Consider the following 120428-nt stretch of genomic DNA (forward strand, 5'->3'; position numbering starts at 1 on the left):
AAGGGCGCACTTAACAAAGGTTGCTTTGTGAGGGTCACTGATTGAGAAGGGGTTATGCGTGCTTTCCCTTCCTTGCACCCAGAGAGAGGACAGGTTTTCATTGTTATCTTACTTCTAGCGGATTCCTGCACTGTTCTATCTTCATTTTAATCGCTTAACGCCCGTTATAAGTGGCATCCTTTGCTCTTTTAGATCAACGGTTATTCTTGAAACCTAAAAATAATTACGAAGCCGAATTCAATTGAGGCGGCGTGTTCATTTCATGGAGAAAGAGGTTCGCTGTATGATGATTTGAAGAAGGTTTTGCAGTTGCGAGTCCAAACTTTGTACTTTATTATGTACGGCTAACCTAGCAGACAAACTAGACGCGAGATTCAAAGCAAGACAAATAAACATGCAATTACAGCTATGCTCTACACAAGGCATCACGGAACTGGAATACTCGGGTAATAATAGAGGAATTCAGGCAGTCGACCACGTGACACACTTGTTTGCATCCGGGATGCAAACACAAAAATGCATTGCACAAAAATGGACCCGTTTTATTTCGATATCCTCTCCAGACAAGCATTACGTTCTACTATCCAGAAAATTCTGAATATATATGTTTAAACTTATAACCCTTATTTTATAAAAAAAGAAACAAGATTTGCTCGAATACTTTATACATTCACAAACGCCGCGCACTTCTACGATCACAAAATTGTAGCCTTGTTTGAACACACACACACACACACACACACACACACACACACACACACACACACACACACACACACACACACACACACACACACACACACACACACACACACACACACACACACACACACACACACACACACACACACACACACACACACACACACACACACACACACACACACACACACACACACACACACACACACACACACACACACACACACACACACACACACACACACACACACACACACACACACACACACACACACACACACACACACACACACGCACGCACGCACGCACGCGCGCGCGCACGCGCACGCGCGCACACACACACACACACACACACACACACACACACACACACACACACACACACACACACACACACACACACACACACACACACACACACACACACACACACACACACACACACACACACACACGCGCGCGCTCAGGTTTTCTTTCCCACCTGAAATTCTTTCCACAACGAAAAATCAGCTGCAGTCTTCTCTACTAAAACCGTGCTCCGCGTAAAAGAAGAACGTTGTGACATCACTGAAAACAACTTTTTAGGGTCACCGGGCACCTTGACGACGTCTGTAGTCGATTTATTGGTTTTTAAAAGCGATTCTTATTTCAAGGAACGAAATAGACCTGCCATAATATCCAATGGAGGTTTAAAATGTAGCCGGCCTCACTAACGTCGTGAAAACAATGCTAGACACTTAAAAAATGCTTTTGAAAAGTCGCGTCCGCAAACATGGACGCCGCGCCGCAAGGTGACATGCAGGGCGTTGCAGCGACGCGAAGCAGTAGATTTTTTTTCAACAAACTTTTCGAGGTGAAAAAGAGGAATCTTGATCGCTGACTAATGCAGCTGACGCATGAAATCAAGAAACAGGAAGAAATGTTAACTAGTAGGTTTGCCTAATAAATCAAAATAGATACCTTTTACCTTTCACACTTAGGTGCCTTCTCGTAGGTGAACATTTGTTGCTAGCCGTTACTAAAAGTGGTATAAGATTTGAGGAGGTTCTAAATAACTAAGCCGTATATAATTTCAGAATTCCTAAGCAACTATTACGGGGTCAGTGCTGTTGAACAAATTTTTGCTGCCCACGGCGTCACTTGAATCCGTGGATGCGGAGCGCACACAGGTAGACTCATCGGCACACTTCGCTGAGCATCGCAGATTTCAGGTTACTTGCTTTGCGTGTACTACGGCGTGCGTTCCTCGGCCGCACGGTTTTCCATTGATAATGATTAGTTAACACGAATGAAAGATTAAGGAAGTGATTATACAAAGTCAGTTAAGCACTTCGATACCTAAACTTTTTCATTCCTTTTCTGATATTCACCATATCTTCGGTTAGTGTCACAACATATATCATTCTACATTATGGAAAAAAATTACACGCAAGCTTCGTTGAAACATCCAGGTCAAATTAGAGGAATAAAATTATGGGATTTAGGGGAATCCCCTAAGGTGGATTTGATTTTTAATAAGGAAGTAATTACTCGATGGCATCCACCAATGCGCAGCCATGCAGCCACAAAGAAAGCTTCGCAGCTTCCACAGAAACTTTACAGAAGAAAAATTTGCCCTGTTTCCGGCTTTGAACCCTGTAACAGGACAAATTTTTTTAGACTACCAAATTTCTGTAGAAGATCTGTGGCTTTCCTTTGCAGCCTTGTGGCTACGCTTGAGTGAATGCCAATGAGTAATTACCCCTTTATCTGAAACGCGCTGTGTTTTAGATATCGAAAACATTCAAAATCAATTCAAATTTCGCAGTCTGAAGAATATCATCATACATTTCTTGCGGCTTGCAAATTCAGCCCAAGCAATAGGCCGGTCCTTGGGTACCTTATGTAGGGCCCCTGATATTTCCCGGAGTGGAAGCACAGAGATAAAAAGAGTCCCGCATAATGTAGAGCCGATGCAACAAAATACCGTATTCACTCACCTTTTGGCTCCTGCGGGGGATGCGCTGGAACATTGGGTCGTCGGCTATAACCCTTCCGTTTAGTGAGGACTAGCCATCCTTCGGACCCAACGCCGCCACCACGGGAACCTCCGTATCGCCCATCGTCAGTGCCTCCGATTAGCTCGAAGTCGTCAGAGTCGTCGCTCAGGCTTGCATCTGCACCCATATGCGTAGTGAGCCTGATGAACGATCAAATGATCCTCTCTTCCCCTCTTTAACCATTTTATTACTTCTCTCACAGCTTGGGTCAAGTGTCTGCGACAGTCAGTAGAGTTTAAGCACCTTCCTTTTTTTTCACAACATTCTTCATAGTGTCCTACTTATCAGACATGAGGTCTCACCTTGTTTCAAAAGTGGTCAGAACTGTTGAGCAGAACATTGTAAGGTGGAGTTCATATAAGTATGAACGAAAAAGCACCTTTCATGTTTGTAATCTTAACAAAAAAAAAACAGCCAGTTTTCGAATCTTTGGTTTACGCCCGCCTTCCAACGTATTGTAGTCGTTCTAAATAATTGGTCTTGAAGATGATAGCCTCTTTTTCTTGTCCCCAGCGCGACAAGAGCAAGGTTAATTGGCTTACATGTGGACTCAAAAATGAAGGCGCGTATTGCTGAACGACAGCGTATAAGCCAACATGAAGGAAATTTTTGGTTTGTGTGTGACGGTGCGTTCTGGTCAAGTAAAATAGAGCAGCTACAGAGCTACAATAGAAATTGCTGTTGGGGGGGGAATAATATTGTGTATAACATGAATTGCGCCACCTTCCGGCGCTTTTCCAAAGAAGGAGCGCCACGGCTCTACAAGAAAGTTTGTACGCCTCAAGATTAAAACAGCCGCCTCGTCGCCTGTCTTTAACAGCAGACGTTGCAGAAAAATGACGAGGCAATGATGTCTAACCGATGCTCGGGTGGCTTACACCACTGCTGCTGTCGGATGTGCACCCTCGTGACTCCTGCTAGCAGAAAGAGCAAAAAAAAGTAAAACATAGCAAAAAAAAAACCGATCCGTAACTACCTTCCGAATGTGTGCGCTGTTTTTCTTGCTTATTTTAACCGCGCGCTTCCTAAAACATTAGCCATCGGCATTTGATGCGACTTGCTTCGGAACTTTGTAGCTATAGATGAGGGGATTGTGCGCTGAAGTACAAAGGACCCATGCGCCGAGCATCAATTGTGTGCATGATTTACCTAATGAAAGTAATGTCACTCCAGCAACTCCATTCGCAATCCGCGCATTCCAGCTCGCAGACGTAGTATTTAGAATGAAAGGCCATATGCCCTCGAGCGCAGATCAATAAGGTTTCGAAACGCTGCCACAGTTGCTCATTTCAGCACCATTCTGATTCCGGAACACGCTATTTTCAAAAATTAGCACCAGGTAACGTATAGTCTAATACAAACCATGTTACCTGGAGTTTTTTTTTTTCAGCAGGCCGCAGCGGTGGAGGGCTACTGACTCGAAAAATGCGAGTCCGATCCCGGCCGCGACGGTCGAATTTCGATGGTGGCGAAATTCTAGATACCCGCGTGCTGCGCGATATCAGTGCACGTTAAAGAACCCCAGGTGGTGGAAATTTCCGGAGCCTTTCACTACGGCGTCCCTCATAGCCTGAGTCGCTGTGGAATGTTAAACCCCTGAAACTAAACTTCTTTCTCAGCAGGCAGCCTTAATTACAGTACATTCATAACATCGCTTGTATAATTTGCCCGCTTTCTGTAAGCTATGAGCATGAGGTTTAGTTTCACAACCTTGCTGACCATACCGCTTCGCACCAAAAGCTTTCTAGACATCATAATTGGTTTCTTGGGAGAAAGGAAATGGCGCAGTATCTGTCTCATATATCGTTGGACACCTGAACCGCGCCGTAACGGAAGGGATAAAGAAGGGAGTGAAAGAAGAAAGGAAGAGATAGGTGCCGTAGTGGAGGGCTCCGGGTCCTAGACATCATCAAAATAGAGATTTGGGATGATTCGAATAGAATTAGGGTGACTGTGGCAACACGCCCGAAGAGAATAAAGCAGAAGTAATGTATAGCGCTGACACTATTCGCTCCTTTGACAGGCGACATCAAGTTGTTCAGGTTGACCGGCGTTGCGAACACTGACTGCGACGTCGGCGTAGCCTGTATATACCGCAAAAAAGAAAAAGTGCTTCAAGGAATAAGCGCATTGAATTTGTAGCCGCTACAGTGCCTAGCAGACAAAGGTAGACAAGCCAGTCCTGTTTACAAGTGCAGGAGGAACTATAATTGTGCACGACGCCCACATTAGCAACCACGCATATATAATTTGACCCCTCTCGCCCATGAAACCTGTCATTTCCCCTTAGGGTCTGATGTGGAGGATATGATTAAGCATATCCCAGACCTAATTAAGACTTCTTCATGTGAATAAATCTTTCGCTACCGTCCGTAGAGTATCTCTTACCTCTGCCCATCACTCCCAAGTATATGAACGCGGCCAGAGCGATAATTCCCACGAATAGAAGAGTGAAGACCACGCCTGTGAGAAGAGCCTTGAGGTTGGTTTGCCTGCACGGGTTGTGTGGAGTTGCATGAGAATATGGGCTGAACGAAAGAAGACGTTGACGCTGGTGTGGCCAGACAGCTGCGTCGACCTACAGGACAGAAATCGGTACTGAAAGCACCGCTGCTTTAGAATGTGGTCACGCACACGACCCGCAGCTGTGCTCTCGTTGACCTGTGTGATTTAAGATCTGAGCAGAGTACCGAGTAAGTATTGTGCTTCAGACTGCACAATATTTCTGACGATAGTTCCTGGAAATCCTAATCACCGCTTTGTCATATATATAGAACGACAATTCCAAAGACAGTATTTGGCAACAGCAGCAGTTCTTGGCCAGCAGAAAGCTGCATTACTACTCTGACCTGTCGTAGCACCAACAAAAACAAACAAAATCAGCCTTTCATTGTTTCACACCAATGAACAAGCTAAAACGTATAATAGTGCTTGCGCCTACAATTTGGTCTTCTGGACAACGTTTTGCTGAGGTTAACAAGAGAACCTTTGACGTCACGCTATTTTGCTTCATAACTCTAGGTGCAGCTTAAGAGCTTAATACAGGTGTATGAGTCTATCAAGCTATCACTGTAGATAAGGGTATTTCGGTGCCGGTATACAGGAAAGCCAAGGTTACCGCCAGCCACAACAATTTTGTAAATACTCTGTGGTCTGTAGCATTGTTGAAATGCCACCTAATCTTGTTTTATAGACAATGCACAAGTGTTTGAGGACAAAGTTCGGAGTGCTCCTAAGAAAACGAGATGTAAAATCCTTACAGCGCGTTCACTGCGCAACATTCTTTTAAAGACTACGCCGATAACTATTGGATATGCGCCTTAGGGATTCGGCTTCCTCGGCTTCTCTATCCAGCTCTTCTGGTTCTACACACGCGGTTCCATATAAGTAGTGCAAAACTTTGACCAATCACCATGCGTTCAAAAGGCATTAAAATGCTAGAATACAGGCAGTCGCCTTGCCATATCACCGCAATATTTAAGTTCACTGTTTGCTAATGAAGGAGGAAAAATTTCGTAACTTTTCAAGCCATAACTTCAGCGCAATATTTTTTATTCAAAAGTTAGGCAAGTTGAGAAATGCCCATTTCATTTGTTTTCTTCAAAATAACTTTAGTGCCTTTCTCTTTCTTGAAATTAAAATAGAGCCATGAGATTTTAAAATCGTCACATCACTATTCGCTCCGTCGCCTCGATGTATATACCTACAAAGGGCCCCGGTAAACTGAACTAGGCTACGCAAAAGTGAATAAATCGGGTCATCAGCCACAACGATGATCAGCTACGAAAGCGGGCGTTTAATTTTGTTAGAATCATGATGTCGCAGCACACGTTTGGCCTCCTAGGGCTGCAAAGAGTTTCCTGTGCTATGCCATAAAACGGCGGTGTGTTTTAGTGCTCCTGCTACAACATCAAGGCCATGCCAATACGGAGTGTTAGCGCTCGTTACGAAACGGTTGCGCTCCATAGTGGGTTCTCTACTGCGCGTGATGCAGTGCCAAGGGATGACGCAGGACTTACTCTTTTTTCTCTTCTGAAAAGCGAGAAACTTTGACTGAGACAAGAACATTACGACACACGGTGAATTTCACTGAAGGAAACATTACACAGAAGCTCTGCCCCGTATTCCGAAGTACCTGGCTAACGACAATGTGCATGCGAACCCAGCCCAACGAAAGTGATGCTTTCGCGATAGAATTCAGGCGTATTTTACAAACACATGTGAGCTAATAATATATTTATCTGCGTTTACTGCCACGGCCACGCAAAGTGACAGCTATTCATATTGTGTGGGCTTGTGTGGGCCATAGTGTTAACACAAACGCGCTTTACTCGACTGTTCGTATTAGGACGGCGCAGCAGTACTTACTGGAGTAATAGTTACCAGTCATAACATATTCATAATCTGAAAACAAGAGACAGAACAAGGGTAATGGCTATGATAGCGCTTATAGGCCGAAGCCCTATTTATTTCCTGGTACAACACTGAATACAGGAGCCTCTGAACATGCACACCAAACACTTTGATCGTATGATTTGGGCCAGCATGAACTTTGGGACACAAACGAAGAGAGACACATGGAACACGGAACACACTGCTGCAGTGTGTTCCGTGTTCCATGTGTCTCTCTTCGTTTGTGTCCCAAAGTTCATGCTGGCCCAAATCATGGATTCATACCAACTGGCCCAGAAAAATGCCACTTTGATCGTGTTTGATACTTGGTACACACTTTAAGTGGATAGTAATGACATAAGCTGAGTGTAAGATGCTCTAGTCGTTTTGAACACTTACCTGACGGTAACTGCATGTAGGGCGAGGCTTCAATAATGACTGCCATGATGCAGACCAAGTGGGACGCAGACCTGGCACTAAAAGGAAACACCGAACGATTGTCAAGCTGAGTTCGATTTTTACAGCTCAGCTCTCTGTCCAGAGAAAGGACTATTACTGTGCCACATCGCTGACCCACTGACGTCGAAATTAAAAAGGGCAATCGGCTAATAAAATAGCCAGTCAATCTTTAAATTTAGCCATGCCGAAAAAAAAAACACTGTGGTAAACGTCATGCGACTTTACGCTAGTGTGGCATGTGATTCAGCACATCACAGTTCTAGGAGTCATTTATTTGCGCAGACAGCCTCCATAGGTCGCGCTCCACCGAACTGATAGGTGTATATAATGTACCCCCTCTGCCAAAAGTAATCGAGCAACATATTTTTGCTTGTCAACCGTATAACGGAGCCTTTACCTCGGCCCTAAAAATCAAAAGGCGTCAATACGTGAGGTCAAGAGCTCACCTTACGTTACACAGATTCAGAGCTTGAGGACTGTCGTAAGTGCTTCGCTACGCGGCTAAGAAACAAACCACAGTTCCCCGGTTACTTTTGGTAAAGACGGTACGTCATTACGCATACCCTCCGCTCCCGTCTCCAGCCATTATCTGTGCCCCCTATGCAAATAACGCCGACGTTCTGCTTACCTAAGTTGGAGCCAACACGAGGAGGCTAGAAGCAATCAGGATCTTCAAATCGGAGGACACAGGCTAATTAGCCTAGTCTGGTGACAGCACGCAAACGCCAGACGAGTGGGAAGCGACGGCCAGCTGGAAAAGAAACTGCTGGGCCGATTCGAACGTCTGAGGTAATCAGATACTGTCTTCACAGCTCCTCGAGCCATCAACGCATCCATCACAAGACAGAGATTAAAGGGAAGAAGAAAAAGACTGCAAGAACCAAAGAACATTGTCGAAGTGGCATGAATCTTTATGTGTGGATCCACGTGGTGAAATATGTCAAATTGTCTTGCACTCGCATTAAGAAAACTACAATCGTGCTGGAGCTAATATGTGTCTCCCCAATGATTAATAATTAATCTCCGCAGTTTTCTGATTTATACCACATCCTGTAACAATTTCACAATTCTTGTGCTCCTGGAAACTTTGTATAGATAAAGACACTATTCACGAAGGTTCTGTATTTTTTACCGTATTTTTGATCGCACGGTCTTCCTAATAGAAACAGTCGGAGCGACATCGCATATCATTGCTAGCTCGTGTTTAATGAAGAAGAGGAAGCTACGGTGCGATACAAGCGGTACCATGTTTATTTTTGTCTATTCATAGTCTATAGACTGTCTACAGACAAAAGTGTAGTAAAAGTGTATGGCCATAAATTATACAATGTCTATAGACTGTCTATAGGATTTGCATTGCCCACAGACTTGTCTAGCGTTTGTCTCTAGAGAGTCTATAGACTTTATAGACAGAAGTCTATGGCCAGTCCATAGACTAAACAAATTTTTGTAAGGGTGAGGTCCTTCCTATTTCTTCTGCGTTACATTGGCTTGCCAGAAAAAATAAATCCTGCGCTTTCATTCGCTGACAACGTTCTTGACACTCCGCGTACTACATACAGCCTTCTACTCCCTGATTCGTCGAGTTAGGACCCATGCGTTGAGTGCTATTGCTGGTGCCGTGCAAGCAACTAATGGCACATACCCACCCTGTTGGATTGACGAAGAATGGGGAGGCATGGGAAATGCAACCGAATTTCGTTGCCATCGGCAGGGGAATGCAGCAAGAATTTTAAAAATTTTCCATCTCTTTCCTGGAGTAGCCATCAGTGCATTAGTTACGCTGATGCGACGAGGGAGCGCAATATTGATTACTACATAGCCTGCCAAATAGCAGTCGTTGCTTACATTGACAGGAGCTTCATTATTTCGCAGCAGTTACGAAACTCCGCAGCAAGAAAGTGTCGACTGCTGAACAGACGCCACGTCACGCTGTGAGTAAGGAGCTCGAGAACAGAGAGGCAGTAACCTGGAGAAGGCTACAGGCCGGAAATTTCATAAACCCGGTATGGGCGTCACACGTCCTACAAGACGAGGACATAGAAGATAAATGTGAAAAATGTGGAGAGAGAGGTACCCTTGACCATATAATTTGGCAGTGTGTACACTCCTCAGGGGTGAGGGAAGGAATAGATAGTAGAGAAGCCTGGGAAACCCTTCTGCAAAGCGCGGACCCTGCGACCCAGAAGAAAGCCATCCATCGGGCGGCAGAGGCCGCGAAGAGCCAACAACTCTTTGCCTGCATCTAGTCGCGGAGGCCCTGGCCTCTGCCCCTAGGCCTGCGCGCCAGGGGTAGGGAGTAGAGGGCCTCCATTTCTGATGGAAATAAAAGTTTTTGGAACTGGAACTGGAACTGCAGACAAGAGACAACCTGAAGAAAGAACTACACAAGCGTTCAGTTGGGGCCTCCACTTGGGCTTTGACGCACATTACCACTCCCGAAGAAATGGACATCACGACAACGCCTCAAAATCAAAGAGAATTTTCTACAGTGCCTACGGTGCTTGACACTCCGATGGAGCCTTCCCTCGATCACGCGGCACCCGAAAAGCAGTGTGAAACCACGTCGCAGCGTACACTGCCTCACGAATCTGACAGCGAGTTTTACTACTGGTGTTACCGCGGGATGGCGCTGCTACGGAAGTGCGCCAGTGGCCTTAGGTTCAACTCCACGACTGGCCGCTGCGGCCCGGATGACCGTGTCACACCAGGTGGCGCGGTAATGAAGGCGGCATCTTTGAGCCGTCACGTGCTCGGACTCCTAAATAAGTTGGCGTCCCGTGATATACGGTTGAACCAGAAGGACAAAGTGGGCGTCGATGTACACCTGAATTTTAATCTTGATAATTAACTGATAATTTTGTTAAGATTACAACAAAACTAGCAGCTTGCGGCGATGTCTACGAAGATGAACTTTCATGGTGCTTTATTCAGCGGTTTATTTTCGGACTGAGTGAAAATCAAGCAATGCGGATGGGGTGCAGGTCATGGTTTATTGTTGAATTTGCTATGGCGATGCATCTAGGTGTGTCAACATCTTGAAAAGCTGAAAAACTTGTCTAGGAAGTGGACTAAATAGCCAGCAGGCAGTCAAATCAGGATCCGTCGAAATTATGCGAAAAAATTCGCATTACATTATGCGTTGTCAACGCGGAAGCATTAGAAGCTGTTGAAGCCTATAGCTCAAGTGACGTCCCTTTAGTTCTGGAGACGTCACTTGCTTTCAGCCAATGGGAATTATTCGGTTTGGTGAGAACACTTCCTTCCATCCAGTCAGGGAATTTTATGACGGCAGCATATTTTTCTCCCGATAGCGTTTCTAGTGTCATCGCAGTAAAAGTCGGAAATGTTAATGCAAGTAGAGGCGAAAGAAAAAAAAATCGATAAAGAATTCTCACACTTCTGTATTGTAGACATATTGCTGGGTCATGGAGGAAGAAAATCATCCCCTCCCCTCCGCCCCGCTCCCTACTAGGCCGCCGTCTCAACTAATTTGCGCATACGCAGCAGACAATGCAGCAGACGCCGCCGCTGCGCCAAACGTCGCTATTGGTTGCGCCGTCGGCCAAAGACTCCCAGCAGTTCTTGCGAAACCGCGTGACTTCCGGCACACTTTTTTGCGTGCAGCTCGGATAGCGAGCGCCATTCGTGAGTCCGCCCACTGTAGGAATAGAGTGACGCCACCATTATTGCTGTAGAAAATGTCGATATGGCTGATGCGGCGTTTCCTGTGTCTTTCAGTTCCAAACCCCTTCAAGCTGCCCTATAGAAAGGGCCGCCAAAGCGGGTCAAAATGCACGGCAGCTCTTCGTCGGCCAGTGGTGGCCCCTTGTCCTAAACCAATATTGAAGGTGCGGATCCTCTTTGGACACAAATCGAAAGAAAACGGCTGATTTCGTGAACGCGTCTGCTACCATAAGAGGTCGCTATTGCGCGCATGCTTGCGCTGATGAGGCAGGAAATACAAATACGGATTCCTGAGTGCTGAACGTCATTATATATCATATCGAATACATTATTGGTGCGCCTGATTATGAGAAAGTTGTTGTATACTAACACACGTCTGAGAGTCATTGAGTGAATGGAATGCATTCGTGTAGCCGGCGCATTACTTTGGACGCACCGCACGTATCTGCCGGTCTGCCACCCATAACTGAGGGTGTGCAAGGAAGCCATTGAATATTGAAAGCGACCTGCACCACTGGAGCGAACAGCGCTAGCGGCGATATATCGCCAGAAGTGGGATGACGTGACTCCTTCCTGCTCCAGGAGTATACGTCATCGACAGAATTTCTGCGCTGCGCATTTCTGCGGCGCATGCGGTGCGCATGGTGTACCATATACCTTTTATCTGCGCACTGTATACCACACTCCAATGGTGCATTGCACAGATGCTAATAAAGAGCTTCAATGAGGGGCCATTATGTGATGGCTAGGCTTTTCATAATATTTTGGCTCGCTAGTGCTGTCATGTTTTCTTAGATTAATAAGAACTGCGACAAATAAGTGAGGGTAAAGGAACCACAAGTGAGCGCACATAACGGCACACCATTCCAAGTCAATTATTTGCCGGCAAACTAAGGAAAGTATGTATACCAAAAACTGGAAGAAGGGGTAATTTTATGGGTGCGGCTTATCTGGCTGATAACCCCTAACTGGACATGAAGGCGCTTGCTTAAAGACATGGCGGGTGCCAGAACTCTGTTAAAGGGACTATGCAATGAATTAGAAGTCGCTTGTAAATGTTTTCAATGCTTATAAATGATGCTAAAGATCACTGACAGTAAGTATGAGTCTTCGGAACTGAGCAGGCAATATATTATGAATATTTAAATCCCGTATTTTTCAAAATTCGCACGCCGATTGGTGTTCTTGTAGTGACAGAGTTTGCAACTAAAATCGTGAAAATAGTGGTCACTAGTTCAATGACGTCGACAGGCCCCCACACGCTGTCATTCGCTGGAGCCACGGCAGACATGACGTCACGGGCACACTTCCGGTACCCGTGAAAGTCGTGTGCTTGTGCCGCCGCGCGGCCCTCTCGGGCAATCGAGAGCCAGGTCACTGGCTTCGCGCATCTGGTTTCAATTTACCTCTGCCGCCTTTTTCTGTCGGGAGTTGCGGAGCCACCCGCAGTGGCTTTTTTGTCCGCAACAACAGACGACGAGCAAACGAATCCGACGCGTGCCGCAATCCAGGAAGGCGAAGAGAGACCGCGGAGACGCTGCCGATGCTGCTGCTGGGGCGCTGGGTGTGACAACCGGAAGTTGCAAACCGAACGTCAGCGGAGGACGTGTTCCTAGGCGGGGCCCAGTCCCAGAGCTGTTTTTTCATTTTCTGGTGCCCCGCGTGTTCGAGTTGAGGGGGGAGAGGAGGAGCGTAATTTTTAATCGCCTCTACCTTGGTTGTTATTGATGCTAGCTCAAAAATTCTTGCACTGAGGTGAGTGATTGAATGCCAATCTCTAGCCTGCTTTATGTAACCTCAATTAATTTATTGCACAGTCCCTTTAAGGCACCTCTTGTAACTGCCTCTAACGCCAAGTATAAGGAAAACAATTTTCAAAGGCCAACAGCGTTCCTAAGCAACAAAGTTGTTTTATGGAAATTATTTATTGATCTCTCGCCGCTCAGTCTTCAAGAGCGCACTCTGTCATTCCTTGATCTGAAAAAAAAAGCGGCTGCGCTTTATCACTTCCGTCCTGAGAGGCTCTTTCTCGCTCAATAAATTTTGCATGAGATTCGTGACGTCGAAATGAAATATATATGCAGAAAATCCCCAACGTGCTCTGTTTCTCGGGAAGTACAGCGGAGATTTTATTGACGTAGCGAGGCACTGCGGGTGACATCGTGTATTCGAGAAGGAGGATTTTCACAGGTGCACGCGTGCTGTTGCGGAGAAACGGTGTGACCTTAAACGCCCTCTGTTTGCTCGACCGGTGAGTAAACGGCCACTGCATTGTTATATATGGCTCTTACTGACAACTTCGTAAACGCTTAGCTAATGTGCACGAAAAGGGTGATTCAGTGCAGTGCCGTAAAATTGCTGTTGCCGGATGTAAAACGAATGCATTGGGTTCGGGCGGCGCATAAGAGGGCTATTAACCGCTCGCTATCCAGGTGACGGCGAACAATTTTCGTGCCAGTCTTCGAATAGAAGGACCGGTTATGAAAATATATGGTAGTATGGAAAATTTTCGACCCAGGAAGGGCACCTAAATGGAGCCAATATGGCGGCTTAAGGAGGACTGCGTACGTACCTGTTAACGCGAAAGCGTTAAAGGTCCCGTTACTCAGAAAATCCGGCGTCGGCGCAGTCGGCGTTGTCGGCGTTGGCGTAGTGAGCGAAAAATCACGAGCATGTCTCTGGCAGGGGCTGCAGATTTTTTTTTATCTATACAATTGTCTGGCCTTCGACATAAAATCTCGCTTGGTAGACAGCGCTCATGTGTTGCATCCTATTTTTGTCGTTGGTCATCAAGATCAACCATCGATTGATTACAGAAATTTCTTCTGCAGAAACAAGTCGCGAAAACGATTATTTACACAGGTTAATAAAAGTCGGAACTTACCTCTTTTTTTCTCTTGTTAAGCTTTCTTCGACGTCAACATACGTGGTAAAGAAGGCAAAAAATATGGCCGACGGAGGATCATGACAACTGGACAGGAGATCACAAAAACGACAGACTTTATTCTGTGCGGCCGCACAAACACACATACATTTCATTCTGACGCCAAAGACAGAGGCGGTTTTTAATTACCACCTGCCTCGTTCCTTCTCTTGTCTTTCGCCCTTTCACTTGCCAGAAATTACGCACCACCTCATCCAGTCTCTTGCCCCAGTCGCCACTAATCCCGTGCTTAGCACACTTAAATATTAAAATCCTCTCATGTGGCTAACCTCTGACTAGGTTATAGAAAGGCTGAATCATTTAAAAACGACTAAGCACCAGGAGGTTAATGTTTAATGAAATAAATCAGGTATTGTGAAATGTGTGGTGCACCAATAAAATATCCTTTTCTCCGTTCCAGGTAACGCTTCTTGAGACAGGAGACCACGTGGAAGTTTTTTAACTGAGTGCAGTCTGTGGTGCTTGTTGACTTCAAAAGCCAAACTTCGGTCAACCGGGGAATCTCGTGGCGGCCAGTGAGCACGACTGTTCAAAGAATGAGCCTTGTGTGGTACATTGCTACGTTATGTGGTTGCTACCTCTTAAGACCCGCGTTGCCTTCGCGTAATGAGCAGGTTAACATTTTTAACCTCCAAAGCGCGGTTAATATTTAGTACGCTGCCAGGTTCCCGCATATATCATTTCTAGAGCAGCTTCCAGCAAAGCGTATATTTGCCAAAACAGTATCCTTAGTCGTACAGGAACACGTAATAGCACTTGGAAATGCGTTGCTGATGTCTTTCGTCAGTCACACAAAACAACGCCTGTTTTAATATAGTTGATGCCGTCAGCTAGAACTGAGCCTTTAGTTTGAGTGAAAAGTACTCTCTTTGCTTCAAAGCACTCGCATAGTGCGTGGAACTATTGTGTTCCATCACAGTTCAACTTCGGAAGACATGGGGAACTTTGCGCCAGCATATGATCGCAGATGAACTGTAATTTGGGGCCATTGTAGCCTGTTATATCTGCATCAAATACGAAGTTGCTTATGCGTGCTACAGCCTTTCCGTATTGTAAAAGTGCAAGAAATAGCGGAATTTAAAAGCCGGATTCGTAAGCCTCGTGCGAAAATGCCTGGTTTTCTGATTGTAATCGTATTGGTTATTCTGCGAGCTTTCTCGCAGAGTATTTGCGCGGAACATTCGTCTGTCTTCGGCGTATCGCGTAAGCTCATTGAACGCGCCATCAGTCTCGTAGAAGAACGAGTCCGTCCAACCGACGTGGTTGCCTTCCTTTTGTGCGGCAAAGAGAGGAACCCATTTGACGATTTTTTAATGCGAGTCTTTCCACAGAGGGCAACCCTGTGGTCGTACAACAACACAAACCTCATTGAAGCTCTCATCGAGCCAAACAGAGAAATGAACGTGCGAACTGTCATCGTCCTACTGGGTACGGAACAACAGAAAGTAGCTTGCCTTCGCTACTTCTTGCCCAATCACCTGTCAGCCTACTTCACCACGTGGATCGCATTTGACGAAGGCCACGGTGAGCTGCAGCCTGAAATAGTAGCCACCTTTAAAGAAAAATACTCGCTTTGCGTCACCACGTCGCTCAACTGGGACGCAGCAGGCTCTGAAAGAAGCCTCCCGTCTAAGCGAAGGGTCTTCGTCTTCTGTCGAACGTGCTCGCTGGATGACCGCAACATGACGGCCCCTTACACCTGGAAGCCACAGAATCCAACTATTGTCCTCGGTTGCGTTTCCGAGCCCAGCGGTGGTAAACCGGAATACACGGTGTGCGACGGACAGGAATACGGCGTGATTATCACCGCACTAAAAATTCTGAATTTCACGCTGTTGGAAAGACTGTATCCGAGTATTCTTAGCGCTTTCTATGGGGTTTACCGCGGCGAATTCGATATCTTCATGGCTCTTACCGCAATCGATTCAAGGGCCTTCGCGACATACTACATTCCACCCATTTTTGAGTACAGACCGGAAACTTTTCACACATGGAGGAATTCATACACTTCAGATCTTTCGTTCTTCGACGCCCTGGCACAGGGTAGCATGGTGATCCTCCTCATGTCTGTCAGCACTCTTGCCGCCTGGCTTGTTCTCTACTGCGCAAAGTCGTTTGAATACGGTCGGAGTTGCCCGGAACTAGACTCGGCATTCTTTTTGATAGGAACTTTTCTCGGTGCCTCGATACCGATGGACGACACTGGAGGGCGAAGCGAGAGTCCTCCACGCAGATGGCCATTCGGAAAACTGTTCCTCCTCATTTGGCTCTTGGCAATTATGCCTCTGTCTGTCTACTTTCGCGGTGTACTGACCTCTCGTCTCTGTGTTCTGGTACCTCCGAATTACATAGACACCTTAGAAGAACTTGAGGCCTCATTGGACGAAGGAATACTGGAACCTTGTCTCCTGAATGGCCATGGCTTGGCCAGTATTGTTCATTACAACAACGTTAACATTCGACACAATATAGATGAGAAGATTATTCGCGCTTTACGAAGCACGACGGCGTACAAAGAGCGTCTTACGGAGACATTTGAGGACTGTTTTCTCTGTGCACGGAGGCCAGGCTTTGTCTGTTTCACTCTGGGATTGAACGATTGCAAAAGGGGGCTCTATTCACGCGAGTACGTAGAGTCGCGTGAAAGGATGGGACTTGTACTTGCAGCGATACCGGCGCGGAAAGATTACGCCCACACTCGTGCTTACGGAAACCTTGCGCGCCGTTTGCTCGAGACTGGCTTGTATCCTACTCTTACTGGGTGGAAGAGATGTGGCCTCCAGACAGTGTTTATCGAAGACCTGGATAACAATCAGCATAGAGCTCTGCCTACGCAGATTCAAGAGCTGTCTGCGTTCCTGTTTTGTTTTTTAGGATTCCTAGTACTCTGCTTTGCTGTGTTTATTGTGGAGTTGGCACTTGGCAGAGATAAGAGATTGTGATGTCAAGGAAAGTGACATTCAAAACTACATGCAAGCACATTCAGTTCTGAAATTAGCAACCAGCTCCTAGATGCATCGCACTGTTCCATCCACATTGGAGTGCAGCATTGTTCACACCTGCCTCAGGATAGCTTCTTCGTATACGTGGAGAATATTTGGTAGCAGAATGGTTAGAATGCCCATGACCTTGGGCATTTTCCTGGTTAGATGTGAGGCGTGCACTGTATGACGATGGTTTGCGCGAGACCAGATGGAAGGCACGGACAGAAATTTGACACACACACACACACACACACACACACACACACACACACACACACACACACACACACACACACACACACACACACACACACACACACACACACACACACACACACACACACACACACACACACACACACACACACACACACACACACACACACACACACACACACACACACACACACACACACACACACACACACACACACACACACACACACACACACACACACACACACACACACACACACACACACACACACACACACACACACACACACACACACACACACACACACACACACACACACACACACACACACACACACACACACACACACACACACACACACACACACACACACACACACACACACACACACACACACACACACACACACACACACACACACACACACACACACACACACACACACACACACACACACACACACACACACACACACACACACACACACACACACACACACACACACACACACACACACACACACACACACACACACACACACACACACACACACACACACACACACACACACACACACACACACACACACACACACACACACACACACACACACACACACACACACACACACACACACACACACACACACACACACACACACACACACACACACACACACACACACACACACACACACACACACACACACACACACACACACACACACACACACACACACACACACACACACACACACACACACACACACACACACACACACACACACACACACACACACACACACACACACACACACACACACACACACACACACACACACACACACACACACACACACACACACACACACACACACACACACACACACACACACACACACACACACACACACACACACACACACACACACACACACACACACACACACACACACACACACACACACACACACACACACACACACACACACACACACACACACACACACACACACACACACACACACACACACACACACACACACACACACACACACACACACACACACACACACACACACACACACACACACACACACACACACACACACACACACACACACACACACACACACACACACACACACACACACACACACACACACACACACACACACACACACACACACACACACACACACACACACACACACACACACACACACACACACACACACACACACACACACACACACACACACACACACACACACACACACACACACACACACACACACACACACACACACACACACACACACACACACACACACACACACACACACACACACACACACACACACACACACACACACACACACACACACACACACACACACACACACACACACACACACACACACACACACACGCGCGCGGACGCACGCACGCACGCACGCGCGCACGGGAAAACTTATTTTGGTCAAACGGACCGATCTTTAAATGATATGCTCAGTTAGCACAAGAGGAACTTAAGAAATGGAAAGGATGGGAACCTGGTCATGTATTGCCGGGATTGGAAGTGTGAACCCTGTTAACAAAATGCAGTGATAATTGATCGAAACCGAGACCAAATAGCATGGAAAATTATTGAGGCTAAAACAATCTTTGATTGTAAAGACACATGCGTGAGCAGAACGTCACTATCGCTGCTAACGAAAGGGGTTGTTAGGGGGGGGGAGAATGGGAATGGCGGAAGATGACGGTTACGAATGAACATGGTGACGGAACTGATCGTCATCTGTTTTATCTTCACTGTATATATATCGAAATGCTTCATCAATAAAATTCCCAGTCAATACTCTGCTTTGTTGTGCTTATTGTGGAGTTGGCACATGGCAGAGATACGAGACCGTGATGTCAAGAAACGTGACACAGAAACGGCATGCAAGCCCATTTAGGTAGCGATGCCTTGATTCAGGCGCTGAGAGATTGCAGCTGCAGTTTCATTTTGGTAGAGCTATGTCCTGTAGCTTATTTAAGTTATGTTCTTTACCTTTCCACATTTCGTCGACTAATAAACGGGCTTCGATGGGATGTGCATATTTAGTTTCGAACAATCCTTTTGTACGAGCGTGGCCGCACTTCAGCCGTGGTCGCACCGTGGCTTCGGGCGGTTGCCTAGCAACCGCAACAGCTGACAGCCATCGCTCGCTCCGCCAGCTGTGAGCATGCGCGTGACGTCATAGCAGGTGCTGCCGCCGCGGCGCACCGTGGAAACCGATCTAGTACAGATCATAGCAAGGTGGGGAAAAAAACAAAGAAAATACAAGCATATAAAGACATTCAAATTCTTAACACTTGCAGGCACTTTTCAAACATCAGTAAACAATTATGATTAGCAATATCGCTATCAAGTTTATATCATTTAGTAATTGTCCTCTGAAAAAAAAAGAATATTTACAGAAGTTATTTCGCGCGTTCAAAGGGGTTATTGTCAGTGCATGCCTTTGTATCGTGTTATAACCTGAGGAGTGCTTACTTTCTACCATGAGCATTTCCTGCTTGCGGACATTAGAGAGTGTCCAAGCACAAGCGCCCGAGATATGACTCGGATTACCACGTTGTGCCTCGAACAAAGGCACGATTGAGGAATCTCGTGCGTGCCCAATATTGATCTACCTGTCACACGAACCACTTAGTGTATATTTACGCGCGCTTACACGGCACCGATGTCACCTGCTGACGGGAGATTTTTGATGAGCGACCGGACAGCAATTTTGCACGGACACTGCGCTTCCATCGATCGGAATTGCCATCAGACTATGCCCTGCCGCATCATCCCTTGCAGCCACCATGGGTGATGGCTCAGCCTTCACTATGCCTGCATGTCCCTGGCATACTAAAGAAATCTGATGCCGGTTAGCGGACTGAAGCAACTTGCTCTTGCCTACATCTGGTCAGAATACCAAAACTGTGTGCACGTCTACATGGATTGATCTGCGTCACCAAAGGCATCAAGAGCAGCTTTCGCAATCCCCGCTCAGCACACGACCCGCAGATTAATTTTAAGACACAAGTTTACTTCAACCGCTGCAGAGCTTGCGGGCCTTCGGGAAGCGATTCGCCACATCCTACGCCACACGGCCTACCAAGCTCTTGATATCATTAGTCTCCTGTCATTTTCTCAGGAAAAAGGTCACCGTATGGTGTTTCAGTGGATCCCTGGACACTGCGGACTCGATGGAAATGAGACCGCCGACGCTGAAGCAAGGAGCGCCTTCAGCAGTGGCCTGCGTACAGCTGTACCGTTCTCTATAGTGGGCACCACTTGTCTCCTTTCGGAATAAATGAGGAGTGCGACGGCTAGGTACTGGGCCCTGCCAGACACTCGACACATGCGCCTTAAACGGCTAGATCCGACGATGACCTTTTCTGTTCCTCGCGGAATACCACGCCCTATTGCATGCATAATCCATAGATAACGTTTAAACGTCGCCTTCACGCGCAAATACTTGCACTTAATAGGACAAGCGGACTCCCCGGAGTGTACCACGTGTGGCCTGCTAGAGACTATAGAACATGTTTTAGTGGTGTGTCCAGCATATACACGTGAAAGACTCATGCGTGCATCTGTTTTGAAGTCTATGGACACAAGGCCCCTCTCGGAGGATTTGATCCTCGGTGCTCGGCCACATAGTTTGAAAACTGTACAGGCAACGCGAGCACTCTCACGCTTTTTAAGCGACACGGGCCTTGCCTCGCGTTTGTGATGTTAGAAAGTGTGCCTTTTTATTATTATGTATTTTTTTAACCTGCCTCCTCCCACCATAATCACCGCCCATCGTGACCCTCTTTTTTCTCCTCTTCCCGTTCCCCAGCACAGAGTAGCAGGCCAGATATTTTTTTCAGGCCAACCTCTCTGCCTTTTAAGTCAATAAACCCACTCTCTCTGAGGAGTAAGCAAAATAAGTAGAAGTATTAAGTTTATAATGACCTTATATAAGCTGGAAGAAAAACATAATCGACAAACACGGTTGCGCTCAAAGACTGTGAGTAACCCACTTCGCCTCACGAGCTCACTTACAGATGCACGGCAATATGAGTTAAACACAAAACTAACTACTTTTTGCTGTGTTCGCTCTTTTTTCAGAATGTTTGTTAACGTGAAAGGGTCCCAGATGATTACAGAATATTCTGGTATTGGACGGATGAGGGAATTGTGCGCCAATTGACGAACACTAGGTGGGGATGACTTTGAGCGCCTCTAGAAAAAGAGTTTCCGTATTGAATTTGCTACGTCAGCATCTATGTGTTTTTACCACGAAATGTTGTTAGCAACCAATAGGCCCAAATGTTTATACTCTGCCACCTCTAATAATGATATTCTGTTAGTACTGTACACAAAATAAAGAGGTATTTTTTGTGCGTAATTTTCATAAAGACGGTTCTTTCAAAATTAATGCACATCTGCTATTTGTTTCACCATGCAACCACCTGCGCTAGGTCATTATTTAGACGCACCTGGCCGTCAACTGTAGACGCCACTTGACGCAAAATACAGTCATCCGCGTACAGCTTCACGCATATTCAGAATAGATTCGTCTTCCGCACGCGAAAAATTGGGGAAAATTGCGCGCTAGTTTGACGATCTGGGTACACATTTGATAAGCTAAGCAGCACAGCTCTGTGATCAGATATTCCGTTTGTGACGTCACAGGTTATGAAGTTGCGGACGGCACCACTTACAAATAATAGATCTTTGAGTTGATCCTGTGGCTCCTTGCACTTTCGTAAAATTATTTACTACTTGCAGCAGGTCAAATGTGAACACAATGTCGAGCATTACAGTATCATCGTTTTGGGCAAAGCATGATGAAAAATTGTACCAGTCAATGTTAGGCAAGTTGAAATCACCAGCCAGTATTAGTCTATCGTCTCTTCTTACATGGAATTGTAAATACGCTATTAAGTTTTCCAAGACCATAACAGAAGAGTTGGGAGGCCTGCAATAAGCACTAAGAACAAAGCGAACCTTGTTGATGTATGTTTTGCAAAATACGGCTTCAATTCTGAACACTGAAGCGCTGGCAGACGACGGACGAAGACAGGACGAGACACACAGTGCGCTGAACTGACAACTTTAATACCAAAGGAGGGCGATCCGCACGTTTTTATACAGTTACCCAAGAATAGCCTGTGATTACAGTGTGCATGCGCAATTCAAAGCAAAAAAAAAAAAAACCAGAAAAAGCAGGGGAAGCGCGCAGACGCATTTTTCAATGCCTCAACGGCTTCAGTCCCTTGAGAATCAGGCATCCTGAAAAGTTGCCATGATGATTTCATTAAAATTGCCACTCCTCCACCTCTTCTGTCGCGGTCGCCGCGAGAAACTTTATAGTCTTTGGGAACAAATTCACTATCAAATATTTCACTTCTTAACCAGGTCTCAGTAAGCATGGCAACGTCCGCGTCGTGTGGGAACAGCATGCCTTCAAGTTCTGCAGCTTTGTTTACCACGCTGCGACAATTTATGTTAAGAATTTTGAAAGCCGGACTGTTCCCTTTCTGGTGTCACTTCTGATTCCTCTGGATTTTATACCAACCAAGTGTTTCTTGCATTAGCCCATCCGAACATGTTACCGTCAATGCTAAGCTCTTCAAACACCAGCTTAACCTTGGCATCAGTGCTCTTTTCCCCGAGATGCGCTTTCCAATTACTTTTTTTCTGACGTCACGAATTCTTTTTGAGAAGTCTTCACTAACCGAAAAATCTGTGCCTTTCAACTTTGGACATGCCTTCATTATTGAATCTTTTTCTAGGTAGTCGCTCAATTTTGTTATGGCAGGGCGATTCTTCGTTGATTTCGTACCTATTCTGTGACACCTTTCTATGCTATTTCTTGCCACTCCTAAATTCTTGTCGAAAATTTCCTTTGTTATTTTGTCTCTAAGCTCTGCTTCTGGTTCTTCATTCTCTTCTTTCATTCCGTAAATAAGCAGGTTGTTCCCACGGCTCCAGTTTTCCAGGTCGTCTGTTTTATTTAACAGGTATGAAAAGGTGCCTTTCAGTTTAGTTACAGTCGACTGTAGGTCCTGCAGTTCCGTTTGAGGACAGGGGCAGGCTTTAGAGAAAGTTCACAAAAGTGGCTTTACTATCATAAAAGGCATTGGTTCATTTCCTTATACAAGTATTGCTGTTCTGAACAAGATGCATATGAGGCAGCTTTCTACAGATTATGCTGATGTTCCTTAATTGTTCAGCGGCTGCACGGATGCAATGTACTGAGCTCGCGAACATTCCGCAACCTGCACTGGCTTCGTCAGAATATTCGGAGTATGTATATTCAGACTGTAAGATCGAAATGTACAGCTCAAATAAAGACGAGGACACAAGGAAGACACATGGAACACACGAGCGCTGACTTGCAACAGTTTATTTCAAAACTCGGACCAGTATTTATAGCTGAAAAACCAGGCAATTATCACACATGCGCAGTAGGTGACCCATTCATATGTTGGCGCAAATATAACAGCTCCTTACTAGTAAGAGCAATAGATGGCTTGGCCACGCAGGACCCACCCAACCGGTCTATCATTTCGGCCTGTATTATCTGTAGGAAATGTAAGGAAACGGTAAAGATAAAAACGATAGCGATTCAGATGAAGAGTTTGTGTGTCAGCCTGCTTACCCAGATTGCTGTGTTATCGCCAAAAACCGTTGCCAACTCACTCGGGAGACAATAGAGGCCGAAATGATAGACTGGTTGGGTGGGTCCTGCGTGGCCAAGCCATCTATTGCTCTTACTAGTAAGGAGCTGTTATATTTGCGCCAACATATGAATGGGTCACCTACTGCGCATGCGTGATAATTGCCTGGTTTTTAAGCTATAAATACTGGTCCGAGTTTCGAAATAAACTGTTGCAAGTCAGCGCTCGTGTGTTCCATGTGTCTTCCTTGTGTCCTCGTCTTTATTTGCGCTGTACATTTCCATCATAAATCGCCAACATGCCCAGACTGCCACCATAGTCTGAATGTAAGGGCGCTGAATACAAATCTACAGAAGAAGTTGCCTCGGGAAAACTGATTCGTAGGTGCTTTCGGGATGTAACATTTTTTCCGGCTGCAGGAGACGCAATTATGGCTCTGAAATTTGAATGTAAAAATACCCCCCCCCCCCCTCCCCTCACCATTCAAACGCGAGACGCCTACGCCAAGGACGTCTGGTTGCCCCGCCGTTAGGAAGGGAATGGCTGTGTAGCGCAGTCCTTGGGATACGCGATAGAGATTCGGCGGAGACGCGCGCGGCTAAGAGGTGAAATGAGCAGATAGTGGCGACACCTGCATTTCGTGTTTGGAATTTTCTAGCAGATAACAGCTCTTTAAGTGAGAGGATGGAGTGAGTGTCTCCTGTGTACTTTTCATACGCGGGAACTGAAAAGACGTTTAGGCCTCTGCTTTGCAAACACTGACACCGTGATCTTTATTAGTCTACACCATCTGCTTTCAAGTTTACAATCTTTGGGCATGCTCGTCCGTTATGAAATCACGCCTTGCGAGGGACAAGATCACATCTGCATACAACACTATACAAAACAAAAAGCTCATAGCTGCTCTTTGCTCAGCGATCCAGGGTTAAGAGAGATGTGGCGACTACCCATGTAAAACACGTCCTTAAAGCTCCTGCTGGACGGCATTCTTGACCTTAAGCACCAGAAGCATGTTAGGACACTGCATGAACACGAAACAATTGCTCTTCAGAAATGCCCAGCGTTACTAATTAAAGTCATAAGCCCAATTTTAGCCTGATGTTCCAATTCACAAACAGACGAATTCCTTCAGTACACACCATTTCGCAACGACCAACAGATAGTTAGCCAGGGCAATACCCCGCTGCGCAAATATGCAAAAGTGAGAGCCACTGCTGCCACCAGAGAAAAAGCTAGCTCGAACCTCCGAGATAGAAAAATAGTTCTTTAAATAACACACAGTAAGCACTGGTATAGCCCAGAATAGAGTGCATATGCAAATTTTCTTCAAAGTTTCACGATTTCGAGTAAGCGCCAGTTTTCTTTACGGCTTTATATTTCTCGCCTACCACATGTGCCAAATGACAGCGCGAGCAATCGGAGCGATGCAAGAAACAAAAAAAGTACAGTTGAGGAAAAGTGGCAGTCTCAACGCAGACTTGACTTATTAGAAGTAGTGGCACATTTCAAAAGTGTCCATGTCAGAGCCTTGTGAACAAGAGAGCGCCCTTACGAAGGGTGCAGACTTCTTGAGCGCTGTAGCACAGGCGTGATTAGAGAGGATGCCTTTTCGGTCTCCCCGGCAACCCGTGTGGCACGCAGTGATGAAAAACAGCTGTTGAGCGCTGTAGCTCTCGAGGCCCTTGATCGGCAGATCGGAGTCTTCATCGCATCTCGAACATACGCCGCGTAAGCGATATCAACTGCTTGGAAGTCCGGGGAACAGCAAGTAGCTCTCCTTGATATAGGGGCGCCAAATGGGACACGGCACGCTCCATAGTGCTCGGCGGGTGTCAGCGTCCACGCGAGGATGAATTTTTCCGTCTTTCAGGAGGCAAACCGTAGGATTGAGAGCGTACAGCAATTCCTCGGCGTAAATGTAGCCGAGACCGACGTAAAGCATCGCGTTCGTGCCGCGGGCGGAGTAGAACGGAGGTGCCAGAAGAGCCACAGACATCGATATCACGCCCAGGGCGGCGCTGTAGCAGCCCAAGCGATTCACAGCCAGCCTATGCACGCTTGTAGCCTCAGCATACTCACTGGTATTCATGGTGCGCTGCAGATGCTCTCGGCTCCGCGCCCATTCGCAGAAAATGCTTCCCGAGTTGTAGGTAATGCCGTAGTACTTCTCTAGCTTTTCGATACTATCCAGGTGTTCACTTAGCCACAAGACTGTCCTCGATCGTTTTATTGATCATGTCTTCCAGCGCTGACCTTGTTTCTGGGTTTAATCTGGAGGATGAACGCACCTTTGCAAGTGTGACGCCCTCGATGCTGCTCATCACGCGACTGGTGGCCCGTCGCTCGGCATCTGGAAGGCGAGTCTTGAGAACGGCCGTTAGCAGGGTGCCGTACGAAGAATCCACGTGAAAGGCGCGGAGTATAGGCTGGTTAGAAATCCCCAGTGCACGAATGCCGGCTTCGTTGAACAGCGCGTCGCTAATTGGCGGACCCATGATTTGCACGAGCCACCAAGATGTGTGGAACCAGATCTCCCTTGCAGTGTAGGTCCTGAAGATGGTGTTCATCGCTTGCAGAACCATGTCGTTTGTGATCAAGAGCAGGCTCTTGCTCGTCAGCGACGACCCGTTGACATCTTGCAGCGCTACCTTCCCGTCCTCGGGACTTGTGTTTGCGATGGAAGTAAACCTCAATCTTGGGCACAAAGTACGAGGAATCTGCGGCGTCGCTGATGTTGCCGAAGACACAGCTCTGCATCTTAGCACTTCCCCGCAGGAAAGTCTCGTAAGCACGAGCAGGTGGCCGTTCGTTAAACATACTTTCAATTATCCTCTTTATGTAATAAGAACAAACCTCCTCCTGTAGCATAAGCTCGTTTTGAATCCGACGAAAAATAGTTGCCAGCGGGGAAGGGCTGACGACGACACGAACTCGTCGCGATTCCATCGCCTTCGGCAACAAGTCGACGCGGAACAAGAGGGGCAGCCCCCACAACACGGCAAGCTCGATAAGTGCCCGAAGAGGCTTCCAAGAAGGGACCGCTTCATCTTCGTCCCAGTTCCTAGTAGGCCAGGAGAAAATTCGACCTTTGACGAAGTTCTGCAGTTCCTGCACGGCGGCGCTGTCATCGTTGTCGCGGTCCCTCTCCACGCAGTCACGCATCATTGTCAGGGGTCTGTCTAGTATGTGGCTATTTTGCCGACTCGCAATCTGGACAGCATTATGCCCTTGATCCAATCGGCGATGGCCTCTGCACGCGCAGAGAACGCCGAGTTGCCGTGCTTGCTGGTCCAGCCGGAGCAAACGAAGCGGCCAAAGTCGTCGCATGAAGCTGTTCCCCGGCTGCGGTTGGTCCCTATAATGTACGCGTGGCCCACACAATCCACCGTCGAACAGACTGGTAGGCTGTCCCTGTGGGTCCCGTTAACATGAGGCAGCAAAAAGACTGTCAGCACGACGGCAATCACAATGGAAACTGTTGCCAGGGCGGAAACCGCGATGAAAGGCTTGGCCCAGTTGCTTTCTCTCATCGTTGGTGGTGGAACACTGATCTTCACATCGGTGGCAGGCTGCAACAGACAGATGTACCCAGGATTTGAGGGGAACGCTTACAACGTAGTGTATAACTTATCGCAATATTCTATTTCAAGGCAACCAAAAAATGCCTAGTGGTTTTTCACATCGCATCAGAAAAGTGAAAATTGATCATCAGATTATCATCAGCCTCACTGCGCCCACTGCAAGACAAAGACCTCTCCCATATCCCCCAATTAAACCTGCCGTACGCCCCTTGAGATCTCGGCGCACTTATGTAGAGCAAACACATGACGTACTAAACAGGTAACGATCTTTTCTGATCAAGTCAATTCTAATCGATATCATGATGGTAGCCATTGCGATCAAGCTGAAACTTACACCGCGTTCATGAAACATTTTAAAGATGGGACGCCTATAGAAGCACAAAATATTAACATCAAAACAAATTTCAACTATTTCTCAAGCAATGATTCCTTAATTTTGGGCCGCTATTTGTCAAGCATTTTGGGCATGACAGCTCCGCAAATGATTATCACACGCTGCTCTCTGTCCGTGCTTGACCTCCAACCGCAAGTCGCACTAGGCGCCACCTAAAATTTAAGCCGATACTATTGGCTGGGGGTCATTTGACAGGGAAAAGCAGCTGATTTGTCAAGTTGGATTCGACTCCACAAGCGAATTTTCCCCTCCTCCTCTGATGTTAGCCGGAGGCGTGAAGTAGTCACAAGTGTACGTCATGGCCCCGCCTCGGAAAGAAATCTTTTCATGCTTTTTACTACCCGGGATATATTAGAGGTGCGGGGGCGGGGTCTCCTCGCGGTGGTTCGCTGTGTTTTTTGCTGCGAAAGAAACACTACGCCAGCCAGCCAGCCACGTCGGCTCGTCGCGTGGTCGCACTTCAGCCGTATGCCGTGGCCCACGAACGACCTTGAGCCGCCGTTGCCTAGCAACGCCGCAGCCGCGCTCCAACAGATGGCGCCGCCGTCGACGCCGCTGCCGTCACTGCTCGCTCCACCAGATATGCTCCGCTGGTGTAGAGGGAGAGGATTCTGGATTCTCCTGACCAAGGATGCCCCGGCTTCTGTCAATTTCACGTGCATCTCATATGCGTGGTTGCCGTCAAGCCAACGATGAACCTGGATTTTTTTTCTCCCTCTGATCATCCAGAACTGGTGCTGAATAAACTTGTTGAACATTTGGCCTCAGACGCGCGGGCCATAGTTAGGCACCAAACACGATGCAATTGTGCGTAAGTGTTGAGCGTAGCCACAGGTCGAAGCGCAGTTTGTTTATCTCGATAGGGTTTACAAATCGAAGCAACATTCTTTCAGATGTACGTAAATACACTCTTGATACACGCATGCCACACACACGTATTCGTGCAAAAATCAGGTCCACATGCATTTGCAAAATATCCGCGATAAAGACGGCAGATTGGACTAATATAGGAGACCACTATAACGGTATGTTTTGCTGGCATAGCGTGTCAAGTGACCTGCGTTCTCTAATCGGTTCTCCGGATTCTCTGCCGCTGCCGGGCTGAAAGAGCACGCATACAACAGGCGGTGGTAATGTTACGTTCTGCGCGCGCGTGCATTTTACTATCTTCGTCGCTGCGTCCGTAATACTCAGTCGCATATCGGAGGCGCAGAGGCCGACCTACCAACAACTGCCTTGAGCGCTCATATCGTAGCTCGTTGGGAAAATGATTTCGTCAAAAAGCACGTGACCACTCTGGAGAACTTGGAAAGCGCTCTTACTTGGCCCGCATGGAGAATCAGACGTGTATTACCGAGATTTTTCGGCGTAAAAAGGGAATTGTCATACCCAGCAATTGTGGAAAAAAGCATTTTCGAGCGGAAAACCGTTTATGAACGCAATTTTTTCGTTTAATAACAATCAAAATAACCGCAGATCACCCGGCGGAAGTCTTGCATTTTTTTTTCTGTTGATGTTCTTGCTATCGTCAAAGCGTTCGCCATTGGTTTTCTAAGGCAGCTTAGCTGCTCGATGCGATCGCTGGAAACACTTAAAAAAAAAAGATTTTTCTACATATCAGAATGATGGACCGTTGACTTCAATATTTTCATAACAGTGTCTTACAATTTTTCAGTTTTCACAATTTTTGTCCGAGAAAGGTGGACTTGGTACGAACTTCTGATGCAACTTGAGCGATTCACGTGACCCTCAGGTTCGATGTAAGCGGGCTTGACAGACTCCCAAGAAACATGTAGAAACTGCAGGAGAGGACGCCTATAGGCGCACACGCATTCCGCATACTTCAAGCAACGCAGCATACAGAAACGCACTCGACAATCATATGGTGTCCAGGACACTCCTCTTATGGAAGGAACGAAGACGCTCACGCCGTAGCCCGAGCATTACTCCCCCGGGCACCCTCCCGCTCTGAGTATAGCACACTAGATTCATAGATAAGGTACGGAGACATTCTCTGGCACCAAGTAGCAGAGGACACGCTCCACAAGACCCCTGTGTCACCAGGAAACGACGTCTACAATCGAACACATACCTAAGCCCCAGTTAGACTTCCCTATAGGTTTTTGCCTTCCTTTTAACACATGATATGAGAGTGGCAGGTAAATTCAGAGCTGGACAGGATAACGAACCCAACAACGGATGACTGGGAGGCCGCGCTGTGCACCCCGAGCCTTAGAGACAAGACATATACGGCTCGTGGGCAGGGCCAGGACGGGAACCGATACCAACGGATTCGTGGACTAACGAAGCGACCATTAATCATAAACGGTTTTAGTCAGTCAGTCAAGCTTCTGTGCAGTACCCCAAATATAAAATTCCAGTTGTTGTCGCCTCTAAAGCGATGGCACATACCCACGGTGGGGGATTGGCCAGGGTTTGGTGCAGATCCAAACAGGAGGAAATTCATCCAGACATCTCAAGCGGCTCGTAAATACACATAGAGGAATTTGTGAAAACAAATAACGAATTTTGAAAGATCTTGAGGAAATTGGAGTGAAAATCGAAAAAAAAACCAAAGAAATGAGCGTCAAAATAAAATAATTTTAAATGAATAATCATAAATAAATAAATTTTGAGAGGAAAGTAAAGGCAACAAAGAGTTAGCACAAAAATCGCCCGGTTTCGTTAACATGCCTATGAAGAAGCTCACACACCTGCTTAAGGACATGCCCTTTGACGGTTGCATCGAAGGAGAGGAGGACGGGAAGAGTAAACGGCAGACCTAATTCAGCCAGAGGAATTTGTAAAAACCTAATGCTTAGTTAGAAAAAAAAGATCCCTACTTCGTCATCTAATACGGGGTGAAGCGGTGATGATGATAGTTTTGACTGAACAGAACTAATCACGATGATATGTACTGTGCACGCATTTGACTAAGAAACAAATGCCATTGTACGCTCTGAAGCATTTCAGTCTTTCTCTTCTTATTTTCTCTCTTTTTATTCACTCTGTGTCTGTAGATGAGACTTCGTCAGGCGTGCGATCAGTGAAAAAGAAGGAGCCCATGACTGATGCCATTGCTTTCTGAGGCCTTCCTTCCTTCCTTCCTTCCACTGCTTTTCGGTCCAGTCCCCTGGCTCATCGAAGACGTTCGCTCTGCATCACACACGTCCGCTGCCCGCATAGTACCAGGAAGAACCTCATCCCTACGACGTCCAGGCGATTGCTTTTTCGCGGTCGTTTGCTCCACACATCTTCGTCTTGGTTCCTGCTCAGGTAAGCGCGACATTGGAATCGACATTTCGTGCTATAAGCGTTAGCTGGTACCTGTGACCAAATCGCAAGGCGTCGCGAATGGCTTCGGTAGACTGCTCTGCAAAAGCTCCTTGTGACCGTAGCCATTGTTTGCAGTTAGGGCCCGTATAAAAGTGGTCTATAGACAGTCTGTTGACTTTTTTGTAGACTCTATTGCCTTCGTATAGTTACACCAGGCAATGTGTCTAGGGAGTAATTTTTAATTTTAAGCCTATACCAACCTTATGTACCTTCCGACTGACTAAAGCCATCATCTCGACGCCGTGGTGGCTGAGTGGTTATGGCGCTCGGCTGCTGGCCCGAAAGACGCGGGTTCGATCCCGGCCGCGGCGGTCGAATTTCGATGGAGGCGAAATTCTAGAGGCCCGTGTACTGTGCGATGTCAGTGCACATTAAAGAATCCCAGGTGGTCGAAATTTCCGGAGACCTTCACTACGGCGTCCCTCATAGCCTGAGTCGCTTTGGGACGTTAAACCTTCATAAACCAGTTATTTCTTTTTGCCTATTCATAGTCTATAGACTGTATATGGCCAAAAGTCTACTAAAAGTGCATGGCCATAAATCTGTATATTGTCTATAGAATGTTTATAGGAATTGTATTGCACATAGACTGTTCTCCAGGGTTTATCTATAGAGAGTCTATATACCTTGTAGATTATACTAGCCCGTATACGGTAACTACCTCACGCATCCATGGGCGAAGCGACAATAGAGACTAACTGCTTCACGCTTCTTATAATGTGCATGGCCTGCGTCCAAGCATCGTTTTAGGTCTCTGGGATGCGCCACGCATTACTTTTTTAGACAGTCTCTAGACTCTTCATAGACTTCTAGGACTCTATGGACTTCTATGGAAGTCTATGACTTCTATGGAAGTCTGTGGAAGTCTATGTCTTCTTTAGACAGTCTATAGAATGTCTAAAGAAGTTATTGTAAGAGAGGCGCATATCTCCCGGGCGTTCAGTGTATATTTGCTTGTTTGACTGTCATACAAGACGCTCGCAGTGCGCATTACGTGATGCCTAGCGCATCCGAGAGGCCGAAAACGAAGCTTGGACGCAGGCCACGCGCATTATAAGGAGCGTGAAGCAGTTAGTCTTTATTGCCGCTTGGTCATTGATGCGTGAGGTAGTTATCGTATACGGGCTAGTATAATCTTTCCCCCGTCTTCGTCCAAACTTTATGCCACCCCATCGCTGTCTCCTACCCTTCCACTCACCCGAGTGCAAGAAGTTCGCGATGCCCGCTGCAGAACTTTCTCTTCTTGCAATTAATCACTTCGTCATATTAATGCGCGCGTTGTGCGTCACATTGTTGCGATGATACCTCTATTACGAGTAGGACAGGTTCGCCGGATTCATTTTACTGGCTTGGGCGCGCTGGGTCAAGGTACAAAATTGTGCGCCAGGATTAGAGGACTTCTGAGGTGTTGCTCTGCGAGTAGACTCGGAGCGCTGAAGATATGGTACTGTTTTCAACCGTTACTTCAAAGAAAATCGTGATTAGAGGCGGACTCGTTATTGGATGCCCACTATTTACGCAGGTGGTGGGCCGTAATACTCATGAATTTAAAAATTGGCAATGGCTTAACTTGGCTAACCCTACAATTCAGCGAAAAGCAAGCACGCTTGCTAAGCGTCTGAGGCTCGTCCATGGCAGCTCCGCCAGGTGCTCGCGACAGCCGTTCTATATATACCCAGGCGACCACGTGGCTACGACGTGGTATCACATGGTCCTACGACACCCCCACCGGATGTCATCACGTGGCTACACGTCACCTCATCGTATGTTCTTAAGGACAAAGGTCGACCCAAATGCCACCAAATGTCAAAGGTCAACTAAAGATCATGGGTCTAGGTCAGGGGTCAAGGGTTTGACACCATAACTTTACCACAGACGGCTATCCTTGGTTGGGCTGAAGGTCGTTCAAGGTCGTTGTGCTGTCTACCCGAAGACTGCTTTACCTAGCGTAGTGAGGCTTTTCGCTTCAATATGTCGCAGTTTACTGCCGCTTCCTGAAAAAGTTCCTACAAGCCTCGCTGCACACAGATCGCTGAGTTCTCCTGCGACAACACCGTCATCAACTTCCTACAAACGGTCTTGAGAAGGAGCCTAACGATGGGCGAGTACATTTTCTCTGTTGGTTCGCGTGGATATGCCTTGTACTTTGCCTTTGTATCTATGTCTTACTGCTGCAATGTCATCTCGCCTTCTAAAACTGGACTGCCGAGACAGAGTAAATCAGCAATATTTTGATTTCTGCTTGCTGATCGCTTTCGGTCTCAGGGGACCAGTCGCAGTTACAGTCCAACTTCTCTGTCATCGGTGACCAAGGCCAGTCTACGTTTGCGTCAACTGCCTCAGGTAAGCGTAAAGAAGACTCTTGATGGGTGAACACGAGGGCACTGCAATGTCTTTCAGCATCAACAAACCATGACTTTCTTGTCAGCTGACATGGTAGATTATGTGTTTGCTTGTGAAAGGAAACCGATTTTAAAGGCTCATTAGAAGAATTAGATTTCTTCACTGTGCGCACAGCATCTTCTTATTTATGCATGTACTGTTTTTTTTTCTTTCTTTCAGGCGTAGGATTCAGTCAGTACTCACAATCCTCGAGTAAGCATACCATTATCTGCACTCTGTGGAAAAAAATGCTCACTGCTGTCGTGCAGGTGGTGCATGAGAGACTTTGAGGCTGCTTGCCATTAACATTGCCATTAACAGAAAGTCGACATTAAAAAAAGCCGCCCCGGTGGCTCAGTGCTCATGGCGCTCGGCTGCTGGCCCGAAAGATGCGGGTTCGATCCCGGCCGCGGCGGTCGAATTTCGATGAAGTCGAAATTCCAGAGGCCCGTGTACTCTGCGATGTTAGTGCATGTTAAAGAACTGCAGGTGGTCAAAATTTCCGGAGCCCTTCACTACGGCGTCCCTCATAGCCTGAGTCGCTTTGAGATGTTAAACCCCCCTACATCAGACATAAAGAATAGGCTCCTTTCCTTCACGCTTCGCACAGTCAAAAACAGTAATTTTAATCTTTGTCGCAATCAATCTTCGATATCGATATTCAATGAGAACCGTAATTTCTAACCATTTCTTGCACGTAATAACGCCTTCAAGTACAGCTTCTTCCGCGTTCTGGGGAGACTTCTCTTTGCGAGGCAACACACGTTCACTATCGAATTCGGATTTTGTGTCTACAGTTGTGTCGTAGGGACATGCGGATACATTTTGTTTACATTTTATTTTGCCGTGTGCTTTTGGTTCGTGAAATTCTTTATTGCAATATATGTTATGTGGCCCACTCCTGCTATAGGCCCATCATGGGGCTGTAGTATTTTCAAAACAAGATATTTTTCACGTATATGCATTTTGTAGCATGCATGCCGGGTTCTTCTGAGCAGCAGAGTATGCTTGGTTTGCACACAATCCTGTGCGGGCTGCTTTTCGGTGGGGGCTTGCGAAATACAAATGGACCCACGTGCGGAGATTGAGGTGGCCGGAGTAGAACTAGGGAGGGTACAGGATGTGATCTGGAGGTTGAGGTGGCCGGAGTAGAACCAGGGAGGGTACAGGATGTGATCTGGAGGTTGAGGTGGCCGGAGTAGAACTAGGGAGGGTACAGGATGTGATCTGGAGGTTGAGGTGGCCGGAGTAGAACTAGGGAGGGTACAGGATGTGATCTGGAGGTTGAGGTGGCCGGAGTAGAACCAGGGAGGGTACAGGATGTGATCTGGAAGCTATCGCCACAAGGGGTACGTCAAAGTGTGCGAGCAGCAATGGCCGGAAGATATCTTATTTTACAGCCGTCGCTAATATTACGGTGCTGTCGTTTGCCTGTTGTTTTGATGTTTTCACGTCAACTCCCATTAATTAATTTCCAAGCAAAGTATGACAGCTGACTTGTTACTCTCCGAAGCATCATATCTCCTCTTCCTCGAATTTCAGCCTTTGAAACAGAGCAAGTATTTATTTTAGACCTTGAAATGTCGTCAGCTGTAGAATATGCTTTACAGTGGGAAGCGGCATAGCCTCTATGGCCTCGTACAGTCGGCATAAAAAGTTTAAGGAACGTATGTGCTCGGGGACAAATTTACTGCCGCGAGTTCGTCTGACCCAGTATTCTAATACTGATAACCAGCGAATGTAGCGCGCATGTCCCCTCATATATGCAGGCATCTCACGAGATTACCTAGAGGGGCGGCTGCAAACACATTGTTTTTTTTTTACGCTAGCCGCATCCCTTAAAAATTTTCTGCCGACCAAGCATCACCATGCGGTGTGTAAGCGAAAGTGTTCATTGCCGTATGGGTGGTTCTTTCTGACACCTTTTCTGACACCTTCACTGGGCATGTTGAAGCACACAGGGATGTTTTATGGAAAGCAGATTGTGTTGGCTTGCCAAGCGTAGCTTCCTTTATTGAAGCAAACAACTGTTTCTGCCGTTATATGCAATGAGAGGGAGTAAAGGCTAGGAAATCTGTAAACGAGGCATGATCGTTTAGTCTAAGTTCTACGTTCTTCCAAGGAAAAATCATTGATCACGTAGTAGTGAGATTTCCAAACACAGGTGACACTCACACAGGTGCACTACAGTCTTACAGCCTTAAGGCCTTAGAATGTCTGTAAGGAAAGGCTCGCTATGGTCTTAGGTTTGTATGCGACAGCGTGCAGAATAAAAAAAATGTTTCGTGTGAGCGATAGTTTTGTTATAACTGCCCAAAGCGCAAGCAGGACGGCAGAGTTGCGCATTTCGAACAGCTGAATCTTTTGTGGACGCACTTTTCTGCGTACACTTCGCTGCAGCTTACGGGAAGATTGTTACGCTCTGTTTGCGAATGGACAGCCATGATCTGAAAGGAAAAGCGCAGCTCCTCACTTCTTTGGCGAAAGCTGGACGCCGTGGCGAGACCGTCGAGCCACCGTCACGACAAAGACAAGGCGCATAACCCGAAGACAAGAAAGCGCTTTTTCTTTTCTTTTTTGCGCAGCCATTCGGCATGTTTGGGCGAAGCCCGCCAGTGATATGTAAAAATGTATAGTTGCGGCATATAGAAGTGGTTTTTGCTGCATATTAAAGCTAGTGCTGACGGACTCCTCAGAAAGTCGGTGAATCACTTTAAACAGTAAGGCATTTAACTTTATCCTAATAGATAACTTTTTGTTACCACACACAAAAACGAATGTAGGATCACTGAATGCGGACTGTTTTATCAGAGCAAGCAGGCCGAATACTTAAACAAGGCAGAAGCAACACTTAACAAATTACAGAAAACGCACAACCTGACAGGCGATTAGAAAAGTTGCTGATGGATGTCTAAAACGGATCATACCAAAAGCAGAGTGTCGATACACCGCAGCAAAAGCAGTGCAAGGGGATGAGAAGAAAACCTGGAAGCGAAAACACTCTCCTTGCTGCTGCTTCTGCTGGTTTACCTTCTTTTGTTGTCGTTACTTGTTGCTGTTGCTGTCGATTCGGCTTTAATGTTTTCGTTTCCAGTTTGCTTTTAGGGTGGTAGTACTTAAGCCTCCGCTCAGCAACCTTACAAAAATTTTTTTAGACAGTCTATAGATTGTCCATAGACTTCTGTCTTTAAACTCTATAGAATCTCTATAGACAAACCCTAGAGAACCGTCTATAGGCAATACAAATCCTTTGACAGTCTTTAGACGAATTACAGATTTATGGCCATACACTTTTAGTAAACCTTTTTCTATATATAGTCTATAGACTGTGAATAGACACAGATAAATATCTATAGGAAGGCAATAGAGTCTATACGAAGTCTATAGAGTGTCTATAAACCATTTTTAAGGGCAATTTCGCCGATCTTTGTCTGAAGCCTCCTTGACCTTGAAACAACTTAGCCGCTCCACTTACGGGGCCTCCTTAGCAAAGAGCCCGCCGTGGCATGTGGCTCGGTCGCTGATTAACGATTGGTCGCGAGAGGTCGCTCGGGACAAACAACCAGGATCTCGCAAGCCCCACCGTTGGCTATGTTTGAAACAACCACCTGGCGGGGCAGATGTGCATTGCTTAAACGCCTCACCATTGCATTAGGACTGGTAGAAGAATCCCCAGCGGTCTAATAATGTAGAGAACGACCGATTACGCATGTATGGGCATGTAAGAGATGTGAGGAAAGGACATTAAGGGTACGATGGAGCAGTGACATCATTCTTTAACGCTTGTACGTCCTGTTTTCTTGAATCTGTGGCAATGTTACTATGTGCGCACCCCTTTGCTTAACCTGCAAGACGCACCGGGATGTCACAGTGACAGCGTAGTTTGACGTGAACTGTGCAGAGATTCGAGCCTTAGGACAGTATTCACAACTATCATATTTTGCCTGATCCTGGTGGGATTGGTAGGCCTGGCCACCTTCCTCATCATCGGATGGGTGGATGCCGGTGAGTGCGAATATATACCCAGCGCTATATGGAACGCCAAAACGCACCAGGTAAGATGCTCTGAACTCTTCCCTGGAATGCGTTGTTTTGGGCGTATTTAACTAATCCAAAGAAAGTCGCTGCTATTTCGGCTCTGGGCCAATCTTTGGTATGTGAACTCCACAGCATTTCGAAGTCACTGAATGAAGTGAAGCGTCCACTGGTGCACACGCAGGCCCAGTATGAAAGGCGGGAGCCAATTTGTTCACTAGAACATTTTCAGCTATAACCTCTACAATGAAATGGAAAACCTACCGTGGGAGTACACACCAAACCAAAGAAAAAAGAGCGCTTTACACTCCAACTTACGGAGTATTGATTGGTTGAAGTTTTGCTTTGAAAATTTACCCACCTGTACTTGCGAATGCAGAGGGCTCTCTGTCGGCAATGCTCAACACTAGCTTTTGACAAGCCGGGAATATGCATTACTGCAAACGTGCGTTACTACAGATGAAAGGTGTAAAGTCGACGTTAAGTGAGAAACCATAAAACCAGTAGTGAGGCGAGCGGCGGTACAGTGAGAAGCATGACATAGTAAATATAGAAGAGTTTGAAACGACTCTGCGTTAGAACAGTAATCTTCTACTTCGTTGAAGTCAGTGCGTTGAAAGGTACGCGTGCTGATTTAGCTGCGAATTATAGAGACGCGAAAGAATTTTCTGTTGATATGGAACGCCATTTGACCTTTATTTCATTGCGGGTGTTAAATTCCCTTTAACCCATTGACACCTGCAATCAGTGTCAACTACAGACTCTTCTATATGACAATGCCTGGGCACAAAACAGCTCTCAGTGGGGCGCAACCATGGAAAAGGCCGCAGGAAAACTAGGTGAAGTGCTAAGCGCGATGCTTGCTCATTGAAACTTGCAAAACCTCTTAGGCAAATGAGAACGAAGGCTATATCTAATCTCTTACTTGGTGATATTGGGGCGCCCTCCTAGTTACAGTTCACAAAAGCTCGCAAGACTGTTAAGAGTGTGAAATACGAATGTCTGAGTATTAGCTGCGGTGCAGGAGCAAATCACTATTCCGAAAGACACCGTGTCGTTACTAACTTCGCAGAGTATTGGCGCGCTGCGCAGTCCGCCGGGCGAGCCATCGCAACCGTAGCTCTCGCCAAAACAAATACGCAGGGCGATTACAAGTTTGTAGCGCGAGTGATCCAGTTTTAGCTGGCTTCTGATCGCAGTGAAATGGAGACATATTAGAGTAGATGCGCTAGGAAGGGTCGTATAAGCACTATGCCACCAGAGCGGAGACCTAGTGGTTAACGGATCCGCCTCGTATTAGGAACCTTCGGCGAGGTGCAGAAGGTTTTGGGCTCGTATGTCGAAGGTGCACTTTCAAGGGTCCAAAGTTGTCCGCCAGTGGGCGTGTGGATGCGTTTTGGCCCAAAGTGCAGAACGGAGGACAGAGCGAAGAACATTTCACTATGAAGCCACAAGACCATCGCAGCGGTGGCATAGGGGTTACAGCACCCGTCTAGTATGCGAGAGGTGCTGGAAGGCACTGGTGGTGCTAAGCTCGTAATCGGGAGTTGCTTTTTTACCGGTGAGTGCCCGGAGACCGTAGGCAAACGGCTCTAAACTGAGAAAAGGGCTGATAGGAGGTAACACTCTTAAGCCATAAGACCCGTTACGTAGCCGTTAGTCGGAAAATCTGATCTTACGAAATTGTTTACCTGCGGATATATCAGATGTTATCCTGGGTTTTACCTCTGCCGGTACAGCTGTAGTCGAGTGAGCACTATCTGTAAACGCTGCCGTGTAAGGAACTTCATTTTTGAGTACTGTATGAAACCAGGGGCGTAAATTCTCCTCCCTACTTCGTTCCTGCCACTCTTGTTTGGATCGAACCATCGACGCCCAGTCCTCCAGTCGAAGTGCTCCTCTGAAATACTCACTCCTTACGCGGCGCCTGAAAGACAGCAACCTCTTATTCTGGGTGTAATTCGCATGGTTCTCAACATGTCGTTGCTCAGAAAGCAAAACACACCAGTTGCGAAGGGTATCGCCGTGGCATCATCATCATCAACCTCTGAGACAACACTTCCCCCTATGCCGTAAAAATATTTGTCGAATTCCCAGCAAAATTCTTGAAATCCTTTTCCATCACCTAAGGAAAACCAAGCTAAGTTCTTCAAATGATGCTAAATAAAGCATCAAAGTATCACGCTCTTGGTACCACGGCTTGAATTATGGGAAAATTTTCCAACTTTTACGTTGGTTGCATAAATTGGGAAGTTCAGACGTAACTGCGTTAGCGTTGCAAGGATTTTATTTAAATCCGTGCCCCTTTGCTGCGAACGTACCAGCAAGAACACTCGCCATGAATGTCTCGTCGGTATCCTAGCCTAAGGCGAGGCGGTTAACGCGACTGAGGGCTGAGGAGGATATTCCAGTTACGAATCCTGGAAAGTTCGTTTCTCTTATTCGGCGGCGCACCGGTGTCTGGAAAGGTGATCACAGACAGCTTGAAGCCACGTTACAGTAGAGCGCTTACAAGTGACAACTGCCGCTGCATAAATTGAGCTTTGCGGGTAAAGAAGGCTTACCTTCCCGCGACTATTACAGTTGTCGTCATCTTTTTGCCCGATCTACCGCAGTTGGCATTGAAGATACCGACGACATCTTCGAAGGCAACGGGGGTGGAAGTGGCGGTGGTGGCGGTGGTGGCGGTGGTGGCGGTCCCTCGTCCCCCGGTCCCGTTGGGAGGCCGCCCGGCCGAAGAGGCGGCACAACCAGGCGGCCCATCTATCGGACGCCTACGACCAGCCCCCTACCTGGGACTACCGACTCCTCCATTCCTGGGCCGTTCGTTCCGACTCCGCCAACTCCTTTTACACCACCAGCTCCTTTTACACCGCCAGCTCCTTTTACACCACCAGCTCCTTTTACACCACCAGCTCCTTTTACGCCGCCAGCTCCTTTTACACCGCCAGCTCCTTTTACACTGCCCAGTACGTGTCCGTGAAGGCAGCGTCTCCTACGACTATAGCTCAATAGAGGGCGCCCACCTTGGTGAATGGCGGTGCAGTCTGCAGATCGTTGGTAGCACCAGTTGACAAACTCCTCATGAAGCCCTTGGCTTTCGAATTAGGCAAGAACTCAGAGGTTAACAGACTCTCGTGACAACTATGGGCAGCAAGATAAAACTTTGTGCAAGTTAGTAAACTCCCAGGTTGGTGATAACGGCGCCGCGCCCAGCCGTATAAAGCAGTGTACCAGATGCAGTAACAAAAAGGCATTGACAGAACACTCCGAGAGATAAAATTGTAAATAACCGATACTTTTCAGCGCTTATGACTTTAGGAACGACGAACAGGGTAATTGTCTTTCTATTTTGTAAGCCCAGCAAAGCGGCTACATAGAATAGGCAGGTTTCAGAGTGGTCTTTCACAAGTGGTGCACCCAAAAAGCTCTGACATGCATCGTATTGTCAATCGAATGTCCCACGGCGTGTGAGGATCTCTTGTTCTTGATGCGTATGGTCCATGCGGTTTCTGACAACGAACTCTCGTGTGATCGATGACATGACACAGGTGCCCTACACGCTCGTAATTCCAACCGGCTTAATTCAAGCTGCCTGTTTATTCGAATTTTACATGTACCGAACACGCCAGCCGTTGAAATGGAGCTATCGAAAGTCGCCTGCACCATTGCTGCTCTACTCAGAAAAAGCACGATGGTATAGCTGGGGTTTTTCGCACATCAACGCCGGTTCGAAGAGCCTATCACATTGTTACTGTAGCCGCATTCAGAGGAAGTCTGAACTGAATCCTTGCTCTTCGGTCCTACTGTGGGTGAAGCACACTGTGAAGCGTTGACCCTGAGATGATGAAGCGTGCAAGGGAAGAAGATAGCAAGGTATCAGCGGTACTGGTTATAGCCTCTTAGGTATAAAAAATTTAACATCCTTAGCCAATGGCAACAGCGGATGCCCATAAAGCAAAGAACTTTCTGTGAGGCGTTACCACTAGGGAAGCGCTTCAGTAAAGCGTTTTAGTGGGTGATTTTGTTGCGCATAAAACGTAATGTAACCAACAAAGAAAGCGTGAACAGAACAAGTGCATAAAAAAACGCGGGTTATATATTTGCTTGTTGCATCATGTTTGATCCACACCTACTAGGCCGCATGGTTACCCTGTTGGTTGGGCATACTTAACAGCTTCACTGCGGCAGTGATTTTCAAGGTCCTAATTCCTGTTCTGTTTTTAGTAGCCGACTGGTGAGCCACCCTTAGATTTTCTTGGGTGCGGCGTGACCCACCAGTGTGCCTCGGGCGAACTCATTTAATAGCAAGCTGGCATGTGTGTTTTCTGCAGCTTCTTTGGAAAATCCGGGCTGTAGCATGGTTTCATAGCGCCTCTCAGTATTCGTGCCGCTCAGCTGGCATGCGCGGCGTGACCCACCGGTGACGTGCGACGCAGTGAACGTGTTAAATAGAAGGACTTTAAAGATGCCCTCATCCTTTACCTATTTGAAGAACAGTACTGTGGCTCCTCCTGTCGCTAGTTTGTTGGGCAAAAATAAAAATAAACACTGAATTCCTCAGGGATAATTCTGCGTCTCTTGTAATTAACACAGATGGGGAGTGCTTTGCTCTGAACTAAAAAAAAACAGTACTTGCGGTGCCATTAAAGAGGGAGAAGCAGCCCTGTCAAGTGTACAGAGAGTATTTGTTCTGTTGATTCATCGACATCAAGAATTGCTTTTTTATTGGGGGGGGGGGGGGGGCGGCTGCTGGCTCCGTGTTCTGTTTATGTGAAGGCATACGGGTTCGAACTTTTTGCATAAAGCCGGCAACATGGGCAACCGTAAGTCAGTCCAACCAGCCAGCGCGAAACTGCGCTGATTTTGCACTTCTTGCCACTAACCTCGTTTTGTGCACCCGTTCTAATTTTCAGCGCCTTCGCCGATGACGATGTCAGTGCCTTCGCCACTACCGACTGTTCCGACGGGTACCCGAGAAACTGCTACTACTACCCTACCGATCACAGCTACCGCGACTGCCCAGACGGCGACGGCAAGTATTCGGACGACTACAACCCCGACGACCACGACAACCACCCGAAGGACGACCACTCGTACGACGACCAGGCTCACGATGGCCACTCGTACGACGACCAGGCTCACGATGGCCACTAGTACGACGACCAGGCTCACGATGGCCACTGGTACGACGACCAGGCTCACGATGACCACTCGTATGACAATTACAACGACAACGACTACCACGACTACGACGACGACTACCTCAACAACTACAACTTCAGGTGAGAGCCCATTCTACGTATACAAGAGGAGGTGTGAATGTAATGCGTGGACAAACCTCAAATGAGTGTTGCATAAATAAGCTTGCCTGTAACGTCAGTGTAGAGGGAGAAAGCACGATGACGCAACATATGACGGCTTTGTTTAAGGTTGATGCGGTAGCCAAGGGGCTCTCTGCCCCAAGTTTACCATGAAAGCCGCCGTTATATAGATGTGATTACTAAGTGTCTAGGCGTCGGTGTATTAGTGATTCGTCGCAACTATCATCACTGCCCCCAAGACAAGACGACGATAGACTGCGCTTGCGTCCGCACTTTTCGTTTTCCTCCCGCATCATCTTCGCCGCCACAAAAATGACAACTTTGCTAAGTGTGACAGTCATGATCGTGGGGAGCAAAACGCTCATTAGTGCAGATATTGCGTAAACTAAAAACTAAACGTGTTTAAAAACCCCCGGCGATGCTACTGTTAGCCAGTAAACTTGGGAAGTCGGCCTCAATCCTTGCCTGGCCTTGTAATTAAATCACAAGTAAATTTTCACTGTTTCGCTTCTGTCATTACTGCGCTTTTTTCTACATCTCGCTGTTTGAATGACGGCCACTTGTAACTTGTGGCATCGTCACCACGACTGGACGTTTTTGAATGCTGATTGCAGTGCGTCAGTGCAAAGCCACCGATCCCTGAGGCTAGGTAACACTGAAACACTAAAAACAGTGATCGCAGAGCCCTTTTCGGTGTGGACGCCATGAGTTCGAATTGATAGGCGGGAATATTTTTCAAATCTAATTTTTGGGGCTATAAATGCGTCGCTTGCTACCGTACAAATAGCAACGCAGGTCAAAAGAATCGCTGTATTGATATTTACAAAAGGCAACAGCTGGATGGTGTTCGTGTCCCCTTAAAGCTGCGTGACTTTGTCACCGTGGAGAACATTTTTGACCTCTTCTGAAACGTGATGAATACCCTTTGTGTAATAACCTTGGTCCGTCGCTGCCGTTCATAGACTGTGGAGGTGAGCATGAAGCCGTGGTTCAATCCTATAGTCGTGGTCACCGCAGTGGGATGGAGGTAATTTGCAAAGCTGCTAGTACTCTTTTCCAGTGCATAGGAGATAACCCCAAGTAGTCGAAATTAATTCGGAGCTTCCTGCAACGCCGCACTACATTCGAGTCCCTCGGCTTAAAAGCGGAGGAATGAATTAATGCTAATAATTGCTGAACCAGTGACAGACACGGTGCCTCGAATTTTGCCACCCGCGCTCTAATGCGAAAGTGAGACGCAATCGTGACTTGGCTTTGTACCAGAGGCACTAGTTCGATGACATTCACTTCCGTAGTGATCAACTCTCACTGCAAATGAACTCTATTATGTGTATTCCTCTGCAAATGCATTCCTTTTGGCGTTGTACCAGAGGCGCTAGTCCGATGACATTCACTTCCATAGTGATCAACTCTCACTGCAAATGAACTCTATTATGTGTCTGTAGTGCTCTGCAAATGCGTTCCTTTCGGCGTGGTACCAGAGGCACTAGTCCGATGAGATTCACTTCCGTAGTGATCAACTCTCACTGCAAATGAACTCTATTATGTGTTTGTATTCCTCTGCAAATGCATTCCTTTCGGCGTAGTACCCAAGGCACTAGTCCGATGACATTCACTTCCGTAGTGATCAACTCTCACTGCAAATGAACTCTATTATGTCTGCATTCCTCTGCATCCTATGCAAATGCATACCTTGCGGTGAAGGTGTAAAGCTGCATAACCTAAGTGGCGTTGCCACAGAACCACCTGCGGCACTACATAACAAAGGAATTTTTGTGCTGACGGTGCACACGAGGAGACGCAGTCACGTCCGACATGTCCGTCATCTTCGGCTGACGCCGCGTGGTAGGACCATCCTTGACAAAAATGGTCTATAGACAGTCTATAGACTTTTTATACACTCTATTTCCTTCCTATAGATATTTATTTTTGTCTATTCGTAGTCGATAGGCTGTCTATAGACAACAGTCTACTAAAATTTTATGGCCATAAATGTATAGATTGTCTATGGACCTCCTTCACCCCGCGACGTCACGAAGATGCGGTGGCGCTGATGTTAGCAGCGACTTTCGCATGGTAGGCAAAACAGGCTCCGCTTGCCCGTGCCTACCGCAGCTGCCGCAGCTACCGGCGGCTGCTTCAAGCCTGTGCACTGCAGAAGCAGCATATATTGACCAGCTGCGTCACTGCTGGATCCGCGTAGTAGCATAAACAATATCAAATTAGCCTCGATAGGTTTCTCGCGCATAAATGCCGCATTCGGAAACTGGCTAACAGGCATTGGGCCACGGTAGTAAAGCACGAAGCCTGGGAGTCGATAGGCACTGCCACTCAATGCACTTAATAGCATGCAAGTTACTGCGTTCATTCACCTGAACTTCAGGATAGTAGGCTGATAATTGCTCAAGGAAAAAAAAAAGACATATGGACATATGCAGCTGCACACGTACTTATCACATTGAGCCGGAGTGCACGGGGCGCCGACAGGTTCACTCGCCCCCAAGGAATGCGTTTTTTAATAGCACACCATGTTTTAATGGCGCGTTTTATGACATTTAATATTTACTTGAAACTGTTTCTTGATATGACGACGTAATCATTTCATTCGAGTAGAAAGAAGTCTGGTAAGTTGTGTCAATCTTGCGCGGTCGCGTTGGTGTGCTTAGAATAGCGTACCTTAAGTGTGCTAACCGCCATATGCTTTTTCATTGCATCATGCATGTGTCATGTTTCATGAGGTAGCGAAGCTTGTTTGGAAAGAAGCAGCCGCAGGCGTGCTACTAACAGACACGTGGCGAGATTGAGAGGGAACGCGGCAATGAAAAGTGTTTTCGTTATTCATGCATGCGATATGTAACTAAACTTGGTGCAAATATGAAATTCCTACGCTAGTTTCAGTAATTCCTTTTATTTATAGCTATACCTGGTGCAGTTCTGGGTAATTATAATTAACACCGTCGTCAAGTCCCCCAAGGCCTCAAATAATTGAGTAGATAGTGCGCAGTTTTTTTATGCCAGCATGTACATAAAGCCCTGTTCTGTACGATGACGCGATTAGTTCTTTTCCTATATGATCAGTACTTATGCATGCATAGTTACATGAAAACGTTTCTTACAAAAAAATAACTAACACAGTACTGCACGTGTAGGGAAAAAAATCGAGAGATTTATTACGCTCCTCAACGTCTCAGGAATAGTTCGCGATAAATGGAATCATTTGATTTTCATGCGAATTACGAAGGTGAGTGATCCAGTCGCAGAAAATGTGAGAGGTCACAAAACGAATCTTTAAGTTTATTCCCTCGTTTATCGCATCTTCGCTTTCGCTTTGGTCAAAGAAATGCGGCACTGAAATCAAAGAAATTACCTCACAATTTTTCACGACCACACTTCTAAAAAGCGTAATTTATAAATTTGTACTCAATATTTTTCTATAATTTTTCGTCACGAAACTAGACTTCAGGGCTAGGAAAGAAAATAATTCTATAAATCAAAAATTTTCACCAAATCGACCAGCTTAACAAGATGACAAGTCGGCCTGGCTGGTGCATGGTCATGCGGCTAAAAACAGCGCTAAGCGAGACAGGAGATCAGGGACACGACGCTGTCCCCACTTTTCGCACAGCGCGACACGTACGTATGTCAGCAGACGATGAGCGCATATCTGCTCCGACGAAACAAGGCCAGCGCTTCCCCTCACTATTGTCCTAGTGCAGAGTGCAGAGCGCAAAACTAGTGCAGTGACACTAGTGCAGAGTGTAAAAACTTGTTTTATTCAATGCCTAGCGCATAAATAAACGGAGGAATGCTTTCTACATGTTTACTACTAACCATATATACAATACAGTGGCAAACTATTTCTCTTTATAGGCCGCACGTGGCCAACACGAGCTCGTGTACTTCAACAAATTACTAAGTTGGAAGCATCGACCATTGCTATGATTCGCATAAACTGGAAACGCGCCTACAAGCCTTGAAATCCCGCGCTCAACACCTATCCGCGACGCCACTCCCCGACCTTTTGCCTACCAAGAGCTCGCTAGCGACTGCAGTGCCACCTAGTTTGTTTACAAACATGCAGGAGGTCTATAGACTGTCTATGGGATTTGTATTGCCTGTATACTGTTCTTTAGGGTTAATCTATAGAGAGTCTATAGACTATAGACAAAATGCTATGGACCGTCTATAGACTGTCTAAAAATTTTGTGAGGGATAGCTGACACCGCTCTCCATATGGTCTCGAAGGTGTCATTCCAGGCTTCGGAAGCTTTTGAGATCGTGCTGTCGCGCCATCTATGCGACGTCGTGAGCAACACTTCGACTTTTTAAAGTTCGCGTGATATGAAGCATCGGTGTCGGGGGCACACAGGCTGTTTAGAGCAATGGCCACCGAGTTGCCCCAGCGCCCTCTAACAACCCCATGTTCTTCGCGCAGTTCCTCTGAAAGAGTTGATCTGCACCGTGGGACATTCTGCTGTCCTCTCATACATGTACCCGCCTGACAGATACTGCGACTACCTTTACTACACCGAGGTGGTCATCGTGAACGACACAATACATGCGGCCAAAGTGTATGAGAGCTGGCAGCTGTTCCAAAATTTGGCGAAGGGCTACAGAAATGGTAAGCCCGGAGTAGCCTTCGACTTCCGGTGAGTAACGCTTGCGCCGGAAGCTTCAGGTTTTGCTTCCGTAGTGTCGATTTATCGTGGCGCGCTGTGATTATAGGAAGTGAGGCCACTGAAAAACGGTTAAGGGTGGACACAAAACACACGCTAAAGAAGACAAGACAGGAGCAGGCACCACATGACGGTTGAACTGGCTGCGACATGGTAACTAGCGCTAAAAAAAAACAGAAGGGACTACGATAAGATGCCAACCGTACGCACGCTCGACATCAACTGTTGCTGCTAGCTAATCAAAAGCACGAACTAACCCGACCTCCTTCTTCGGAATGTCAACTATAACGTTTTCTTTAAATGAATGTTTGAAAACGCCGCTGCACTCGTGCTTGCTCATATCACAAACTACTCCACAACCGAGAAGTTCTACATGCGGAAACCAAAGTGGCAGAAAGACGGGGCCCCAACAAAAAATGTGAGGTCACTGAGGTAACCCGCATTGGTGGAATGTGAAAGCATTGACACCTCCTCGTTTTACCTTTGCCCCTCTTTGCCTCTCTTTGCTTCACTTGTCCCTTCTCCTCACAATTACTCGATTAAGCACTGATGTAAATTCATCCAGTTTCCCAATTACCACAATTATTTGTCTTAATCAAGTTCCATGAATTGCCCATTGAGTTTTCAAACTTGGCGCCACGCTTCGTTTTCAAATTTGGCGCCACGCGTTGGCTCCGCCCACATTTCTGGTTTTTCAGGTTCGGCGCTACACGTTGGGCTGGCTCCGCCCACTATTTGAACATTTTTGACTCTAATTAATTTACTAATCACTCTGTCGACATCATTCTTTTTTTCGACATCAATCTCGCATCATCCTCTTTCGATTACAACTATTCGTTTGGCGCTACTTCTAAGTTCCTCACAACTGCTGAGGACAAGTTTTGCGGACATGACCTTGTCGACATAGCCTAGTAGAGCTTTCGCTTTAATAACTGTCTTCAATGGTGCGTAGAAGGGTTCTTATTGAGTAGCGTAGTTCTCTCACGTCCCGACATCATGATGGAAATTCAGTTTGCATTTACGCTGCCGACAAGAAAATAGCATACGCCTTCTTATTAGCGGCGGAATCGACGCGTTTTATTTCGCACCTTTCGATTTCAGATTTATGAGATAAGCACAGCAGATACGATCCACTAAAATTATTTGTGGGTTAGTTAAAACAGGTGATGCGGCTTTCTGCAAATAATATTATATTCATCAAACAATTAAACAAACAGGTTGTTTCACCAAAGATTTTAAAAACTTTTTAAATTTATGGTTTTTGTGTTAGAAGAGCGCCTTTTTCAGCATAGCATTGTCAGTGGTTTCGTACATCAGAATACAGGTAAGACATGCTAACTAGCAGGATGGTTAACTAATATTGAAAAGCTGACTTTTTAGGTATTACGGTTAGGTTCGTTAATTATTAAGAGGCGTGTAGCCCACCGTAAGTAATATCCGTATTAGTGTTTTGCAATTTCGAAAAAGCGGTTTTCTTGGGCGCTGTGGCGCAACAAATTTTGGCTCAGCAAGGCGGAAATTTGGGCGAGTTGGTAAGTGTTCATTTTCGCTCTCAGCGCAACACAAACGGGACACAATACGAAGGACTAGCACAAACAGGCGCTGACTATCAACTGGTTCTTTGTTGAAGAACGAAAATCGTATAAATACAAACAGTGAACTACTTATCAATCAACAAAAGTTATCAGGAAGGCACGTGGGAGGTCAGATAGCTCAATTCCCTGTCGGATAACGTTATGGAAGGGCTGCTGATACATTTTGCGCCGTTGTGGTAAATATAAAAAGCTTCCATTACCTCGCGTGTTAGTTTATTGCTATGTCGGAACAGGATGCGCGTGTTCCTGTAATCGGGAACACATTGGCACTTTTTGCACTGGAAAGACGTCTGGGCATGGGGGTCCCCTTTAGCTCTCCTTTCTGCATGATCCCTTTCGTGCCTGCATTGGCATTGCCTGCTGTGGGAGCCTGTGTGAGACAGGGGGTCATTTTTTCTGGTGTTTTCATGCTCCATCAAGCGTTTGTTAACGCACCTGCCAGTCTGGCCAATGTACATGGCGCCGCAGGAGGAGGGGACCTGGTATACCACCCCTACCTCGCAAGGTAGGGCTGTTTCCACAAGCCTCACGTGCGCTGGAAAGATTGCTTTGTCTGCAAGCTTGTCGAAAGCGCAGGTAACTTGGCGCGATGTAGCAAAAATTTGTTGGGCTACAGCGTCGAGCGCAACCGCGTTTTCTGAATTCATCTCTCCATCGAGTCAAACGTCCAGCCACTCAGACTTCAGGCATAACGTAAGGACAACTCGGAGTCGCGTACATTAGTAGACGGCAGCTTTGATATGTTTATCAAAACTGTGCATCGCGTTTTTAAGCCCTCATAAACTGACCAAATCGCCTCAGCCGTGGATGCATCGGGCCTGCACATGCGCAGGCAGAAATAAGCGGAGCGTTTTCTAACGATCGAATTTCTGTGATGCCTTCTCCCGTTGCTGCTGCAGGAGGCGAGGTTATTGCGTATAGAAGGCAGTGTCGCCGCATACATGAATGCGATAGAAGTCGACTCAGTCCCCTTTTTGAGTAGCAGTAGCAGTAGTAGTAGTAGTAGTAGCAGTAGTAGCAGTAGTAGCAGTCGTAGTAGTAGTAGTAGTAGTAGTAGTAGTAGTAGTGGTAGTTGTTGTTGTAGTAGTAGTAGTAGTTGTTGTTGTTGTAGTTGTTGTAGTAGTAGTTGTAGTAGTTGTAGCAGCAGCAGTAGTAGTAGCAGCAGCAGCAGCAGTAGCAGTAGTAGCAGTAGTAGTAGTATTAGTAGTAGTAGTAGTAGTAGTAGTAGTAGTAGTAGTAGTAGTAGTAGTAGTAGTTGTTGTTGTTGTTGTTGTAGTAGTTGTTGTTGTAGTAGTAGTAGTAGTTGTTGTTGTAGTAGTTGTTGTAGTAGTAGTTGTAGTAGTTGTAGCAGCAGCAGCAGCAGTAGTAGTAGCAGGAGCAGCAGCAGTAGTAGTAGTTGTAGTAGTAGCAGCAGCAGCAGCAGCAGCAGCAGTAGTAGTAGTAGTAGTAGTAGTAGTAGTAGTAGTAACAGTAGCAGTAGTAGTAGTAGTAGTAGCAGTAGTAGTAGTAGTAGTAGTAGTAGTAGTAGTAGTAACAGTAGCAGTAGTAGTAGTAGTAGTAGTAGTAGTAGTAGTAGTAGTAGTAGTAGCAGCAGTAGTAGTAGTAGCAGTAGTAGTAGTAGCAGTAGTAGCAGTAGTAGTAGTAGCAGCAGTAGTAGCAGCAGCAGTAGTAGCAGCAGCAGTAGTAGTAGTAGTAGTAGTAGTAGTAGTAGTAGTAGTAGTAGTAGTAGTAGAAGTTTTTATCAAAATAATAATAAAAAGGAAGAAAAAGATTTTGCTAGCTCCGGCATCTAACATCGATACTGAAGCACCTGAGCTGGAGCAGTGGAAATAAAGGATGGCAGCAGTATGTCAAAATGAAATGAACGAGAGGATAGGGGGAGAGGTAATATACGCAAAAACTAGTTACACTAAGAAATGTAAGAGCTGGTTTTTAGAAGGAAAGGATTGACTCGTCCTCTGCTCTCTTCCTCTACGCCTTTGCGGTTTCCCTGAAAAAGGGGACTGAATTCAACTTCTGTCGCATTCATGTAAACACGGCTATAGTTGGCAACGCTGTGACTTGTAGAAAACCGTCTCTGCATCCGTGAAGCAACACGCGAATACTTGTGGTGGTCCTACGCTTTGTAGTGGAATCCGAGAGCATCGTCCTTTTAGAGCGAGGCTCTTAGGCTCCCGTTCGTGGGTTGGGCCGCGTCGCGGCCGTCGGTGTAACTGAGCCAAACCATAAATAAATAAAAAACAATCGCCGCGACTGGGATTCGAACCCGTGGCGAGGCGAGCAGATCAGCTTCGCTGGCCACTGCACGAGAGCACCACATGCAATCGCCGCAGCCGATCACGCGTCACGGTAAATTGCAACACAATCTCGCGCTGTGCATTGCACATCGTCGTCTTCTGCGACCACTGCTGCTTTCGGACTAATATAAGCACTCTCGAGCGCTGTGCATTGTCCTTTTGACCAACTAATACTTCCATCGAACTAATATCGTCGCTAGACGTGCCGACGACCTGCAGCAAAGGAAAACAGTGAGCCTACAGAGCCCGATACACCCATAGGGCTGCGGTCAAATTTCGCATTAGGGATTGTCGTAATCGCCTTTGGAATTTTAAGAGCGTGAGCTCTTACTCGTCACGTTTCTCGATTTCTTGGGGTCTGCTACCACCTCCCTTCGGCGGGAAATTTTCTAAGTCCGAGGAATTCAAGATGGCGGCCCCCACGCTAAATCGATATAGGAACGCAATTAGTGATTGATTGGTGACGTCATTACTATATTGAATTGGCGATTGATAGGTGACGTCATTAGTATATGGAATTGGTGATTGCTTGGTGACATCATTAGTATATCGAATTGGTGGATGATTCGTGGCGTAACTTACAAATCCAAGATGTCAAATTTGTATTTCCATTGGTGCACCTCAATTTAATCTAATTCATATCAATTCCAGTAAACCAAACAGCTAACGCTCGTTACTTCAACGTCCTCCAGATGGTGGCGGCATCTTCTTTTTTTTTTCTTGTGTCGATCTACCGGAGCTTTGGACAGTTGAACCGAATTTTGGTAGTGAAGAGCCCCCTTCATTTTTGCGTCGAACATGCCGGATTCGTCATTACGCTTCTTGTCATGCTGTTTCAGACATATAAACGTTGACAAGCTAAATAAAGTGGTTGGAAGGCTGACCACTCTGGCCCAGAACAACAATATCAAGAACTACGGAATACTGAACGTCATGGCGGCTATTCAAGACCTGGGCGCGAACCTCATGAGACTGGCACCCGTGCTTGAAGTGAGTACGGCATCAGTGTACAGCAGTAGCCCGTGGCAGTACTGTCAGTAAACGTCCGATTCCCACTATCCGCTATCGCGTAACTGTGTACGCGTGTTTCAGTGAGCACTTAAATATACTTACCTACAGTGTGGTGTAAATAAGGGGAAGGAAGGAAGGAAGAAAAACGTTTATTGATCTCTAGAGAGTAGGTGAGCAATTTGGCGGAGTCAGGTGTGTCGTCCGTCTTCTTAGCAATGGTCGTCTGCCCCTAGTCCAGGGCTCCGCTGGATGCCGCTGCCAGCTGTGCTCGCCGGATTAGCCCAATTTGGACGTCCTGACGGTCGCTGGAGAGCATCCCTTCCCACTGCTCCGCACTCGGGTTTGGTATTTTTGGTGCCATCTCTATTTTCTGGCAGGCCCGCGTTATGTGATAGAGCGTGGGTTTTTCAAGGCACCATGGGCATTTGTCTGTGTATTGTGTGGGTTGTATTTTGTTGCGTGTATTTAGATTCGGGTATGAGCCGGTCTGTAGCAGCCTCCAGGCGACGGCGTCTTCCCTGGAGAGAGATTTATGTGGTGGGGGGTACCGTTTCCTGCAGCCCTTGTAGTGGTTTAAGATTGCCGAGTAATCTCTAGGGACAGGTTCGGCTTCCTCGAGGTCGCTTGTGGAGGGAGCTCGGTAGAAAGTGTACCCTCGAGCTACCCTGTCGACCGCTTGGTTGCCTTCCACTCCCGCGTGTCCCGGCGTCCATACCAGCGTATGTTTTATTGGTTCTTCTTCTGTGCTTTGTTTGGGTCGGTCCCCAGAGCGGAGTATGCGGAGCGCTCTGTGCCCTATTATGCCTAACATGAATTTTCGGCATGCCGTTTGAGAGTCGGTTAGTATTGTTAAGGATCGCTTAGTCCGGCAGCCCTCCGCTGCCGCTAGAGCGACGGCCACTTCTTGAGCCTTGACTACCGTGCAGTCCCGTAGCGACGCGCTGATGATTTCCCGCATGTCTGAGTTTATCACAGCCGCTACCGCGTTGGGGTTGTTTTGTCCCGTCCTTCTGGGGTATGTGGCTGCGTCCACATACACCGTTGTTGTCTGGCGGGCTAGTGATTTTCGGATGTACTCGGCTCTCGCCTTTCTGCGTTTTTTATGTAGGTTGGGCTCCATGTTCTTGGGGATGGGGGTCACTCCAATTGTGCCCCGTATGGCGTCCGGGATAGTCGCGGTTCGCTGGATTTCTTGTATTTGTTCGTTGCATCCCAACTTCTGCAGAAGCTCCCGGCCAGACAGCGTCTGCTGTAGTCTCTGCAACTGGGCGACGTGTTGTGCCTCTCTCAGTTCTTCAAAGTTGTTATGAAGTCCTAGTGCTAAAAGCTTCTCTGTGGATGTGCATTGCGGTAGATGGAGTGCTGTTTTGTATGCTTTGCGTATAATCGCATCAATCTGTTGGATTTCGCTTTTGATTGGGTTTTAGTATGGAAGACTGTAGGTGACTCGGCTGATCACCAGGCTCCTGACCCGCTTTAGCGTGTCTTCTCGCATGCCCGAGCGTTTATGGGAGACGCGCGTGATCATGCGGGAAACTTGTAGGGTGGAAGCTTTCAGAAGAGCAAGTGCATGTGTACACCGTTGGTTTGATTGTATCCACATGCCCAAGATTCTTGTGAGTGTTTTCTCTGCTATGGGTTTTCCCTCTAGGTAGACGTTGAGCCTAAGCTCGTCGCTGTTCGGGACTATGCGGTTTTGTTTCCCTCTCCAGACTCTGAGCAGTTCTGATTTTTCGGTGGAGCATGCTAGCCCTCTCGCTTTTACGTAGTTCTCTACGCAGGTCGCGGCCTCCTGTAGTTTTTCTTCCTTTTCTTTTAGTGAGCCTGTATTTGTCCAGATGGTGATGTCGTCGGCATACATGGCATGGTGTATTCCTTCGACTTCCTTAAGTTGTTTTGCAAGGCTGGTCATAGCAACGTTAAAAAGCGTAGGTGAGATGACCGAGCCCTGGGGAGTTCCCTTGTTAGGGGTGTGGAACTTCTCCGAGCGAAGTTCTCCCAGCCCTATCGTCGCTGTTCTATCTGAGAGGAAAGCTTTGACGTAACCGAAGACCCTCCTGCCGCAGTTCAGGTCGTCCAGGCCTGTCAGGATGGCTTCGTGGCTTACGTTGTCAAAAGCTCCTTTGATATCCAGTGCCATTATTACGTTCTCTCCGTCCCTAGGGACGTTACTTAGAACTCCTTCTTTGATTTGTAGAAGTACGTCTTGGGTCGACAGCTTCGCCCTGAATCCGAACATACTGTGTTGATAGAGTTCGTGATCCTCCATGTATCGTTGTAGCCTTAATGTTACCACTCTCTCGTACAGCTTGCCGAGGCACGATGTGAGGGAGATGGGTCTTAGGTTCTCGATTTGTATCTTTTTACCCGGTTTTGGAATCATAACCACCTCTGCATGCTTCCAATCCTCGGGAACGGTCTCCGCTGCCCAGTGCTTGTTGAGGAAATCGGTTAATTCTGCAACTAGCTCGTCACTGAGGTTGCGGATGAGTGCGTTGTTGATTTTGACCGCACCCGCTGCCGTATTATTAGTTGTGCTTTGAATGCTGCATAGACTTCTCGTGTGATGGGTCTATCTAGGTTTGGATCATCTTTCCTCCGATAGTCTCTTGCATAGGTTCTCGGGTTTGTGTCCCCGAAGCACTTGATGCGCACTTTGTCCAGGAGTTCGTCATCGGTTCCTTCGAACTGGTGGATTAATCGGTATATTGCTTTATTGTTTTCTGTTTTGGTTTTGGTCGGATCGATGAGCGCTTTCAGGATATGCCATGTCCTAGCTGTGCTCAGAGTTCCGTTGAGGGAGTCACTGAATTGCTGCCAGTTCGTTTTCGCCAACTGTACCGCGTACTCCTCTGCTTTCGTTGTAATTTCTACTATTTTAAGTTTGAGCTTCCCGTTGTGTTTCTGTTTCTTCCACCTCTTGATTAGACCACGTCTGGCTTCCCATAGCCTAAGGAGCCTGGCGTCTACTTCGGGTGTCTGTGTTGTTCTCTTCATCTCTTTGGTGTGCTCATTTTGCCTTTGCTTGAGTATGTTTCCCCATTCTTCAATCGACTGAATCCCTCCTTTGATGAGGTGTTCGTCGCATGCTTCTCTAAAGGCGTTCTACTCTGTGATTTTAGCCGTGCCTAGTTGCCGCTTGAGTCGGTCGGAGGCAACTTGAGTTTTGATTATGTAGTGGTCACTCCCCAGATTTTCCATCAGGTTTTCCCATTGCGCCTGTCCCGGACCCTTAATGAAGGTGAGGTCCGGGCAGGTGTCGGTACTGACACTGTTGTCTATTCTGGTCGGAGTCTCTGGGTCTGTGAGTAAATTGTAGCCTGCAGTTTCTGCCGCTTCCGCTAATGTCTTTCCTTTAACATTGAAATTCTTGTATCCCCAGCTTTTATCCCGGGCATTAAAATCGCCTTAGACGACTAGCGTGTTGCCCTTTGCCAGTTTGCTGGCGCCTTGAAAAAGCTCTCGGAATTTGGCTTTCCTCTGTTTCGGCGGGCTGTGGGTATTAACGATGAAAATGCTGCCCCTTTTCCTCTGTTTATGTGGAATAATGTCTATGATCACATGCTCTATGTCTGTTTCAGCTATCCTGTCGTGGCTTATGGCTATGATCGCTTTGTTGACTAGGATTGCCGTCCTTCCTTTTTCCTGGGTTTCGTAGCACGTGTATCCTCCTACGGTTGGGGTGATGCCCGTTTCCTGAAGCACTATAATGTCGGGTGGCGTTTGCTGTGTGTGAATGTACTGTTGAAGTAGGTCTTGCTTCCTCCTATAGCCTCTGCAGTTTCATTGGCAAATTTCTAGGTTTTCTTGTTTGCTTAAGGTTTTGTTGGCCACGTTTAAGCTTCCGTGTTGATTGTTGTGTTGGCGAGGGCCGCCAGCGCGGGACGGTGATACGCCTTCTCTCTAATATTCTCAGTGAATTTTTCCTTGCGGATTGAGCTCCGTATCTCTATAATTTGCAGTTTCATCTGTTGCATCATCTGCTGCATCATCTGCTGCATTTAAGCTTTGAAGTTGTTGAAATCCTAATTGCCTGCTTGCGGCGAGGGTGGCAGTTGGATTTGCTCGGGTTGCGGCTACCGAGGGCTGTTTGGTCTCTGTTCCCTAACTGCCTTCGTGAGCTCGTCTACCTGGCGTTCTAGCTCGCCCTGTCTGACACGGGCGAGCTCTAGTTCGCGTCTTAGGGCTGTGATAACTTTGTTCGCATCCTCCTGCTGCTTGGGCGCGTTATTGTTGTTTGTATTTGTGTTCTGTTTAGCTTCCCCACCCGAGTGCGATGCAAACCAAGGATTTCCTGCTCCCCAGCTCACCTCGACTCCGGTGTTCCTTGCGGGTTTCTTCTGCTTTTGCTGCTGTTGCTTGTGCTGGCCAACCAGAGGCACCAGGGGAGGGAAGGACTGTGAACGGCTTCTCGACCGGCTCCGTGACGCCCGGGATCTCGAACGGATCCGCGAGGTCTCCCCCTCAGAGCTGAACCACCGCGGATTCTTTCCGCGGTCGTCCCGACTGCGTCGTCTGCCGTCGTGGCTGCCGCCGCCGCCTCCGCTGCCGCCGTGATTGTTGCGCAGTTCTCTAGTCTTCTTCAGTTTGTCCTTGCACTCCTTGGCTCCGGTGACGTGGCTGCCGCCGCAGATCAAGCATTTGGGCGTGCATTGGTGGCCCTCCGCCGGATGTTGCGTGCCGCATTGCTTGCACGCCTTGGCTTCCGGATTCGGGCACACGTCTGACCGATGGCCTTGTTGACAGCAGATGTAGCATACCTGCCACGTGGGGCGATACGGGTAGCACCACATCTCGTCTCCGTAATAGATGACTTGCTTCGGGACTGTGGGACCGTCGAAGGTGATGACGGCCGACTTGGATTGTCCTAGCATTCGAGTGCTGTGGATTTCAACTCCTTGAGTGCGCACTCGTAGGTTGGCTTTCAATTCTTCCGGCGATGTCCCGGGGTCCACTCCGTGTATCACACCGCGGCGAGTGTCTTCCGGGGCTGCCACGTAAGCATTTACTTCGTATGAGCTTTTCCCCAAAGTCAGACTGGAAATGCGTCTCACGTGTTGGGCGGCCATCTCGCTTGCCGTGCTCACTATTATGTTGGAACCGGTGCGAAGCCTGATGATCAGATCTCCTTTACATTCGTGGTTGCATGCTACCGCTACGGCGCGGGCTACTTGATGAGTCTGGAGCGACTTGACTGCAAGTCCCTTCGGTCGCAGAATGATCTTGAAATCGTCTTTGGGGAGTGGTGGCAGCCTCGGCCTATGCCGCCGCGGCGCTCCCTTCCCGTCGCTGTTCGAAGTAGCGTCAGCTGTCGCACCAGCTGCCGACGGAGCATTGGCCGGGGTTTTTCCGCCGAGGTCACCTTGAGCGGTCGGTGGAAAATTCCAGGGAGTGTTCCGTTCGTTCTTCCGTTGGCGTTTCTTTTGGCGTTTGGACAGGGCCAATTCCCAATTTGCTTCGTCTTGCCTTGGGGCGTCTTGTTGCTGTTCTCGCATGGCGGCATCCTCGATTTCCCCGTCTGCCGAGTTCTCGTAGTCGGTGGCGTCGAGGTAGTCCCCGTCCATTTGCTGGGCTTCTAATAAATTCTGGGCTGGTCTGCTCGTTGTCGGTTCAAAACTAGGGTAATTCGTGGGGCGGGGACCCGTACCGGGCTGCATCGTCGCCTCGGGGCGAGCCGGGGTGCTCGCGAGCGCCCGTAGTCGAGCTAAGCCTCGTTAGGCCTAGCGCTCGCTCGGCCACCTGGAATCTTCCAACTCCGGTAAAAAACCAAAAATTGGTCCCACCGTCTTGAATTCGGTGTCCCAGTGGTCCAGATTGTGTTTCCTCTAAGCTCCTGCCAAAATCTGGGGGCCTTGTGGGTTGAGAAGGTCCGGGGAAGTAAAAATCTGCGGAGCCCATGCGACGCACGTCCGCACTGCAAAGCAGCTCTAGGCCAACTACAAATAGCGGGAAAAATCATTTTAGAAACAAGCAGCTTTCAAACTCAGTTACTGTAAAAATCGCGCTAATAAACAAGCTGCATTAAAACCGGTTACATTAAAAATCAAGCTGGTTAATTAATTAGTTAAACGAAATTTATTACCCGTTTCCATTTGCACATTATGGTGGTCAGTGTGAATGACGATAACATAGTTGCGGACAAAGCGTTAATGCATCAGTTTTTGACACAGAGAAAAAAAAAATCCTGCGTGAAAATCCATGGATCGCTTATTGTCGCATTCCACTCTTAAAGGGACACGCTCTAGAACAAATATTTTTTATTTTGATTGTTTGGGGTCTGATACTTTCCCAGATAAGAGGTTTTCGTCAGTAATATTTAAATACGTAAATAATTTTCGCCTGTCTTGCTTGTTTCAAGTTTTACAAGTCATGTACAGTGTGAAATAGAACGATGTTGTTCTACACTTGGTCAGTGTACACATATGACTGCACAGACAGATACGATTTTGATCACTGGGATTCTTTGTATGCAATGGGAGAAAAATGCATAATGTATAAAATTACTGAATAATTGAAAAATTGATACTCTTTTTAGAATATATTCTTTTACCGGACTAAAGTGACAGTGACGAATTTCAGTCCTTTTTGCGAACAGAACTTGCATAAAATAGTAGAGCTTTATTGTGCATATAGTAAAACATATCCACAATGACAGTGACGAATTTCAGTCCTTTTTGCGAACAGAAATTGGAATAAAAATAGTTTCATTGCGCGTATTAAAAGCATATCGATAGCAAATTTAATTGTGATGCGACAATATCAACTACACTAATGCCACGCACAAGCACTGAGGTTGCATGAAAATGACAAACGTGGAAAAAATGCGTACTAAGTGATTTCAAAAGAATAAGGCGATGCAGCATGTGGGCTCAAGAAACGCGCGTTTCAATTTTTATTTTTATAGTTCCGAAACTGCCGGAGGGCGCGTCCTTAACAAGAAGGGTTTCTCTATCTGTCTGCAGCGTCGCAATGGTCGGAATGGAGGGAAACGCCGCGATTCAGATTTGTTGCCGTCTTGCCGTCTTTTTGCGTGTTGCGTCGCAGTTCTAGAAATTTCGCGCTTGTAGTCGACGCTGGTATGGTCGGCCATGAATGAGAATGACTTACACACAATAAAACCAGGCAAAACAAAAACTAGATTTTTAGACAAAAATTGCCGTTTTGGGGGAAGTTATTGCCGTGCCCCGTGCCCACAATCACTTTTTTTTCCTGTAGAGATTGAAAGAACTCCAGGCCAATGACCGGAGCAGAAGGTCTATTCTCGCCATAGGAGCGCTCGACTACAGCCAGTCGTCCGCGTACGACGACTACAAGGCTATTGTCAAGAATGTGGCCGAGTAAGTTCCACGTCGCGGAGTCAGTTTTACAACGAATAGCGGTTTTAGTGCACGAGCTCGCCCACGCCGGAGCCTCGGCCCCGTCACAGGAGCGTCCGCCCTGCTGTACGAACGCCGCCGAACTGCCAAGTGCGGGGAGTACAGTCTTTGTCAAAAGTGTACAGCCCAAGGGCTCCGCCTCTGAGCCCTGCAGCGCTCCTCCTCTTGCATACTCAGGGAGCCTAATCTCAAGAAGGCGGGATGAACTTTAGTCCTCAACACTCCCGAGCCTAGGACTGTCTATTGTGCTAAAGATCCCCGCTACAAGGCTTGGAAGCGATCCCCTTGGACTGTATATTTTTGACAAAGACTGTACGTCGCAGACTCCTCCGACAGAGGCTTTCGCCGTATAAATATTTCGTGGCAAAGGCGAGGTAAAAGTGTTTCCGCGTCTGCGCTTTGAGCGTACCGCACCGGCGCTCCCACTTCCCACATCGGGAGCCTCGTGTGTTTACATGTCGAACATTCACGGACAAAACATTTCTGAAAATTGGAAAATTGTTAAGATACTGTTATGTAAATATGAAAGTTAATGGTCCATTCTTATTATATGTACCAAATCTTTCTTTTGAAGGGTTTTCATCGGTCGCATCGAACAGTTCAGACTGCCTTAGAAAACCAATTGGGAACGCTTTTGACGATAGCGAAAACGTTCATAGACGGAAAAATGCAAGACAGCAGTCGGGTGATCTGCGGATACATTGATTGTTTTCTTGAAATCTTCAATTATCTGAAAAAATTGAGTTCATGAACGGTTTCCCGCTCAAAAATGCATTTGTACAGAATTGTTGGGTGAGCGCGCCTTCATTTCGAAGCACTTCCCTTCCCCCTCCGCCCAGCACTGCCGAAAGGGCGAATTCGTTTTGAAAAGGCTGCCTCAGGAGGAAAAGCCACTCGTTTCTCTTCGGCTGCTACTGCAGCCCACTTGCGGTCAACTCGCCGAACAAGCTACCGGCCGGCTTGTGACAGCACGTTCCAAGAACCTGCTGCCCAGGAGGATGTGGCTTGAGACTCAATAGGACTGATGCGTGGGCAAGTTGGTATGGCATTTTCAAGAAGAATAGCTCGAATTAGACAAGCCCTGACGGAAGACACACACGGATAGGCCCTGACCTGCAACTAAAGCTTTAGTGCTTGGAACGTGGAAATGAATAGATCAGGCTCCAAACAGCAATAAGAAAACATAGGGGTCATACGCACTCGTTCACGCACATGAAATAAAAAGAACCAAAATGATACAGCAGCATTGCTTCCCTGCAGATAGAAGTTCTAATTCTTTGGCTGACAACGGTAAGGAGGGACTGCTGACACATGCGTACTTTAACAAGGCGATATGAGCGGCCTCAATAATATCTTGAGGGAGCGTGTTTGGGTGTCTACTGAACACTGTTATTTATTTATTTCATTAATTAATCTATTCATTGTTTCTAATATGCCCCGGGTTGGGGTTTTACATGATTGGTGGACATCGCCATTGAATGATGACGTGTTCAATGGCAGTCCTGAAATTCGCACCACTGAAGTGGCGCATGGCTTCTACGGGCAGGCCATTCCAGTCCTTCGCTGTTTGTACGAAGAACGAATGAAGATGCGACGATGGGCACGCATGCGCAGGGTATAAAGATTTTGAATGGTTCGTACTGGAAGAGTGGCGACGTGCAGGTGAAATGATGGTGCAATCAAGTGGAAAATGATAAAACTTATGATAGATACTAAGCCCGATAAGTTTGCGCCTGATTTCAATGTTCGGAAGATCTGCATTCAGTTTGAGCGATGTCACACTGATGTAATATGCACAGTCATTGTAAATAAAACGTGCAGCGGGTTGGAAGTATGGCTGGCAGGTTTTACTTTGGTTATCTCGGCAGTGGATGCCGAGACGCGCTTTAACTGTATTGTCAACACTGTTATTGTGTTCTCTTAGGCGCCCGTTTAGGCATCTGCCCGTCTGGCCGACGTACTGTTTGCCGCATGAAAGCGTATGTTTTCTTATTGTTGCTTGGAGCCTTATCCATATGTTTCCACCTTCCCAGCAATGAACCTTAGGTTGCAAGTCAGCGCCTCTCCGTGTGTGTCTTGCATTCGTCCGTGTCTAATTCGCGCTGTTCTTTCTGAAAGTAAGACTCAAGAGCGGCTTACTGCGATAAGCGCGCCTGTTCACTTGGGCGATCAAAAAAAACATGATTGTCATGTCAGCGCTGAGCTTGATCTACTGTCATTCGTCACCACTCTTCGTATTTCCTTCTATGTAAGGACGGCAGCGGGTCGCGACCCGCTCTTGGAAGCTGCGCCCGCAATGCAGGCGCCTAACAGCGTCGGGAACGCCATCGCGGTGACAAGTTTTCGCTGAATTGTTCGCGTTAAGGAAAAACTTAGGGGATGTATTAAGGCTAAAGCCTATAATGCCTCCTACTGACGTCCGTTCGCAGAGGGTGTCACTCGTTTTACTCGGGAACTGGTTTATGGTTTATGGGGTTTAACGTACCAAAGCGACTCAGGCTATGAGGGACGCCGTAGTGAAGGGCTCCGGTAATTTCGACCACCTGGGGTTCTTTACCGTGCACTGACATCGCACAGTACACGGGCCTCTAGAATTTTTACTCGGGAACTAAAAAGATAGCAGGAAAGAAATGGTTGCTTCAAATAGAGGAGGAAAAATTAACCCAGAAGCCAAGTTTGATGATTGTGAGAGTAAATAGTTAATTATAGGCAAGAATGTCGAAATTGCGTCGAAATAGCGCGAACGTCGATATAGCCATGTAACAAATGTGGCGTCACATCCACCGGAAATCGTCATGGCATAGTGAAAATTGTCACAGAATGGTCGGGAAAACGTCGGATTTGTGTCAAATTAGATGAAAAATGTGTAATTAAGCGTAATTAATACTTAAGATTTCCAAAAGATGTATAATTTGCGCATCGATATAGCCGCGGGAACGGTGTGACGTCACATCCACCGAAGTCGTCAACGAATTGTAAAAATTTTCACACAGTGGTCGGCTTGCCCCTCTCAACACTTTAGTTGCCAAAGTGTCTAGCAATTTTTAATGATTTTTATGTAACTGCAGTAACCAATTTTTGCAAGGAGGAGGTCTAAAGGACATTAAACCTATGGACCTCCTCTTGTGTGATTTGTAAAATAAACAGAAAAAATGAAATGTGAGGCGGGATGTTCAGTGTGGAAGGTACTGGTTTATAGCATTATCGCAGTTCCAGTGTACCTAAAAAGCCCGGGTCCACTTTTCCCATATTATCGTTGTAACCTGCATGCAGGCTATTTGCTTGTTCCCAATGAAATTTTCTCAACGCGCCAAATTGCAAAAAGGCAGCGGAGGCCAGCAGAAGACGCGGCTGCCATGTTTTTTGTGATAGAAAAAAAAAACGTTTTGGGGCAGATTATTAAGATCGTAAGTGTCATGGTCATGTTTCTTGCATTTCAAAGAAAGTCTTTGCTGACGTTACATTAGAACTTACCTGGTTAGATCAGACAATCATTCTGATTTAATCTGTAGAACGTCACTGGGTGTTCTAAGCGGAAGGTAACATTGGCTTGACACTGTTGTGTATATGTACCTATTCTGTCGCGCGATTTTTTAAGACATTTTTAGAGCTGACGGGGAGAATCATGCGGAACCAGGAATTTAATGAACCGGGATTATTTTTTGGTCCTTTCATTATACAACATTTGATTAATTGGGACATAGCTTCCACTCTTTTGAAATCTCAATTAATTGGTTTTTACTCTTTATCCAATAGCAGCAGCTCACGGCTTCCCTTGTTTGGTGATTTGTTTTCTTACCACAGTGTGTACCGGGTGGACACTGTGATTGCCATCTCCTCGTCAGGCTGGCAGGAGGACCCCGCCATGTGCTACGCCGCGCCTCCAGTTGCCTTGCAAGCTACGAACCAAAGGTTCCCGAGCCTGGTGGGTTTTTACAACTTTCGACACACACAGCTGCTCCGACCCATAACGCTGCGTAGAGAAGCAGCCGTGCACGCTAAGTACCTTCTGGAAAAAAGGGCCTAGATTGCCTAAGTTGTGGCTAAATACTACTGCTTGGTCTATCAGCTTCTATTTAGATGACCGCCTCGCACGATCGCAATTTCTAGGTGCCACACTCAAAGAAATTGCAGCATAATGCAACACGGGAGGATATCTTTTCGTGTATTTGCAGTTTGTTCGGGGTTCTTTCCTTAACGGCGTACATTTGCTTACAAATTACCAGCAATATTAAGCGGATAGTCCAGTAAATGCACTTTTTTCAGCTTTCTGATGTCCTCGCGCGGTCTGTTGAGTGTTCTTCGATCTAAACGCATCCTGGATTTGTTTCAAAATTTGAAAATTGGTTGTTTGGGAAAGAAAATGACGCAGTATCTGTCTCACATCTCGGCGGACACCTGAACCACGCCGTAAGGGAAGGTTGATAGAGGAGGAACTGAGAGAAGGAATGAAGAGAGAGGTGCCGTTGTGGAGGGCTCCGGAATAATTTCGACCACCTGCGGATCTTTCACGTGCACTGACATCGCACGGAACACGGGCGCCTTTTTGCGTTTCGCCTCCATTGAAACGCGGCACACCGCGGTCGGGTTAATTCCTGGCCACTCTGGATCAGTAGTCGAGCGCTCTAACCCCTGAGCCACAGTCTGTGCGGTGTGCTACGTTATTGCACGTTAAAGAACCTCATATGGTCGAAATTTTCCGAAGTCCTCCACAATGGCGTCCCTCATAGCCTGAGTCACTTTTGGACGTTAAACCACATGAAATCATAAGTCAAAGATATCACACAGAGGGAGCACTCAGAGGTACAACTCTACAGTACCCTACTTTAAAGGCCCAAAATTTCAGTTAGATCCTAGCTGCTGTAGAAGCACGTGTCACGCCCAGCAGCCTCTTAAGTAGAGAGTGGCCTAGACTGGAAAACATAACCGCTTTCATTTATTCATTTTTACAGCTTTCGGAAATAAAGTGGAGGGGGTGACCATGAGTCCCGAGGCCCACCATAGGCTTGTAATAACCAATCAACTTCTCATAAGACGTGGCCACAAACATTGAGGGTTGCAGCCTCCTCCTCGGACCCAGGGCCCCTCTGATAAAAGTTAGCAAGCCAACAAAACATTCCAAAACCCTCTCCACGCGTGGCTTTCTCTCTTTCTCTTCGCGTCTGTCATGCGGTCACTGCTTCTTGCTCACCTCGCTTGGTGGTTAAGGCCCATCCAAAAGACGTACGGAAAACGCTATCGCTACAAGAGATGTCGCGCACGTGCTGAAAGCTGTCGCGGTCGAGTAACGCCACGTAAAATGGTTCTGCGCAGAGGCGACACGCGGAGGTGCTCACAGCCGGATTCTGCAACCCGCACATAGTCGTCGGCCTCTCTTACCAGCTGGGGGCGCTGTCGTACCTGCTCAAGGCTGATGCGTTCAACGTGACCACCATGCCATACGCCGCGTGTGAGCGCGCTAGCATCACAAGCATGGATGCCGTGAGTTGCGTCAGCATTACACTCTCTATATTATCGTCTTGGTCAGTGATTGTACTCGTACCCGCCTGCCTTCTCTTTAGTTTATGCTTCAGAAATTGCCCTAAACACGCAAGACTATATAATGAATAATGAGCGCAATCGTCACTCCCCCCCCCCCCCCTTTCCACCAATGAGCAACGAAAAAAACGACGGTGAAATCAAATAAAATCCCAGGCCACAGGGTACGCTTTTGAGCCACCTATAGCAGAGCATTTACCACATCCCCGAAGCTCATTTTATCTGATCGATGTAGGAGAAGCATCGATCTCACCTCTCAGAAGCTTGGTAGCTTCACAGCGGCGTCAAATGCTCGGCTATAGCCCCGAAAAGCTGGCCGTGTGGCCTGGGAGCTTTTGACCAACCCTGTACCTGCAACCACTATACGGCTAACCGGCAGCGAAAAAAAAAGGAGGCCCAGTGGGAAAGCCTGTTGCCTCCAGAAGCACCTCTCACCGGCCACTTCCCCAAATAGCCACCCTCCTATCCCCCTGCATCGCCACTCTCGACCCACCCCATTCACACATCCACTAAAAGTGTTCATTGGAGTAAAATGACCAAAACGATCATGAAGCCACGTGTGTGCTCGGTAGGGGTGGAACTAGGCTGCACCGAGAGATATGCGAAGCCTACTATATCAGCAGTGAAGGAGATAACTGCGTCAGCACGCCTTCACTCGCCCTGTCTCAAAAAGGGAAACGGTATCTGGAAAACTGTTTACCGCGTATGCATGTGATTTGTTTCCAGCCACACTCATGTCATGATGTGTGTGGCGTAGTTGACGTCTAGCGCTTGTCCTGTGTACTTCTATTTCTGTATCCTCGTCTACAGCGCTAGTCTTTTCTAATTATTAACGATCATATAGGTTAAATTGAAATACTATTGTACCTACCTCTGATCAACTTTCATGATCGTCCTGTCGATTCTTTTTGCTGGGAAAACGAAAGCAGCCAATAGAATGACCCAAGAGAGCGATATGGCGACATTAGCCAGAGTCTTTAGAAGAAAACCGGGCGCATACGAGCGTCTGTTGGTACTTGGATGCAGATTTGCGCCGTGGAACGTCCGCAGCCCGTGGAGGGTGCTACCCGTAACAAGAACATACCTGCCTTTGGCGGGTACCTGAGGAGGAATGCCAAGAATGTGATCTTTTTATCGGAACACTACCTCGGATTCAACAACACGGTAAGTGCAGCGCTACGTTATGCTCTGGCTTTTTTTTCACTGATGTCTTCTGTGCTCAAATCAATGGCCTCGCTTGAAAGTTTGCTTTCAAAAGACACGGAGGAATGGTCCAGATAAGCTATTAAAACTGTTGATCGAAATGTGTTTTTTTATGTATGCCTTACACGCTACTCGGTCGAACACCCGCACATGCACATTCCTCGTGCAATTTCAGAATAGAGCCACTAAAGGCAAACTTATTGGCAGCGCATCACCACCATAAGATCCTATGCGGACAGGAATTCTGTTCAGCGCGTTTCGCAGACAGCCATCCGAAACATGTCGTCCCTAGTACGGCCATCTCGTGCAAGCCAGTAGCATGTAAAGGAAACCTCTTACTCGCATTTGTTCAAAATATTTTTGAGCAACGCTGCTGCTTCGTAATTTAAGAAGGTGTTAGATGTAGGTCCCCTAATGCCTAAAATTAGCCGAAAATCCTTAGTATGCAGAAGAATGCTCACGAGAGAACATGACACGAGCACTGCCGCACTGCCAAATTATTTTATAGAATAATGTGCGCATTTATGTACGAACAAAACCAGTGGGCTTTCTTGTTTATTCTTGCTGCAAATTGCTGATGCATGGACGGATTGATGGTTACTCAGGCGACCTCGTGGCTGCATTTTTTTACACAATATCTTCCAACCTTTAAAACTGCTTCTCGGTCTACAGCGTTCGTATGGTATGGCAAGACAATAATGTGGTCTTGTTAACATATAACTGACACTCATCTTATCACCAATGCTTGTTCACGTGTATTATCAATGCACTCGATACGTGTGTGTATACTGACGCATATGTGATTGCAAATACATGTCCAGTTTGTGTCTGTCCAGTGTAACTGAAGAATATTTCACAGGTTCCAAATTAATGGTGCTGACTTCATGCTGTATGAGGTAGAAAGTTCGATTTCATGCTGTAGAAAAAAGTCGTATAAGTCGAGTGCTTAAGTTTTGATTTCATTTCATTTCTTATTTAGTCGCAACCAAAATCAACAAAGGCAACATTGCTACAAGCGTCAGGATCCCTTGCTCGCAGGCTAGTTGGAATCTATGTACATATTGCTGAGAAAACTAAATCAGCATGACAGCACAGGCATGGGACACATTTTGAAAGGAGCAAAAAAAAGGTCACAATCTGTTGCAATAGTACGACTTTAGCCGTGCAGAGCAGTTAGTGTTTTGCTTTATTTCTATTGGGATTTCATTCCAAACTCTAGTCCCTGCAAATAAGAGTTCCTTTGCCATACAGATATTTTGCTAATATGAGTTAGAAAGTTATTTGCCGCGATTTCATGCACTTACAAGTGAATAGTAGCTTAAGCTTTTATATTTGCCCTGAAAAGCATAGTAAAGAAGTATAAAAGTAATGTTGGAGCCCAAAACTGGCAAGATCTGCGCACTTTCGAATATCCCTGTGGAGGATTGCAGTGCTGTAATGGTAGAACGCCGTATTACTGAAGCCCAAGTCCCTGCCCACATCACAGTACAAATATCTAGTACGGTTGAAGCCAGCAGATGTAATCTCCTCCGGTGTAACGCGCTTGTTCACGCAGTGGTTCCGGCTACCCATCAACACATTCCGAAACCGCATAGCGTGGCTGGTGTACGACGTGCACCTAGAGGACCAGACCAAAGCGTGCTTCGCCAAGACGTTTGAACTGCTGGGCGCCATCTGCCGTAGCTTCAAGAACCCCGCCAGGCCATGCTGAGCCCTAGTATGGACTCCCTCAGCTTGGCATCTCCCTCGGGGATGTCCCATATAGCGCACCCGTGGCGCTGCGCTTCGTTTCAGTGCCGATATATACAAGAAATCGCATAAAATGAGCGCCGCGTGTATTTTATATCGGTTCGGCAATAGGTGTTCGCAGGGGATTGCGGCACAAAAATACAGTTGAACCTCGACATAACGAACATGAAGGGGCCGGGCGATTACTTCGTTATAGCCCATGTTTGACCGAACTTCCAAGGGGAATCGTCATTGCTTCGTTATATTCATTATTTCGTTATAAGGAGGTTCGACTTTATTGTGCGTTGTTTCGCATGGGGACATATACCTTTACGAGGGTGTGGTTGCGGGCTAGTTGGTATAACATTGCTGAAAAGGTAACAGCGCGAACACAGGACGAAGAGAGGAACGTGCGACTCAGGCGCTGACTTACAACTGATGTTTATTCGAAAGGTGCACGCACATAAATAGTCTCGCGGCAAGCTGTCAGCTGAGTCAACGTCAGGGGCGGTGCAAAGGTCCGGATAAAAGCGATAAAATCTTAAAATCTATAAAAGTTACAAAGGTTTTAACAAGAAACGATGCCTGTGGGAAGGGTGACATGAGAGAAAGCAAACAACAAGATGCAGGTGAAGGATGGAAGATGGGCAGAGAGAGAGAGAGAGAACAACTTTATTGAAAATGCCTGCAGAATCGGTTAGGCTCCCTCCACGCAGGGAGGACAAGCTTTTACCGCGACGCGGCCACTACGTCAGTCTCGTGCGTTGTGCTCCTCGAGGTCTTGGTCCCTCGCTACTTCCGCGGGTCCGAGAGGGCCGCCGCCCCCTTCCTGGGGGTGCTGCCCCCCTTGTCCTCGGTTTCGCTCGGTCGCTGCCTTTCTAGAGCTACCGAGACCGGCTGGACGGCCTTGAGTTGTGTCTCTTGATCATAGCTCCTCGTTGCAGCCTCTAGCTGCGGCGGAATCGTCGTCTTCTCGCTGGCTTCTCGCGGATTTACACTACAGTCCCAAAGGATGTGAGCCGCGGTGGCTCTCTCCTTCGCGCACAGTCCACACACGTCACTCGCGTACACACTCGGACACACGTGCTTAGCTAGCACCGGGGTGAGCAGGGACCCCGTCTGTAACTGTCTGTATAACACTACCTCCTTCCGGGTAAGCCCCGGGTGAGGTGGCGGCATAGTCGGTCCGTTCAGTCTGTACCATTTCACTATTTCGTTGAAGGTGGTCACCTTGTCCTTGGCGCTGCACCGCGACCAACACTCCGAGTCGGCCGTGCTTGCAGCCGCGCGGTCACATGGGCAGTGACGTGTTGGAACGCGGGAACGTGAAGATGGGCATGCGCTAAGGTAAAAAGACGGGAACGTGGCTAACACTTGGTGTAAAATAGTTAAAAACTTAAAAAGCGAGATAAAATCACTTGTCTATCTAGACAGGCAGGCTCCTTAGACATCAGGTTGATGGATGGACTGCTGACACACGTGTCGCCCCGGTTTTTAATTAAGTAAGCTTATGTATCTCACGTGTGCGCTTTTCGTGATATCTTTTCAAGGTTTTTGTCTTGTCCAGGGCTGGCATGCAAGAGCATTTCTTGCAGTGAATGGGCAAGTTGCTGCCTGTGCCGGTCTTGAGTGAAGTCGAGTGTTACACCAGATGCTCATTGATACATCTTCCTGTTTGTCCTACACTTGGCTTTTTCGGCGCCCAACAAACTAGGAAGACTATGCAGACGAGTTGTAAACATCAGTTGTAAGTCAGCGCCTGTGTCGCACGTTCCTCTCTTCGTCCTGTGTTCGCGCTGTTCCCTTTTCAGAAATATACCTTGAAACCTCTTTAGAGCGTTTAAATGGGTCCACGGATTGCACGTAGAAAATCATTAGGAACTGTCTAATGCCTGCAGACCTTATCGACGGGAATCTCAAACTCTAATGACAGATATACGTTACGTTGGCCTGTATCAATACGATACCAGCGCTTGTCCGCGTTTCCCTCACTTCCGCCCCGTTCTTCTTTCGCGCTGGTTTTTTCAAACATGCATCCTCTCCAACTTGCCTAATTTGGCATTCTTGTCCACGCTATAATCACAGAGACCACTCGTACAAAAAAAACTACAGAAACGGAGCATTTTAAGCAACAAAAGAACGAAAGTCGGAACGTGGTTGTCGCCATCGCCGGAAGATCGCCGTTGCCGATGTGGATCTCGGAGGCTACGCTACACATTCGCTTCAAAACGTTGGCAACCCATCCTGACGTCACGAGTTTGAGTCGAGTGGCGCGGAGATTTTTAAATCCAATTTTCTCGAGAAAAATGTGTCTTCTCTGTCCAGACAAACATCAACATTGCCAGAAAGAGCCCGACAGTCAATTCGTACTGAGAAAAATGATTGGATGCAGTTATCGTCAGTGTCGCTTTGTATATAGAATTTTGTATCGATAGGAGTGTTCAAGGAGCACTGTTGACTGATATAAGTTGGCCTGCATCAAAGGGGTACAGAGGTCTAATCACAAAGAGCCCCTCAATAATGTTGCGGTATGCCTATGATGTAAAAGGACGCTGCTTCACAAATATCCTCCAACAATAATATTTTTTAATGCGTTTCGTGGAAGCTGAGTGAAGAAGGAATCTCCCGGAAGTGGCTATGAAATCATGAGGACACTCGCACACTTGCTTAGGACCTATCCTCAAAGGTGAGGAGATCCACAATAGAAAGAGGAAGCCCCAAAAGAACGATAGGGTGAGGGGTGATGGGGAGATCTAGAATCTCCAAATAAGCTATTTGCAGAGAAGCAAAGTGCCGGCAAGAGAGGAGAAAAAAATCAACAGATTCAATTTCACCACAAGACTGACAAAGGTGCGAAAGAGAGAATTTGGGTCGACAAGAATATTCCATCGTAGTAATCTGCAGCGCAAAAGCGTCATGGACACCTCGCATTGCCGTAAACTATCAGCGGACGCTCCAAGGAAATGCCAAAGCTGAAAATTATCTGTGGCAAGGAAAGGCCTATGACTCGATGAGTGCAGATGGTGCAACGTTGAAAGCAGGCTATTGTCAAGCTCACAGTGTTGGGAATAAACTGAACCACAGGAACGCAAAGGTAAGACTCTGTTAAAAAAATCTGTCATCGCATAAGAAAATACCGCAATGCTCAGGTGCCCAGTAAAAACTTCTTTAACGAGTAGCGCTGTCAGGACAGAAACATTGGCAGGTAATTTCTTTGCGTTTCTGAGGCGGGTGTAGTCAAAGTATACTGCATCATCAGTCCACAGGTTGTGCGCCTCTACGAAAGAGCTGATAGTGACTTAATTTTCGGCAGCAGTGAATTTGTTAACACAGACTGTGGAAGCTTGTACCCAGTTTAAATAATACCGGAATACACAACCGGGCTTGACGTAAACATGGAGACAGTGCACGTTAATAATCCCCAGGTGGTCGAAATTATTCCGGAGCCCTCCACTATGGCGCCTCTTTCTTCCTTTCTTCTTCCACTCCCTCCTTTATCCTTTCCCTACGGCGCGATTCAGGTGTCCGCCGATGTGCGAGACTGATACTGCGCCATTTTTTTCCCGAACAACCAATTTTCACTTTTATTTAACCCAGGAATAGGCTCTAAATCTCCTGGGAGAGTTCGCCGAGTTGGAACCTGAAACCGTGAATTTACAGGTATCCGCTTCTCTAAGAGCAGCACAGCATTTGCCGCCGATTTTGGTAGACCAATGCAAAGGGCACGGCTCGTACTATCCCTACCGTAGGCTGCGATAGAAAGAGCCACCTGCCACTCCAGGACAGAGGCACGCCACTTAACCGCTGCGCCACAGTGCCAGGAGTGGTATGAGGACTCCCGGGGCTCTATGGATTTTAAGTAAAGAAAGATAAATTCTTGCATATATTGGCATTAACCCATTAGCTATCGCGTCATGCCCTTAAGGCTGATCAGCGCGCAGGTCAGAAGGGCTTTCGGCGGCGCCTACGTACAGCCGAGAGTAAAAAACATTAGCACAATGGACGTCACCGGAGTGGGGAAAATCGCCCTGCACGGCCGACTCGGCGCCGTGCTTTGCGAACACACCTGGCGCTCTTGTTATCGGCGTGTTCGAAACCGCGGCGCCGAGCGTTGCTATCTGCCGCTCCTGTGGCGCGTCACTGGTGCTAATCTTTTTTACTCGCGACTGTACAGCCATGCAGAGGTAGAATTGCCATCTGCGTGGCACCGGGTTACATCACGCATGCCGCAGTGTGCGGCGACTACGTTCACAAAGTGAGCAGGCGGGCTTACGACTACTCCCACGTAAGCAGTCCCCCAAGCAAGCAGGGGCCTAGAAGCTTAAATTTTTTGGACGTAAAGAACAAAAGAAAAGAAGAACAGCAATAGGAATAGAAGACAAGATAACCAAAATAACTAAATAAATAAATAATAGGAGAATAACGAAAGCTTGTGACGGAAGTCGTTTTCATTGTAGAAGAGGATTTTGAATGGAGGCGCTAACATTTCCATTGCCCCGTCGAAGTATAGAAGTTCTAAGGGATACAGCCGCAGCGATTGTGGTTCAGCTTTAGCCAGTGGGCAGGCCCGTGCACTTTCCTATTTCGTTCTTCCTGTCAACCACAGCAAGCAAGCAAGCAAGCAAGCAAGGCGCAGAACACAGGCGCAAACTGCTAACGGCCAGTGAAGCAGAAGAAGAAGATCTCGACTGCTGGCCTTCCCATCCGCCCAGACCTAGCTCTCGTTTTACTTTACTCGGTCGCTACAATTCATCCCCGTCCCTTGTGTCTCGTGGCGCGCCTTTCGTCTATGTGGCGCAACCCTTGCCTCCCAGACTCTAAGCCCAGTTTTTTTTTTTTGCTTTATCAAGAGGCTTCGCTCTGTCAGGTGAGTGGAAGAACTGCCTGTGATTTCTGTGCTGCTAAAAGCCGCAGGTACAACGATGACATAGCAATGTTGTGACAGTGGACAAGCTCGTTCAGCTTGAAGCTGAACCTCTGGGCAGCCGTGCGAATTGAAAGCATTTGTGTGGCCGTCCCCGACTCTCCCTAGGCCATTATAAGATAAGCGCTCTAGATTAATCCTGGGCTACATAGGTGCACACACTAAATTATGATGTCACCAAAATGAAGGCTCATTGAGGAAGGCTGAATTGCTGTCAGAATTTTGTGAAATTTCTACTTGCTTATGCTAAACAAAATTGGCAGCAACTAGACACTCGTAGGAAAGAAGCTGCCCAGAAATCAAAATTGGCAATTCATAAAAACAAAAGGTGCCGGATTGGAACGAGAAATTATTTTTGTTTACCCATAATTATCGACTTTCAAGAGCTACCGGAGGGCTGCTCGGAAGTTGTCTCGCTTTCATGGTTTTTCTTAAGTCGTGAGTTGGAAATCTTAGAGACAGCACTCTGTTTTGACAGAGTGTATTTATAAGCACACAGTATTTACACCGCTCTGTGCACTGCACACTGCGTACATTGACGCGCAAGTAGCAGTATAGGTCATCCATAGTATCCAGGAGACATATGGAGAATACGAAGCACATGTTAAAGAACCTCGCTAGAATACTGAGACGTCTACGGGAAAACGATGGCAACATATCTCTACAACAGTTGCACCTGCCCTTCACCTGTGCACCTGCAAACCAATTTTATTTTTTTTCCATTGGAGTAGGCTGGTATATCTCAGAGTGTTTTGGTCCTTGACTGTCTCAGCTAGATATCCCACTATTTTTTAAATGTTTTTAAAATTTTCATAGCGTGATCGCGGTACTTCCGTCATCTGAATAACTGCGCCGCAGGAAGTCGGATTCAACTTGATTGCCAGTTGTTTGCTTTCAGAAGAGGTGCGCCATTCCATCATGCCGGTCGTCACTCCTTACTTTGAGGAGGTGTCGCCTTTGGCAGGTAAGCAGATACGTCAAGCAGGGCGAGGATACAATTCAGTGGCGCTTATGGTATATATTTGCTTTTAGCGCGATAACTTTGATGGCCCCGTTCCCCAGAACATCCGGTGTCGGTGTTGTGAGCGACAAATAGGGTGGCCCACGCGGTCATTCTCCGGAGTAGCAACCTAGAGATCACCTTGGTCGAGTGACCTTATGGTGTCATCACAACCTACCCACTTGATTGTGAACAAACTGATCACCATGGCAGGTGGATATTAAATTAATTATTGATATCGAGAAGTTGCTCGGGAAGAACAACTTCGGTCGCACAAGCCCCACCGGTGGCAGCGCTTGTCATTGCAGCGCAGTGGCGCATCCCTTAACCGCTGCACCACTACTCCAGGAGGTGTATGAGGTCTTCACGGGACCTATGAATGTAAAGTTTAGAATGGCGAATTCCGCATATATGAGCATTAACTCACTAACGCTATCGTGTCTTATCCTTAAGGAAGAGCCTGGTCGAAAAAGTATTTCGCCAGGAAAGAAAAATGAGTAGCTTTACGCAGTGTTGGAGCGTCCTATTTAGTTTTTTGTGGTGGAAACGCCCAGCCCGCCAGAATGCTTTTACAGCTTTGGTGAAAAGTCATAGGGCCATGTTGTTTGTTTTGAGCCGTAGAGCGGAGTCTCTAAAGTACCCTCATAGACTAAAACGAGGTAAAAACGAGGACGTGGGGTCTCTTCAGCCTACAGATATCTCGAGGTCCACAGTGCAGGAAGCTCCCTGCTAAACACTCCTGAAACATTACCCATGGACTATGGGGACTCTTTACCGAGTGTATACATGCAGCTTTTGGGACAAATGTCTACAGGACATGTCCGCTGGAAACGAAGTTAATAGCTTTGCTATTAGCTAGTGGCCAGAAACCACTCTTGTGGAGGTGAAATTCGGGTTGGCAAGCCCTAATGTGTGCTAGGCAATAATAATAATAAAATTATAATAAAATATTTTATTTCCTCATTCCAATCTGGTAATCTTTGGCATACAGTGCACATATACGCCTCAATAGATTATCATGCGTCCAGGAAGCTTTTTTACGCTGTGGTATACCTTGGTAATACCGCGAATCTTTGCAGTGTTTGTTCATTCTTCAAATCTGCCGCCACACCGCTTTATCGCTTTGCTTGCGATGCAAGACGCGACCAGATTTATCTCGATTGATCACATCCAAACAAAGCTGATTCTATGTTGTTCGAGCTGATTCTACGAATGTTCTATTAGCTTTGAACACTTTATCTCGAAGGTTCGCTATGAGCTTTAAATTGAGCACGGCCGACAGCGGCGGGCCTTCTGTTCGACGACCGCTGAGCACGCTTGTTGCTACGCCGCCGCCGAGTGATTCAATCCATTGTGGGCGCAAGTCAGCCCAAATAAAGAGTTTTGTTTAGACACCATTTTCGCAGCCTTCCTGCTCTCCGGACTGCGGTCACCACTTCGTGACAATATTTCGATATTACAACGACAGATGGAGTAACAAATCAGGGCAAAATCGGTGTTGGTGTCTCCGTCGAGTGGTTGGTTTGACAGAAATTCCGTGTTTACACTGTGAAGTCCAGGCGTACGGGCCTGAACATATAGACGACTTGCGTGGCAAACAGGGGAGCTTTCTGTACCGTCACTGGGCATATAATCCAGGCGGACTCGCAACCTGCCGGCATTGTGGGGACCAAAGGATGTTCTCGGGAATGTGCCTGGAACGGTGAAGACATAATGGTGACTGTCTTAGGCATCACCACCTCATATAACCACTTTCATATCATTGACATAACCGCTGGCATTGAGGTGACAGTTCTGATTGCATGGAATTTCCATCGAGGCCTGCGGGCTCTATCCAGAGTTGTGCGATTAAGACGTTGCGGTTGCCTCTTTCCAATGGCGGATGACGGTACGTCTAAAAGCGATTCCAAGAGGTGATATGGAAGGCTTTATTCTCTACACATAACGGTATATGGGACTTAGCGTTCATGGTGAGCGTTGCGCTTGTGAATGCCGCTACGCAAAAAAAATGCTAAATAAGAAATCGTGTGTAGGCAACGCCATTCACTCCGATCTCATTTCCTTGTGCTTCCAGGTGTTGGATATAGCGAGTTTTTCCTGATATCGAGTAAGTACTATTACGTCGGTTGCATGGCGGGCTTTGCTCGAGTAGGCAGTGCATGCGAGAAAACAGATTCCATTCAGCTGTCCGCCGCAGTTGTTCCTTTGAAGCTTGGATGAGGATATGTTCAAACGAAGCAGGGGACGCCCATTCTTTCTTGTTGAGGGTGGCAGTGAAAGATCCATTGCCTTCTGAGTGAACTGCACAAGCTTGAGCCCCTCGAACCTCGTCGTGTGGCGGTTAAGCTGTGTCTAGTCATTTACAAACGTGATGGAACTTGTCGTATTACCGTCGCAAACCTCATGCGTGATTGCTTGCTTTTCAGCCACTGAAAAAGAGTAAGTTTTGAAGGAACCAATGCTTTCGGAGAAATATTTTCCAGACAGTATTTGTGGATTTCATTACTCTCAGGGGCCGGGGCACTACCGAGGGGGCTGCTTACAATAGATAAGGACCGCAAAGCAGCCAAAAATACAAATAAAAATTAGCCTAACGAGGATTCGAGCAGGTTAAACCACAATAAGCACAAAGTGCCGAGGGTCAAACCGGCTAAATATATCAAGTTGCAAAGCATAGTGTTAAATTTCTTAATTGGCACTTTGCAGAAAGCAGCAGCGCGACACAGCAGGGACATAGATTATCAGAACAGCCTCTCGCCTCAACTCAAGGGCGTCCAAGCTAATGATAGCGCGAGTAGCTTGGGAGGGAAGTTTGAGCAAGCAGCGAATCGCTCTGAAAACGAAATGAGCTACTTAGAGACCTGCTGAGAAAAACATTTGAAAAAACTGCAAGCCATAGCTTTTGAGAGCAGCAATTTTCGCAGTGTTTTTTGCTCGTGAAAAATCCAGTGATCGATTTTTTCACGCGCAAAAGTTGACTGAAATATTTTCAGGCTCTTCCTATTTCTTCAATGCTCTGCACTTTATCCCAATGAAGCGGAGAGCTTATCTCACTGTAGCGGCCATCAGAAATTTAAGCTACTAATTGAAAACCGCCACATACGCCGTGGTGGCTCAGTGGTTTCAGCGCTCCGCTACTAATCCCGAAGTCGTGGAATCGAGTCCTAGCCTCGGCTACTGTACTTCGATAAATGCAAAAAAGCAGTTTGCTGTGAGGTGTGAGCGCAGCTTAAAAAAATTCAGGTGGCCTAACTTGATCGAGAGCCCTCCACTGCGGCATCTGTCATAGCGCATTGCTGGATCGGAATTTTCAACTTAACAATTAACAAGAAGGCCATCAAACTTAAGAGTGGCTCATAACTGACCGGCCTCTTGGCAGCAGTGACATTGCTGAATCGGGGCTGTCATGGCTTAAAGCCAACTAGAGCCCCTAACCAAGAATTATATTCATGCGACGACCGCTACTAGAAATCATCTCTTGAGCGGGCGACTAAATAATAGATTTTTTTCCTGAAATATGTACGTGATTCACTAGACCTGGCTGCATGCGGAGAAAGATGATGCATATACCAACTTCCTATCTCATGAGGTCGGTACAAAGTTGGGCACTAAGCTCAGCCAGTGCTGTGTAGCTTGCATCAACGTCGTTCTTACGGTAAACTGCTCGCTTTCTTACTGAAGTTCGCTAACATAAAAATTCACTGTACCAAATACATCACTTGAAGTTCTGAAATATGGGAAACAGCTTACGTATAGGTTAAAAAATAGATTAATAACGTTGTTAAGTTCACCGAGGAAGAGAAACATTTAGCTTGCGAACATATCTTCGTGAGCACTTTGCGTTACTTTAGTTCACAGAGGAAAAATAAGAACATGATAAACAAAAAATATCTTAAGTTCCAGCTACGTACACGAACCCTGAAATGTTATAAGTGTATGCCTCCGGGAGTAACCTTTCTTGAAGCAGCTTGCTTTCTTGTTCCTGAACAAGCTATTAATGGTGCAAATTTTTTCTGTTAGTATGGTGACTATAAACGTTGCACGAATCCAGTTTGAAATTTGACCGTATTTTTTTTTTTCATTTTCTCTCATGCAACAATGTTGAATGAGTGCGATTTCTATATATTTGACGTGTTATTTTAACGAATACTACGGTACGCAGCCAGTGTGGGGTCCTGCGCCTTTGTAAACCTGTCGATATGGCAACCTTTTCAGCAGCCCTCTGGCACCATGCATTTATGATGCAAATAAAGGGAATATAATTTTTTCTATCATTAACATTGCCATAACTTCACTGCGTGATAGATCTTTTATCCGTCCGTACTTCCAAGATAATATTGAAGATATGCAGGTACACTGAAAGTATACTTCAATACGTACCACGCAGGAGAGCTGAGTACAAGAAGGTGATCTTGGTTGTCATCGGCTTCGTACTCATCATGGGAGTTTTCGTAGCAGTTTCCTTTGTCGTGGTTGGACTTATTGGAGACGGTGAGAGCCGCTGATGCGAGTGATAGCGTACGTATGTGATCACGTGAAATGGGCACTCTTTTTAATGTCAAGTTCCAAATTTTGGCTGTGGCTCCCACAACCATATAGAGGCACTGAAATTGGAGATACAAACTTGACTTTTTACCTGAGTCGTTATGCCAAGTTGCAGCTTTTTGAAACGCAAACACAATTGGTGAACATGCTCCTTGATTTAAATTGCCGCTAGATCGAATGTTTTTTGGCTAATCAAGTCTCCCCTAAAACATCCCCCCGTTCACCCGTCCTCTGCTTCACTCATTATCGTTCGTTCACCGGACGTGATGTGAGGAGTGATCAGTAACATGGGGACACATACAGCTAGAAATGGACAGAAATTTTTTTACATCTTTGTGCAGTAGCACTCTGCAGCCATCACAGCAGGCTGCGTCATTGCGCAAACCACCCTCTTCGCATATGTGGCGCCACATTGCGGCCAGTAAACGAATAGGAGCGTCCAAATGGCTCCCATTTCCAATGAAGTAGGGGAATCACTGGTCTGGTCAGCTATATTGAGACAAAGCTTCCGGTTCAAATGTTCAAATAACGTTGTGGCCGTCAAATCATGATATGAACTTCTGGAGATCAAGTGCTGACCCAAGTGAAATTTGGCAGGGCCTAAGTTATGACTTTGACCTCATGACGTCTGATCACCTAGTAACGTCGCCGCCACAGCCTTCAATGAGCAACGCGCCTGGCTATGCAGAGGTTCTTGATCAGGAGACTCGGGCGCGTCATCGAGTTCTTGAGGTTGTGGTGCTTTAATTGGGGACATAAATAGTTTCTCTCCGCTTAATCGCGGCTGGCAGTTCAAAACCGCCAGACCCCACCCCGTGATCGCGTACGCTAACGAGCGCTCACCGACCACGGCGGGCCTTGCTGTGAGGAAACAAAGGAATGACACACTGGCTGACACAAAGAGTAATTTATTGCTACAGCAACAACAACGCCAGCTAGCAACAAGAGGCGCTAAGGAATCGAAGACGTCCGAGTCACCAGCAAGGTTACCAGCAAGCGAATGTTTGCCCACGCTAGGGCAGGGGATACTCCGAGGCTGGACGGGACAAGATACGGGAGCAAGTCTCCCCGTCACTTCCTCGCCCCACTGGCGAAGATCGGAGGCCGCAGGCGACACATCCGCTCGCGCCGACTATCCCAGCCGAAGAGGGTGATGCTGTCTCCCACGCACGCGTAGCCAGCCGTCGGTCTGTGGCGCCTTCCCTTGTTAGTTTCGGTAACTAACCATGGAATGCGCCCCTCCCTTGAGGCGATGCTGTTGCTACAGGGTGCATCGTGGGAGAGCAAAACTAAAGGGGTCGCAAGGCGCGTCCTCACAAGGCGTCACCACGGACACTGCAGCCGTTAAAGAAGAGCTTTTCTTACGCTAACATCACCGCATTTGCGTAGTTACTAGTTTGAACTGCGGCCAGAACTAGTGACGAACAGGTTAGTTCAATGATTAAGCGGAAAAATATTTCCAGTCATATAATATCAAGATGTACCATTTTGTTTTTACGGTTATTATATGGCTTATGATCTGTAAAACTGCTTACGCAAAGGCGCCAGCATCCATACTTCTAGCTGCTGAGGGGAGGGGGTGCGATTGCAAGCAGTATTATTGAACTTTTTTTCGTCGCAACTGATCGCACAAACCCCCAACTACTTCGGTCAATCGATACGTATATCCGAGTATTATGCCTAAACATCGTGCTCGAAGTCGACCTGCAGAAGCCGCATGTGCACTGTAACACAGAAACACAGACGTATGCATACAAGTAGTTATCGTTTATTCGCCCCGAGTGAGAACTTGCAGGCATTTTTGATACTTCGATTTTATTTCTTCGTGTGTGAAAACGATTTCCGTCATCATCAGTACTCCACTTCAGCGATGACAAGTCCACGTTGTGAGCTGAGCCTTGCGCATGCGCTGTCTTGAGCTGTTGGTAGATCGCATGTAGTGCCATTCTTAACTACGTCTTTCAGTTTAACTATAGAATGTGGTTACTAACAACCCTGTTTATTAGAAGCGCGGGCAGAACGTGCGCTTCATCGTGCACCAGCGATCTCGCAATAGCAACAGCTTATGAGAAACTGTGCGTAATGTGAAAAGGTGAATATTAAGTTCCACGGGTTGAGTAATGTGTAGTCGTTGCACACTACTTCTGGCACTGCTTTGTTAATTGACATAAGACGTCGGCAATAATTCTGTGGTTGCGTACTGCAATAGCACCGAGGGCCAATTTTATTCAAGTACTTTTTTTTAAATATTTCTGCACAATAGCTCGCGCAAACTCCGTTTTAATACATGCTCTTCGTTGGTGAACCTCTGTCGAATACGGTGCCAAAGTTGACGCAAGCTGTAGATGAAGCGCTGTGGGACTGTTGATTAGCAGGTGAGAAACCTCGCTGTTTAGAACCGTTGCCTTTGTAAAGCTGGTTCAAGGAAAATATGAAGGGCGACGCTTATCACACCTCTGAAAAAAAGTCATATATCATTGGCTAAAAAAAGGCCTCTCTGAGCCCTTGGTAAGTAGGCACCTATACCATAAAAGCAGTACATGTCTTGTTGTCAATAACAAATGTGACTACTTAGACCGCAAACGCGTTCAAGAAACTTCTTGGGCATGCGCGCTTTGTCTGGTTACGGTCCGTTGCTACGCAGATGACAGCAGTGATGACGATGGTGACGCGGACGGCATCGGGAGCAATCGAGAAGGCACGGGAGGCGCCTACAGCGGCAGCGGCGAGGCGTCCTCCAGATCCCGAACTAACCCTTATAGCCCAGACCATGGGGGACCATTCGTTCCGCCGCCTCGGCCTCGACCCATGCCACCTTTGGACAATCGTGCGTGAATGCATTGCTCTTCTGACGCGGGAGTTATGCTGAGAACATTTATCTTTCTTAAAACTGTACGGTCGCAAGAAAATACATTCATAGTAATGAACAAGAGGGCGACAAAAGAACATAGGGTGCTGAACTGAACTTCTCTGTCTTTCTGAGTTGGCTAGAAATGAATGTTGTGCCCTGGAACTCAACTTTGGCAGTACGGGCGGAATGTTTATTGATAATTGAAATACCAGGTAGTTGCTGTACATGGCTGTCTGTGAAAAACAACATTAAAGCTTTCTGAGCGGCGATTTCGAAATCCCTCATGACGTCATGACTTCGTTCTCTGGTGATTATTGAGAATCTTGTTTATTGTACGTTATCAAAATATAATTAAGGAGTCGTGAAAACAGTTTCGTTTTTCTTTTTTAATGCCAACGAGTGGGCGCGGTTGTGTTTTATTCCTTTGAACAAAAAGCAAAGACCTCTTCGACAGCAAGGATACTAAGTGCGATCGACAATCACGTTGCATTCTTCCGTTAATTTGAAAACATCTCGTGCTGCTAGAATGATAGACAAAGAAAACGGCGCGAAATACGGGGACAAAAGAGAAACAGACACGACAGGACCAGCGCCAATCCTGTCGCTGGTCCTGTCGTGTCTGTTTCTCTTTTGTCCCCGTATTTCGCGCCGTTTTCTTTGTGAATAATCATCCAACTTGCCCAAACTAGAGTTCTCCTAGAAGGATAGCATCAGTGCTGTGTATACACTGTGGGTCTCCAGCGCTCTGTTCGTTGATCCTGGTTTTCGTGCAGGTCCCCCGCCGCCTACTGTGCCTCCGGACCCTGCCGGGGGTGATCAGGTTGCCGCACGCCTGATCAGCGCATCTCTCAACCGAAGGCAGTCACCATGCAACAATTTCTACGCGTTCGTGTGCGGAAGATACAGCGGCCGCCAGACTCACGTCCTAACAACGGTGGGTTCATAGGCTTGGCGCACTGCCTCTTCGAGTCTTGACGAAAGAAAATAACGCTTTATGAATTGAAGGATGGGCCAGCGCCTCCTCTACAATAGAGGAGGCGCTAGATGGGCAGTAACAAAAATTTCATGCCAAGCGAGCCGGCGCTTTTTTTTTCTTAACTTGCAAATTCGCCTTGCAATACTACAGGTGAACACGAAGAGCGTCACAAAGGGGAGAGGGTGAATGGCGTACTTCCCGGTGCGTGCGGCTGAGTGACGCGAGCGCAGCAGTCCGACAAGCAGAATCTGTGGAAGGTGTACCGGTGCAGGTCACAGACGTTGCTGTATCACGTTCACTCCCTCCCTTTTTGTGCCTGCCTTCTTTTCATGGCCAATCTCAACACCAGAATTTTGCGACCAGAAATCGAACAATTTGAAAGCGCCTATGCTCTTGGGAAAACAGGTACTGTCGGCAGCAAAAGTTTGCGGGTTCTGCGATGCGTGGCGCAGCGAGGCGTACCTAATTCCCCTTGATAATATGCGTAACTGCTTTGCTGCGCCATCTGCCGCCACAGTGCGGTGTCGAGGCTCACGGCACGCCCGCTGCGGCAGTACTGTGAGTGAGCCTCGACACCATGCTCTGTGACGGCAGATGGCGCAGCAAAGCAGTTACGCTTATTATCAAGGAGCTTTAGTTACGCCTCGCTCTGCCACTCATCGCAGATCCCGCAAACTTTGCGGCCGACAGTACATGCTAGAAGTCTTTATCCTGCAGTAGATGGTCTTCTGCTGATGATGCTGTAAGGAGCCTCTTGTGTAGCTCTCGCTATGAAATGGCACATGGTCGCAGAAGCACGAAGTAATTTCAGCTGGCATAACGCGAGCTAGTCCTGTGCGAAGCAGCAATTCTATCCTGTGTTCTGACTGTCGTCCATGTCGCCTTCCCATCAGAAACTGCTTACAGGAAGCAAAACCATGCTGGCCAACATCCGCGTCCCGGCAGCAAATCAGCGCGCTGTGGAGAAGGCTGCCGGCTTATTCCAGGCCTGCAAGCGCCTCGGGTCTGACGCAAGGAGATCCGAGGTGGGGGCTCTGTTTTTAAAGACATTGCGTGCACTCTGCTAGAAATATAAGAGAAAGTGTCCGTGCTATTGAGTTTTTTTATAATGAACTCAATTGTAGCAGAGGCAGCGATAAATAACCATTTTAACAAACCCAACTCATGTATCCACCCGCGGCGACCGTACTTTTAACGTGCGTACAAACACTTTCACGCAAACGAACTTCAGTACAATTTTTTCCCGATGGCGCCAAATGAGCGGGACGAATTTCTTGATAAGGTTATGCTTAGTCCTTGTTCATATTTAAGCACAAATTTGAGAAATTTTGTTGTTAAGTAACTTGGTGCTCCTTGCGTAAGGTTTTGCTCCGTGTTGTGCTTGGGATCGTGACGAGTTAAGATTTACGTGTTACGTGCTGCGTTATAATGAAAGTGAAGAATGTCATGCTTTGTCTCGTAGTTGTAATTGAAATGTGCTAATATCGGAATCGTACAATTCTAGTTTTTTTTTAATATTTTTGCCATCCATGCGAAAGTCACCCTGAAATAATATTTGTGCTCCAGTCATTATTGTTTTCTTGTTATTAATCCTACAATAATGCCCCTGCGGGAACTGCAGTTATCTGAATAAATAATTAAATTTTTTGAGCTCTCATATTCTATTCCTTGCGGGCAGATTCTCAGACATGTGTTTCATGCCATCTCACGTGCAGGTTCACTCGCTCAAGTCATTCCTCAGCCAGCTGGGCCTCGACATGTCCAACATGCCCTACGACCCGAACTTCGATACCATGGAACTAATCACGCGACTGTCCTTGGAATACGGATTCCCAACCTTCTTCAAGATCGGCTACTTCAACAGGCCCCATCTTCCCAACAAAATTTTAGAAGTACTCACCGTCCCTCACTGTGATACGAATAGGAAGGGGACTCGTTAAACCTCACATGACGTCTTTTGTACATCACATCCTGAACTGATTTCAGTTCTTGCATTTGAAGCGCGAATGTGATGTACTACTTAAATACGCCTTGGTTCATTTTGATTTGAGATACTAAAATATGTCTTTCTCGAAAGCGAATCCCTTAAAGATTTAGTATTAAGGTGTTGGGGTGCTCCCGCTTTGAGTTTCCAAGAATATAACTTTTGAGTTTTCATTGTACAAGAAATTAAAGAAGCTTACCCTCCGCTGTACAACTGGTCACTCGTCCTTTCTATTTTTTTTTTGTCTGAAGTCGAAATTGGGCGCAAAGTCTTCTTCACATTTCACGCCCTCCCTTTCTGTTTCTGAATCAGTCACCTTTTGCAACCTCTCCTCTATGCTACGGTGTCAAGCAGTGAAGGCGCCATTGTTATGTGCTGCTTGTCTGAGTCGTTTTGGCCAGCACAAAATAATGTTACATGAGGCCCAGGAATACACAGAAAACATTATCAGAGAACTCATGGCGATGCTTTCAGTGGCCCCTGAGTTCCGGTCGTGTCCTGTACGTTCCATTTGCTAATTCTCTGTCCCTCGGAAGCGTTTGTGTAAACCCTAAATTTTCCCACATGCGCTCGGAGAAAGATATCGCTCGTTAATTTTGTCCGTTTGCGATGGCACTGGTCGGTCAAGAGTTCGGCCCAATGCACTTACTTAATCATCGTTAGGGCTGCCAGAGGGTTACATGGCACTCCCCCTCCGAAAAGCCCGTTTACTCTCGACGCGGATTTTCTTACACTTAACTTTTCTGAGATATCTGTAGGCAGTACCTTGATATCTACATATACCTGCAGATATGCCTACGGATATCTCCAGAAAAAAAAAAAACTCATTCGCTGGGAGGGACGGGCTACCGCAGATGCTGATCTACGACAGCGACGAAAAATGGTTGGCGAAAAACCACGGGAATTACGACAACGTGAGCCTGGCGCGGTACTACATGGACTACGTGCGCCTCTACGATCCGGGATTGGACGCCACGGCGCTCGTCACGCGCATCATTCGAGGCGAGTACGTGGGTACGTACACCTTGAGGGCCACGTATTCGGAGAATGCGTCGAAACGTCCACTTGTACAATTTGTACCCCGCCGATTGGTTGGAGCGCCAAAAATGGGGATGACGGCTGCGTAACAACGAGCCCTCCTTTTTGCCTCTCAATTCCTCTCATCTTGAACTGCGCGTAACATTACATCAATAACTGGCGTGCGAAAATGAAAATTACAAATATTTAGAAAACGATCCGTTGTAAAGCATTGCAAGACAGAAACAGAGGGCTGTTTGATTTAAAGGTGGTTAAGCTTTGATCCTACTAACGCGATCCGAGACAAGGAAAGCGATGATTACCGTATTCTGGAGGAAGAATACGCATCCAGTTTAAGCCACGCCCATTTCGACGGACAAAAGGCTCATGAGTAGCCACCGATGTCAGCCTTATAGAACAACCTCACCTTACCTTAAACCAAATGTAGTAACCTTATGTCATGCAATAACCAAATGTAATAAACCTTACAGTCAAATGTAATAAAAAATAAATACACCCCAGCACGGAAAGATGGGCTTTCATAGTGGAAGAAAGATTAGGCAGTGATGATGACACGACAGAGCGTTTGCATAGTTGAAGCGCTTTGTCGCTCACTTCCCCAGATTTCTTCCGATGCCGCTGATAGAAAAGCTGGCCGTGTAATGTATGTGCAGGGCATTCTGTGAAAAACATTGAAATACGGCAACAATGTCCTTATGGTCCGAAAATTCCCTCAATCGTAAACCCATCTGCTGGAGAGGGTACAAACAGTGATATCTCTAGTGATCGAGGCGACTTGTTTAAAAGTAATTGTTGAAACTTGTTTAATTTTAGAAATGCCGCCGCGGTGGCTGAATGGTTACGGCACTCGCCTGCTGGCCCGAAAGACGCGGGTTCGATCCCGGCCGCGGCGATCGAATTTCGATGGAGGCGAAATTCTAGAGGCCCGTGTACTGTGCGACGTCAGTGCACGTTAAAGAACCCCAGGTGGTCCAAATTTCCGGAGCCCTTCACTACGGCGTCTCTCATAGCCTGAGTCGCTTTGGGAGGTTAAACCCCCAATAAACCAAACCTTAATTTTAGGAACACTATGCATAAACTAGCCCTGAAGGTCGATCAGCGCAGTAGGCTATCGTGTAGCATTTCTTGACCTTGGCCTTAGTTAAGTTTATTCGATGCATACAGCAATACAGATTTGCTTGCGCGGTAATTCGCTGACGTGATATGTTCACAGTGACCGGGTTAGCAAATGTAATAAGCAATGAGTGTTTCCCCTTCTTGCCGTTCCACTCATCTGCTCTAAGCATCTCGGTGTTCACGTGTTGCCGCTTCTTCGTGAACAAGCTCTGCCAGAAAAAGCTGTAGTGAGTTATGAAGAATATTTCAGAGGCTGTACCAGAGCGAGATTCTTCGATACTGCCTAGGAAGGGTTTCGCTATTTGCAAGAAATGAAATGCGAACAAGGCAGTTCTGCAACGAACAGAAAATTAAGAAGCTCTTAGCTAGGGGAAGCTCAATACTAGCGGAGGATAATTTCACCTCCAAGGTGCGAAGACTGTTCAACACGAGTTCCGATATGGGGGCCGCCTCGCGGTACTTGCTCTCCAGGAGCTAATTTGTAAGGTTTTTTTTTGTGTGTGTTGACGCCTCCGTTTTCTTGTTCACGTTTCATTTGTTACTGATATTGCATACGTCTGTTTATTTTTTTGTCATCCAGTGCGACGAGCAATGCAAAATGCCCGTAATGGCCCAAGGAGCATGCCGACGTTCGTGAGCGAACTTGGAACCTTAACTAGAAATTACGTCTCACAAGGTGCGTTGAAGTTACACTGCATAATACTCGTCACATATTCTCACTCTCAACAGCCAGAATGTGCGATATCAGTCAGCAGCTCCCACTACAGTAACGATGAACTGTGCGGCGGAAAATGAAGGGATTCTTTGCAGGCAATGAATGTGTGCTGAATCTTTCGCAGCGCTGAGTAGAAGGAAAGTCCTATCAGTCTAGTTATCGCTGTCTTCGTCAAATAAAGCGCAGGGAGATGGGATTACGTCACTCCGGTGATCGGTCACTTACGCTGGTCTTCTTTCCTGGCCAGTGTAATTCCTGTCATGACCTCGCAGAACCCCCTCACCAGTGTTATCGAGAGGGATTCACTATTTCCTCACAGCTAGGGGTAATAAAAATTCAGAGTGGGCACTTAGTTGACTTAAAGTGCGGTGAGGCAAAAACCTTTAGGGCGGTGTTGCTGCTTGTGTCACTGATGTGTGGTTAAGATGTTAATTAAGTACACAATTGTTTGCGAGTCTTAAATGCTCGAGACACTGGAGGGTGTTTGGGAGGCATCCATCTGATTCGACGGCTTTTCGCAAACACTCTCCAGCGTCCTTACTCTAGGCCACAATTTTGTTGGGGCAGCCTAAAAGGTTGAAAAATAATAATCCTCTTACGGCACCAATCCTTACGCTAGACAAAAATTACTCTTGGACTATAAAAAAGAAAGAAAAATAAAATGTCCCTGCCCGTGCCACTATGTATAACAGGCTGTCCTCAAGCTGGACAGAGGTTAGACTGGGCTAAAGAAAAAACAATTGCCATGCCCACACCGTCTTGCGACCGATAGACAGACAGACAGAGTAGATTGAGAACCTAGGTTGGGACTCTCGATGCAATAGACAACAAAATTTATTGTGGAACCATAAATAGAACGAAAAAATAACGTGTCCCAGCCCGTGCCACCAAGTATAACGGGTTAAAATAGGGAAGGAGATCTACACACGCGTTGGCAGGAAGTAGCGTAGTCGTTAGCACGCTCGGCTGTGGAACGTGAGGATGGGTGTTCGAATCCCGCCGTGCACAAGGATTTTTTTCTTCTCGTGTTGACGTCATTTGGTTGACACCTATAGTGTGACAAATTTCGCGGACGGACGGACAACGATCAGCCGTTAATAAAGGCTCTCGCCTTAAAACAGCGTTTTTTTTTTTTGACCCCGCGCTTCCTCAAGACCGCTGGGACGAGCTCATCAGACGCTACACGGGCGGCTTGTTCGCGGGCCCCGACGTGGTGGTGGTGTGGAACGACGCAACGGCACTCGTGGTGTTGCTCATGGACAACACCCGCTTGGCACGCGGAGATTCTCGGCTGCTGATGTCCTGGAGCCTGATTCACCGGCTTCTCCCGCTAGTCCACGGCCAGTCTATGATGGCACTGGCCAGGAGCCTGTTCTTCTCGCAACCGGACCCAATTGGGGACTTCTGCTTGCAGGCTGTGCACGGCGTCATATCACTGCCCATCACAAAGCACTTCCTCCGCAGGGGTGCGTAATAGTTTGAAACTAAAAGGATATTTTGTGAACGGCTCGAGACCAATGCGTCAGAGGTGTGCTTCTGCGGTATTCGTGGCCCAGGATAAATTCAAGAGGCGAGAATAAAGAACAGGGCTCAGCGACCACCTGCCAGCCAACCCGATAGGAAGCCTCCTTTATTAGACACCTTTAGCATACCGTGTACCGTGTTACCGATAGTGTTACCGGAATATCGGGAGACCGCCCATCGCCAATGCGCATGCGCAGATCGCCTCGGCGGCGCCAAATGGCGCCACGTACCCGGCAGCTGCACGCACGCCTCCCGCATCGGGACCAATCAGCGCATGCTCACTGACAGTAGGCGGGCTCCCGATACAATCGTAACCTTAACGATAACATGGTACACGGCATGCTAAAGGCGTCTACTGATCACGCGAAATGTACCTTCTGTTTCAGTTAACCCCACCACTAACTGTATTCGGCGACCTCCTCTACGGTGCTTCTTTCTCTTTTCCTTCTTTTTTTTTCTCCCGACCTTCTCTAATGGTGTGGTAAAGGTCACCGCCGAAAGCCTAATGTTGACAGCTACGACTATGCGACGGCCAGGGATTCCCTTATTAAAAGCTACTATTCTAAATTGATATTTTGTGCGAGCAGGCTAGGGTAGGGTTGTCTGACATCTTTTTTATCGAGATGTCACGCTATAGGCTCGAGCTGAAAGCGTTGCGGCTCCCCTTTCCTGTGTTGCACTGCCGAAGATAGCAGACTGGGCCACGCAGGCATACACAGATAAAGAAAAATGAATTATCAGAGAACCTCCTTTTTCATCTGGAGCTTCCATAATCTGGAATTGTTGCCCTCATTCTAAGACACTTTTCATAACTCCAGTTGCCCTCCACTGCGCTCCTGACAACTTGCTTATGGCCGATGTGAATCTCGGCAAAGTGTTCAGACTTCATTTAACTTAGTAGGAGCCCTTGGGATCACAATTTCAAGTGGAAACTAAAAACTATGGTTATTTAGGGAAGAAGACCAGAGAGATCTGAGAGCGTGCTTTTTGATCTTTCCCGTGTTGGCGCGCACACTGCGATGGGTGCCTTATCGTTCTCGAACGAACTTTGCTCTTTTTCAGTGGTCCCTCACAGTGCTGTGGAGGCCGCCAGACAAGTGGCGATGAACGTAAAAGAAAGCCTCATCGAGAAGCTTAGGAACTCGAGCTGGATCCGGGAACCCGTGTGGTGCTTGATGAACGGCAAGGCCAGAAACATGCGACTCATCATGGCCCACCCGAAGGAGTTAGCCACAGACTCCCTCGTGGAAGCCTTCTTCGGTGAGCATTCAGCGTTGCACTGTTCCCGCTTGTCGCTCTTTGCTATCTTCTCGGACTTTATCCCATGTGAGCGTGACATTCGAAGCTCTCAGGCATCGCATCAATTGGCCGTTTTGAAGCCAAGGCTTCACTACGCTATGTAAAGCCGATTGCCGGTTGACCTTCTAGTCAGCCAGAGTTCAAGTGCGGCTATAGGCCGTACCTTATGTGATAAACCCCGGTGTCGCACCGCTTGACCTTTTACCTTTCAGTTCACTTGTAGAGCGTGGTAGAATAGGTCGCAGCGTTCATTGGGTGGCCAACCTCGCGCGATCAACCATTAATGTAACTGCCACCTGCCAGGGTGGCACGGTGGGCGCGCTCCCTATCCAGTGTGCGGAACGTACTTAACGTTACAGATGTCAAGCCGCGCCTAGTTGCCCGATATACCACAGCTTCCGCTCTCTAGCCAGGTTCAGAAGTAGTTAAACCACAGCTAATCTGTAATTCTAAATCTGGTGCGAATTTTTTTTTACTCTACGTTGGCGCAGCGGCCTTTCCAAGCGCTCGTGAGGAATTCTTCGGTCCTTATGTTGAGTCGCACCGCCTGCTGACGACACGCATCTTCAAGCAGAACACCACCGAGAACTTCACCTCAGTTGCCGTCAACGCCTACTACCAAGACAGCGAAAACAAAGTGACCATTCCTGTCGGCATCCTGCAGCCTCCGTTCTTCATCAATGGCGCTTCGAGTGCGTTCAATTACGGAGCTCTGGGACAGGTACGGTTTGAAAATAGCTTCCGCCGCGACGGCTCAGTGGTTAAGGCGATCGGCCACAGATCAGGAGTTCCCGGATTCGATGCCGACCGCGGCGGCCGCGTTTCGATGGAGATGACGCGCTAAGGCGCCTGTGTGCTGTTCGATGTTAAAGATTCCCAGGTGGTCGAACTTATTCCGGAGCCCTTCACTACAGCATCTCTTTCTTCCTTTCTTCTTTTACTCCCACCTTTATCCTTTCTCTTACGGCGCGGTTCAGGTGTCAGCCGAGATGTGAGACAGACACTGCGCCATTTCCTTTCCCCCAAAACCAGTTTTCAGTTTTTTTCCTGCTCTTACTGAAACGAAATGGCGAACTCTGCCCGGTACAAGGAATGTTGTTTCCAGGGGATAACACGGGAGACAGGGTCGCTCCAGGAGCTGTGCTCTTTAAACGACCGTTATATAAATTTGTGTCTAAAAGGCGTTCAAGGCTCGGCTACTGTTCGTTCATCTGCTTTTAAAGGAAAGCGTGGAATGCCCCGTCTTTTCGGCAGCTTCATAGAAGTTAAATGTGCCCAAAAAACGAAGAGATGGAAACAATGTTAAACGAGACGCTAAGGTATGAAGTCAACAATCAGGCCCTATAGTACATAAAGAAGCATCGAGCTTAGTTTTTGCAGTGTTAGACAGTGCGGTTTGCACAAAATATCGTCATTTCAACATGAAAATGGTCACTGACGTCATATTCTACAATGAGACCTATCGGTCACGTGATCCATTGGTTGCAGGCACCATGGTAGCTGCAACGCTTTGGCATTCGGCTGCTGAAACTAAGGTCGTGGGTCCGAATACTTGCTGCGATTGTGGTATTTCTTATCCGGCGAAAAGCAAAAGGCACCTGTATCCGTATGATTTCAGTTCTGTTTAAAGTGGCCCCAAACGGTTCAATTTATTCGTGAGCCCTGTACTACGGCGTCTCTCGCAATCTATGTTCGGCTCTGGGACGTTAAAGGCTACACACCCCATACCATATTCATTGAGCTCATGAGTAGGCCAATTTTATGCGAACCAGTAGGTGTGGATGGATCAGGGGACCCATTAAAACCCCTGACACATGACCATGGGTTCCTAGCACATGTACGACTCCTATGATCCCCTGCACAGCTACGCAGACACCCCCTTCACATTCGGAGATAACCCTTCATTTTTTTTTTACTTTTTGTCGACACATGTGAACCTTGTAGACTGCGATGCTGAAAAGAGATGCATTTATTTAACATTTGGGTTGAGATTCAAGGTTCCACGGAATCCTGTCTGTTCGGGTATGTTCATGGCGGAAATTTTTTAAGCACTGAGCATTCGTTGTAAAAATGACGTTTCGGCACCGGTACAGGAGCCTTGTTCGCAATGAAAGAAAGGAAATGAAGGGTGGTTATATAGGTTTCATGATATGACGTAAGCAGCGGGAGTATATCAGGGGCAGATTGCCTTCGTTGCGATTAACCGTGTGTGTCGTTGGTTGAATATGAAAATATGCCTGGTAAAGCCTTGTCGTCTTGCTGTTTTTTTTTCCAATTATCTTCGCGCCATCCCAGTCGATGTCATGGTCCTCGGAGACAGCATGATTAGCCAGTGCGCTGGTTGCCACGCTCTTGTTCTTGACATGATTGTGGGGCTGCTGCAACCTTTTCCGCGAATCGCCTGTTTCGCCAATGTAAACATGCTCACAATCAGCGCTAGGAATCCTGTACACAATGGCCGGGAACTTCTCCTTCTTTACCTTGTTTTCCACGGTAACCATCGCGTGTCTGAACTTCCGCGTGGATACATGTGCGACGTCGACTTCGTAAGATCGGAATACGCGGGATAAGCATTCGCTTACTCCGGGGACGTGGGGTATCGGAATTCTTTTCTTGTTCTCTCGCTGGGGTTGCTGTGGCGGCGGTTGAGCTAGGCGATTCTCGACTTTCCGTATAAAGGAACTGGGATAGCCCGAAGACATCAGGTCCCGGCGAACGGTATATATCCTGATCCGTCGCTTTCACTTCCAGCGTATAGCAGAGCTTTTCCTCACGGCGGACAAGTGAGGCGACAAAGGACTTCTTGTGACAAGCCAGGTGCACAAAACTGAAGCTGAGGTACATGCCAGTGTGCATGTCCTTTCGGAATACACTTAATGACACTCCAGGGCCGTCGCGTTTCACCAGAACGTCCAAAAAAAGGCAGACGATCGTCTACTTCCTCTTCCGTAGTAGACTGTGTGGCCAGTTGCGTTGTGTCACAGGGGTGCGTCAGTACACTGATTTTGATATACGAGACCGGGCATGACAAGGGATGACGGTCGCTGTATCGTCTTTTCAGTGTGCGTTCCTGTCCCACCTTTTTTTCCTGGATGAGCCGTACATTTTCGGGATGTCTGGAAGGTGCATTTCCCCCTTCCGCAACTTGTCTTCTTGAACCTCGTTCGCAGGCCATCGGCCACGAAATAATGCACGCCTTCGACGCCAACGGCATCACGTATTCGTACCGGTTCACCCGCCACGACCTCTGGAACACGCCCACAATGCGCCAGTACAAGGAGAAGGTGCTCTGCCTTCGTGCCTCCTATCAACGGGTACGCATACCGCCCGTTCGACAGCCCACCATGCAACAGATTCCGTAACTGGTGCCTAGGAGTAGTCAATATTAGTTCTTCGTTTTTAGTCTAGCCTACTTTGGTCCATTAAGTTGTGTGCTCTTAATGGAAAACTGTATAGGTTTTAAAAATCAACGAGTTTAAAGCGGTCGAATGTGTGAAACTTGCAACTAAAGCATCATTTGGGCTAGCATTTGTAATGGTAACGTAGCCCAAATTCAATGCCCATTTATTTTTATTCATTTCGTAAATTTTTCCTCCTTTAACTTCTTTCATGGAGCTCTTCGGCCATGGATGCTCTTGCGCCATAAAAATCTATAATTTTGAATTTTTTACTCCAAAATTCTGCGAGCCTCGCTGCTTTCGTCTTTCAAACCCCAATTCCCTTCCACACGCGGAGTAGCATGTCAGCGAATTTTACATGCAATCTAAAATCTCTGCTTTTCATTATCGGCTTTCGCTCTTTCTTCACGCACGCCTAAGGAGGAGGAGGAGGAGGAAGAAGAGGAGGAGGAGGAAAGGCAGGGAGGTTAACCAGACTAATATTCTTCTCTACACGCACGCCTAAAGCGCACTACTAATCCATAGCGGAAAAATTCACGGGGGCACTTCGTTGACCTAAAGTGCGGTGAGGCGAAAGCCTTTAGCGCGGTGTTGATGCTTGTGTCACTGATGAATGTGTGGTTAAGATGTTGATTAAGTACACCACTGCTTGTGAATCTTAAATTCTGAAGACACTGGAGGGCGTTTGGGAGGCATCCGTCTTATTCAAAGCCTTGCCGCACTCTCCAGCGTCCTTACGCCAGATAAAAATTATTGTGGGACTGTAAAAAGAATGAAAAGGGTCCCTGTCCGTTCCTTACGATAGACAAAGATTGTTGTGGGACGATAAAAAAGAGCGAAAAATAAAGCGTCCCTTACGCTAGACATTCGTTAGGTTGTGGCAACCTAGAAAGATTAAAAATAATAAGCACCTCTTTACGCTAGACATTCGTTAGGCTCGAGCAACCTAAAAAGAATGAAAAATATTAAGCACCTGCCTGCACAACTAACGTAGAACAGGCTTAACCCAATCGAAAGATAACACAATGACATAATTATCATTATAGCCAATGATATACTTTTACCACCCGTAGATGGGGAAAATTTAAAAAAAAGAAGGGGGGGAGTAAAAAGCTACATAGCGACCCCCACAGCCGGGGGAGCGGGCCCGGGGTGACTCCCCTGATCTCCTCTGGGACGTAGCGGAGAGGATGGGTGAAATGGGTTATGGGATTGGGGATGGGAATGGGGAGAGCAATTTTTTGCTCTGATCGTTCATATATCTCGACTCCATTACTGGTCTACCTAGGAGAACTGCGTATGCGTTGACAGGAAGTAGCGTAGTCGTTAGCACGCTCCGTTGCGGAACGGAAGGATGGTGGTTCGAACACAAGGACTTTTTTTTTCTTATCGAGTTGACGTCATTTGATTGACAGGTATAGTGAGACAGATTTCGCGGACGGACGGACAACGATGAGCCATTAAAGGCTTTCGCCTTAATAAATGATAGGCTTCAGACAGCAGAGTCGCCGAAGCATCAGTCACGTGTAATATACTGCAAGTTTTTATTGCCGTTCCTTAGACCCCTGCGAGTCAGATCAGATCAGGCAGTGTACACTGCGGATCCGCCATGTTCGCCGGGAGCGAGTTGCTCGAGCGCGTCTGCGCGTGAGAACCACGCTGAGGCGCCAGTTGTGGGGGTTCTAATCAGGTCGTTGAGTCTCCTTCAAATATAGGTCGTGAACTCCGAGTTTCGGGTGTCGCACACCACTCGTGGCCGTTCTCACAGCGGCGCAGCGGCAATGCGAAATAGGAACACAACACGGAACAGGACGCTTTGCCCGGGCCCAAACGTTGATTGGGTTATCCCAAAATCGCTGGCTGCTGGATCTGCGACCCTTGCCGTCTGGCTTGGTCGTGCGGCTGACGGGACAAGATGGCGACAACAAAGAGGGAAGAAGGGACGCGATTACCTGACGTCCTCCCGCTGTAACGGCTTGCTGTCGTCTCTCCCGGCCACGGCCGGTATCCGCAGATCTCGGCGCACTTGCCCGTTGTCACTTTCGGCCAACCAGCGACCGCTCCGGCGAGCGGTGCGCGCTTGCGACCAATTTGAGGAAGGAGGCGGCGCAGCGCTCTCGAGCTGACCTTCTGGCTACTTCACCCGTGGGGAAGAAGGAAAGCGTCCTCTTTCCTGCGTCTCCGCGGTGCGCTTCGCCGGCCAGGGAAGGATACGACACTCCGAAACTCCGACAATCGTCACACGATAAAACGATGATAGCGCTGGTCCTGTTGTTTTCTTTCCTTGTCCTCGTCTTTTGCGCTATGTTCGCTTAAGGATGAAACCTACAGTTAACAGTGCTCGAAATCTGATTGTCGCACCTATGTACCGTCCACTTGCAGGCCGAGGCAGCATCACGTGCAAGGACGCTAAGCGACAACACGGACTCGGAGGGCTTCGCTGACTTCTCGGGCATCCTGCTGGCGTACGCCGCCTACCAGCGGCTTCCGGATCATCTGAGGACGCAGATGGTGCCGAACGTTGGACTCAGCGCCGACCAGATCTTTTTCGTGTCGCACTGCCTCAAGTGGTGCGACTCAAACGCCGAACCGCGTCGAACGCCCGGGTCCATATACTGGGCCGTTCGCTCTCGCTGCATAGTGCCGCTGCAAAATATGCCCGAGTTCGCCAATGCTTTTTCCTGCAAGCCGGGGGACTTTATGAACCCCCGGGACAGGTGTTACTTTTGGTAGAATCCCCAGGCCGGAATAAAAAAGGGTTCACATTGCTATTGCTCGTGAGTATGACGTGGGCAACACTCGGGCCAGCCTGCAGCTATGTGCGGCACATTTCCATCACTGCTGACCTGAGCAGGTCATTGCACTTCAGCGTGCAAATCATGCAGTCATTCGACAACGACAGTCAATGCACTGTTAAAGTTCTTCCTTTTGTAACAAACACTGATTGTTGCTTTATAGATTGCGATGGATTTCGGTCTTTTGCTATTATTTATGATGAACCGCCACGATTCGCAACCTCTTTCTGAGTTTCTTCAGCAAGAGACACTGAGCCCGTAACCAGAGATGTAGCAGTGAGCATGAATATCATATGCGTCGTAGGATATCTCCAAAAACGCAGTCCGGTTATCACTGTCTCTGGTTCCTGTCCTTTTCACGCCAGACTCTGCCTTTATTTCTGCGCTCTCCAGCTTCCAGGCCTTGCCTCTTCCACGGCCATACCTGTCGTTCAGTCTTAAAGGGGCCCTAAAATGCCTTTTAAGGAGAGTCCATTGACTCGCTAAATCATTACACTTGCTGTTACGAACACCTGAGCCAAATAATACACTTCTACACGCAGCAGAGAATCTACAATCGCGCGCAGAAGTTGCCCAGCAGGTTCTGGCGACTTCACGCTCCCGCTTATATCGGTTAAGGGAAGACTGTTGGTTACATTCTCTTTTGACATTACGCAGCTACAGTGGCCACCGCCAGTCAGCCGCGTTGCTCAGGCGTGCCAGGAAGCTCCGCCCGCCGAGGATTTTGCGTGCGCGGCTGCAGCCGACGAAGGGACCAAATTGGGCCGAGTAGGTGCGGCCGGCGGAGGAGCGCCGACCTTTGATCGCGCAAGTCACGAGAGGAGAGGGAAAGGCGCGAAAACGCTGAAATTTAATATCTGGCTTACAGATAACTCGGCTTCTAGCAAACGCATTGCCAGTTACATGCGAGGAAAGCGAACTCCCCTGCTCTGCGGATCTGGAGCCTGAGCGTCATAATGCATTGAGCACTGGAAATAGTGCTGTCCCTCCTGTCTTACCGCAAAGGTTCTCGGCGATTGTGCCTTCATTTAACTGTTGCAAGGACAGCTTCGGCTAAGGGCGCCGTGGCTTATATGGCTTATGCTAAGGATCGGAAATGGAAGATTTTGGCAGATATATATCCATAGGATTGAAGAAAATGAACAGTCACCGAAATAAAGAAACAAAGGCCTGTGTAGATGAAAGAGGAAATAATGCAATTAATGGTTGAGAAATGATAGGAAAGTAGATGCATAAAGGTTGGGCATCTTTACAATTTTCACTTCCTTTCCTGTTGCAATCGTAGTTAAAAGTCGGTCTTTCCTGTCGCAATCGCAGGTCGTATAAGTAGAATCTCAGGATGAAATTTCTAGTCCATAAATGTATATCCTGGCGAGGCGAGCGCAAATTTATTAAATAGTTATATGAATATACCGGTATCCCACATGAGAAGCAACACTGAATGGTAGTGTCAGCGGTAAAAGAGCAGAGTATATGCGTACGAAGAAACCTGCCATTACATCCAGCAAGATTTCCTGAATAAAGATAACATTTAACCACGACTTACGTCGTTTCTTTAAACACCGTAATCCTGCCTCGAGTGAAACACCTAAAAACATATCCTTGAAAACAAATTTCTTCACGGCTACCGGAGAGATCCATAGTATGTGAGGGTAGCGCAAAACGGGACAAGGAACAAAGAAAGACGCACACAAGAAAGAGACCGCAGCCGTATGCAAGAGGCCCCTCTCCCATCAGAACACCCGATTACACTAGCACCACATCATTTCTCCTTTCCAAAGCTTGTCCTTGCTTCTGGCATAGAAACCACGGGGCTAGGCGTGTGGGTGAATAGCTAGAATATGCGCTGCAAGTTCTATCTCCAGGCCCCGCTGCATTTTCACAAGAGATAATAACGGCCACACTCTTAGCACAAGGTGGCCTCAGTGGATCGTAAAATCTGGACTGTGGCTCTGACTGCGGCGGCGGTCATTCTTTTTGTAACAGGCTGCCGATGCGTGTACAGCGCAGCGTAGCAGAAAGTAAAAAAAATTAATGATAAGAAAAACCAAATCGGGGCTCAGAAGAAGCAGTAGCATGATAGGCCGCTCTCTGCAAAACCTTATGAGTATGAGGAGTCTCATTACACTACTTCCGTTTGCCACATGTCACTAGTCATCCACTTTAATTTTTTGCACAAATGCGACCGCGCAGCCGAGGAATGCCGACCGGCCAAGCAATGTCCCCCAGTACCGCAGCTGTTTGCTGAAGGTCTCCAGGGCAGCCTGCAAGAAAAAGAAATAAAATTATACTACCTAGCCTGAGCGTTTCCTAAAAGGCTGTGATTGCACACAGCATGTCTAGTCTAATGAAAATGTTGCTGTTTGGCCAGTTTTTGTTCATTGCATAATTTTGCATTGCATAACTTGTTCATAGCATAACCTCGGTGGCTCAGTGATTAGGGCGCTCGGCTACTGATCCGGAGTTACCGGGTGCGAACCCGACCGTGGCGGCTTCGTTTTTATGGAGGCAAAAGGCGCCCATGTGCTGTGCGATGTCAGTGCACGTTAAAGATGCCCAGGTGGTCGAAATTATATCGGAGCCCTCCACTACGGCACCTCTTTCTTCCTTTCTTCTTTCACTCCCTTCTTTATCCCTTACCTTACTGCGTGGTTCAGCAGCGTTACAGAGGAGTTGGCCAAGACCGTGCAAACGTCATCCAATGCGTGATTGTTGACAATTGTGGCGAAGCTTCTTTATGTCCGGTGGACGAAGTGAATATAGAGCATTGTGATGGACTTCTCCCTTGACGGTACGGATGAGGTCAGTCGTCGACTTCCTTGTTCGTGTAGGGTCAAATATGTTTTATAAACTCTTCCACTTCTAGGATAACTTCGATTCCATCGCTACAGGCGCCACAGCACTTGTGGCTTTCATGCAGGAATGCCGGGCACATTAGGGTTGCGACATTCTACTCAGGGGATACATTTGCAATTAATTTATAAGTCTCTTCTGCATTTATCGCCGATAAAGGTACTTTCACTTGCTCTGAAAGCCTGTAAAGCTTTACAACCCATACCTTCCTTCATGCTTTCATGCACCGAATTCGAGATCTCATCTCGCGGCAGAACGGTAAGAGGCAGGCTGCCTTCGGCGCACCAGCCAATATGAACAGCCAACTATGTGCAGCCGGTGCTGATGCCAATGCGGAAGATTTGCTTTAACGCGTAAAAAAGGTTTTCGAATTTGAGCTCTGAGTTGTTGATGCCAATTCAATTCCCACAACGTCGCGCCATTTTACCGGGTAGTCTCATTGGCTGGCTGACCTTTTTGTCAAGTATCAGAAGGACGATGATGCCAGCAGAAATCACCCGATAGACCAGGGGATGCCGCTGACGCTTGCAGATGTCCCACAGCAGGCCAAGCAGGAACCGCAAGACAAGCAGAAGCGGCACAGTTCTGGTAAGCAGGAAATATACTGACTCCGCCAGAATAACCAGGCTGTCCAGGCTCATAATCGTGGCGCCTCCTACAGCATCTGCGACCAGCGGCTCATAGCACCTGTATAGAGAACATGCCTGCACAGAGTGTGCGAGAGGTCATGGTTGCAAGCTTCTACTAGTTCCGTTCAATCAGTTTCGAAGATTTATCACTTCACATCTGTCACAAGGGCTACAAAGCGCGAATTGAGTGTGTTGGCATTTGTGAGCTAGTAGCAGAACATACTCTCGTATACACCAGGGGCTCACTTCAAGTCTCCGAATTGCTGCAAACCACATCGCATACCGTACTGCAAAACTGCGCATACTTACGGGAGCAAGAGGAATGCAATGCTACCGAGAGATCATGGAGGCTATGAGAAAAGTTGAAACGAATAACGCATCCACGCCTTCTCACAGCAAGGTTAAAGCCTCGAAACACGCTTTTCTTTCACTACATTTATGGTCGGTGCACAAAAAGTGCATGGAATTAATGACTTTCAATCCGGCACTATTGTGGTTTTCTTAAGATTTTTGCTGCTACTGCGATGAGGCTGACAAGAGGGACCGTCCAGAGCGCGAGGGCCCAAGTAGAAAGTCAGCGCAGTAGAGCAAAAACTATTGCTTTAAACGCATTTCGCGTACATTAATATCGCTTTCGAAGGCCAAAATACACGGTGGAGATTTATGAAGCCCGTGGTGTCTGTGTACTAAGATTCTTTTAAGCTTTCAACGTCGTCCTGTAAACCTCTGTGTATTGAGAGGCGTCCATTCCGACTCTTGTAAAGTTTAGAAACCATCCTGTTAAAGGCCTTGTTGACCTAGTCGTTTCGACATGCCTGGTAAGGCCTCGCAGCGACACCATCACGAACTTAATAGCGGTCTATCACTCGCAGTTGTTGATGCCTCTCAAGCAATGGCATATTACCCATCGTGGGAAAGTGGCCATATGGCCGTTCATTTGGCACACTCACAAGTAAGACGACGCCGATAATGGACAAGCCTGGCATGGTAAGGACCCAGGACACCTTGAATGCGTACAGAGAGATCTTCTCGTTTTCGACATCCCCGGGTACGGCCGAACATTCGTGCCTTGCCTCTGCAGGCTCCTTGTCCGCGTCGGGTTCCATGTAGGATCTGTTCCTGCACTTGCTCGCCGCGTCATCGTCTCGGGGCCAGGTCGCGGTCCCGTCCTCATCTGCGGTCTTTGCGTCCTCTGGCGGAGCAGTAGGGCCGCACCCGACAGCAGCAGCTCCGCTAATAGCGGCCATGGCCGCGACCTTTCACGAAGGCAAGCGCTAACGTCGCTAGGTATCCTACTGCTTTTTCTTCGTCCCATTGACGTTGATGATGATGACCACAGGTTTAATGGCTTGCCAGGCCGACAACCAGAAAGACCTCTCCTGCTCCCTTAAAGTTCTTTTTCTCCTCTTCCTTCTAGCACAAAAATTAAGTCTTTCACTACCTCTCTTCATGTCAATCTCTTCAAAAGATCTCAAGATTCGTTATTCTTTTTTTCAGGTTCCTCAATTCTTATATATGAGCCGCTTGAGAGAAGTTTAGATGACTCTTTCTCCTGTTTGGATCTGCACCAAACCCTGGCCAACCCCCACCGTGCGTATGTGCCATCGCTTCTGAGGCAACAACAACCTCTTTTCAAATGGTCAGCTTTGTCACCATGATACCATAATCTGAACGATACGGTACCAATGATGATGATGGTTGCTGCTGCTGCTGATAAATATGATGATGTCACAGCTACTGGCTGGTGTGCCGCGCACCGGCAGTTTGCCAAGGGATGGGGCGGGGTCGCTTCCAATGACTGCCAGCAGTCGCCGACCGAGGCGCTGATCAGGAGGAGCTACAAAGGGCATGGCTTCAAGTGTCTATCTCTGCGTCTCTAGCGGACCCATAACTCTGCAGCTGGCGATCTCGCTTAGCAGACCGTGTCGCTTAGCGCAGCTTTATAGTTAGTTCACTGTGATGCAAATATTGTGAGTCAATATGTTAGTTACTGTAGCGCCCCTCGCGCCGCGATCGGCTCGCAGGCCATGGAAGAAGGAGGAAGTTGGGCTAGGCAGCCGCTGCGCGATCAGCGCAATTAAAAACAGTTCGAACCTGAACGTTGTCAGAGCTGGTTCTTCCTCGCCTTAACTGCGACAGGTTTGGCGACCCGGCTTCGAACACGCACCCCCTTCTCCTTCATGGATTCCGCTGGCTCTTCCGCCCTTCCTATACCGGCGGCGACCTGTCCTGGAATGCTCAGCCTCTCGATGCTTCAGTGGCCGCGTTCCAGCAAGTCATCCTGCCGCCATTTTGGACCAATAGCCCCCGCGCCTGGCTCCTGCAGGTTGAGGCGCATTTCCAGCCGCGAGGTATCACCAGCCAGGAGACCCAGTTCCTCCACCTCGTGTCGTCCCTGCCTCCTGACGTCGCTGAGGACCTAGAGGACATCATTAGCTCGCCGGACACGGATCGACCCTTCGACACATTGAAGGCCGCTATCATCGACCGCCAGTCATCATCCGAGCGCAGCAAACTCCAGCGGCTCCTCAGCGCTACAGAGCAGCTCCTCTGTCGCATGCGCCAGCTTCTTTGAGACTCCTCTGCTCAGCACGACCCCCTTCTGCGTGAGTTGTTCCTTCAGCGTCTTCCCCAACACATGGTCCTCATCCTCGCAGCTGCGGGTGATGTTTCATTAGACAAGCTCGCTGAGCTCGCTGACCATGTTACGGACTATTCAAGGCTCCTCAATGTCAGCTCTGTGGCCACTCCGCCTCCAACTACTGCCGCAGATTTCCAGCTTGCCAGCATCAAATTTCGACTTGATGCTCTTGCCAGGCGGCTCGATGTCCTCGCGCCCTTACCACGCCGTTCGTCGCCGAATTTCCGGTCATGCCGCTGCTCACCACCAGCTTCGCGTTCGTCAGAGCCCCGACCATCCGACGCGCGGCCCGACACCTGCCGTCGGCTGTAAGCTGGTACCACCGTAAGTTCCGCAGATCTGCTCGCAAGTGCACCCACCCGTGCTCCTGGTCGGAAAACGCTGCCACCGGCCACGAGGCAAGTGATGGCGGCAAGTGGTGCTGGTGGACGGGCATGCCGCCTATTTTATGTTTCGGACAAGATCACTGGCGCTACAGGCCTGGTCTGGCGATCTCCCCATTGTGTCCGTATTCTGCGAAGCCGGAAACAATAGAGCACTTTCTTCTTTTTTGCCGTCGCTACTCATCGATTAGGAGGCGGCTATTAGATGTTCCAATACAGAATCTCAGTTTGCGCCTGTCTTCTGCGGTTTTTCTGTCTCTTGGCGCTTCTATGCTTGGGCATACCAATGGGAATGTTTGCTCTGCCGTTCAAAACTATCTCCTAGAATCAAAACGTCTACCATCATGAGCTTTCGTCCTGCCCATCTCATTATCAGCTTCTGTATTTCGGTTTTTACAACCACTTATAGTAATCCCTACCCCTTCTTTGCCTAAATTTTAGTTTGTATGACCCCCCTAACCTCCTGCAACCACCTCGGCTACGGAAACTGTGCGATTCAAATTTTGGTAGGTCATCCCATGCTTGCCACATGCAACTAGTCATTTAAATAGTCACCGCCTGGTTATGGCCAATCCCCCTTGTGGGTATGTGCCATTGTGTGAGGTCAACAACAACAACACTGGCGCTCGTTTCCTGGTCGACACGGGGGCTACATTACTATGACGCATGCTAAAAATAAAGGAATAAAAACTTGGGAGTCCATTACTTGTGTCTGATGCTTGTGCGACTCTGCTGTCTGATCATTTGCGAAAGCCTTTAATGGCTCATCGTTGTCCGTCCGTCCGGGAAATCTGTCTCACTATAGCTGTCAATCAAATGACGTCAACTCGATAAGAAAAAAAATCCTGGTGCACGGCGGGATTCGAACCACCACCCTTCCGCTGCGCAGCCGCGCGGGCTAACGACTACGCTACGGCCTGCGAACTGTCTGCGTGCTTTATTTTTCGTTCTTTTATAGTTCCACAATCATTTTTTTTTGTCTAGGACGCTGGAGGGTGTTTGCGGAAAGGCGTTGAATCAGACGGATGCCTCCCAAACGCCCTCTGGTGTCTCCAGCATTTAAGATTCACGAACAATTGTGTACTAAATCAACATCTTAACTACACATCAATGACACAAGCACAACACCACGCTCAAGGCTTTCGCCTTACCACACTTTAGGTGAACAAAGTGTCCCCCTGAATTTTTTTTGTGCACACTTACATGTGGGAGAGCAAAAATGCACTCTATGCATAGCTATTCTAAATAAATTTCGTGCTCTGCTACCCATACACATCAGAAAGCACCTAACTTTATCAATATCATGTCACGTGTTCAGTACTACTTGTTAGTATGGGGTGTGAGTTCCAAAATCAATGCGGAAAAGATTTAACTTCTACAAAATAAACGCCTTCGTTTCTTTAAATATTAACTGGGATATGTTTCAGGATAATTTTGAGACACAAATAGTAATTACAGCCCTCTACACCTAGCCACTGCCAGAACGTATTCCAGAAATCGAAATTTGAATGATTAGCTTTTTAAAGGCATTTATTTTCACACATCCTCATTACAGTCTCAGAAACAAATTTTATAAAACTTCTAATAACGACCGGGCCTGGGCCTGAAAAGCTATTAATTCGACCCCATTTCAAGCTGTTACACAGATATATCTTATATAAAAAATCATTTTGTTCACCTCAAGAAAAGCTCTAAACTATAATTTATGAAATATGAGCGGTTGCTTGTTTTCTCACTCCCGGTGCCTTGTTGTCTTTATTACTTTAGAAACTGAGTTAAGCCATGCAAATAGTCGCTTACATATATTGCTGCCTCTGGTTAGTGAATGTAATTTACCGCAACCCGTGACCTGTTGCCAATTATTTTAAACTGCTGCATGACTGCTACCTTGTTCAATTTGTCAACTGCGCGGCCAAAGATTATATGTCACCTTTTTCGTCGGCGCCACATTAATAAAATATGAACTTGAGGGAAACATTGAGAAATAAAAAAAAATCTTGGCGGCCACATTTCCGCGCATACGGTAGCTATCACGCTAACAGTAGTTTACTTACACTGAGCTTGCGCTACAAGAGAAACGCCACAGACCCTGGTGTTTAGATTTAGGAATAATACACTAAATCTACGTCGCAAACAAGCGCGTAAAATCGCATTTGAATCTACAGTGGATGGAGTAGCCTCCTGGATACCTACCCACTGTCAACGTTCTTGCGAGTGTTAACTTCCGAGCAGTGGGAGGCCGTGCTGCTCAGCTTCGACCCGGAGACAACTCCGGGCAGTGGAGCGAGCCTACGAAGTCGCCGTCAGCCACTTGCTCACAGCCATCTAGCGCGACCAAGGCCTCACCTTAAAACACTTTCTGCCGGCGAATAACTTGTTTCAAATTGGTTTTTGGGGAAAGGAAATGGCGCAGTATCTGTCTCATATCGTTGGACACCTGAACCACGCCTTAAGGGAAGGGATTAAGGAGGGAGTGAAAGAAGAAAAAAAGAAGAGGTGCCGTGGTGGAGGGCTCCGGAATAATTTCGACCACCTAGGGATCTTTAACGTGCACTGACATCGCACAGCACACGGGCGCCTTAGCGTTTTGCCTCCATAAAAACGCAGCCGCCGCGGTCGGGCTCGAACCCGGTAACTCCGGATCATTAGCCGAGCGCCCTAACCACTGAGCCACCGCGTCGAGTCGAATAAATCTCCTCTGATCCAAATCCCCGACAAATCGAAGAAATGTCCTCCAATCCAAATCCGGTCCCGTTCAACAAAAGTAGCTGTAATCTTGTCAGAAGAGTAAAAGTAGAGATGGTCACACGGGTGCAAGCGTGAAATTTATCTAACATCTACAGAGAAACAGAGAAACAATTTCACCCCCTAAAGAGAGCAGATTCGCTCTTTGACCTGATGGAACGCGCTTCCAACATTTCCACTGGCTCGGAAACGTAGCTTCTCCATCAGATGGACGAGCTGTCTGCAGGCTTTGTCCGGGGTGGTTTGGGGTAGGAAATACTTGATCATCCAGAGATAAATTCTGGATCGTGGTCCAGCTCTGAATTTCGCAGTTTCAAAGGTTGAATTTCGTTGCTTCCGGAAGCACCCCTCTGTTCCTCTCCGGAGGCTCTCCAGCTGTTCGGCGATCGGGAGTTATTCGCCATGTTCCGCTCGTGCAGGCTCGATGGCTACCCCATCCCATCCGTTCCTGGACAGCACTTGCTGCAGACAGATGGAGGCTGAATCCAGCTGTTAGCAGGAATAGATGGAAGTTATAACCCTTAGAAAATTTCTTTACACAGTCCATAGACAGACTATTGTCTATAATGTCTATAGACTTCATACGGACAAATCCTACAGACTAGGGAACACAAATCCTATAGACAGTCTATACAATCTATAGATTTAATGGCATACAACTTTGGTGCGCTTTTTTCTATAGACAGTCGATAGGCTATGAATAAACAAAAATAAAAATTCATAGGAAGGAAACACAGTCTATAAAATGCCTAGCGACAGTCTATCTATAGGCCATATCTATAAGGGTAGGATCATGTGGAATGTTCTTTGCTTCGCGATGCATTTTCCGACACTGGGTAAGCGTAATTTCTATTTTCTCGTTATTGTGAGGGTTGAAAATACGAGCCCTCAAATTGTAATAGAAATCTTCCCCAATATTAATACACCACTAATCCTGAGATCACTTTCACCAACGCTTCCACTCCGGGACCCAGAAAAGGAGGCGGAAAATTTGGGGCGAGTAAAATGTGGCGTAGACTCTTATCTTGAAAACACAACCGCTTAGGAGAGCTGATTTCACTTTCTTAGCATTCGTATCACATTCAACGCTGTCATCAAGCAGCGTAATATGGTATGACACAAAAGTTTGTTTTCAGAGTTTTTTTGAAGATGACAAGATTAGGTAGAAAGACAGCGGACGCGCTGGTCTTCGCGTGACATCAAACGAAATTTCGGACGAGCAGAGGAGTGAAGAAGGGAGGCTGAGAAAACTGGTTGGGAGTAATTGAGCAGAAATTGTCATGATATCGGTTGACACTTCAGCCACATCGGGAAAAAAATTGAAAAAATAATCTTTTGAGGAACGGAAAGGAGCAGTAACTGGCCTTATACTCGCCGGAAACTTCACTCACGCCGTGAGGGAGTTTATGAAAGAGGGCGAGAAGGAACAAGCGCCGTGACGGGGGGCACCAGATTATTTTCAAACAGCTGAGGTTTTTTAATGTGCACTGACATGGCACAGCACACGGGTGTCTCTTGCATTTCTCCTCAATTTCTCCTTCATGGACTGCCTTCTCCGTTCTCGTGGTCGGCAGGCAAGCGCCCCAGAAGACGGAAGGACGAATTTCATCCCCTTCTCTTATGCTCATTGGCTAAATGCCGATGAAAACTCTGCCATGGCGCATGATGGCAGCTAGCTTAATTGGTCACCATGCGTATAACGATGACACAAAACCAACGCATCCAATTACGAAAGAAAGGACTAATTACTAAGAAAGGACTTCTTAGCGTCGACTGTCCAAATATCGTGAAGCACTTCACTTGCCGTGTGCCTCCTAAGTGGCGTGATAAATTTCTCAAATAGTGCTGAATTTTTTTGTGCCCGGAGTGTGAATTTTTCCGTGTGCAGGAGAGCCTGCAGTGACTCGACTGTCGCCACTCTTGCGAAGGATACGGCCAGTAACCAGAAATTTTTTTTTCACGCAGGGAAATAAATTCCTGTCATCGGAATTCACTGCTTGTGTTTATCAGCAATTTTTCTTTCAAGATCTCTGCTACCATTTTTCACCAGTACCGTATCCTTATATCACCCTCTGTGTAGCTTCAATTCACGTCATGTTATTTAAGCAGGATTGGAATAGAATCTCCAGGAAAAGTCTGCCGATGCCATTTTAGAGCCAGCTAGCATCCCTTACATCCCACAGATCAGTGAAGAAGAGCTTGGTCGAGTATTTCGACAGTGCGGCGTGCAAGTTGACCGCGTTCCAACAAGCATGCTTAGACACGAGCTCGTCGATGTGAAATACCCGCTTCTCCTTAACAGATATACTGGTATCGTGTGCAAGATTACATGTGCAGATTGCGACCGCAGTTATATCTCAGTTATATTAACGCTCTGGCCGAACACATGCAAGAAACTGGACACGTCATCAATTGGGACGGGACACATGTGCTTGCCAGAGAACGTACCGCTTCTAGACGCTTGTATCTAGAGTCTTTGATGATTCAAACCACTCCCGGCACGCTATATCGGATGCAAGGCAATCTGCCATCTGATTACGCAAGGTCATTACGACTCAATTTGAAGAAGATATAAACTTGTGCGTTTTGTCTGGTTTCCCCATTATGAACAAGAAAGCCGGAGGGCTTCCGAAACGTCACTATGTTTCAATAAACTTTGACCAGGTCAATAGCAGTAGCGATCACTTCTTTCTCTAGACGTTCAATAACGTGTTCCCTACAGCAATTACAACATTGTAACTGGAATTTTCAGCTTTACGGGAGCCGATGGATAGTACTAAAACTACCCAACACATGGCGAACGCTGTTGCTTTTTAGATCAACGCTTGGCCGTTGCAAAAACGCCCTACACCCTGCCCCTGTCTTCAATCAACCATGGTTGGCTACATTTAGAATGCTGCAAGTCCTGCGTCGTCACTGCTTAGACCATTTCTCTGATAGAGTTACTACAGACAGTGTCATACCTATTATCGAGGTCCACCTTTACAAAAATTTCTTTAGACAGTCTAGAGACTGTCCATAAACTTGCGTCTTTAAAGTCTATATAGACTGTCAACAGAGAAATCCTAGAGAACAGCAGATAGGCAATACAAATCCTATAGACAGTCTGTACAGAATCTAAATATTTGTGCCCATACACTTTTAGTAGGCTTTTGTCTATAGACAGTCTATAAACTATGAATAGACCAAAATAAATATATATAGGAAGGCAATAGAGTCTATAAGCAGTCTATAAAGTGTCTATATACCATTTTCGTCCTCTGAACCGTCTGGCTGCTTCAGAATGACTCTACAGCACCTACTCACGAGAGGTTAGTAGGTGTTCCACAAGCATCGGTTCGACGCTTCTTTGAAAGCTTCCATAAGAGTGGTGGCTGCTTTGCGTGGCGCTATGATGAATTCTTTGTAGAAATGCAGGACAGCGATGAAGTCATCCACAGCCATCTTGAGAAAGACGACAACCGCCAGCAGCTTAACGAGAAGCGCGCACACCCAAACGCAGGCGACCAGAGCGTTCTCCAGCAAGAACTTTTCCACGTGTGGCCCGTACATCTGCTGCTTCTGAAACTGACAGTACGCGCAAGATTCAGGAATAAATGCACGCTGTTTAATAAAACAGCAAATTTAATTTACAAGGTAAAGATGTGCTCGCCGCCATCCCGCTTCAAAAGAGATGCCATTAAGGTGTATTATAGTGTAGATGCTCGGCAGCATGGAGGAAGGAAAGAACCCAGGCGAGGAGGTTGAACATTTAAAATTGGCTTTTGGGGAAAGGTGGCACAGTATCTGTCTCGCATCCCGGCGGACACCTGAACCGCGCCGTGAGGGGAAGGATAAAGGAGGGACTGAGAGAAGGAAGAAAGAAAGAGGTGCCGTAGTGGTGGGCTCCGGAATAATTTCGACCACCTGGGGATCTTTAACGTGCACTGACATCGCACAGCACACGGGCGCCTTAGCGTTTCGCCTCCATCGAAACGCGGCCGCCGCGGTCAGGTTCGAACCCGGGTACGCCGGATCAGCAGCCGAGCGCCTAACCACTGAGCCACCGCGGCGGCGCAGACGAGGCGGTTACGTCAAATTTTTTGAAGCTGTCTCCCCCCCCCCCCCCTCCTCCCCTGCTTGGCCGCCATCTCTCCGCGCTTGCGCATGCGCAGCAAGCATTGCAGCAGACGACACCGCTGCGTCCAGCGCTACTATTGCCTGCGGCGTCGGCCAATGACTCCCAGTACTCCTTGTGAATGCGCGTTACTTCCGGCACGCTTTTTGGCCTGCAGCTCGGATAGCGAGGGCCTCTCCTAAGTTTTCCTTTCTCCATGATCAGCAGGGTAATTACAAAACCTCTGTTGTTTTGGGCGACATGTCGGGGTACCTGTCAATTCAATGCAATCGTGGAACAGCGCAATGAGACGCACAAAGCGAAATGTTTCGTGCGTGGATCGCTTCGAGTATAATAATAATAATAATAATAATAATAATAATAATAATAATAATAATAATAATAATAATAATAATAATAATAATAATAATAATTGGTTTTTGGGGAAAGGAAATGGCGCAGTATCTGTCTCATATATCGTTGGACACCTGAACCGCGCCGTATGGGAAGAGATAAGGGAGGGAGTGAAAGATGAAAGGAAGAAATAAGTGCCGTAGTGGAGGGCTCCGGAATAATTTTGACCACCTGGTGATCTTTAACGTGCACTGACATCGCACAGCACACGGGCGCCTTTGCGTTTCGCCTCCATCGAAAGGCAGCCGCCGCGGTCGGGTTCGAACCCGAGAACTCCGGCTCAGTAGTCGAGCGCCCTAAACACTGAGCCACGCGGCGGGTAGACGGGTCTCTTTTGCGTCTGATCTTCCTTTATATCTTTTTATCTCAAAAAGCGTACTTTCAAAAAATCAGGGGTGGGCTTCTTTGAAACACGCGGTGTGGCCTAGGCACACTTGACGTACAGAAATCTGTCACCCAATATGATTTTACAATTAGAGGTGTAAGAGATTAACTTAAATCTACAGCTTAGCCAGCCATGAGCAATGTGAGTTGATTGAATAAGGTTTATCAGCGTACCGAAATTAATTTGCCGCCTTCTCCGGCTAGCGTCCCATACACGCGTGCGCAGTCCCGGAGGACGTCTTCCGAGGAGCGGCCCGATGGATTCTGGTTCGACGCTCGACGCGCGCAGGCCTTCGAACCGTACAGGACTGGCAGCATCCGGGGCAGGCATACGCGGCACTCGCTGTAGTCCTCGATGACATCCAAGGTTGCCGCCGCAACATAGTGCACCCGAATCACCTGGGCAGTGAAGAAAAAAAGGTCGCCTTCGTTCGCTTACTTTCAAAGCATGAACACAAACCGACATAAGGAACCGTTCAGTGACCGCAACTGAACTCACGCAACCTCCCTGCTAAGCCACGGAACATTAGCGTCACGCGTTCCACCAAGTCGCCTCTTGTAATATCTTGCCTCACCTCATCGCGATTGTCCGCGATTGTCCGGACCCCGTAGAGTATATTTTACGGGTCCAATTGGACTTATTTTTGGAAATGTGGTGGAGAGTTTGAATGATGCTTCACTCCCGCCACCGGTTGGCCCGGTATTGCACTGCCTCTGGGATCGGCCTTGTCTTTAGCGCGTCTTTACTATCCTGTCTTTCTATCCCATCTTTCAACTCTCCTACTATCTGCACGTGGTAGCGATTGTGGCTCGGCTTGAGCCAGTGGGCAGGCTTTGCACTTTCCTTTTCTTTATTCCTGGCAACAACTTCTCTCTCTCTCTCTTGCATTAAAGCATATGGGCGAGGATCGAAAAGGGCTCAACTGGAGTTTTGGATAACGCAGCGAGCTATGGAAAGAAAAATGATAGGTGTTAAGTTAAGAGAGCGGAAGCGGGCAGAGTGTTTGAGATAACAAACGCAGGTTAATGCGTATATTTGTGTCTTAAAAAGCTGGATTAAAACAGAGAACAATTGTTCCGTGTTTAAATAAAATAAAATAAAATAACTGGGAGCATGCTACTCAACTGACCCACTGCCAGGATCGCGGGCCCTGCGAGACTCCCCTAATATGCCTTGGGATGTAGCGGGAAAGGATGGGATTTGCAAGATAGGGCAGTGGTCGTCAGGGGGATTGAGGGCAGCGTGGCATTTTGAAACTGACAACGATTTTTTTTTACTTTCCTCTCAATGTTCGTCATGGCCTTTCAACGCTAAATAATTCAAGGGGACACCTAAGCTCCGCCTTAAGGGTATAACGCGTAGCGTTAATGGATAACGCCCATATGAGAGGAACTGGTCATTCTCGACTTTACATCCACAGATTTGAGGGAGTTCTCAAACCACTCCTGGTGCAGTGGTGCAGCGGTTAAGCGATGCGTCACTACATCGCGACGGCAGGTGCTGCTATCGGTGGGGCTTGAGCGACCCGAGTTGCTCTTCCCGAGCGGCCAATCATTAACTACTACCTGCAGCAGTGTTTGCTCACACTATACGGCGGGCAGGTTGTGATGACGGAACAAGATCACGTGAGCTAGGTGGCCTGCCTAGGTTGCTTCTACAGGGTTTTTTTTTCACTCACTGCACCAACGACGTTGCCATAATTTCTGCAGAACGGTAGCATTGTAACGCTATCGCGTTAAATATGGCTCGCTCACCTCGACGGCCGAAGCCAGCAGGGCTGCATCACGCTGGTGCCAAACGAACAGCAGCACCCTGAAGAGCAGTTTCGTGTGGAGAAAGACAGCAAAGGGCGCACCGACGTCCGCCACGCGCATCGACACCGTCGTGACGCACATGACCAGATCTGCGGTGCCGTCGGAGAGAACGATGATTGTGGTATACGCCGGTACCTTCAGGCTGTTGAGCGGAGGCAATGGGCACCCGCGTTGAGGCATCGTCATCACGAGTACAAGCCCCATAGTAGGGAGAACCTGCGTGCGCCGCAAGAAGGCGATGTGAGACCCGTAGAAGTGTCTCGCTCATGGTCATTTCGTGGTGCGCAAAAACTCACCAAGAAAGACATGGCGAGTCCTAAGTTGGCCGATTCGAGCACCTCTTGTAGTCGGGAGAGGATGCTTCGGCCTTGGCGCTCGTTTCCACCGCTTTCGGTGATGCGTGGACTCTGCTCTTCTTGGCCTAGACCGCGGCCTTGCTCCCCCCGCCGCAAAGGAACCTCCTCGTCGCTGTCAGCTGCATCATGTCCATTGCGTGGGATTGCGGACTGGACAATGCGTTCGAGGCCGAGTCCTCGCCGAAATGCTCGTAATTTTCTTCTAACACGTTCCAGCTCTCAAAGGGGCCCCGTTCCTCTCCGTGTTCGGCAGCATCCGTTGAGTTACTCTCATATGAGGTGGTCATGACTGCTGCTTGGATGCTATGCTAGGACATGAGAAGGTGGCGGTAGAGGTACAGAAGGTCGTTGTTCGTTTCAGGAGGTTTAAGCGTTCACAGGCACAGTCATCTGTTGTTGTTGTTAGCCTATCAAAAGATGGCTAACAACAAAACAACAGCCAGCTTCGGTCGTCGTCTTTGATGGTGATGATGATATGATGATGTCCTCAAATATCAATGCGAAAGCATTATATGGCACGTCAGCGCCGAATCCCGGCGGAGTTCACCAAGAAAAGTACCAAAAGTTCATGACGTCACCATGGTCTCGCATGCAGTCAGCGGTAGGCCATAATAATAGGCAATGAAGCAAAGACATTAGACGAAACAGTAATAGGGATAGCGATAGTGGTAGTTTTGGAGGGATAAAGGACGTTACTAAATAATGATGAGGGTCGTTAATGACAATGGCAATGAAAAAGGCGTTTTAGTCATCGGCCTTAGGGTGAAGGCCTTTAACGTAAACGCGTTTAGGGCAAAGGCCTTTAGGTTGAAGGCTATTAATTCAAAGGCTTTTATAGTTTGAGTTTGAGCTTCTTTATTCTACCACAGCCAAAATGTTACATCATAGGACTTTAGGTCAAATGTATTTACAGTTAAGGTATTTAGGTCAAAGGACGCTTTCACGGAACTCATAGCGCGTAACGGCCTTCCGTTAAGTGCCTACCGTCTGTTTTTACAGTGACCGCGGTACACGTTTAATTAAGCTAAACAATCTGGCCGTAGGTAACGGTATTTCAGTTGCAAAAATTTACAGTACGATCATGAAACCTGATGCGACGACTGTGCGAAAGCAGTTGGCAAGGGTGGAAACTTGGGCGAAGCGGTAACGATGATCCATGGTATATGGGAAGCTTTATCCATATACCATGGATAAAGCAGTTGGATTTACCCTCGGTGATAAGTGCAATGCTTTTACTCTAAGCTGAGGCTTCGCATCGCGGCATAATTTTCCTGGAAGTTGAAAGTCGGCGGAGACGGGTGGTCCTTCTTGCAGGTAGTGCGTGTTGCGCCCTCCATTTAGGGAGTGGTGCAGGAAAGTTGTATGGTGCCTCTCGAGGGCAGCTGGTTTTGAGGCGAAAGCTCCACTAGGCTAGGTAAAGCCGACTTCGCCGTGCGTTGCCAGTTTACCTTGAAGTGAGGCAGAGGTCAAGTGTGGCCATAGGCCGTACCATATGTGGTCCACCATGGTGTCACAACAATTTACCTTTGACCTGACTTTTGGATACGCCGGCAGGGGGCGGTAGAATAGGCCGCAGCGTTCATTGGGTGCCCAACCTCTCGCGATGAACCATTAACTGCCACCTCCCACGGTGGCAGGTTGGGCGCGCTGCCTATTCAGTGTGCGGAAGGCACTAACGTTACAGGCGCCAAGCCGCGTCTACTTGCCGGATACACTACAGTTTTCGCTCTCTAACCAGGTTGAAATAGGATTCTGGCGTGGGATAGTCGGTTCATACTTTCTACGACACAAATTGACAGAGCACAACACAACGAGAACGAGAAAAAGAAACACGAAACACGAAACACAGGAAAGGCGCTGTCCTGTGTTTCGTGTTTCTTCTTCTCGTTCTCGTTCCGTTGTGCTGTGCTGTGTCAATCTGTGTCGTAGAAACCAGGTTGAGCAGTAGATAAACCGCCGCTTTTTAAAATTAGATTTAGCCACCGCCTTTTAGTTCCTCTGCTACGTGGGATTGCGTAGAAGCCTTGTGGAGGGTGGATCTAGGTGTGTTAGTGGATAGTGGCGCTTCTGAAGGGTGATCAGGGTGGCATTGGGGCGGGTAGGTTGATCGAGGGCGGCAGTGGTTCCATGGACAGCCCCGTACCAAGGGGTGTGCTGTGAAGTGGCTCATGGCTGGTGCTTTTCAAGGCCTCTTGAAGGTTCCACTCATTCAGGCTGCATACGGACAATGCTGCCAGCGGTGCGGGTTCCGCAGTAAATTCCCACATTGGCTAGGCAGACATGGAATACCCTGCCAAGCAATAATTTGTGCACGGGGGCTGCTGCTTGCGCATGCAGGTGTACCGGCGTGCTCCTGGGAGTGACGCTACTGCAAATACGGTCTCTGTGGTAACATGCTGGCCGCAATATGTTATAACACGGCACTTCTTCAAGATATTTTTTTATTTGATGTATGCGGATCATAAACCTTCAGAACACTCTCGACAAGACCTCTCAGTGGTGCACAAAGATTGGTCTGGTGCTGTCGATTGAAAAGATAGATGTCAATCACGAACCATTTGCTAACACCTATAAAGCTGCCCTTGAACTGCCAACTTCTTACTACAGCCTCGTAGATGCGGTTGCTAGGTGTCGAACTGGACAGCTCTGGCTTTGCGGCAGCACCATCGGTTCGATCTGCGCGATAGAAGGACTGTAGTACGCTGCACCTGTTTCGCCGCATTGCCCAGAAAACAGGCACTGCATGCTCTAATATTCCCCAGGATGTTAGTGCTCCACAGCCTCGACTTGTGTGGTGAGCGGCAGGACTGAAAGATGGCGCCACATGAAGCGAGCAGCGGGAACGCGCAGGGAACTCGACGGCCGAGGCCGATCGGCCGTGTGTCCCGGTGGATGCGATATAAAGTCGAATAAACCGAGTTAGTTTAGGCCCGCCTTGTCCTTACTGCTCGGACATGACAGCTTGTTTATCAAGCCCAGTTCTAACGCCTTACTCTAAGAGATGGGGACCGCTGTAATCTCGATCTATTTGGTAAGAGAATCCACCACAGTCACTAGTATGTGACCTTCCAAACGACCCGATCATTCAACGTGGATTCTAGACCACGGTTCCTCTGTTTCCGGCCAAAGAACGGGCTGTCGGGAAGGGGGAATGCTGCCCGATTCTATGCACATTGGACATGATTTGATCAGCTTCTCAATGTCCTGATCCAGTTCTGGGTACCAGATTACGAAACGGGCCATGTTCTTCATAGCCCTTACCCCTTGATGCGCATCATGCAGCGTTGGTAGCCACGCACTCATCGGAATCACTGCTATAGATGGCCCCCGTACACAATTCCAAGGATGCACGTTAGTTCGTCCTTACTGTGCATGTATGCGTGTAACGGCTCCTGAGCAGGTTGCAAGCATCGTGACCTGCCATTCCGAATGCAATCGTGGCCTTGAGCGAGTTCGCTATCGTCCGCAGTCATCTTAGCCAAGTCGCTCGCTGATAGGGGACCGGAGTCTAAGTGACGGGTTAGATGGATCTACTCACGAGCGTCATACGGCTGCCGTACAGGCAAGCGACTGAGGGTGCCGGCCGGAATCAGCTCTTTCCCTGTTTTAAACTTTATTTTGTAGTTGTATGCAGTTAGCAGGAGAGACCAAAGATCAATTCGTGCAGCGGCCACGGCTGTAACGGGCTTGTCGAGGCTGAAATGGCTCAGGAGAGGTGTGCGACCTGTAACGAGCGTGAACCGATTCCTGAGCAGATATTTCCAAGCTTTGCAACACAGAAGACAACAGCCAATGCCTCTCTTTCAATTTTCGAGTAATTCCGCTCATCAGGCGACAGAGTTCACGATGGGAACCTGATTGGTAGATCTTGCCCGTTACCTGGTCAGTACTGCGCCAACGCCACACGAGGACGCATCGGTGTCCAAGATATGGGGTTACTTCGATCGCAATGCAGCTGTTTGGTTGTTCGGAAAGCGTTATCTTGTCTCAGTCCCCACTGCCAGCGCATGTTCTTAGCAGTTCATGCAGCCGCTCAGAACAGTAGCCAAATTTCCCAGAAATGCGTGGTAATAGGTTACTATAAGCCCAAGAATGCCCCCAGCTCCACTACAAAGTTTGGCTTTGGCATCTGTGCTATTGCAGCGATGGCTTCTGCCTTAGGTAACAACCCGTACGCACTTATACGATGTCCCAGATATTCAACTTCTTGTAGAATAAGAGCGATTTGGGCGAGTTTTGTATCGGCCCATTAAGAAAGAGCAGCGCGAATAAGGACGGGGACGAAAGTAAAGAAGGCACAACGAGCACTGACTCGCACCTAGCTTTATTTGACTTTCAATGCAATTTTTATAAGCACGCATGAGCGGCTGGAAAAATTTCATGTAAGGCAAAGGAAGAGTGTACAGCCATTGATAACAAACAATATACAATCCACTGGGCTATCAGCTGTGTCCAGGAATGGAAGCTCATTATCTGTGGGAACTATTGTGTCCTTGCTGATGCGCCTGCCCCGAATTTTTTTCGATATTGTATAATTCCACAACCTCCCGCGTGGTCTTATCTCTGCGCTCGACGATTCGACGACTCGATTCCCATACCCGACGAAGCCGTGACCCGAGGATGACGTGCAATGCAAGAGCCAGGACACCCGACGTAGAAGTGGTTATTGCCAGCCGAAATTTACCGCTCTAGTCGGCACAGGAGCCGATTACTCGGTGCTGAATGAAACATTCGCTGCTCAGCTGAGGAAAGTCACGACCGCCTGGGACGGCCCCCCACAAATTCTCACCGCAGGGGGAAGCCTCATTACGACATCAGGACGATGCACAGCGCGAGTGACTGTCAAAGGACATACCTATCCTGCGACCTTCGTTGTGCTACGGCAATGTTTCCGCGACGTGATCTTGGGCATGGGTTTCCTTAATGAGCATTAGGTGATCATCGAACTGCGATTCAAGTTGATCACGTTTTGGACGGACGAGGCCATCTTATCGACGAGAACTCTGGAACATCACGTTGCCCCGAGTGTCCTGGAGGAACAAGTGAACGTCCCACGCCGATCAAGCGTCATGGTCACCGTAGGTGCCACGAAAGTCAGTAACACTGAAACTATCATCGAGGGGAAGATGCAATTGTTTCTAGACCGAGGTAAATATGGTCGCGTCTTGCATCGCGAACAAAGCTATAAGGTGGCATGCCGGCATCTTTGAAGGATGAACAAACAAGCACTACAAAGATTTGCGGCAGTACGCTTTTCCTGCTTTGCCGACAATATTCTTTCACCTGTGTAAAAACTTACGCAGGGCATTACCGCTGTCGTCACTTCGATATGTTCACTAGCTCTGGCTGCACAGCTGCTTTTATGGTTTATGGTTTACGGGGGTTAAACGTCCCAAAGCGACTGAGGCTATGAGAGACGCCGTAGTGAAGGGCTCCAGAAATATCGACCACCTGGGGTTCTTTAACATGCACAGACATCGCACAGTACACGGGCCTCTAGAATTTCTAGATTCTAGAATTTCGCCTCCATTGAAAATTCGACCGCCGCAGCCGGGATCGAACCCGCGTCTTCCGGGCCAGCAGCCGAGCGCTATAACCACTCAGCCAGCGCGGCGGCCGCGCAGTTGTTTTTTAGTTCCACTAACAATTTTTCCTCGACGTTTCGTTACAGATGAATCAGGTATCCTGCCTATTCCAACTTTTGCACCTGGATGCGGAGGCTAGAGCAGACTTCATGTTCGCAGGACCTCTCGAATAGACATAACTGATTTCGTGAGCGTGGTTCACAGGGCCACCAAATGAACCACCAACTAGCCCAACTTCATGGACCAACTAGCCCACTGAAATGCCCTCTTTGGATATATTTCTACATCGGGACAGTCTTTTCCGTTCTCACTTCGTAGGCTTTCATTGTTCTTACCTTCACTGTAGTCGTCACCGTCGAGCCCGTCTGTATACCTTCACGGACTTCCAAATAGTTAAGGAATTATTTATAATTTACTTATTTACCCACAACGCAAACAGAAATTACAGTACGGAATGGATGACATAAGCAGTTTATGTAACAGAACTAATCAGCATTGCATAAAGAAGCAATGGTCAACAAAACAAAAGAACAACATTAAAAACTAACTAAAAAAACTCACAGAGCACTTTAAAATTGACAAGTGGTCATTATAACAGGAAAGAAAACATCATTAGACATTATATAAGCAGTGTTTGAAGGCAATCCTTGCCAATGTCGGATTATTTTTGGGAAAAATGACAATCGAAGTACGCCAGTCTTGCGCGCGATCTCGCATACCTTAAAAGTGTGGTCTACGCGGTCAGATATATATAGTTATGTGCACACAAATCTATCGCTTTTTCAATACCGACGCCCCAATGATAAATCGCGTGAAAAACTTCAACCGCAACTTACTTAATTCGACGGTTTTCCAAATGCTCCCAATGCAGTCTTCCTTTTACACTCTCCGCATGAACATCTGTTGCTGCAAGTTGCCGACAAGAACCGAACAGCTCAATTCTGGTCCTTTCCAGTTTTTCTGTCTCGTAGCGCTGGAGGGTCCCAGACTGTACATGCATATTCAAGAATCGAACTAAAATTGGTCTTGTACAGGAATTCGCCAGTAGGTAAAGTAAAAGCTCTGGCACTTCGATGCAAAAAGACCAAAGCTTACTGCATCTTAGTCATCTTCGAAATAGGCAGCTAAGAGCCCTGTAAGGGTGCAATCTCGGAATGGCAACAGTACGGAACAGGCCGATGTATGTGAGGATTGTCGCGGATACAACACACCCTATGGCATGTCACCGTGAATCCCCACCCGTCAGTTTCATCAGCCGCTACTTTCGAGAACTGAGGACGGCTTCTGAGGTCACCGTTTTTGTTGTTGTGGTTGTTGGAGCTCATGACTGCACTGCCGGCGCATCGACGGCCATGTTTGCCTGCCAGTGAAGACTCTACCTGACTGGGTCAACATTATTGCCGGACCACGCAAATGACGCTCTAAAACTGCGCTCCAAGTTTTGCGTGAATCCCAATCTTAATTGACAAGACTTAAATACATGCATAGTACTTGTGCACGTATAAACTCTTCGATGGGGCTCAGTATGAAAGGCAGCCAGGCTGTATGGTGCTCAAGAAGTTTTATTGAATCGATGATTTTAAATGTGGTTTACTTGAAGCAGCCTCGTACAGAACGCGCCCATTGTCAAACCACAATGTTGAGGATATTTGCTCATATAATTAACCCTATCTCTCAGCATTCCACGACTGACGAAGTAGAATTTAGAGCAGTTTTTTATGTGACACAAAATTACGCGGCAGTGCCCACTTG

The 120428-nt window shown here is 47.5% G+C and overlaps 4 protein-coding genes across 4 annotated transcripts; 3 read left to right on the forward strand and 1 right to left on the reverse strand.

The window, feature by feature from the left end:
* Positions 1-10218: 10218 nt before the first annotated feature.
* Positions 10219-68642, forward strand: LOC144134527 (uncharacterized). The gene is made up of 11 exons (XM_077667434.1): positions 10219-10311; positions 15555-15747; positions 40478-40831; positions 42779-43147; positions 47622-47835; positions 52594-52744; positions 59981-60102; positions 63946-64066; positions 65455-65622; positions 66706-66843; positions 68438-68642. The coding sequence occupies exons 1-11, from the start codon at positions 10219-10221 to the stop codon at positions 68591-68593; spliced, it is 2079 nt and encodes a 692-aa protein (XP_077523560.1). The 3' UTR covers positions 68594-68642.
* Positions 68643-82710: 14068 nt separating this feature from the next.
* LOC144135519 (uncharacterized) lies at positions 82711-84883 on the forward strand. The gene is made up of 3 exons (XM_077668166.1): positions 82711-82864; positions 83800-83931; positions 84622-84883. The coding sequence occupies exons 2-3, from the start codon at positions 83824-83826 to the stop codon at positions 84844-84846; spliced, it is 333 nt and encodes a 110-aa protein (XP_077524292.1). The 5' UTR covers positions 82711-82864; positions 83800-83823; the 3' UTR covers positions 84847-84883.
* An 861-nt stretch (positions 84884-85744) lies between these two features.
* On the forward strand, positions 85745-96713 carry LOC144134528 (neprilysin-2-like). Its single transcript, XM_077667435.1, has 6 exons — positions 85745-85904; positions 88914-89225; positions 90346-90543; positions 91074-91303; positions 93753-93896; positions 96363-96713. The coding sequence occupies exons 1-6, from the start codon at positions 85745-85747 to the stop codon at positions 96711-96713; spliced, it is 1395 nt and encodes a 464-aa protein (XP_077523561.1).
* Positions 96714-98919: 2206 nt separating this feature from the next.
* On the reverse strand, positions 98920-101557 carry LOC144135520 (uncharacterized). Its single transcript, XM_077668167.1, has 3 exons — positions 101208-101557; positions 100081-100332; positions 98920-99039 (listed from the first exon to the last, which is right to left on the reverse strand). The coding sequence occupies exons 1-3, from the start codon at positions 101502-101504 to the stop codon at positions 98926-98928; spliced, it is 663 nt and encodes a 220-aa protein (XP_077524293.1). The 5' UTR covers positions 101505-101557; the 3' UTR covers positions 98920-98925.
* Positions 101558-120428: the final 18871 nt, after the last annotated feature.

The sequence above is a fragment of the Amblyomma americanum genome, chromosome 5 (assembly GCF_052857255.1).
Source record: "Amblyomma americanum isolate KBUSLIRL-KWMA chromosome 5, ASM5285725v1, whole genome shotgun sequence".
Taxonomy (NCBI): Eukaryota; Metazoa; Arthropoda; class Arachnida; order Ixodida; family Ixodidae; genus Amblyomma; species Amblyomma americanum.

What these genes read in the sequence shown, in the direction of transcription:
- LOC144134528 (XM_077667435.1), top strand. Translation starts at nt 85,745, where the DNA reads ATGCTGATCTACGACAGCGACGAAAAATGGTTGGCGAAAAACCACGGG. An exon ending in CCTCGTGGAAGCCTTCTTCG is followed by an intron (nt 90,544 to 91,073) that starts GTGAGCATTCAG and finishes ACGTTGGCGCAG; the next exon opens with CGGCCTTTCCAAGCGCTCGT. An exon ending in TTCGTGCCTCCTATCAACGG is followed by an intron (nt 93,897 to 96,362) that starts GTACGCATACCG and finishes GTCCACTTGCAG; the next exon opens with GCCGAGGCAGCATCACGTGC.
- LOC144134527 (XM_077667434.1), top strand. Translation starts at nt 10,219, where the DNA reads ATGGCGCTGCTACGGAAGTGCGCCAGTGGCCTTAGGTTCAACTCCACG. An exon ending in GTGTCACACCAGGTGGCGCG is followed by an intron (nt 10,312 to 15,554) that starts GTAATGAAGGCG and finishes GTCTTTCCACAG; the next exon opens with AGGGCAACCCTGTGGTCGTA. An exon ending in ACCTCGGATTCAACAACACG is followed by an intron (nt 66,844 to 68,437) that starts GTAAGTGCAGCG and finishes TTGTTCACGCAG; the next exon opens with TGGTTCCGGCTACCCATCAA.
- LOC144135519 (XM_077668166.1), top strand. Translation starts at nt 83,824, where the DNA reads ATGCTGGCCAACATCCGCGTCCCGGCAGCAAATCAGCGCGCTGTGGAG. An exon ending in CTGACGCAAGGAGATCCGAG is followed by an intron (nt 83,932 to 84,621) that starts GTGGGGGCTCTG and finishes TCTCACGTGCAG; the next exon opens with GTTCACTCGCTCAAGTCATT.
- LOC144135520 (XM_077668167.1), bottom strand. Translation starts at nt 101,504, where the DNA reads ATGGCCGCTATTAGCGGAGCTGCTGCTGTCGGGTGCGGCCCTACTGCT. An exon ending in TTATCGGCGTCGTCTTACTT is followed by an intron (nt 100,333 to 101,207) that starts GTGAGTGTGCCA and finishes CACTCTGTGCAG; the next exon opens with GCATGTTCTCTATACAGGTG. An exon ending in TTCTGATACTTGACAAAAAG is followed by an intron (nt 99,040 to 100,080) that starts GTCAGCCAGCCA and finishes TTTTTCTTGCAG; the next exon opens with GCTGCCCTGGAGACCTTCAG.